Source organism: Podarcis tiliguerta, assembly GCF_965153285.1.
Source record: "Podarcis tiliguerta genome assembly, chromosome: 9".
Classification (NCBI taxonomy): domain Eukaryota; kingdom Metazoa; phylum Chordata; class Lepidosauria; order Squamata; family Lacertidae; genus Podarcis; species Podarcis tiliguerta.
This window is the reverse complement of record NC_139542.1, coordinates 57,546,255-57,690,433: the sequence shown is the minus strand read 5'-3', so window position 1 is coordinate 57,690,433 and position 144,179 is coordinate 57,546,255. Positions and strand designations below refer to the sequence as shown.

General features: G+C 43.0%; 1 protein-coding gene and 2 long non-coding RNA genes across 5 annotated transcripts; 2 read left to right on the top strand and 1 right to left on the bottom strand.

Moving 5' to 3' along the window:
- Window positions 1-53,573: 53,573 nt before the first annotated feature.
- GABRA2 (gamma-aminobutyric acid type A receptor subunit alpha2) lies at window positions 53,574-130,856 on the top strand. 3 transcript variants are annotated; one of them, XM_083458389.1, is made up of 10 exons: window positions 53,585-54,068; window positions 54,960-55,047; window positions 58,563-58,678; window positions 88,468-88,535; window positions 105,414-105,634; window positions 106,759-106,841; window positions 116,956-117,099; window positions 119,168-119,320; window positions 125,962-126,164; window positions 128,977-130,856. In XM_083458389.1, exons 2-10 carry the CDS (start codon window positions 54,980-54,982, stop codon window positions 129,271-129,273), a joined length of 1,353 nt encoding a protein of 450 aa, XP_083314515.1. In that variant the 5' UTR covers window positions 53,585-54,068; window positions 54,960-54,979; the 3' UTR covers window positions 129,274-130,856. The 3 variants fall into 3 exon arrangements, with proteins under 3 accessions (XP_083314517.1, XP_083314515.1, XP_083314516.1); XM_083458390.1 differs by lacking the exon at window positions 53,585-54,068 and adding an exon at window positions 54,142-54,165; XM_083458391.1 differs by lacking the exon at window positions 119,168-119,320 and having other exon boundaries at window positions 53,574-54,068.
- Window positions 93,253-95,760, bottom strand: LOC310657400. The gene is made up of 3 exons (XR_014501745.1): window positions 95,736-95,760; window positions 93,850-94,035; window positions 93,253-93,692 (listed from the first exon to the last, which is right to left on the bottom strand). It is a non-coding gene; the product is annotated as an uncharacterized lncRNA (long non-coding RNA).
- On the top strand, window positions 95,823-104,795 carry LOC310657389. Its single transcript, XR_014501734.1, has 3 exons — window positions 95,823-96,053; window positions 101,104-101,174; window positions 104,458-104,795. It is a non-coding gene; the product is annotated as an uncharacterized lncRNA (long non-coding RNA).
- Window positions 130,857-144,179: the final 13,323 nt, after the last annotated feature.

Here is a 144,179-nt window from a genome sequence, read left to right as displayed (position 1 = left end):
GCCACCTCATGAGAAGAGAAGACTCCCTGGAAAAGATCCTGATGTTGGGAAAGATGGAGGGCATAAGGAGAAGGGGACGACAGAGGACAAGATGGTTCGATAGTGTTCTTGAAGCTAGCAGCATGAGTTTGACCAAACTGCAGGAGGCAGTGGAAGACAGGAGTGCCTGGCGTGCTCTGGTCCATGGGGTCACGAAGAGTCGAACACGACTAAACGACTAAACAACAACAAAACTTCCTAGGTGCTATGTATTTCAGTATTCCAAACCCTACAGTCTATATTCCTTATCCCCTGAGACATTTAACTAAGCATTCCTCCCAGCTTAGATAGGGTTTCTTCAAAAATATGAATGGCTTCAGCAAATTTCAACCAAGGATGGCCAGTTGTGGACCAAATCTGTCTGTCATAAAGATGGCTGGATCTGTTAATTTGAGTTTTTCTCAGTTTTCCAATCTTATGCTCAGTTCTCCATATTTTCCACATCTGTTTGCAATGATCAACATCATTATTTTGAAAGTCTTCATAAAAAGTTACCAGCATTTTAGTGCAAACGTCTCCCAATATTCACGTTTATATGCAAATGTGGCTAATATACACATTTTTGCAAAACAACTTTCCCAAATATAATGCATTTGTAATGTTATTTTTACTAATACATGCATTTTATGCATACCTTACCACAGTATATGCAATTTTGTATACACTATTTGGCCAGAGAAATGTAGTTCAAAATTTGGGGAAGCGTGAATTTCAAGCAATGTGCTTTGGTTCTCATATTGTTCCAGAAACTGAATTACGGAGGTTCACCTTTAAAAGTGAACTGAATCAAATCCTCCTCATCCCAGGACCCTCTCATGAGTCTTCAAGAGCCTGAAGCAACACAGTGTTGGGCTCATATTGCAGAAGCCGTTTGCTCCCCCAGTAGCAACAACCTTTGCCTCAAGTCTCAGTAGCTACTAGGTTCCACACATCTTCTGCATCTTCTGTGAGCCTAGGATATTAAAAGGCTATTTCAGAGTGCTCCCCTAATACTCCACTTAGCATGATGTTTGAATGAACCCACTGTCCCCTGTTAGCTGAGTGCTAAAGCTGTTTTTGCACCTGGCCTTAAGAAGCTGGCTATTCCTTCTTTAGAGATTAGCTTGATTCTACCTTTGTGGGGGCACTGGGCATTCTCCAGAATGGTAAGTGTTCTGTTTTGCAAGAAAGAAATCAGAGAGTGTCTGTTTTTCAAGCAAGCAAGCAAAATGAAAAAGAGCACTCTGTGTCCTAAGCAAGACCTTCTAAATGTGTCTGAAATTTTAGCTTTAGGCAAAATAGTGTGTTATCAACAGAAGAAAGCATGAGTTTGTCTTCTTTTTTGATGTGCATTGAATCAATGGTAATTTCAAGACAAAAGTGAAAGAAATCTGGTTTCTTGTCAGCACTTAAGTGGATTTCTTGTGAACTGCTGCCAACAAGAGTTCTGAGCATGGAGGTCAAAAAGACAGGGCAATGACAAACATCACCTTAGTTGTCTTTCACAATCTTCCCAGATCCTTCAAACTAGAGTTTTAGATTTAACTACCATTGATATAAACTAGTTTTTTGCTAAATATTCAAGGGAGGGCTTTCATGGGCAAGATGTTTTCCTTCCCCTTTCTCTTTCTTCATGACTGCCTCTTTCCCCGGTCTTCTGCTTCAGTGCCATTTTTTCTTAGCTCATGTCCTCCAAACCATTCATTTCATGGATGAGATAGATTGTCCTCTTTGAATTAGCTTCATAATAACACGTAGCCACATTTTATTTGTTAAATGAAGACATTATGCGGTCAAGGGAGGGCAATGATTCTTGTCCTCTTTTAATTCTCTCCCACGTTCACATTTCCTGAAAAAGGAAAAGCCAAACGAGGAAGGAATTTTTGAGGAAATAGCTACTTTTCAGCTCAGCCCTAATATAAAAGCAAAATGGCTACCCATTCGTTTGCTTGCAACTAATATTCAGGTTCCAAGAGCAAACAAATTTATGGAAGAATGTAAACTGATGTTTTAAAAAGAGAACCTGTGTGTGGCGAGGTGGGTTTATCCTGCACAAGTTTCTTTTGAAATTTTAACTCTTTGCAAAAGGCCTGTAGAGCTATTATAGGTGTGTTTATTTCCAATAACAGGGACACGGGTGGCGCTGTGGGTTAAACCACAGAGCCTAGGTCGCGGTTCAAATCCCCACAATGGGGTGAGCTCCCGTTGCTCAGTCCCTGTTCCTGCCAACCTACCAGTTCGAAAGCATGTCAAAGTGCAAGTAGATAAATAGGTACCACTCCGGCGGGAAAGTAAACGGCGTTTCTGTGCACTGCTCTGGTTCGCCAGAAGTGGGTTAGTCATGCTGGCCACATGACCCATAAGCTGTACGCTGGCTTCCTCGGCCAATAAAGCGAGATGAGTGCCACAACCCCAGAGTTGGTCACGACTGGACCTAATGGTCAGAGGACCCTTTACCTTTTATTTCGAACAACAACAATTTATTTGTACCCCGCCCATCTGGCTGAGTTTCCCCAGCCACTCTGGGTGGCTTCCAACAAAGATTAAAAATACATTAAAATGTCACACATTAAAAACTTCCCCGATTGTATGATACTGAATTGTTCACATTCTAAGATCACCAAATTCTTACTGAGCACTCATCTGCCTCGTACCATGCTGCTTACCCTTCTGTGGCATCCGAATAGCTGGGTCAAAGGCCACTTGTGGTGCCAACAACAACACTATGACGTCTGCTTGCAGAACCCCATGGCAGCATCACAGCAGAGAAGAGAAGGTCATGACAGGCAAATAGGCCAAGCAGATAGAATGGAAAAGGCATAATGATGATAATACTGGAGAAATTTTGCTTTGCTAAGAGTCCACATAAGAAAACCTCAGCTGGTAATATGACCAAGATCTGCTAGGAATCTAATGCTTTTAATACTATTTTAATAATATTTTCCTAATGAATGCATTTGGTATTGCTAGTTTTTTTTTAGTATAATTTTAAGAGCTGGATTATTTGACCTAAAATCAGATTTGCATTTTCTTAAACTGATTTGAATTACGGGTGCTGTTGTTTTAGATACTCTGATATCTCTTGAGCATCTTGTTCTGCACTTTTGCACTACTTTTTCATATATAATTAAAAGCGGGCGTGGGGGTGAGGAGCAAGGAGCGAGGAGCTGACAACCAATTTAGTGGGGCTGTAATGTGATACAGGCCACATAGTCCAAGAAGCCCATTATGAAATTCTTAGCACTCACAGAGTTTTCTAAGACAATCCTTTTGGAATGCACTCAACTGTTCCAGTTTGCTCAAGCTCATTACTGATTTTCAAAATGGAACATTTTGCTCAAGTCCTATGTAAGAAATAGCTGGGACGACGGTGCTTTACAGCTGTTTTGGAAGTGTGTTCCATCTCAGCTAGAAGGTTCAAAGAGTTGTTTATTAAGCTGGAGCTTCTTGTTTTCGCAGGCTTTGAACTCTGCTGTTCTGAAGCTAACTAGATTTCTTTTTCGGGTGGGGGTAGCGAGTGAGCGCAAGGGAAACAGAAACGTGTGATATGCTGTCTCGTGAGACACGGTGACATTAACAAAAAGAAAAAGGAATCTTAGCTTCAGTGATTCATTAATATTGCATCCATATGCTATTCTAGTTTCAGAACTTCAGTTAGGGGGAAAGTGCATTAGGAATAGTTTGTCCTAAAAATTATGTTGGAAATGCAGAGCAAAGATATATTAGTTGAAGCATCTGCTCCATGTGTAACATCAATCGTCTTGATAGGAATCTCATTATGAAGGCATAGTCCTCTGCTTAGTAGACTTAGCAGGGATTATATCTTAGGCACAGTGCTTCTTCCAGTGGAAACCCTCAAATTTACTTTGTTGTTAAAGGCACCCCTGCCCGTACGGGCCAGTCGTGTCCAACTCTTAGGGTTGTGCGCCCATCTCACTTAAGAGGCCGGGGGCCAGCGCTGTCCGGAGACACTTCCGGGTCACGTGGCCAGATTGACGAAGCTGCTCTGGCGAGCCAGCACCAGCACAGCACACGGAAACGCCGTTTACCTTCCCGCTATAAAGCGGTACCTATTTATCTACTTGCACTTAAGAGTGCTTTCGAACTGCTAGGTGGGCAGGAGCTGGGACCGAAAGACGGGAGCTCACCCCGCCGCAGGGATTCGAACCACCGACCATGCGATTGGCAAGTCCTAGGCACTGAAGTTTTACCCACAGTGCCACCCGCATCCCCGCTTTGTTGTTAGGGGTCCACAAAATAATAATAATAATGTCCAGTGTAGCAGGCATAAGTCACTGGGCCTGAATGAAAACCCAGCAAGTGTGTAAGAGAATGGATTAGAGGATTTTGATTACCAAGCAACAGTTATGAGAGGAAATGCAGGAATAGGAGATGAATTTTGAAAACCATTAGACGGGATTGATGGAAGTCATAGGCTAACTATAGCCATAAATGTATAAAATCAGAAGGGGTGGTTGTTTAGTCTGGAAAGTATGTTAAAACCAATAAAAAAATTATTTAAAAAAAGAAAGGAAGAAAATCCAGCAAGTGGCAATAGAAAATGGTCTAGGAGCAGGATAGGGGGAAAAAATCCTTTTTAATACATTCAACTTGGGCACATTTCATATTCAGTGAATATCAGAAAAGCAGCGTCAGCAGACTCCCCCAATATGGCCCTCTACATGTTTTGGACTACAATTCCCATCAGCCCAACCTGCATGGCCAATGGTCAGGGTTGATGGGAGCAGTATTTTCCCAGAGAAAAGACAAACCTAACCTGGGAACTTTTTCATCCAGGTCAAGGGAAACCTAGGGGCATCTTGAGTGAGGCAGTGTCACTTTTAAAGCATGCTCTCCTCCTTTGGAATCAGTAATATCACTTAGGAACAAGGTGGGCAGGCAGCAAGAATAGCTTCTTCCCTGTCCTAAGACCTTTCAACACCAGTATCAAGAAAAAAGCAAACTGCAAAGGATGCTGGATAGTTGAAAAGCACCCTGGGACATATTTTATTTTGGGTTGGGGGTGGGGAAGAGGACTCCAAAAGGCAAAGCACTGCCTTCAGAATAAATGTTGCAGTTTCTTTGAGTTGTCACAACAACTTATATGCTGTATAATTTTTCACTCTGCCTTCCTGGGGATGGAAATAAAGGAATAAGTTGAAATGACCCATGTTCAAAAGCTTACCACAGATTTCCAAAAGAATAATTAATTAATGCAATTACAAATTGTAGCATAACATTCACCCCACTACTGGCTCTTCTAAACATCTTTGAAGTGAATGATAAATGATTACAGTGTAATAAGTTGATTATCTGTATGCTAACTCCATAATGGCCTGATTTTGGAGGGATCTAGTTGGAACAGATATGTCTTACTGATACATGTGACGTGGGTATGGGAAGGAGCACTGCTAGAAAAATTCACATAACTTGAGACCCTCTAGAGATCAAATAAGTAAGTACAAATTCCTTTCTTTTTGGTATGATTTTATTGTTTATGTTAATAATGCAAAACATAGCCAATCTCCCCACCCAACCTCAACCTATAGATGACTGCGGATAATACAATAAAGTAGGAATATGTGCAGATCTTCAGAAACAAAGCTTTCCTGGCAATGCATGCAACTCATTCCCCTGGAAAACAAGGGATGTCAATGGATTTTTATAGACTTGGTATAATTTCTATTATTTTCTATTATATAAAAGTCTAGAATTTACTACTGTTTTCTCTGGTCCTCTCTTTGTTTCTGCTTCAATATTTCATACATATTTTCTGTGATGTTTTTGTTCTGTGATGTTTTTGATTTTGTATTTTAAAATATTTTTTATTTGAAATTTTCAACATAACACAAATTAAAACTAATCAATTATTTATCCCTTCTGGACTCCCCCCCACCCCCCAGTTTCCAATAGCTCCCCTTTGTTCCCTTACATATCTTATCTTTTCCATTCAATCTCAAATCCATTAATAACTTTAATACATGGTACTTCATAGATGCTATATCAATCCTGCTAAAGTTTTTAACTCTTTACAATGAACTTTAAGGTATTCTTTAATTTTTTTTCCAGGCTTGTACAAACTTTTCTTCATCTTGGTCATGGATCTTCCCGGTCATCTTTGCCATTTCAGCATAGTCTATCATAGGATAGATGATAGAATATATATATTTTTCAAATGTTCACGTTCCCAGTGATTCCTCTTCTCTTAAGGGAACCAAACCCGTAAACACCACCAATGAAACATCTTCTCACTGCGCAATAATATGTTCTTGCCCTTCCATTGAAATCCATGGATCTTCAAAGTGTTGATAACCTTGGCAGAATTGTGCTCCTGCTGTGAAAAAGGAATGAGATTTCTCACACTTCCAACATATGTGGGGTGCTTTTTTTTGAAACAAGTTCAGATAGGTAGAGTTGCAAAGAGGAAAGTAACTCATCTGACAAGATATCAACTAGAACACTTTTTCATACTGTGAAATTATACACATCCTTTTCTGCTTATTGACCCAAGAACTACATCTGGGATTTCTGTTGTCAGAATGAACAATGGAGCCCCCTCTCGCACCCCCATATCCAATCCATTCACACCCCAAGCTTCAACAGCAAGGATTACAGTGAGAAATAGAAGTCTGGGTCATTTTCAAAGCATAACGTATTAGATTGTCCATTGTAAGTGTTCATACTTTTTCTTTCAATTGTCTGAAATAGGAGGAACCCGCATGTCAGAAAGCAATGTGAAATATAGAACTAAAGACCATCTATTATGCTCCAAGTGGCTGTGGTATTGGGACAGCTAGCCAATCTTAATCATTTCCTACTTGAAATCAATGTGCAGCAAGTGCTGGACTTTGATAGGATCATGTCCATGCTACTGAATGTGTTGTTCTTTAATGCAGACCTGACAGGTTTGGTTAGGCTAAGTGGTGAAAAGTAGGTGACCTTGTGCATTGCTCCTACATGAATCAGATTGTGGTGGGTTTCCATGTTTTTACATCACTGTGTCTCTATTGTGGGGTGGGGGGGATGGGAAGAGAGGCCAGCAACTGCTGGTATTTCCCTAAGTCTGGTCATTCTAACAGCAGGTGAAAAACAGAAAACTGATATCCAATTTACTGAGCTCTGCTAATTTTTATTTAAGTGTGGGTCCACAAACTGCATCTTCATTTGCCGGAGGAAAAATAAAAATAAAATAAAACCCAGTGAACAGATGAAGAAGAAAGAGAAAGAGGGACCTCTAGTCACATGAGAACTTAAAAGCAAGGGAGCTTTTAAAAGCAATGCAATGAAAAGAGCACAGACTGCTTTTAAAAATTGAAAGGAGCAGAAGGGAAGAGCACATTTCATCCCCCCCCCCTCTAAAAGCAAGAATATAGTGGATGCGATTATGAAAAGTACCTGCTTGGCTTGTGTTTATAAAGGGAATCAGAGAGCCAATTTTCTCTCATGTCTCTTCTACCATACTCACAAAGCAGATCAGTGGTCTCTCTCTTTCTCTCTTTCCCTCTCTCATGTGGATGATTTGCCTATTTGGATCACAGACATGCCCAAAGCTCTTCTGCTCTATTAGACTCTGCCACCATTCTCTTGCTGCTCCTAATGAGACTTCCTCCCAGAATGCCTAGCAGCATCACCTCTTTCTCTCCCTTCCCTCCTTTTGATGTTCAGTTTTTTGGGCATAATCCTTAACACAGTGATGGAGAACCTCCAGGCCTTTTTATCTTTCCCTCAGGACTCTCCCCAGGCTGCACCCCCTTCCCAGCTTTACTCCCTAAGCCACATCCCTCAACAGCCCTGCTCTGCACCCTCCTTGATTGCTTTTGGCTGGTTGGAATGTGTCCTTGAACTCCCATAATGCTCCTGCTTGCCTGGAAGGAGGATAGAGAGGAATGTATGAGTGTGTGTAGAAGTTAGCCTATTATACAAACGTGAAATTTGCATTCATTGCTCCACCCACTTTTTCCTCTGGCTCTGCCCACCACTGGCATGTGGCCCTCAGACTGTAAAAGTGTGCTGGTCCCATGGGTTACCTGAGAGGCGAGGTCCAAGTCCGGTCTGAGGTCAAAGGCGTAACATGGAGGCAGTCCGTAGTAGCTGAAGCTGGGTGCAGGGCAGGGAGCTGGGTGAAGTCAGGAACAGGCATGCAAGCAAGGAGTTGGGGCGGGTCAGGAGCTCAGGCAGAAAAGCAGGACAGGGCTCAGGTAGGAACTAGCAACCAACAATGTTGCTCCCGCAGCTTGGGACTGGGGCTGGCTGGCTTTTATCTGCCCCGAGGCATAGGGCAGCCCCGATCCTCTGGTGACTCGCCTCTCCTGGCCTGGAGGCGAGCACTCCTCCTGCGGGAACTTAGTTCCCTCCGCCTCTCTGCCCTGAGCCTCTGCAGCTCAGGAGAGGGTTACCAGACCCAGAGGCAACCTCCGCTTCCTCTGATGGGGCTGAGAGTGGAGCACCTGCAGGTAATGGGTCCTCCATCACCTCAAGAGCCAGAGCAGGCTCAGCTGCTGCCTGCACCTGAGGATCAGCACAGGTGAGGACCCTTCAGGCTCAGGCCCCAGCCCCGGCTCAGCTGGTTCTGGAGGCGGAGAATCCTGTGCAGGCTGGGATCCCTCAGGTTCAGCATCCGAGTCCGAATCCCAGGCCATCACAAAAAGTTCCCCCATCTTGGTCCTTAATCTTCTTCCTCAACTGAAACAAAACTTAAAGACGGCAACTTGTTCCATTTGAACTATGTTATCTTAACTCACTCTCAGTGTTCTCCACTGCCTCTTGTTTGTTATCCTTGCCTCTCCCTACCCCTATCTTCCACTCCCTGGCTGAAATTAAGATTGCAAACTTCTCATAGTAGGGACCTGCCTTTGATGCTTATTTCAGTTCAGCACCTTGGAGAGTACCACTGCTGTAGGTAGCCATTTGTCGGCGCAAGCTAGCAGTAAACCACACTGTGCAAGCAGGAGCTAACTCTTTTATCAGCAAAAATACGTTCTGCACGGGCGTGTCAGGCCTAATGAGCACAGCAACACATCTCTGGTAGCTCTTGGCCCCATGAAGCAGTTGCTGAGACTGAAGGTCCTCATCTTTCTTTCTTTAGTCATGTAGGAGTGGATGGAACAGACTATTTCTGGTCTGTGTCAATTTCACAATTTCACAATTTCACAATTTCACATATTTGTAACTCCATTTCTTCATTCATTAATATATATGTATTTTAAAAACCCCTCATAGTATTCTTATCCCAGTGTACATACTTTTCAAAGTATTTTATCCTAAAAGACACATTTTTAATGCCTTTAATGCCATTTACAGTCTCTCAGCCTAACCTACCACACAGGGTTATTGTGAATATAAAATATAAAGATGGCCCTGTAAGCCATCTTCAGTTCCGTGGAGGAAAGGTGGGATAAAAATGTAATAAAAAATTAAAGTACTCTGCTAATGCCATAGATCATGGGTAGGCAAACTAAGGCTTGGGGGCCGGATCTGGCCCAATTGCCTTCTAAATCCGGCAAAATGGTGTTTTTACATGAGTAGAATGTGTGCTTTTATTTAAAATGCATCTCTGGGTTATTTGTGGGGCATAGGAATCCGTTCTTTTCTTTCCCCTAAAATAATAATCTGGCCCCCCACAAGGTCAGAGGAAGAGTAGACCGGCCCCCTGCTAAAAAAATTTGCTGAGCCCTGCCATAAATTCTGCACGATTCAAATCCACTTAAGCTTTACCATCAGCAACCAGAAGGTAACACTGCCTACTTATTGTTAACTCACTTGTTTCTATATTCTGCCCTTTTCCTTTATGTTTCAAATTATTGCTCCATCTTAAGCATTGCCTTCCAGTATTGCTGCAATGGTGTGGGGTATTTTTTTTTTTTTTTAATGCAACATAAATTTGGTTCCTTGCAACACACCTTTGTTGTAAATATCTTCTCAAAGCTCGCATGACTTGCCAGGTGTTAACCCCAAATTTGCCAGTTTTATTCTTTTCGGTGAAATATTTTAGAATCAAGCCCCCAAATCTAGACTTTGTACTGGCATAAAATCTACTACCCACTCTCCCATTCAGAATGTCCTGCTTTTTCAATATGATTGCTGATAAATGTCAGTGGAATATCACCCCTGCTAAATGGCATAGCAAGGCTCAGGTAATTCAGAGAAACTGAATTATACATAAGTCCATTACTGATGATTGATCCAAATCCCATTATGCTTCTCCATTGGATTTAATGTGTTTTTGGAAGACCATGGTGTACTGAAACTTGCCAGCGCTTTTGTCTCCCAACATCATTAATACTATGCTGAAAGCACATTTACCAGCAAAATCTACACATTATGAACGAGAAAGCACCTGGAGGATATTTGGCAAGCAGTGTTCCCTCAATGGACTCTTGTTCTTACTCCCTTGCTGCCTTGTATTCTTGGAGCAGTTTCTCAGAACTGTCTGATGCCCCCCTCTACTTCATTCAAATCATCCTTCTAAAAACCCCCTTTTCATGGACCCCCTAGTTCCCACTGTAATTAAGCCTAAGTCCGTGCAACTGAAACAATGGGATATTACTTCTCTATTTTCCCATCTCTCCACATTTGTTCCCTCTGTGTTACCATCTAAAATTAATGGTAAGCTTCTTGGTCTCTGTAAAGCAGGGGTCTAGCCAAGTTTGACAGAGCTGCCCACCTGTTAATCACCTGCTGACACAATAATGTCAGGTGAGCATTCTATTGTTGTTGTTGTTGTTGTTGTTGTTGTTGTTGTTGCATGGGACTTGCAGAGTGCTTTGCAAAGCACTGTGCACGTTTGCTTTCTAAAAGGAGCTTAGTATGACCCAGTTATCACCTGGTTGTCAGGTCTTGAGAAGCCCATATACAAGCATTCCACAAAATAGGTGGGACATGAACACAATAGCCTTTTCCTGCTGTTCCTATCAACTGGTATTCAGAGTTATGCTCCTTCTGACAGTAAAGAAGCCATTGATAGCATTATCTTCCATGAATTTGTATAATTCTCTTTCCAAGCCATCCAAGTTCATGGTCATCACCATGGCTTATGGTACCAAATTCCTTATTATGTGAAATGGGAATATTATTTCATTTTGTCTGTCCTGAATCTTCCACCATTCAGCTTCTCTGGATAACCCCAGATTCTAAGATTACAAGAGAAGGGAGACCCCATCTCTGCCCATGGATATTTTTCTATTCCTCTGACATGTCCCCTTTGCTGGCCTTTGTTTCTAAATTAAATAGCTGCCAATGTTGTCACCTTTCCTCTTAGGGGACTTACCCTGTGTCACTAATCACTTTGATTGCCCTTCACCTACACTTTATACCTCTCTAAAATATCCCTTTTGAGAGGTGGCAACCAGAACTGCACACAGTATTTCAAAGGTGGTTGCACCGTAAATTTCGATAAAGGCATTGCAAAATTGACAGTTTTATTGTCAGTTCTTTTCCCAATAGCTCCTAAAATGAATTTTGCCTTTTTCTTTTTTACAGCTGCAGCACACAAAGTTAATGTTTTCATTTAGCTATCCACTTTGTTCCAAGATCAAACTTGTTGCCACTGACCTGGAGTTGGAATGCAAGATCTGTCTGTCAATGTCTGGATAAGAAGAGGGTATGTTGGGTTACAGGGAGTTGCAGTTATGGGGTTGTGGGATGGAAATGAACAGGTGACTTGTGCCTACATTTCCTGATTGCTGACCTTCAACAGTCTTAAAGGTAAAGGTAAAGGTACCCCTGCCCGTATGGGCCAGTCTTGACAGACTCTAGGGTTGTGCGCTCATCTCACTCTATAGGCCGGGAGCCAGCGCTGTCCGCAGACACTTCCGGGTCACGTGGCCAGCATGACAAGCTGCATCTGGCGAGCCAGCGCAGCACACGGAACGCTGTTTACCTTCCCGCTAGTAAGCGGTCCCTATTTATCTACTTGCACTCGGGGGTGCTTTCGAACTGCTATTTTGGCAGGCGCTGGGACCGAGCGACGGGAGCGCACCCCGCCACGGGGATTCGAACCGCCGACCTTTCGATCGGCAAGTCCTAGGTACTGAGGCTTTTACCCACAGCGCCACCCGGGTCCCGATTCAACAGTCTTACAAAGACTGGTTTTGAGTTTGTCAAGGTATCTAATAGATGGTGAAAACGGTCTTTGTAGACTAGATTGAGTTTTGGTTGCTGGACTTAAGAAATCAGGTGAAGGGTACAGTAGTAAACTAACCATTATTATGGGGTCAAGTCTGTAATATACCCACTTTCTTTGAATTCATATTAACTTGACATGTATAGGATTGTACTATTATTGCATTATTACAGACTAGACCAGAACTTCAGCCTTTCCAGTTCCTTTCAGTTTCCAATGTTGTTCCAACAATAAAAAAGTTAATTTTGTTGGGCTGTAAATAAAGTGTGAATGTGTAAGTTTGCGTGTGTATGTGTTTGATAGAAATGGAGGAAGGTACCAGTGAGGCGATTCAACTCTGATCCTAAGAGGTGAGATTTATAAACCAAGATATCTCAGGAACAAGTATTTCACCTACTGTAATTGGAAATGAAGTCATTATTATCACAAAATTATTATTACAGAAAATCCCACCATTAGCTCCATTTTTAACATCTTATTTCATTCAGTTTGTAAAAAGATTGAAACTATGGGACATTAACTGGTAGAAGGAGCACATTGCAAAGTTGCCATTTTTAATAGTGATTGATAATATTACCATGAACATCAAATTAACTGTTGTCACTTAGAGAAGAATTAATAGATATTTTCCTTGTAACACCTCAAAATGTTGATAGTGTATAGCAGTAGATTTTGAGGTGTACTGTAGGTGCATGTGTGTGTTCTGAGAAGTGGGGTGGGCATAACAAAATATGTTCATACACATGGAATTATGCTTACCTCACTTTTCCAAATGGTGAGATCTTCCAAGTGGTGATCTCCAGAGAGAGAGAGAGAGAGAGAGAGAGAGAGAGAGAGAGAGAGATTCCCAAGAAGGCTCATCCTCTGTGTTTGTAGATTCCAAACCTGAGCTCTGTTTCTCACATGAAAGATACACACCCTTAGTTTACATCAGGGGTCAGCAAACTTTTTCAGCAGGGGGCCGGTCCACTGTCCCTCAGACCTCGTGGAGGGCCAGACTATATTTTGAAAAATGCCCCACAAATAACCCAGAGATGCATTTTAAATAAAAGGACACATTCTACTGATGTAAAAACACACTGATTCCTGGACCATCCACGGGCCGGATTTAGAAGGCGATTGGGCCAGATCCGACCCTTAGTTTGCCCACCTATGGTTTACATCAACCTTTGATGTGGGAGGAAAAGTATGCCCTTCCCCCTCCCTTTTTATCAGTTTGTCCTATTCTGAGCATTCCAGAGTGGTCCTGCATGAAGAAGCAATTATCTAAGAGTTTGCTCTGATGGAGACACATCACCTGAATATCACAGGCTATTAACACTCCTTTATCAAGTTCAAAACTCTGGTCAAGTATTGCCATAAAGGAGCTCACAGCGATAGTCCTAATTACAGAAGTCTTCTACCTACCTAGTTACCAACCCAACCATCCATCCACCTATGTAATTATGCAACCATCCAGTGAGTGGTTTTACTCCTTGATTCCAAATGCCTAGGAGAACAAGATTGCTTTTACTTGTTGGCAGAATCCCAATAGATTTCTACTGTTGGGCAGGAACACCATGCAGCTCCCTCCATTCCCCTGCTGGCTGCAGAGTCTGGGGCAGAAGAAATGGGAGAAGGCACTTTGCGGACCACGTGTGGTTGAAATTATTTTTTACCATAACTTTTAAGTTGCAGGCTGTGGCATTTGCCCTCCTAGGTGTGTGACATCATACTGGGTTCATAGGGAAAGGGTTAACTAATTGTAAAATGACTAACCAATGGGAACCCAGGGGGTGGAGTTAACTGTGTATAAGGTTTAAGCACAGGGGGTTGGGGGGTGGAGAAGACAGTCTGGAATTAGAAGAGACAGGTAAGATAAGTCTGTGGGTTGGGCTAGTCTGGTGTGAGAGAGTGAGAGAATTTGTTAAGAGGAGTCAGTCAAACCGTTGAAATAATCAGTCAGAAGGTATTAGGAAGGTATAGGCTGGTAAAGAAACTAAATTTAAGATACTGACAGGAATATTATCGGAGAAACCATAAACTTGTTAATGTCTGTAAAATAAACTTGGGGGTTTTTTGTTCACTTTTAACAACTGTCTGGACTCAGTGTTTTACTAGAGAGTAACGGGTTGGTGGCAGCGGCGAAGTGAGCACAGCGGTGGCACAGGGATCAATAGACCGTTAACTGTCCAGGGACCCTGTGTGATCACCACACAGGCATCGGGGACAGAGTAAGAAAAGTAATCAGATATCCAGGATAATGTGTAATATTCATTAAATTGCTGGTGGAGTCAGAAAACAAACACAAAGTCCACATTTTACAAGGGGAAACACTTGCAGAAAATGTCCTCAAAATCACTCACATTTTATTATCACTATGTCAGTCCCACACGTGTTCCAAGGGGCTGAGTGCAGCCTCCCTAACTATTTATGATAGCCTGTCAGGGGCTCAGTCCAGGTTTCCGCTGCCTGCCTTCAGCTGCAAAAACCAGGTCTCATTGGTTAGAGTGAGTGGCTGACTTGGAGCTGTCCATGGTTCTGAAACATCTGGCCAGGCTTTCCCTTGTCACTTTCCCCATTGGATCTGGCATTAGACCAGAAAGTGATATCTGGTTACTGTCCTCTTGTGTGCTTGGAAGCTCTATGTACATTGATGGTGCTATCACTCCCTATAATACTGGACTCAGTGCCCACCCCCCATGCCAAATTGGGGCCACCAACAAAGAAATGGGAAGCAACAGTCTATCCAGGTGAATCTCAAGTTATGCAGAAGTACAAAACTGCCCACTCCAAATAAATAAATAGGAATGTTCCAAAAACAGAAATCAATATGCAAGACACACATGAGCTTTCTCATTAGCCCCCAAAAGCCACAGAAGTTTGAGTGTCAATAGGAAAGGAAAAGTGGAAAATGGGGGATTAGTGGAGAAAAGTGATTTGGCTTACTTGAGTCCTTAACTGCTTGTGCCATCCCAGAAAAACAATGGGGTACGAAATTATTTCAAACCAGCAAGCAATGGAGATCTAGCAAGCTGGTCGTGCTTGCAGTGCTATTCTTGCAACCCGCATGGGGTGAAGGTCATGCTTGGTAACCTACAGTGTGTGCTGGGCCCGGGGGTTAACCCGAGCAACACAGTCCAGGTCCAGTCCTGAATCCAAGGATTCCACGAAGAGTCAGTCCAACAGGGCCAAGGCAGGAAACCAGGCTAGGTCAGGCACAGGGTAACAGGCAGGTTCCAGCAAGCAGCAATGTTGCTCCCGCAACCTGGGGCGGGGTCCGGCAGCCTTTTATCTTTGTTGGGGTAGCGGCCTGTCCTGATCCCCCGGCGACTCACCTCCCTGTATTGCCCAAAGGCAAGCACTCCTCCTGTGAGTACTCAGGTCTCTTCTTCTCTCAGACCTGAGTCTTTGCACCTTGGGAGATGTCGGTGGGTTACTAGACCCAGAGGCCGCCTCAGCCTTTCCTGACCCAACTGGTAGTGGAGCAGCTCAGCAGAGGGCAACGAGGTAATCCCCGCATCTGGAGCAAGGGCAGGCTCAGGCCCCTGACTCAGCTCTGCTGGTGCTTGTTGCAGGGGAACCTGTGCAGACTGAGACTCCTCCGGTTCAGAGTCCGAGCCCTAGTCCCAGGCCATCACAGAGTGATTACATCAGCCCCTCTGCACCTTGTAGAATCTAGTCACTTTCTTCTGATCTACAGTCCATGGTTTACTGTCCAGCCTGACAACCGAGAAGGCTGCCAAGAATGGAAAGCTCTCTGCCAAGAGGTTCTGTTCTCTTTTGCTAGTAGGGATTCTCTACATTTGCAGGCCAACTTTGTTTTTCTCCAGCTTCTCTGTCTCTCTTCTTCTCCCCTTTTCTGTACTGTTGTTAAATGTAATGAAATTGCTATGAATTATGTTTGTTTTGTATGTTATGTTCTTGCCTTGGTTGTAGTTGAAGTATTGAGGTGGGCATGGCATAAAGTGGGATATAAAAGGTAAAGGTAAAGGTATCCCTGACCGTTAGTTCCAGTTGCTGGCAACTCTGGGGTTGCGCGCTCATCTCGCTCTATAGGCCGAGGGAGCCGGCGTTTGTCCGCAAACAGCTTCTGGGTCATGTGGCCAGCATGACTAAGCTGCTTCTGGCGAATCAGAGCAGCACACGGAAATGCCGTTTCCCTTCCCGCCGAAGTGGTACCTATTTATCTACTTGCACTTGATGTGCTTTTGAACTGCTAGGTGGACAGGAGCTGGGACCAAACTACGGGCGCTCACCCCGTCATGGGGATTCGCACCGTGACCTTCTGATCAGCAAGCCCTAGGCTCTGTGGTTTAACCCACAGCGCCACCTGCATCCCCTAAAGTGGGATATAAGACTTCTAAAAAACCCCACTAAACAAACATTGAACCTGTGGCAGGCCACAATAAATGCCCAGTGGACTGCATTCAGCTTGGTGGGTCACACTGTTTTGAGCCTTCTAGATAGGCTAGAAGAAACTTTCATTGAAACTTTGTTCCAGTGAAAGTCCTTTCACATCCATATTTCAACACTAGAGAAAGTGTTTTACACTGCTGCCGAGACATAAATTAATACCATGCTTACCGGGATTTATAATTTTCAAGGTGAAATTGACTTAGCATGCTCTACCAAGTGCAATAAATTTATAATAAAGTGCCTTATCCGGTCTCCGATTTGCCCTTGGTAATGACACATATTTTAAAGGAAAGCCAGCCTTACTTGTTTCCTTCCCTGCAAGGAAAAAGCACTTTCATGCAGTATTCTAATTTTGGATATATGTTCAGAATACTCAGCATATTTACTGTAACCCCAATCTGTGAAACTGCATGTGAAGCTGGAGGATGAAACTTTTTCCTTCAGCCCTGCTATTGATAGTGCTGCTTCAGGTGTGGCCGCTGGTGAGGTAGCCTTCCACACACACCTAGCAGGTGATCCATTAACAACCACAACAACAACAACAACACTTTTATTATTTATACCCCACCCATCTGGTAGGGTTTCCCCAGCCATTCTGGTCAGCTTCCAGCACATATAAAAACATAATAAAACATGAAACATTAAAAACTTCCTGATACATGGCTGCCTTCAGGTGTCTTCTGAAAGTTGTGCAGCTCTTTATCTCCCTGACATCTGGTGGGAGGGCGTTCCACAGGGAGGGCGCCATTGCCGTGAAGGCCCTCTGCCTGGTTCCCTGTAACTTCACTTCTCACAGTGAGGGAGCTACCAAATACTCCTTTAACCTGAAACACCAGGGCTGAACTTGGAAATTTTGCCATGCAGAGCACATACTCTACCATTAAGTGGTGGTTCCTTCACTTAAAAGAAACATTTTTTTTTTGCAGATAAAGACTACCCCATGACACAGGGGGGCTGCAGAATTTGAGCATTTGACCCCACAGGCAAAAAACTATAGAGACAGCATGGTTGAAACCTCAGCCTGAGTTGCACTTTCTAAAGTGAAATAAGTTTTGTGAAGTGTTGCTTCAGCGATCTTGGATGTAATTTATTCATTTTGCATGCTCACTGACAAATAAATCAGTGTGCACCGTATAGTAGTACTTCATGACTTGCACCAGCTGTGAATTTAACTCAAGTTTTCAGTATAGATTCATTGCAATTGCTCTTACACAAGGGATGAGCTTAGCCCACAGGCCAATATGCCAGCGCATAACTGTCACCAAGATCACATTTTCTCTGTAGTTTATAGTTAGAAGTCAAGGAAGGTCTAATAAGGAGATATTAGAAAGCCAGGAGAAATATAGTGTGGAAAATATTTGACATATAGCTGAAATTAATCTTCTCAGGATTTGAGCATTTACATGTCCATGCTGTGCAAACTTGAATACTCATCCATATTTCTCACATTTGATTCACAGCAGAAACTCCATTTTCAATATCCCTGTTATTCAAAATTCTTTGTTACTTTTATTAACTCTGAGTATTTTATTTCTCACATGTCTGCAAACTTTCTTTCAAGGAACTTCAAGGAATCCTGGGTTAGGCTCAAGAGTCATCTGCAATTTCAACCCACATATCTGACATATAAGTCCATCACTCTCAAGTACAGTGGTACCCCGCAAGACGAATGCCTCGGAAGACGAAAAACTCGCAAGACGAAAGAGTTTTCCGTTTTCTGAGTTGCTTCGCAAGACGGATTTCCCTATGGGCTTGCTTCGCAAGACGAAATGTCTTGCGCCTTTTTTTTTAACCGCCAATGCATTCCTATGGGAAACCGTCAATACACATTGATGCTTCGCAAGACGAAAAAACTCGTAGAACGAAAAAACTTGCAGAATGAATTAATTTCGTCTTGCGGGGCACCACTGTACACCATACTGACTCTCTAGTCATCCCATGTCAAGTTAAATAATTAACATTTCAGACCAATTGCCCAGGAAACCCTAGGGGAAATTGATTCCCTTTTTTATCTACAAATGTAATGGTTGCCCTTGCTAGGAAACTACTGCAGCTATCCTTCTGAAGGCCAGATTCAGAAGGTGTCCTCAGAAGGTGTGGCCATGCCTGAAAATTTCATTCCAATGTCACTCTCTTGATTAATTCAGCAGTGTTGACTTAATCCTCCTTCTCCAATTAATGGTTACCGCTATCAGAGCTGAAAACACTGACTATTTAAACTGGTGGCATGTTGATAGCCAGCTAGAGCCTACAAGTCCTCCAGGGGACTATATCACACCTATATTTTTTGGACAATAACTATCTCACAGTGCAATCCTATCCATATCTATTCAGAAGTATGCCAAATTGAGTCAAATGAGACTTATTACTGTACAAGGTAAACGTGTATAGGACTGCAGCCTCAGCCTGGTAAATAAATGTTAGATGTTAAGAGTACAGTAGTAGAACATAATAACTTTGGAAGAGTCCTGCTCAAGCAGTTCAAATGCCCATCTAGTCCAGCACTCTGTCTAATCCTCTTTTAAAGCCATCCAAATTGGTGGACATCATTACCTCTTGTGAGAGTGAAGTCCATAATTTAACAATGTGCTGTGTGAATAAGTGCTTTCTTTTGTCTGTCTTGAATCTTCCAACGTTCAGCCTCATTGGTATTAGGATCGTCCTACTTGTGTAGGACCCTGGTAGAGACACATGCCCGACTGGAATGTTCTCTCCCTTCTGGTTGATCGTTCGGGAGCTTCAAAAGCTTTCTTCAGCCTGAACATCACAGCGGCTGATGCCAAGAGGCATTAGCACGCTTTAGTATCCTACAGAGTATTGGCGGTTTGTGTAACAGACTCAATAGCTCAGCATTTTGACTAATCTACTTTATTTACACATAATACACTCGGAGCATTCTGACTTAGCTCCTTCCTCTTTCTCATCAGACAGCAAAAAGAGAAAGAACGAAAGACAATAGTCCCACTTCACGGAACACAGTAACACAAAACATCCTGTCTCCGTCACTTCCCACACTGTGGAATGAAAACATACACTGTCGTGTGATAGACAACAATCTCATGACTGCAAACACGGAGAAAGAATCCTAACAACTGGATGGCCCTGAGTTCTATCTAGCATTAGGAAGGCGTGCTGAAAATGGCTCCCTATCCCGTTTCCCACACCACACATAATTTTATACACCTCTATCATGTCCCCTTTTACTCACATTTTTGCTGAACTAAAAAGCCCCAAATATTGAACTTTACCTCATAGGGGGAGTTGCTTCAACTCCTTGATCATTTTTGTTGCCCATTGAACATTTTCTACCTCTACAATATCCTTTTTGAGATGAGAACTAGATACAGAGTTCCAAGTGAGATCTCACCATAACGGCATGGTGATATTAGCCATTTTATTTTCAATATCCTTCCTAATGATCTCTAACATAGAATCCTCCCCGCCCCCCGCAGTGGCCATACACTAGCAGCAATAATAGTAAGCAGCAGTAAAAGTTCTAGCATAGCTGGGGGTTTTTTTAAGCACTGGAAATGATAAGGTAAAGGTAAAGGTACCCCTGCCCGTACGGGCCAGTCTTGACAGACTCTAGGGTTGTGCGCCCATCTCACTTAAGAGGCCGGGGGCCAGTGCTGTCCGGAGACACTTCTGGGTCACGTGGCTAGCGTGACAAAGCTGCATCTGGTGAGCCAGCGCAGTACACGGAAACGCCGTTTACCTTCCCGCCAGTAAGCGGTCCCTATTTATCTACTTGCACCCGGAGGTGCTTTCGAACTGCTAGGTTGGCAGGCGCTGGGACCGAGCAACGGGAGCACACCCCGCCGCAGGGATTCGAACCGCCGACCTTTCGATCGGCAAGCCCTAGGCGCTGAGGCTTTTACCCACAGAGCCACCCGCGTCCCCGCTGGAAATAATAGCACCTCTTTAAAAATGCAACTGGGAAATAATTTTGTTGTTATTAGCCAGTTGGGGGGAAAAGAAAAAAAAAATGTAAGCTATTGGCACCCATTTAGTTCAAGGTTCAATTATATGAAAGGTGATTAAGTAGAAATGATTAATGAATGCCACATTCAGTTCACAGATGAGGTTTCTGAGTAGCAAGAGTATTCCCTCAGGAGGACATTAAATGTGACTCCTATTATAAATTATGACTACCATTGTTGAGACCAGAAGATGTTTGTTGATCCAACAGCCATGTTAACATTATGAGACAAGCATGGGATTGTATTATTGTTTAACCTCATCTTGCTTGGGAGCCAAAGGGAGAGAAAAAAAACCAATGTGCAAATGAGGAAGACTTGAGCAAATACATGTTAAGCTAGTTTCAGATTACAGTTTGTGTTAAGAGATCTTGCTTTGACTCTTATGTATTAGTTATGGCATATCACAATCCTATGCATCTCAGAAAGATGTAAACCTCATTGAATTATTGCCCAGGAGAATCCAGTGGCTAATCTGGGTGGGTGGAGTCAGTTCACAACTGGAAGAATTCTTCACTGGGAAGGCTGCAGTCCATTGATTCACCATACTTTGCAACAGTTCCCAACAGGGAAATCCAGATCTTCAAAATATCTTCAATGGTTTCCTCAAAAATAATCCTTAATCCTATGTCTTTTTTCACTACTGTTCATGGCTGTTTCCCCTGTCTGCTATTTTGGAATAGCAAACTTTTTGGGTCACATGATCTTTTTGTTTTTGGGGTCACATGATCCCAGCCAATGAGGGGACCATGCAGTTATCACGATGACGTCACAACCCTGCAAAGTCATTCTTGGCTATGCAAGAATGTCACGGTGGGCAAACAAGACACATTAAGGGCAGGATGAAACAGGAAGCTATGTCTACACAGCACGATGGCTGTTTTTATAGTATTGCGTCTGAATAGAGCAAATGCTCAGAAGTCACTGCAATATTTACCAGAAGTCTTCCCTCTGGTCAGGGACTTATTGTTTCTTCAGATTAACTGTCAGCTGGTGAAGCACTGGCTTTAGTTCTTCCCAAAGGACTGCTGCTGGAGTCTTTTTTTTTTTCCTCCTCTTGCAAACATTAGCTTTTGTTTTCAGTGATTTCAGCTTGAAGACTTGGCTCCTTCCCCTTTATCAGCTGCCTGCTGCCACAAGGATTCCTTAGCTCCTGGTCCCCCTCTGGACTTTTAACTGCTTCCAGTTCCAGACTCTTTCCAGGTTTACCTCTTCAAAGTATCTTCTTAAACTGCCTGATTAATTTTTTTCACAGTCTCCCAAAGACAGGGGCAGCCCATCCATTTTCACCACCTGTGGCAAAACAGGAAGATACTACCCTACATGTGTGCTCCTTGGCACCCCTACCATGGTACTACCCTACCATGTGCTCCTTGCCACCCCTGCCAAAGCCTCATCCACTTAACAGGGATCACACAGCTGCAGCTTCTGGGTTCCAGTGAGATCTCATATGCAGTTTCATGGAGCTCTTGTGAGATCATGCCAGAACCTGGAAGCCACTGGGGCTGCTTCTCATTTCTCCAGTGATGGGGGAGGGCACACACATAGAGATATTAGAATTCCTGATCTATGATTGCAGTCATGGGATTGTTGTCTTTCACATGATGGTATATGTTTTGACTCAACAGAGTGGAAAGTGACAAAGACAGGATGTTTGTGTTACTATGTTCCGTAAAGTGGGACTATTGTCCTTTGTTTTTTCTCTTTGCTGTCTAATGCTAGAGAGAGAGGGAGCCATGTTGCAGTGCTCTGTGCGTGTTTATATGTAAATAAAGTAGATTAGCCAAAATGCTGAGTTGCTGAGGTCTGTCACGCAAGGTGCGCAAACTCTCTGCGGATCCCTAAGTGTGCCAGTGTCAGTTGGCATCGGTCGCTGTGATGTTTGGGCAGAAGAAAGCTTTTGAAGCTCCCGAACAATCAACCAGGAGGGAGGGAACATGCCGGTCGGGCATGTGTCTCTGCCAGGGTCCTACTCAAGTGTAGGCTGAGCTCCTGACAGGAGGTGTCCCTTGGATTCTGCCACCTGAGGCAGCTGCCTCAGTCTGCCTCATAGATGGGCCAACCCTGCTCAAAGGCTGCCCATGTGAGACAAGTCTCCCCCATTTATTTTCTACACCTCCAGCCAATAAATAACAATGCGGTCATTTAGAGTGTGGATTACTGAGGACAGGTTGCTTCAATCAAAGAACAGCTGTTGCTGGCAAACTTGGGAATGTTGGGCATAGGAACTCCTTGCCACTGAGTGCCAGCCTCAGAGAGAGCCTCCAATCTATGTACTTCATCCTTCAGGGGAAGTGCAACCCATCCAGGACAAGCCGCCTTCCTAATTCAGAGTCTTGAGAACTTCCTACCCATGACGCTTCCATCTTGTTGGGATTCAGGTTCAGTTTATCCAGCCATTTACTGGTTCAAGGTATTGGTCCAGTCTATATTGATTCAAAGGGAAAGGAGAAATTGAGAAGAGTATCATATATAGTACATATTGATGGGGCTTTTTTTCATCCAGAACCTACCGGAACTCAGTTCTGGCCCCTCTCAGGTGGATGCCATTGCCATGATAAGAGAACAAGTGACATGTTCATTTGGGCTGGGTGTTCATCAGTATGCAGATGACACCCAACTCTAACTCTCTTTTAAATCAGAACCAGTGAAGGCGGTGAGGGTCCTGTGTGAGTGCCTGGAAGCAGTTGGAGGATGGATGGCGGCTAACAGATTGAGGTTGAATCCTGACAAGACAGAAGTACTGTTTTGGGGGGACAGGGGGCGGGTGGATGTGGGGGACTCCCTGGTCCTGAATGGGGTAACTGTGCCCCTGAAGGCCCAGGTGTGCAGCCTGGGAGTCATTTTGGACTCACAGCTGTCCATGGAGGTGCAGGTTAATTCTGTGTCCAGGGCTGCTGTCTACCAGCTCCACCTGGTACTCAGGCTAAGACCCTACCTGCCCACAGACTGTCTCGCCAGAGTGGTGCATGCTCTAGTTATCTCCCGCTTGGACTACTGCAATGCGCTCTATGTGGGGCTACCTTTGAAGGTGACCCGGAAACTGCAATTAATCCAGAATGCGGCAGCTAGATTGGTGACTGGGAGTGGCCACCGGGCCCAAATAACACCGGTCCTGAGAGATCTGCATTGGCTCCCAGTACGTTTCCGAGCACAATTCAAAGTGTTGGTGCTGACCTTTAAAGCCCTAAATGGCCTCGGACCTGTATACCTGAAGGAGCATCTCCACCCCCATCATTCAGCCCAGACGCTGAGGTCTAGCGCCGAGGGCCTTCTGGCGTTTCCCTCATTACAAGAAGCAAAGCTACAGGGAACCAGACAGAGGGCCTTCTCGGTAGTGGCACCCGCCCTGTGGAACACCCTCCCTTCAGATGTGAAGGAAGTAAGCGGCTATCTTCTCTTTAAAAGACATCTGAAGGCAGCCCTGTTTAGGGAAGTTTTTAATATTTAATGCTGTATTTTTTTTTAACACTTTATTGGGAGCCGCCCAGAGTGGCTGGGGAAACTCAGCCAGATGGGCGGGGTATAAATAATAAATTATTATTATTATTATTATTATTATTATTATTATTATTATTATTATATTCATGGTGAGGTCCGGCATTTCTTTTTCTAGAAAAATAGCATATTGTCTATTGATGACACTAGACCCCAGATTCCTGGGTGACATGTTACAGCGGTCTCATATAGAGGTTAACCAGCATAGGGGTCAAGATGATCCCTGCGGGGCTACCAGCACAAGAGCCTGACAGAAGCCCTCCAATGCTATGGTTCTGGTCGAGGTGGAGAACATGTATTCAATTTGCATTTTAATGAGAACCCACCTAACTGGCACTTGCCCCAACAATATGCAAACCAAGGCATACCTATCCTTCAAATTGCATTCCTCCCAATTTTGTGATGCAGGTTTACAGCCAAATAAAATGTGTATATTAGGAGAAAGTGTGCATCAAAATTCACATATTAGCGAAAGTAGCCTAAAATTCATTACATTAGGGGAAAGAGCTTGCAAAGGAGTGTCCATTGCATCCAAAATGTGTATATAAGAACCAGTTTGCTCCAATACGCTGCTGAATTTCCATTAGGTCTTTTTAAAAAAAAATCCCAAACTTATGCAGAAATGTAGAGAACTGAATTTAAGATTTGAAAAAAATGAGAAACTGAGAGAAATTGAAATTGATGGGTTCATCCATTCTCACTCTCTGGTTGTGACATTGCAGGTAGGAGCAAAGCCACTTTGATACAGTGCCACCAACGTCTGGCCCATTGAGCTGTTCTAGGAAGATATCACAGTGTGGCACATCACTGAGGAATCCACAACAATCAACAGGATGGTGCTCCTCATCTCTGCCTCCTGAGAAAAAGTCATCTGTCTAGGAGAGTAAGACGAACCAAACTAAAGTCTGAAGCCAGGCTAAAATGGGTCTAGATATTCTATATCCTCCTGGTGTGTCTGCGGTTGACCTGCCACCACTCTCTCAACCACCCTGCCCATGACTTCTGCCATCCTGTTCCTTTATACCAAGAGAAAAGAGCACACCAAGAACTCAGGCCAATATAAGTTTCAATAGTGGGAGTGGTCCCTACTTGCAAATCAATAGTCAATTGTAACAAAAACTAATCCATTCAAAAGTATGTATTCTGACAAGCATTACAAACTCAAATAGAGATTACAAACTCAAACAGAGATTACAAACTCAAACTCATAAGGATATGTATATCCAATTATGGATCAGAAACCAGTAAGTTCATGTTAATCCATAGTCAGATTCAACTTGAAGGTCTTAGTTTCAATCATTGAGCAGAAGTTAGAAGTCAATTATGGATCAGAAACCAGGACAGGGCCCTGTTTCGATGTTTTCACCTTCATCAGCTGGAAGTATCAAATATTACATGAAAAGACATTTAAATTCTAAATTATCATAGATTGTAAAACAGTCATAAATTATAAAACAGTATTATATAACATTTGGTTCCTTACCTATTTTTTTTTAAGATTTCTTTTTATTAAATTCCACTTACCTAATTTTTAAAGAGTCGTGTAAGTTTGAAGAATTCATATAAATATATCCTGTTATTTTCTACGTTTCTCAGAGATAACAAGTGTGGAAAGGTACATAAGCCAGGCATTCTTGCTGTAAGGCTTCAATTCTATACCCCCTGAAAGTGGGGTATCACCTGGTAGGCCAGAGCACATGACTGGTGGCCTTCATTTGATTTGGTAAAGTAGCAAATTGTTTCAGCTAGGTGTAAAGGCAAAGGTAAAGGGACCCCTGACCATTAGGTCCAGTCGTGACCGACTCTGGGGTTGCGGCGCTCATCTCGCTTTATTGGCTGAGGGAGCCAGCATCTAGCTTCTGGGTCATGTGGCCAGCATGACTAAGCCGCTTCTGGCGAACCAGAGCAGCGCACGGAAACGCCGTTTACCTTCCCACCCGAGTGGTACCTATTTATCTACTTGCACTTTGACATGCTTTCGAACTGCTAGGTTGGCAGGAGCTGGAACTGAGCAACGGGAGCTCACCCCGTCGCGGGGATTCGAACTGCTGACCTTCTGATCAGCAAGTCCTAGGCTCTGTGGTTTAACCCACAGCGCCACCTGGGTCCTAGGTGTAGAAAGACAAATATGTATGGCATATAGTTGGGCATGCCAATCTCTGCTGCTGAAGTGGAGTTCTTTGCAGTTCCTCACCATGAAGGAAGAAGGGATTAACACTGGACAAGGTTTGATTTAAAGACTTGGAGAATCTTGCAGGAAATGAATAACTGAACTTTGGTGGCCCAATGTAACTTTGATACCACACCTTTTCCCTGAAAATTGGTGGGTTGACAAATGGAATGCAAAGCAACCAATTACTGGAAACGGCAAATAATACATCAGTACATGAGAGACAGCTCTTTGAAACAAATATTGACAAAGGGAAAGCTTTTTTTGCCCCCTGTAGCCAGCCAGACTGAATCAATGATTAATAAAGACCAATAGACTTGTACGCTAGATGGACTCGGAAAACAACATGCTGCAAGGCGAAACAATTCGCTTCTTATTCTTGCTGCAGGCGAAGATGATGAAAGCAAGACCCCCGGGTGATTAGCATTAACTTCACACAAGCGTGTAAACGCCCAAGTTTCAGAACATGCAGTTCTGCTATTATGTATTTACAGCTTCTGTTATTGAATTTATTTCTACTTTTCTTTCTTTCTTTTAAAGCTGTGTTAGAGCTGATTCACGTATGCATATTCATCACTGGATGACTACAGAAATCAATGGTTGCTAAGTGGCAGGGGGAAGAGGGGAGGAGAAGGATGGAGGAGAAGGCCAGCCCAGTATACTCCCTCTCTCCTTCCCAATCTTGCTCACTGGGAAATCAGTTTCAGAACTGCTACTCTTCTTTTTCTTAAACAAACCTAGCACACGTGCCCTAGCAGCTGCTCCTAACAGCCTTTGATCTTCTTGCAGTCCACAGGACTCTCAAGGCTCCTCCAGCACCATAATTTAAAAATATACAGTGGTACCTCGGGTTAAGTACTTAATTCGTTCCGGAGGTCCATTCTTAACCTTAAACTGTTCTTAACCTGAAGCACCACTTTAGCTAATGGGGCCTCCTGCTGCCGCCACGCCGCTGGAGCACAATTTCTGTTCTCATGCTGAAGCAAAGTTCTTAACCTGAGGTAATATTTCTGGGTTAATGGAGTCTGTAACCTGAAGCGTATGTAACCTGAGGTATTGAATCCTCAAATCATAGACCAGCAGAGTTGGAAGGGAACACGAGGGTCATCTAGTCCAACCCCCTGCTCTGCAGGAATATATTTTGCCCAATGTGGGGCTTGAACCCGCACCCCTGAGATGAAAAGGTCTCACGCTATACCAACTGAGCCTAAGTTTGTGTTTTGGAAACCACAGGACAAATTTCTTCAAACTTAAAAAAGGGCAGGATATATATATATATTTTAAGAACCAAATAAAATATATTCCTTAACTATGAATCCCCTTGGAATAGAGCTTGATTATTAGTAGTTAGGCTGGATGGTCACAAAATTTACATTGGAATCTGTAATGCACATATGGGCTATAGGCTCTAGAATGCAGAAGTTGCTTAAGGTTAGAGTGCAGGCCTATGGAAGGGGAGAGAGAGAGGGAATTGCCACGTTAAAGTGTCTGTCACTCCAAAGGATTATACTTTCTTCCACAGTGGCCAGGAGGGAGCTATTTAAGTGCCCGGAAGTGTCAAGCAGAAGAAGCACGGGGCCTGCAATAAAGATTATGATAAAGCAATGGCCAGAGGCAACAGCCCAAAGAGATGGAAATAGGAGGCAATGTAGAGCAAAGCCAACTATGAAGGGAAAGAAGGGATAGTTAGTACCCCAAATACTACTCAGCAGCTTTATGGCTACATTTGAATACTCATCCCCTCTGCTTGGTGGGTATCTTGTGTGTTTGTGTGTGTGTGTGTGTGTGTGTTGTCTCTCTCCTGGTGATCAGTTGTGGCCGAGTAAGATTGTCTTCCATGAAAGCTGTCCATAAATGACTGTGGAGGACAATTCTGGATCCGCACATCCTTTCACAGTGGGGACATAGGTTTCTGGGCAATCACGATGAGGATTTGCCAAACATTCCTTCCTCTTAGTTCATTTCTCCCTTACATCCTGAATTCGTGCTTCTTCAAAATCCATGACGCCTTTAGTCGAGACTATACTCCAATTGGAGTGCTTGTAGTCTAAAGGTAAAGGTACCCTTGACCATTAGGTCCAGTCGTGACTGACTCTGGGGTTGCACGCTCATCTCACTCTATAAGCTGAGAGAGCCGGCATTTGTCCACAGACAGTTTTTCTGGGTCATGTGGCCAGCATAACTAAGCCACTTCTGGTGAACCAGGGCAGCTTACGGAAATGCTGTTTACCTTCCCGCCAGAGCAGTACCTATTTATCTACTTGCACTTGACGTGCTTTTGAACTGCTAGGTTGTCAGGAGCAGGGACCGAGCAACGGAAGCTCACCCCGTCGCGGGGATTCAAACCACTGACCTTCTGATTGGCAAGCCCTAGGCTCTGTGGTTTAGACCACAGCGCTACTCATGTCCCAGCTTGCAGTCTAGTGTTTCCCAATTATTGGTGCTTATACTGCATTTTTCTTTCTTTTTTAAGAGCATCTTTAAATCTCTTTTGTTGTCAACCAGTATTTCGCTTTCCATTCTTAAGTTGGCAATAGAGTAGTTGCTTTGGAAGAAAATAATCAGGAAGAATATAGCCCAGGCACTGAAATCAATGATTTTTGGGGTTGGACAAGGTGGATGGGGTGAGTCTGTTCACCTTAAGAGTGCCTAGGTTCCAGTTCAGTACCACTAAACGTTTAGTTAATAATTATAATAACAATTTTACCCAACCCATCTGACTGGGTCACCCCAGCCACTCTGGGCGGCTTCCAGCATATACAGAAACATAATAAAGCATCAGACATTAAAAACTTCCCTATACAGGGCTGCCTTCAGATGTTTTCTAAAAGTCAGGTAGTTGTTTATTTCCTTGACATCTGATGGGAGGGTGTTCCACAGGGTGGGTGCCACTACCGAGAAGTCCCTCTGCCTAGTTCCTTGTAGCCTCACTTCTCACAGTGAGGGAAGCACCAGAAGGCCCTTGGAGCTAGATCTCAGTGCCTGGGCTGAATGATGGGGGTGGAGATGGTCTTTCAGGGCCAAGGGCCAAGGCCATTTAGTGCTTTAAAAATCAGCACCAACACTTTGAATTGTGCTCGGAAACATGTAGGTCTTTCAGGACTGGTGTTATATGGTTAATGCAGTTATTGTTACACGTATATCCCAACTTTCTTCTAAGGAGCTCAGGGTGGCATACGTGGTTTTCCCCCTCCACCATTTTATCCTGCAAGATAGGTGAGGCTGCAATTCAGAGATGTAGTGACTGGCCCAGTGAGCTCTATGGTTCAGTAGGGATTTGATCTATGGTTTCCCTGGTCCTTGTCCAATACTTTAAACGCCACACTACCTCCTGGGTGGAGCTGGTGAGAATGCCGTCTTCCTGTCCAGGTAACTTGTTGTCGTCCACCACGCAAGTGGCAGGAGCAGCAAATCTCTCTTGTACCTTTGAAAGTCATACTGCATTTGTAAATGCAGAGAACGAGATTCAGAAATAGTGAAAGCTGATTCTCTGCCTCTTAAAATTTCTGCTTGTTCTTCATGACTGTTGAATGCCCTTGTAAATGAGGACACGCTGAAATAAGAAAGGAACCAATGTATGGCTCCCAGACTTCTGCTTTATAATCCACATGGGCATGGATATAAAGGGGGGGGAAGGAGAAACCAGAAAGAGAAGAAGAAAAAGAGCTGACTTCTGTTCAAATGAGACAAAGTAGAAGGCAAAGCTTTTATGAGGCTGCTGTAGTTAGAGCCAAAGCATAAGACAAGAGAGAGGTAGCAGAAGTCTGAAGCAGCATAATAATCAGACTAAGTGCAAGAACAGGGGTAATAAAATGTATTCACCCTAGTCAATGGCGACAATAATTCATCCTGAGTTCTTGCAAAAGTAAATGCCTCTGAGTCACTAGATTAACACAAATCATCCTGTAAAGACCATTATTTTGAGAACTTACAGTTATGTGGGTGGACATTTTTTGATGCGCCCTCTTTCCCAATCACTTTTCAATTGGTCTTCAAAGCACAGGCTATTCTGCAAGATCCAAGTGCTGCTGCAACCTGTTGTTTCGTTACTGTAATAGTATTTGAAGCACATCTGCACAACTTGTGACCCTCTCAGTTAGATGTAGGCCAACAACCATGTATGGTGCCTCTCCAGGGTCTACATGGAATATTTCACACTGACTACCTAAAAGAGTAAAATTATGTTGCAGGGGGCACCTTCAAGCACCTGAGATGCCACATGAATAATGGGCTACATTCTGGCTGGAGGTTCATACATGGAGTGGTCCTCTTTTAAGGTAAACCAGCACAGCCATCTGGACAAAGGGACTCCTAGTCACCAAGGTCACTTGAACCTCCAGTGACGGTGCTGAATCCAGGAGCTGCCCCAAGCTGCAGCCCTGCTCCTGCCAAGGGAGTGCAACCCCATTTGAGCAGGCTGTCTCCCTACCTTCCTAACGTAAGACCTTGGGGCACATAACACCTCTGTCTTTCAGGACTCTGCTCCAATTTATTTGTCCGCATCCATCCCATCATCACGTCCAAGCATCTGCCTAACACCTCAACCCCCTCTCCTGATTCAGATGGAACAGAGAGATAGATCAGGGTGTCATTTGCATATTGATGACACTTTACTCCAGATCTCCTAATGACACATCCCAGTGGCTTCAAATACATGTTAAATACCATATTTTTCCATGTATAAGACTATATTTTTTCCTAAATTTTGAAGTTTAAAACAAGGGGTTGTATTATACATTGATAGTGCGTAGTGCATTTTCTTAATTTTGGGTTAAGAAAATAGGGGTCGTCTTATACATGGGGTGTCTTATACATGGAGAAATATGGTAGCTTTGAGACAAGATCCCTTTGGGATGATGAAAGACAACTCCCATGGGGCCAATCAATAAAAGGATTTGACAGTTAAGTCCAGTCGCAGACGACTATGGGGTGCGGGGCTCATCTCGCTTTACAAGCCGAGGGAGCCGGCATTTGTCCTCAGACAGTTTTTCCGGGTCATGTGGCCAGCATGACTAAGCCACTTCTGGTGCAACGGAACACCGAAACCAGAGCAGTGCATGGAAACTCTGTTTACCTTCCCGCCGGAGTGGTACCTATTTATCTACTTGCACTTTGGGTGTGCTTTTGAACTGCTAGGTTGGCAGGAGCTGGGACACAGCAGCAGGACCTCACCCCGTCGTGGGGATTTGAACCGCTGACCTTCTGATCGGCAAGCCCAAGAGGCTCAGTGGTTTAGACCACAGCGCCACCCGCGTCCCTGGCAAAGCAATAGTGCCCCCTAACTACTTTTTGGAAGCAGCATCTAAGGTAATAGTGGAGACACTGTAAGTCAATACTCCATCTCCCAGAGCTGCTCCAAAAGGATGCCAATAGTTACTTGATTTCTGATTATAACTTTTTGATATGCTTTTAATTTTACCAGTTTTATGTACAGTTGCTTTGATATTTTATGTACATACTAGCAGTCTTTATTTATTTATTTATTTATTTATTTATATGTTGTTGTTGTTTAGTCGTTTAGTCACGTCCGACTCTTTGTGACCCCATGGACCAGAGCACACCAGCAGTGGCGTTGCGTGGGTTGTCAGCACCCGGGACAAGGCAAGTAGTTTGCGCCCCCTAACCCGGGGCAAGGCAAGTAATTTGCGCCCCCCGCTGCACTGTCCCTCCCCCAGATAGTCCCTCTCTCTCTCTCCGCACTGCACCGCATGCCTGGCACCCTCCCCTCCACAGTGGGCGGCGACCTGGCGGCTCAGATCGGATTCACACAGCCAGCACTGCAGTGAGAGAGAGTGAGTGAGCCAGGTAGGGGCAGAGAGCTGCGAGTGCGAGCGCGCCCCCCCAGATGTTGCGCCCGGTGCGGCCGGCCCCCCCTGCACCCCCACGCTACGCCACTGCACACCAGGCACTCCTGTCTTCCACTGCCTCCTGCAGTTTGGTCAAACTCATGCTTGTAGCTTCGAGAATACTGTCCAAATAAAATAAAAATAAAATAAAATAAAATAAAATAATAAAATTCCATGGGCAATTGTCTCAAAAGCCACTGCAAGATCAAAGAGGACATGCCCTCCTGTCCAGACATCCACATCTCTGTCCGAACAAATGTTTCTAATCAGGGTGACCGTAGCAGTTTCGGTGCCCAAACCTGGTTTGAAACTGAATTGAAATAGGTCCAGATAATAGTTTTTGCTCCAAGAATTCCTGAAGCCAGCCTTCCAAGCACCTAAGCATCTTGACCAAAGTGAGGATATTCACTAGTGAGTGATAATTGTTAAACACTTCTGGATTCCGTGGAGAAAGCCCTCTCCAGGGCCATCACTTTCTTCATGAGACGGCAACATGAGCAGCCTCATGGGGATAATGATTGAGACCCCAATAGTGAAGAAATTCAGAAGGTAAGCTGGAATCAAACTAGCATATGCAAGTGAAAGTGCCTATAAGATTACACTTCGATTTACAAAGCCTGGAGCCAGAAATCCTTAACAAGTCACCTTTCTGCATTATGTTCTAAGGGTGCTCCAAAGAGATATATTTTATAACTACTGCCTCCAGCGGTTTTGAGATTCAAGTGTCCTAGTGTTAAAACTATTTACTTGTGACCTGAATGCTGCCCTCCTCATACAAAATTAAGTAATTTTTACATTACAGACTCTCGGCTCGTTTTAAATGATTCCTGTTGAGCTAGAGGTCAACGTTATTTCTAAATAGCTCAACTGAGAAACATTTTACAGTTCTTATTACTCGATCCTAATAGCAGAGGTGCCCACAAAATGGAATTGTGGCAATTTTTCTTCAGACTGGAAAGATAGCAGATCCCTTCTGAGCCACAATGGTTGAACTGGGTAAATTACTTTCTGTGCAAGTCTTAAGTGGAGAGATGGAACAAAATGTACATAATTCATACCCTACATTATGATTTGTTTTATAATTATTTCTCAAAGGAAGCTTTATCACGTATCTAAGGACACCAGATCAGTCGTGATATTCTAGTGATTCAGCTTGAACTTAAGATAAGCGTGGTGAATAATGACTGATAATTCGGAGGATGCTTCATACTCTCAAGCGAGCGTGCGATTCCAGTGCTGTGTGACACACCATAACAAAGTGGGCTGGGTTCAAAATGCAGATGAAAATGTGGTTTGAGCCCTCAGTCTAAAATGCTTTGTGTATTTCCCCTCGCACGTTAGACCAACAATGTAAAACATTTATACTGGAATCAACTTACAGGTTCAGATGCAGACTGATCCAGTTGTTGTTGTTGTTTAGTCGTTTAGTCGTGTCCGACTCTTCGTGACCCCATGGACCAGAGCATGCCAGGCACTCCTGTCTTCCACTGCCTCCCGCAGTTTGGTCAAACTCATGCTGGTAGCTTCGAGAACACTGTCCAACCGTCTCGTCCTCTGTCGTCCCCTTCTCCTTCTCCCCTCCATCTTTCCCAACATCAGGGTCTTTTCCAGGGAGTCTTCTCTTCTCATGAGGTGGCCAAAGTATTGGAGCCTCAGCTTCAGGATCTGCCCTTCCAGTGAGCACTCAGGGCTGATTTCCTTAAGAATGGATAGGTTTGATCTTCTTGCAGTCCGTGGGACTCTCAAGAGTCTCCTCCAGCACCATAATTCAAAAGCATCAATTCTTCGGCGATCAGCCTTCTTTATGGTCCAGCTCTCACTTCCAGTAGACTGATCCAGTAGACCTATCAAAATCAGTGAGCCCACTCAAACTGTTATGATTAAATCTAGTTTCAATCCATTACGTTTAATTTAATTTGTGTGAAACCTGCTAAAGAAGCCATTTTCTTATAATGAATTCAAATGATAGCCACATGCAGCAACATGCACTGACAATGTTGAGTTCTATAGGCGGCACATTAATCTAAAAGAAAAGGTAACCCAAACAAGATAACCAGTGAAGGATATAATTCCCTAATGCTGTGTAATCCACACCGGAAGACAAAACAAGTTATTTGACTTCTGAGCCGTCTGAAGGCAGTCCTGTATAGGGAAGCCTACCTATTTGGTGATCTGGCACTGCCGCAAATGGTCACAATAACAGTTGGCTGTAAACATTGCTACAAACTCTGGTCAACACTTGTCGTCGTCGACATCATCATCATCATCATCATTTATTATTTCTACCCCGCCCATCTGGCTGGGTTTCCCCAGCCACTCTGGGTGGCTTCCAACAAAAGATTAAAGGTAAAGGTACCCCTGACCATTAAGTCCAGTCACGGACGACTCTGGGGTTGCGGCGCTCATCTCGCTCTATAGGCCGAGGGAGCCGGCGTTTGTCCACAGTCATGGCCACCATGACTAAGCCGCTTCTGGTGAAGCAGAGCAGTGCATGGAAATGCCGTTTACCTTCCCGAAGGAGTGGTACCTATTTATCTACTTGCACTTGATGTGCTTTCGAACTGCTAGGTGGGCAGGAGCTGGGACCGAACAACGGGAGCTCACCCCCGTTGCGGGGATTCGAACTGCCGACCTTCTGATCAGCAAGCCCTAGGCTCTGTGGTTTAGACCACAGTGCCACCCGCGTCCCTAACAAAAGATTAAAAATACATTAAAATCACAATGCCATATATATTCCATACGCTCCAACATTTCTCCAGTGAAAATTTTCCATAATGAAAATTTTACTATTTATATCCCATACATCTTACTGGGTTGACCCAGCCACTGTGGGCAGCTTCCAACATATATAAGAACATAATGAAACATTAAACATTAAAAAAAAACACACCTTCCCTATACAGGATTGCCTTCAGACAGTTCTGGGGTCAGATAACTCCATACCCTCCAACATTTCTCCAATGAAACAGGGACATCCTAAGGAAAAGTGGGACATTCCAGGATCAGATCAGAAACTGGGATGGCTTCTCTAAATCAGGGGCATCCCTGGAAAAATAATAATAATAATAATAATAATAATAATAATAATAATAATAATAATAATTTATACCCCGCCCATCTGGCTGAGTTTCCCCAGCCACTCTGGGCGGCTTCCAACAGAATATTAAAGTACAAAAACCTATTAAACCTTAATAGGTTTCAGATGTCTTCTAAAAGTCTGGTAGTTGTTTTTCTCTTTGACATCTGGTGGGAGGGCGTTCCACAGGGCGGGTGCTACTACCGAGAAGGCCCTCTGCCTGGTTCCCTGTAACTTGGCTTCTCGCAGCGAGGAAACTGCCAGAAGGCCCTTGGCACTGGACCTCAGTGTCTGGGCAGAATAATGGGGGTGGAGATGCTCCTTCAGGTATACTGGACGGAGGCCGTTTAGGGCTTTAAAGGTCAACACCAACACTTTGAATTGTGCTCGGAAACGTACTGGGAGCCAGTGTAGGTCTTTCAAGACCGGTGTTATGTGGTCTCGGCAGACGCTCCCAGTCACCAGTCTAGCTGCCACATTATGGATTAGTTGTAGTTTCCGGGTCACCTTCAAAGGTAGCCCCACATAGAGTGCATTGCAGTAGTCCAAGCGGGAGATAACCAGAGCATGCACCACTCTGGCGAGACAGTCCGCAGGCAGGTAGGGTCTCAGCCTGCGTACCAGATGGAGCTGGTAAACAGCTGCCCTGGACACAGAATTGACCTGTGCCTGGAAAATAGGGACACTTGGAAGGTCTGCTGTAATCTTGCATTGACCACATTGTAGTCGCCTTGAGTTTAAAGCTGGTATTGAGCAAAGAGGCTATCAAAAGAACAAGTACATAGGAATGTCTGATCATGTTGTTTGGATGGAGTCTCTATGCTGAACTGGCTTCTTATTCAGTGTCGCTGTTACTGTCCTTATCTCCCACTGGCCTGTTCATCTTGAGCAGTGATGGGAAACATTGGCCATGCCGGCTGGGGGTGGTGGGTGAGTCCAATGACCACTGGAGACCCACAGCCTCTCCATCTTAACTCCAGAGATATGCAGTGACTTGAGAACTATATTTTTAAAATCCATCCATTAATGGTTGTTTTCTTAATAGAAAACAACAACTAGAACCTCTCCCCACCCCAAATCTGCCCCTGATATAGCAGCAGTATTTTAATGCTTTAGTGCCATATAGGAATTTCCCAGCTGTGATTGATCTGTTAATGTTTTTATTTTACAGTCCTTCCCCACCCAATGCAGAGATTGCCAGAGATATCAGCAGATTAACAGCTTAATAAATGCTACAGAGAGAACTTTGCAACATTATGAACACTGCAGTTTCTTAATCTGTGTCACTTCTGTGATTGATTTTAAAGACTGATCAGTTGCAAGCCATTAGTGTCGTAGTTACATAACATTAACACCTGACATAAAAATCCTATATGCTGCAAAAAAAATTAATCTAGTTCATCAACAGGGGATTTTGCAGTGATGTTGGAAATGACCGAGGAGACAATGGCTTTATATGCTAAAATGGCTTGTAGAAAATCCTAACTGGGAATTAAAGTTCAGGTTACGATCTCTTTTAAGTACTCTGATGAACTAGATTTGAGAATGAAGGCTTACTCTGCAGTTATATCTGGGGCACACTTTCATGCAGAGCTTTTTCATTGTGCATTAAAGGAATACAGCACTATGCTGAGGTCCAAGAGAGGAAACAAACTAGCTCCTTTGAACTTTTATGACTTTAAATATCATCTTGGACGTACGTAGCACTAATGAGTTTAGGTTCACAGTTTTGGCTTCGTTCTATTCTGCTGAAAACAGAATTGAAGGAAGTGGATTGACAGGTTTCTGCACACACCCAGCATGGCAAGCAATATTTTTAAGCCCATGGCCACATTTGCAAATGGGCGGAACTGATATAGGCACCATAAAAAGGTAAAGGGACCCCTGACCCTTAGGTCCAGTCATGGCCGACTCTGGGGTTGCGGCGCTCATCTCGCTTTATTGGCCGAGGGAGCCGGCGTACAGCTTCCGGGTTATGTGGCCAGCATGACTAAACCACTTCTGGCAAACCAGAGCAGCGCACGGAAATGCCATTTACCTTCCCGCCAGAGTGGTACCTATTTATCTACTTGCACTTTGACGTGCTTTAGAACTGCTAGGTTGGCAGGAGCAGGGACCGAGCAACGGGAGCTCATCCCATCTCAGGGATTCGAACTGCTGACCTTCTGTTAAGCAAGTCCTAGGCTCTGTGATTAACCCACAGCACCACCTGCGTCCCAAATAGGCACCATATACACCCCACAACCAAGCATAGGCTGCAACTTATTCTATTGCTTTCTCTAGAATTCTTCTTTCAGCTCCAACTTCAGCATCAGGGGAGCCCCTGCAGACTCCAGGGCGGAACTCTATGGGTAATAATAATAATAATAATAATAATAATAATTTTTATTTATACCCCACCCTCCCCAGCCAAGACCGGGCTGAGAGTGGCTAACAACCAATAATAAAAACAAGTTGATTAAAATACAATTTAAAAAACAAGATTAAAATACAACATTAAAACATTAGGATGCAGCCTCTTCGCAGGAGGAGAAAGGGAAAAGAAAGAGGGGGAGGGAATCAGACTGATTCTGAGCCAAAGGCCAGGTGGAACAACTCTGTCTTACAGGCCCTGCGGAAAGAGATCAGATCCTGCAGGGCCCTGGTCTCAAGAGACAGAGCATTCCACCAGGCTGGAGCCAGTGTTGAAAAGCCCCTGGCTCTGGTTGAGGCTAATCTAACTTCCTTAGGGCCCGGGACCTCTAGGGTGTTGCTATTTATGGACTTTAAGGTCCTCTGTGGGGCATACCAGGAGAGGCGGTCCCATAGGTACGAGGGTCCTATTATTATTATTATTATTATTATTGATGCACTTGCATGCACCATGTTGGTGAACCCTGGCTCCCAGTAAAGGAGAAGCCTCTAGAGATTTCAGACTCTACTGCATTTCAGTAAGAACTGGGGAATTTGGAATCAAGAACAGATTCTGGAAGAGAAGCTGAAGAAGTGTCAGGTTTTGAGAGATAAAATGTAAGACAAGTCAGAATAGATCAGAATGGTTCAAAGCACTGACTGCCCACATGTTGGTACAGTGGTACCTTGGGTTATGAACTTAATCCGTTCCGGAAGTCCATTCTTAAATCAAAACCGTTCTTAAACCGAGGCGTGCTTTCCCTAATGAGGCCTCCTGCCGCCGGTGCCCTTCCACCATTCAGATTCCGTTCTTAGACCGAAGTAAAGTTATCAAACCAAGGCACTATTTTTGGTTTGCGGAGTTTGTAAATCAAATCGTTCTTAACCGGACTGTTCTTAAACCAAAGTACCACCATACAAAGAAAACAAAGATGAAACTATGCATACCCAAATGATTGGTCATAAAACAGTTTCACTAATTCACCAATAGGCCATGGTAAAATCTGAATACAGTGGTACCTTGGTTCTCAAACTTAATCCATTAGTCTTTTCCAAAACCAAAGCATTCCAAAACCAAGGAGTGTTTTCCCATAGAAAGTAATGCAAAACAAATTAATCTGTTCCAGACTTTTAAAAACAACCCCTAAAACAGCATGAATTTTACTCTCTAATGAAACCATTGATCCATAAAATGAAAGCAATAATCAATGTACTGTACTATAAAATAAATAAGACAGTATTGTAGATGATGAAAATTAAAATTATTATTTTTCTTACTGGCTCTGATGATAGTCATTGTTTGGAGAGGAGAGCTGAACTGGGTTCCACACAGTCACAAAAACAAATTAACCAAAAAAGCCTCAAAAACAAAAACGCAAAATAAATAGCAAAACCAAAAGTGCCAAATACAGTGGTACCTTGGTTCTCGAACTTAATCTATTCTGGAAGTCCATTTGACTTCCAAAATGTTCGAAAACCAGGGCGTGACTTCTGATTGGTGCAGGCGCCCCAGAAACAATAGCCGACAGCTGCATCGGACATTCAGCTTCTGAAAAAACATTTGAAAACTGGAACACTTACTTCCAGGTTTTCGGTGTTTGAGAACCAAGGCGTTTGAGAACCAAGGTACCACTGTATAGCCTTCTGTAACAACATAGTTGATAATGGAATGTAGTTTTGTTTTATGACATGTCAGCCTGGCCTTAACATCTATCCATTTAGCTTAGGAGGACATTTTGAAGAACACAAAATAATCTAAAATCTAAAAATAATGATTGATAATCAGCTGTTATCTCTTTTCTTTCAGCTTGTATGTGGGTAGCAGTTGGGAGACTGTAGTTACATTGCAATGACATAGGATTTTGAATCAACGGGATATATTTTGTGTTGTCCAAAAAACGAATTGTCTCCACCCTAAAAAGAACATTCACAAAGTTAAGCCAACAGCAATTCTTCAGTGACTCTACAAAAGAAGTAGATATATAAATATATTCTTATCCTTTGTGTTCAATTTGAAAAAATGGATTACCCAGCAAAATGAAGCAAATCATGAAGGCTGATTCTTCCTGATCTGTCGTGTGCATCTCAGATAAGAAGCTTAAGTAAAGGATTATCCTTTTTGCATCTTTGAAATAGAGATTGTCACAAATCCTTTTGTCCACCATGTATATATGCACCATATTGAATCAGAACATATAGTAAGTTCTTCAGGTTTTGCAAGATGAACATCACTGAACTTAGTTTTATATTTTTGTTTTTACTTACTTTTGTTGCACTTAAGTGCATAGCTGTCAAGTGTCTCTTATTAGAAGGGACAGTCCCTTATTCCAGCGCCATGTCCCGCTGCTGTCCCTTATTGATGGATGTCCCTTAAATGTCCCTTAAATGATGTCCCTTAAATTTCAAAGGAAGCAGCTCCTCTCCCTCCCTCCCTGCCAGCCAGGGAGGAGGGAGGCTCCAACTGTGTTGCTTGGCTGTGTTGCTCACCCAATAAGAAGTCTAAGAACGACTGAGGGGTGGAGCTTGCATGCCTTGTGTGCAGCTAGTTAATGCAAGCTGAGGGGTTTTTTGAATGCTGGACGCCATTTTGCTGCACGTGCTGCTGCAAACTTTGCAGTGCAAAGCCAGGCCGGGGAGCCATCTTAGGTTGAGGCTGCATAGGCCTTGTGGTGCATGTGATTCAGATTCTATTCAGTTGAACCTCTGGTTACAAAGTTGGTTGGACAGTGTTCTCGAAGCTACCAGCGTGAGTTTGACCAGACTGCAGGAGGACAGGAAGACTGGAGTGCCTGGAACAGGTGAGGCTGCAGGTCCCTTATTTTGGGTGCTGGTCCCTTATTTTCAAGGCTGCTGGTCCCTTATTTTCAAATCTGTAAACTGACAGCTATGCTTAAGTGGCAAATCTATAGCTGAACTCTACCATTTCAGACTATAGGTAAGGGATCATGGAAGTAAATGCTCATCTAAGCAAAAAGGTCCTTCCATCCAGAAAACTGTTCTTCAGAGGGAAGAGTTTCAGACACATACCTGAAATTGACGATTGGTAATTATTTTAGGAGCAACATACAACTGAGTCCAAGTGGGGCTAGTGGAAACAATGAAAACAATGTTGTTTTTACAAAGTTTTTTTACCATAGATAGATGGATAGATAGATAGATGACAGATAAAATGCTAGAAAATGGGCTTTAAAAAAACCCAATTTGGGCTTCATTTCCACTATGAAAAGCCATCTTAATGCTGTAATTTTACATCAAAATGTGCCTTGGTGTGTGGGCTGCCTAATTACAATTCCCTGAACTTTATTTGGTATGCAAGTGTAAAAAGTAAACAGAGAAATATTTAGATGAGAATTTACAGGTCCACCTACTCTCTCCCATGCTTTACAGGAAAGACATCTGGGGAAATCAATTTGAATCAAGGAGGTTTACCCAGTTGTCTTTTTCACCACTCTTCATGATGGTTGTGGTATGTGTGTCTGTGTGTTTGTGTGTGTGTGTGTGTGTGTCTGTGTGTGTGTGTTGCACTGCCCTCTACTGCACAAAATATTCATCATTTGACTTAAATTGTCAGTGCTTGGAAAACTGGTACATTGGCGCATCATATAAGTCCCTTGACTGCTAATAGCTGCTGAAATTTGTCCCTTGCCTTGAGACAGAGATGTCTGGAAGAGATTCTGAGCCCTGGTTTATTTTATTTTATCACCTTATTTATTGTTGGGGAGAGGAAGGGGAGAAGAACCTCTTTCCCTTTCTCCAACCAGTGGGGTATGGTGAGCAGTGAGGTCATGGGAGAGGGGTGAGTGGTGAGGGGGTGGTGGGGGTGGCTGGATGGGATGAAAAGGGATGGGAAGGAGACCTGGCCAGGTGTAAAGGAATGAGGGGTGTCAGTGGGGTGGGTTGGGGGGTAGGCAAGCAACAAGAGCAGGGGTGGGGGCTGTGTGTGCGTGTGTAGAGGGAGGGAGAGAGATTGCAACAGTCTCTTGGAATTTTGTATAAGGGTTTTATACAAATGCAAATTTCTCTAGGACTCATACTTTTAATGTTATTGATTCTATTGAAGTCCATTATGTTTAATGCATCTTTGCTAATTGGCACAGTAAGTTTCATAAAAGATGAGAACAAAACCTTTCAGAACCATTTTAGTTTAGCTAATTATAGAGCATTCGTCTTTTTTTTTGCTAGACCATGTTGCACAGGAATACAAAAGGCCAGTTTAAGGTTAAAGGGCGCTCATGACAGTATTATTATCAGGGACCACTCTGAGTACTCTATAACCACCTTGGTGTGGAAAGAAGTTTGTCAAATCACAGACAAATAGATACAGGAGTTTTTGTGCTAAACACCTTTAACGTTTGTAATTTAAAAGGAAATGTCTATAACTATTGGGGGGGGGGGTTGGCAGAACTGGATGAAATTTGCAAACAAGGTTACTCATTCTGCAGGCATGAATCACGTCCAAATTTCAGAAGGATAGCTGCCATGGTTTTTCCACATGGGCAGCCACTACAGTTTTTATGGTTGGTAAATCATAGTGTCTCTGACTGCTTTGTGAGCAATTGGTCTGAAAATTGCAACCACCAGACAGGTGTCCTGGGGCAAGAAACCGGCCAGTAGGAAACAAATAGGTCCGTCAGTTTTAGTGCTAGCCGCCTTTAAAGTTGATTTTGGATTGGGAAGAACAGAGAGAGATTGTTTTCTGGGTAAAGCCATTATCTCAGGTTACAAGGCTGACTTGTCTGTTATAATGCAGCTCTTCCTCTGCCCCTCCTGTACAATGGCATTTGTTCTCCCTTTCCCCAGCTGTCCTTTTTTTATATATAGATAATTTTTATTAGTTTTTTTAACATATCATTTTCAACAGTAATTAAACATACTTTTACATCTTATTCAAATTTTTGACTTCCATCAATCCTGTCTGAAAATTTTCCAATCTAATCTCTCAGTATGCATTTCTTATCTTCCCTATTACATTTCAAACTCATAACCAATATCTCTATCTTTTTCTACTTTGTAACACTTCGTATATTTCTCCTTACAAAACTTCTTGTAGTCCTCCTAGCGTAATTTGTTGATTACAGTTGCTCTTCAAATAATTCATATACTTCTTCCAATCTTCTGTAAATCTCTCTTCCCGCGGGTTTCGAATCCTTCCTGTCATTATGTCCAATTCTGCATAGTCCATTAATTTCGTCTGCAATTCTTCTTTTGTCGGAATTTCTTTTTGTTTCCATTTTGGGCTAACAATACTCTTGCCGCAGTCCCAGCTTTCCATCCTGACATTATAGTAAGCTTTTATTAAGTGATATGACTTTCACTTCCAGCAATCACTTCCAGTGGTACCTCGGGTTACATACACTTCAGGTTACATACGCTTCAGGTTACAGACTCCACTAACCCAGAAATAGTGCTTCAGGTTAAGAACTTTGCTTCAGGATGAGAACAGAAATCATGCTCCGGCGGCACGGCACCAGCAGGAGGCCCCATTAGCTAAAGTGGTGCTTCAGGTTAAGAACAGTTTCAGGTTAAGTACGGACCTCTGGAACGAATTAAGTACTTAACCTGAGGTACCACTGTATATGTATCTCCCTGCCCCTGCACCTTTTGGCCCCTTTTTGCTACCTGCAATGTACCAGATCCCAGATTCTGCTTCATCTCAGAATTTGACTATATCCAGTGCATATCCCTAGTACAGGGCTATGCACATGTTTCTCTGCTGCACACACCCACACTCATCCCAAAACGATAAACACATGAACAGGGCTCATTGATTTTGTACCCCTTTTTCAGATCTATAATCTTCCTTGAGGTGGGAAGTTCAGTTCTTTATTTCAAATGTAGCAGATTTATATTTTAGCTATTATTCTTCTGGCTGTTTTATAATCCCAAACATGGAATTTTAAAAAGAATCCCTAACATGGAATTTGCTTTTTTTCATGACCAAGACATACAAGTTTGAAGATTTCATTGAGGCATGCCCCAAGATCACAAGGTTTCATGCCTGATAATTCAGTTGCTGTTAGAAAAGATCTGGCCCTTAGAGCAAGGAAAGTGGAAATATAACCAAGAACACTCTCAAGCCATAATCCAATCCTAGTTACATTCCAGGGAGAAGAACTAGCATAAAAAAGATGGAGGCTACAGGAAGATATACTGATTAATAAAGATACGATAGAGAAAGGCAACACCCCCCCCCACACTATTAAATAATATTTTAGATTAAATTGTAATCAAGATGTTGACTTAAAAACCATTTGGGATGCAGTTTTAAGAGATTATTTAATCCAGCAAAGTGCATACCAGAGGAAAGTAAGGGAATGTAAGAAATTGGAAATATCTGACAAATTAATAAAGAAAGAGAAAGAATTGGTTAAAGGCCCAGGAAATAAAGAGAAACTCCAATAGATTAAATTATTACAGATGCAATATTCAATGCTTGTAAACCATGAAATAGAAAGGAGAATTAAGTTTGTAAAACAAAGGAATTCTGAATTTGCAAATAAACCAGGAAAGTTACTGGCCTGGCAACTTTAAAAAGAGAGTAGACAAAGAGTAATTAATGAATTGATAAAGGACGGAGTACACATAAACAATGCAAAACAAATCAGACAGGAATCTGTGAGGTTTTACACAGATCTGTATAAAAAAACAGATAGGGTACTGACAAAAGAGGAATGGCACATTAAACTGTTAGAGTATGCGGAACTAGCAGGGAAGACAACTAGAATGATTCAGCAGAGGAAACACAGCCCAGAATAACTAAGGAGATAGTACAAGAATACTTGGCTAGTTTAGATGTATTCAAGCCTCCCGGGCCAGATGAACTGCATCCAAGAGTATTAAAAGAACTGGCAGATGTGATCTCAGAACCACTGGCAGTCATCTTTGAGAATTCCTGGAGAACAGGCGAAGTCCCGGCAAACTGGAGGAGGGCAAATGTTGTCCCTATTTTCAAAAAGGGGAAAAGAGAGGACCCAAATAATTACCGCCCAGTCAGTCTGACATCAATACCAGGGAAGATTCTGGAGCAGATCATTAAGCAAACAGTCTGTGAGCACCTAGAAAGGAATGCTGTGATCACCAATAGTCAGCATGGATTTCTGAAAAATAAGTCATGTCAGACTAACCTGATCTCGTTTTTTTGACAGAATTACAAGCCTGGTAGATGAAGGGAACACAGTGGATGTAGCCTACCTTGATTTCAGCAAGGCATTCAACAAGGTGCCCCATGATATTCTTGTAAAGAAGTTGGTAAAATGCGGTCTTGACTATGCTACCACTCAGTGGATTTGTAACTGGCTGACTGACCGGACCCAAAGGGTGCTCATCAATGGTTCCTCTTCATCCTGGAGAAGAGTGACTAGTGGGGTGCCACAGGGTTCTGTCTTGGGCCCGGTCTTATTCAACATCTTTATCAACAACTTGGAGGATGGACTCAAGGGCATCCTGATCAAATTTGCAGATGACACCAAACTGGGAGGGGTGGCTAACACCCCAGAGGACAGGATCACACTTCAGAACGACCTTGATAGATTAGAGAACTGGGCCAAAACAAACAAGATGAACTTTAACAGGGAGAAATGTAAAGTATTGCACTTGGGCAAAAAAATGAGAGGCACAAATACAAGATGGGTGACACCTGGCTTGAGAGCAGTACATGTGAAAAGGACACAGAAAGGGGACACAGAAAGGGCTGAACTCAATGCCTTCTTTGCCTCAGTCTTCTCCGATAAAGAAAACAATGCCCGACCTGAAGAATTTGGAGCAAATGATTCAGCAGAGAAAACACAGCCCAGAATAACTAAGGAGATAGTACAAGAATACTTGGCTAGTTTAGATGTATTCAAGTCTCCAGGGCCAGATGAACTGCATCCAAGAGTATTAAAAGAACTGGCAAATGTGATCTCAGAACCACTGGCAGTCATCTTTGAGAATTCCTGGAGAACAGGCGAAGTCCCGGCAGACTGGAGGAGGGCAAATGTTGTCCCTATTTTCAAAAAGGGGAAAAGAGAGGACCCAAATAATTATCGCCCAGTTAGTCTGACATCAATACCAGGGAAGATTCTGGAGCAGATCATTAAGCAAACAGTCTGTGAGCACCTAGAAAGGAATGCTGTGATCACCAATAGTCAGCATGGATTTCTGAAAAATAAGTCATGTCAGACTAACCTGATCTCGTTTTATGACAGAATTACAAGCCTGGTAGATGAAGGGAACGCAGTGGATGTAGCCTACCTTGATTTCAGCAAGGCATTCGACAAGGTGCCCCATGATATTCTTGTAAAGAAGCTGGTAAAATGCGGTCTTGACTATGCTACCACTCAGTGGATTTGTAACTGGCTGACTGACCGGACCCAAAGGGTGCTCATCAGTGGTTCCTCTTCATCCTGGAGACGAGTGACTAGTGGGGTGCCACAGGGTTCTGTCTTGGGCCCGGTCTTATTCAACATCTTTATCAACGACTTGGAGGATGGACTCAAGGGCATCCTGATCAAATTTGCAGATGACACCAAACTGGGAGGGGTGGCTAACACCCCAGAGGACAGGATCACACTTCAAAACGACCTTGACAGATTAGAGAACTGGGCCAAAACAAACAAGATGAACTTTAACAGGGAGAAATGTAAAGTATTGCACTTGGGCAAAAAAAATGAGAGGCACAAATACAAGATGGGTGACACCTGGCTTGAGAGCAGTACATGTGAAAAGGATCTAGGAGTCTTGGTTGACCACAAACTTGACATGAGCCAACAGTGTGACGCAGCAGCTAAAAAAGCCAATGCAATTCTGGGCTGCATCAATAGGAGTATAGCATCTAGATCAAGGGAAGTAATAGTGCCACTGTATTCTGCTCTGGTCAGACCTCACCTGGAGTACTGTGTCCAGTTCTGGGCACCACAGTTCAAGAAGGACACTGACAAACTGGAACATGTCCAGAGGAGGGCAACCAAAATGGTCAAAGGCCTGGAAACGATGCCTTATGAGGAACGGCTAAGGGAGCTGGGCATGTTTAGCCTGGAGAAGAGGAGGTTAAGGGGTGATATGATAGCCATGTTCAAATATATGAAGGGATGTCACATGGAGGAGGGAGAAAGGTTGTTTTCTGCTGCTCCAGAGAAGCGGACACGGAGCAATGGATCCAAACTACAAGAAAGAAGATTCCACCTAAACATTAGGAAGAACCTCCTGACAGTAAGAGCTGTTCGACAGTGGAATTTGCTGCCAAGGAGTGTGGTGGAGTCTCCTTCTTTGGAGGTCTTTAAGCAGAGGCTTGACAACCATATGTCAGGAGTGCTCTGATGGTGTTTCCTGCTTGGCAGGGGGTTGGACTCGATGGCCCTTGAGGTCTCTTCCAACTCTATGATTCTATGATTCTATGATCTAGGAGTCTTGGTTGACCACAAACTTGACATGAGCCAACAGTGTGACGCAGCAGCTAAAAAAGCCAATGCAATTCTGGGCTGCATCAATAGGAGTATAGCATCTAGATCAAGGGAAGTAATAGTGCCACAGTATTCTGCTCTGGTCAGACCTCACCTGGAGTACCGTGTCCAGTTCTGGGCACCACAGTTCAAGAAGGACACTGACAAACTGGAACGTGTCCAGAGGAGGGCAACCAAAATGGTCAAAGGCCTGGAAATGATGCCTTATGAGGAACGGCTAAGGGAGCTGGGCATGTTTAGCCTGGAGAAGAGGAGGTTAAGGGGTGATATGATAGCCATGTTCAAATATATAAAAGGATGTCATATAGAGGAGGGAGAAAGGTTGTTTTCTGCTGCTCCTGAGAAGCAGACACGGAGCAATGGATCCAAACTACAAGAAAGAAGATTCCACCTAAACATTAGGAAGAACTTCCTGACAGTAAGAGCTGTTCGACAGTGGAATTTGCTGCCAAGGAGTGTGGTGGAGTCTTCTTCTTTGGAGGTCTTTAAGCAGAGGCTTGACAACCATATGTCAGGAGTGCTCTGATGGTGTTTCCTGTTTGGCAGGGGGTTTGACTCGATGGTCCTTGTGGTCTCTTCCAACTCTATGATTCTATTATTCTATTATAGAATAAGAAATCAAAATGACAAAAGATATAAGGAGGACTGGATATTGTTTATTGAATATATGGAAAAGCATTATAAGCAAACAATCAACAGGATTTCTAAGGTTTTCAGCAGTGAAAGAAATAACGTAAGTTTACAAAAGCAATTGCGATAGACGGGGTGAACCAAGACAACACGAGAAAAAGATGTGATAAGAGGAACCATGGAAAGAGGGGATGGGAAATCAGTTAAGGAATTTTTTTTTTGAATGTATGCAGATTCTTTGATATTCTGACAATGCCACTTCTTATTTACTTTAGAGATACTTTTCTGTTAGCACTGTTTTAGTTTGTGTTTTGTTGATATGGAATTCCTTAAAAAATGTAAAAAAGAAAAAGAAAAGATAATTCAGTTGCCGTTCTTCTTATTATTATTAAGTTTGTTAGTTGCTTTATCCTGCCCAGGGCAACCCACCTAGGTACATTAAACTCCACCTAGGTACATTAAAACCAAGAGTAAAGAGAAATACATTAAAAATATACCACCCACTTCAAAAAGGCCTGGTTATAGAGAAACAGTTTCATCTGGTGCCTAAAGATATGCAATGAAGACCTCAGGTGAGCCTCACTGGGGAGTGCTTTCCACAAGCAGGGAGTCGCCTCTTGCAAAGGAGGCATGTGAAGAAGGGCCTCAAATGATGATTGCAAGGTCCATGTAGGTTCATATGGGGAGAGGCCATTCTTGGGAGAGCCAGTGTGGTGTAGTGGTTAAGAGCGGTAGTCTCATAATCTGGGGAACCGGGTTCGCGCCTCCGCTCCTCCACATGCAGCTGCTGGGTGACCTTGGGCCAGTCACACTTCTTTGAAGTCTCTCAGCCCCACTCACCTCACAGAGTGTTTGTTGTGGGGGAGGAAGGGAAAGGAGAATGTTAGCCGCTTTGAGACTCCTGAAGGGGAGTGAAAGGCAGGATATCAAATCCAAACTCCTCTTCTTCTTCTTGGCTCTATAGGTCAAAACCAGCACTTTGAACTGGGCCCAGAAACTATTTGGCTGCCATTGCAGTTGGGCCAGGATTGGTGCTATATGTTCAAACCATCTTGCCTTAGTTCAGACCCCTTCCACTTATATGTGAAGCTGGTGTTTTTAAAATTTCACTATGAATCTCTTTGCATCTAGTTACAATCCAATCTCATTTGCCATTTTGTTGCCCTCACAATCCAGTTCTGCTTGGGGTTCCCGTTTTGAGTAATTTGCTATCATCTTCAAATCCTGACTCCAGACCATTATGAATAGATTGAATAGCCCCTGTCCCAAACCAGCGCCTTAATCAACTTCAATGTTTACTTCCCTCTATGGACAGGAGCTTTCCTCAGCCCTGCTCAGAACTGGCTCAGTATTTACAAGCTGTTCCAGTGAGTATTCAGAAAAGCAGCTCATTGACTCCTGAGGATTCTCTTCTGGTTCATAATATTGGCACTGATGAAAATCCAATACTGCTCGGTGCAATGCAACTGAGTCATGGTTGTAACAGTATTCCAGGGATCAGAGATCTAAACTGGGGAAGAATGAGCTGGAGAATACCAGCCAGGTTAAGAGGGTGAGTGTATGTGTGGGAGTTCTTCTCCAGCTCATTGTAAAGAGCTCTAGGGCATAATAATCCCCATGGGCTGAGTGGCAGCCCATCTTCTGGGGGAGAGAATCAGCGTAGCTCCAGTGGAGAAGGGGGGGAGATGGGGGAATTGGTGAGGCAATCCCATGACTCCTTGCCTGGGACCAGCGGGGAGAGAAGGGGTCCTCCGCTGCCCACGCCCTCCTTGCACAGAAGGCTTCCGCGCAGGGAGAGTAGGCAGAGACTGGGCGTCAAAGAACTTCTTTGTTGGAAGAAGTTTAAGAAATGCCCACTGACAGATTCTGCCAGTGATTGAGACGGTCACGGGCGAGTGGCTGCCCAGGAAAGGTTCACTCAGGCAACCCAGCCAGACGTTGGGACAAGCTTACGCACGAGTAACCCCTAGAACCATTACATGTATCTTTCAAGCTTTTTTCAGTGAAGATCCATGGTGAAAAATAATAATGATCCAGCTTTTCTGCAATCTCCCTATCCCTTTTCATCTCATCTCATCACATTTCAAATAATGGTACAACTATTTTGCACCTACCCCACCCATTTTCTGCTTCATACATAAAACAACATTTTATTGCTTATGTTAATGTTTTTGGTAAAGTGCTCCACAAATTCTATTTTGCTTCCTTTAACATTTATTTACACCTTTTTTTTTTGCCAGAGATTGTGCCCCTTTTGATTTTCTTCATCTGGGCAAGACTTGCTAACATCCTATGTTTAATCTTTACTGATTTTGTTTAACCTTTTCTAATACTGTTTAAATAGCCTTCAACCATTCTGAAGAGATTTAAGTATCCTAACACTTTCAGTCTCCTTCCTTTCAACTGTTCCTTCATATTAAAGACCTTTTCTTTGATATGGAAAGCCTTAAACTGTTCTTAAACAGAAGGGGGGGGGAGAGAATTAGAATTCTAAACTATACTCATAATCACAGCAGCATACAGATACAATAATAAGATAGGAGTCAATGCAAAATACAAAAGGAATCCAATGTAATTCAAATGATGTTTTATTGGAATCAGTGGCAGGTAGTAAATCTTTGAGCAGCACAGAGCCTTTCCCCCCAACCCGCCTCTCTGTGAACAGTTCTGTGAAGTTTGAAAGCTTTTTGGCCTACCCTATTAAATGTTTGCTTTAATAAACACTAACATCTGAGCCAAAAAAGAAGCTGGTGTTCCCTCTTTTAATTTTTTTAAGAAAGTATAATGCTAGAGTTCCTGGATTATTCTCCATTTACATATGTGTTGAACTTGACAGTACAATGCTCATCATTCCTAAGTAACTGGTTACATGTACATTTCAGTACCAGACCCTGGTCGTAGTTAAGATTACCATATTTTTTGCTCTATAAGACACTTTTTCCCTCCTAAAAAGTAAGGGGAAATTTGTGTGCGTCTTATGGAGTGAATGCAGGCTGCGCAGCTATCACAGAAGCCAGAACAGCAAGAGAGATTGCTGCTTTCACTGCACAGCGATCCCTCTTGCTGTTCTGGCTTCTGAGATTCAGAATATTTTTTTCCTTGTTTTCCTCCTCCAAAAACTAGGTGCGTCTTGTGGTCTGGTGCGTCTTATAGAGCGAAAAATACGGTATGTCAAGGGATATCTCTTCCTCTCATTAGTTCCACAAGTCACTGTTCTATGGAGCACTCATATATTGTCCAATCTAGACATGTTGTCTGCTTGCCATAACATGAATGAACATTTACCCATCATGTGGGTAACTGAAGCCACCCATTATTTCTTATTTAGTTACCTCCCTAATATGTTTCTCCACAGTGACACCATCTTGAGAGATTGGGTTAGGGGGCAATAATATGTTTCCAGTACTATATTATTTTTTAGGCTTAGTATTTCCACCCATGAAGATCACATAATGGTATTTGTTCCCTTTTATGGGATTCCACATACCCTTTGACACACAGAGCTATACTTCCTTTAATATGCACTTCACACTTCTTTCAATAGATTTCATATTGAGGCACAGCTGTATCTCACTGATACTCAGTTTCTGATATACACACTATATATTATTTCTGCATTCTCTTTTACTACCAAGAACTCCCAATTCCCTATCCTTGGCTTTGAGGCTTCTGGCATAGGGACACATAACACAAAAGCTAAGGAGAATTAATAAGAATTAATTCCTGCTGCATCCAAATTTGTTGCTCTTGACTTACAAGGCATTGAGGGGATTGCATGCAAATCTAAAAGTTAACGGGATGTTTTATTATGAGTTTGTGTGTGCTAGACTTCCCTGTGTTATGAGTTTTAGACTCCCCCCTGTTATGAGTTTCTGAGTACCAAACACTGAACCCCTGGATTCAGCAGAGGTTAAAATATAAGCCAGGCCAGTTTCTTGAAGAGGTAATGGCATGGGAGATGATCCATTAAGAAGACAAAAGGAAGGGAAGGGCCCATTAAGAAAGCTACATGAGAGGGGCTCTGTGACTGGACAAATAGGAGGGGCACCTCCCTCCACCTGTTTAGTTAGTTAGAAAGACAAAAACTGAGTGTCCTTGGAGTTTTTGCTGGTGTGTCAGGTAGAAGCTGAAAGCAAAAAGCCGCAGGCTGTAAAAGGGAGTAAACTGGAGTAGAAGGTCAAGAGTACAATGGTTGATTTCTGTTTGGATTCAAGACTGCAACTACTGGATAAGCAAGACCTTTTTGGGTATTAATGCTGTGAACCCCTCCATCATAAGTTGTATATACAGTCATACCTCATGTTACGCTCGCTTCAGGTTACGTGTTTTCGGGTTGCGGACTGTGGGAAACCCGGAAGTACCAGAACGGGTTACTTCTGGGTTTTGCCGCTTGTGCATGCGCAGAAGTGCTAGATCGTGCTTTGCACATGCTCAGAAGCGCCAAATAGTTCCGGTGCCTGTGCAGACACGGTGCTTCAGCTTGCGAACGCTACGGGTTGCGGACGTTCCTCCGTCACAGATTATATCCGCGACCCGAGGTTCCACTGTATGTGTAAATAAACCATGTTTCATAAAGACACCACAGTCTCCACTGTGCCCCATTTCCAAAAGGAAGCACAAACCCTGGGTAAAGTGCATCTGGAAGCCTTGGAATCCTGCACCACTCAGAGATTGTGGTGGGGTGCAACATTTTATACAATGTTCATGGTTTACTAGATTGACGAAGAATCAGCAGCACTTATGGCGGTCATAATGACATGGTTTTTTTTATGGGGAAATACTTCTATTTTTTAAAGTCTTCTGTTCTCTCATCACCAGCATGTTTTTCAGCTTCCTGTTAGGCTGTTGGGGGGATGAATGAGAGAGGCAATGGAAGCAGCTCTTTCTATACTTTGCTCACCCTCCTTCTGAGTGCACCTTATAAATGCCAGTCTACATTGCTGCAAGCAAGACCCACTTTCCCCTCGTTTGCATTTCATCACCTGGGGGAAAAAACCAAAAAAACACACCGAGACTCCAGAGGAGCGAGATCAAAGAGAGGCAAAGCAGAGGAGAAGAGGGTGGCGGAGACCCAGAGAGCCTGAAACAGCTTCTCTGGTGCACATGGATCTGACAAGTGAAAGGCTAAATTAAGCAACAGCCCCAGCCGCCGCCGCCTCCTCCTCCTCCTCCAGCCCATCTATTCTCCAACATCTCCAGCAACTGCTGCTAGTGCAAAGCAGGCACGGAGAGGGACGCCCCCCCCCAGCCAGCTTCTCCCTCCCCCCCCCTGCTTCCCGCCGCCCGCCCCAAATCTCGTGCCGATGCAAACTTCTTGGAAGAGCACGTTTCTTGGGTGTGTGAGCGGCCGGCCGGGATTGCAGTAACCTGTCTGGATAGATCAGCCAGAAAAGGGATGCGCGAGGAAGCAGCCGAGCAAGCGCCAAGGGGGCTGGGGGTGCGGGGCGAGCAGCTGCAACTGGGCAGCGGTGGGGAGCGTAACTCTCCCCACAGGCCTCCCCATCTCTCCTCCCCCCCCTCCCCCTGGGAGGTTAACCCCGCTGCCTCTGCCCGCTTTGCCACGGGCTAAATGAGTGGGTGGGAACGGCGCCGGCTGCTTCCTCCTTCCCTCACGGGGAGACGACGCTCGCCTCAGGCCGGGCCGTTGCCACACGAGCTAGCGGAGGCGTCTACCTCACCCTCACAACCAAAAAGACCCCCCCCCCCAAAAAAAAAGCCCCGCCAGACGGCGACTCCACCGGCGCCCGGTTGCTAGGCAAGGAGGAAGGCGGTGGGGGGGGGGGGGGACGACGACACGATACGACGCCTTGCGTCAGGGCCCGGCCGAGCCCACGCCCCGCTCCCGGGTGCCTCGGGGCTCCTCTTGCCCCGCGGTGCTCCAGCTGCAGCAGCAGCGCCGGTGGACCACTAACGGCTCTTTCCCCTCACGGTGTCTCTCCCTCTCTCTGCGGCTCCGCCCCCTCACTGTCCCCGGCCCCCCCACGCCACGCACCCTCCTCCTCCCGCCTTTCCTCGCTGGAGCCCCCGGGGGCGCGTGCCAGCTGCATCCGCTGCCTGCGCGAGCACGCGTTGGGCGCGCTCGCCCTCACTCCCTCACACACACACACACACGCACGCGGTCGCACACACGCAGAGAGAGAGAGAGACATACCCATATACCCCGGACTGACTGACTGACTGACTGCTGCTGCTGCTGCTCTACGCCCGCCTCGCGCTACTGCTCGCCTGCTTTGCGCGCGCGCGCACATGCACACACACACACACTGGCACGCAAACACACCGCCGCTCTGGGTCCGCTTCTCTTCGCAGGGGCTGCTGCAGTCGTCTGGAAGCCTCCCCCTCCCTCTGCCAAGTTTCCTTCTTCTTGAGCCCCCCCCCCCCCCGCCACGCTCCGGAGCCTCGCTAGGGAGGACTCCCTCCTCCAGCTCGCCAAGTCCTTATTAATATTATTATTATCCTTTATGTTTTGGCTGCTCCTTTGAGCGCCTCCTGGTGCTCCCAAGGTAGGCTCCCTACTTGCTCTCCCTCCCTTCTTCTTCTCCTCTCTGTCCCTCTCCCTCCCCTCCCTTGGAATGAGTGGAGAGTGAGTGGTTTCCAGGGGTATGTACCAGAATGAAAAGGAGATGTGTGTTTATGGGTGGTTTGCATTGGGGAGAGGGAGGTGTCATAGAGGATGCTTTGGCTTTGAACCTTTCCTCCCCCCCTTCAGCCTATTTGAGTGAGACATTTGGAAGCTGGGGGGGGGGGGGGAGAGGCTTCTGCAACTTTGCGCTGCGCCGCGACTGTTTTCGTTGTTGTTGTTTGCGAATTCCGCCTCTCTATGAATTCTCGCTCTGGACATCTATCTCCGTGGCTGTGGCAGTTATTATCTTTAAGCAGCTGTCAAACATGTTCAGCATTCGGAAAGAGCTGGGCTGCCTCGGTTCACGGCAGTGTCAGTGAACCCCTTTGCAAATGCCTCTCTCCACCCCCCACCTGACACATCTTCCTAAAAATTTTTTTGCTTGAAGATGTAGCGGAACCAGCCGAGGAATTACTGATGGACTTTTTTTAATATATAAGAAAAAAGATAGGGGGAAGTCTTGGATTTCTTTCTATTGCATGAGGAGGAAAAAGCAACATTTGCTGCATCTGCTCATATGTCAGTTTTGATTATGCACTGCATGTAGAACAACACATGATCTGGGAGGAGGACGGAGATGTAATAACTTGTTAGTGTGGGGTGGTTGTTGTTTTTTAAGCGGGGGAGTGTTTCAGCGACCCATGGGTCCAAAGTCTTCATCGAAGTGGCATCTTTTTGTTGGTTTGAATTGAAGGCATCGCTTGGTTGGAAACTGATTCAAAGCCAAGTGTTTTTTTTTTCTCTCTCTCTCTTCCTCCTCTTACATCGTTAGGAAGAGGAAAGGAAGCAGCTATGAAGAGGAAACTGATGTTCTACATGATGCAGTTGGTTCTCGTTTTGTTGGCGTGCTTCTCTGCAAGGTGAGAGGAGGTTCTGCTTCTTGATCAACAGCAACAGAGATTGCCTTGTTTGCTGCTAGTTAGCGCCGCTCATATACACTGGGGTATGGGCAAGAAAGCTGTTCTTTAAATATAAGATCAGTTGGTACGCAGCACAGGTGAAGGAAAGGAGGAAGTCCTGAGGTTGTTGAAATGTTAATAACTTGTGTCAAACAAGTCTTTCTAAAAACCAAATGACAGTTTCGTGATTGCCTCTGGAAAGAAGAGCACTAAACGATCTTTCTGTGCAGCCTTTGAAGCTATGCAATGTTTTCTGGAGTCATTGTGTCACTCTAGTTATATCACGCCAGTCCTCATGGAGAATAAGGAACAGGAAAGAAACCAAAACACTGAAGATAATGGGATATTTTGCATGTGGACGTGGGCTGGAATGGGGAGTATTTTTGGTCAACATAACAGAACACAGAGACATTTAATCTTTAAACCTCTAGGTGGAGATAGTATACAATTCCACAATCCCATAAAATAAAACAATAACCTGATTCATTAATCAACTTTTGATGTTGCTTAATAAACTATATATCTAAAATGATGGCATTATAAAAGGCAACTTAAAATGCATGCTTAGGTTTGGTTTTACCTGGCACCTCTATGCATCCAATTAATGATGATTTCTAACTTCATTTTGCTCGTAGATCACAGCTTGGGCTGCAGTAGCATTCTGACTACAACATATTTCTGTATTTTATTTCCCCCAAAATCATAATAAACTCATCTGATAGTGAAAAGCAATGCATCCAATTTTAGCCAAGTAGTGGCAAGATATTTCAGTGGCTAGAATTAAATGATGCTTTTAGGTTTTGATGTTTTCGGTTTATCTAGCCAGCAAGGATGCTGCAGTATTAGTTAAGCCACAGTGGGCCTGGTCCTTTTACTCAAGTGAGTAAGTCTCATTGCTGCCAAGGAGTCAACATGTGTACCTAAAGACTGCTACATTCTTCTACAATTTTCAGGATTAGACTCTAATAGGATTATCAATGTTAGTTTTTATCTAAAAATTTGCTTACAAAACTAGTATTTCTTTAATACTGGTAAAAATATCTGCTTGTATACAACATTCAAGTACTAACAATACTACCGTGAATCTTATTGACAGCTCACATGTGAAATACTAAAGTCAAATAATTACTTGTAAGCGAAGGGTCCTGAAATACCACAAACTGCAAAAAAACAACAACCCATAAACATTTAAATGATTTGTCCATGTTGTTGAATATTCCTATTTTCTTAATTTCTCAATAATGTTTTATCCATATAAAAGTAGTATTGTTTTACTTGATTATTTACTTTGTTTTAGTTCAGACTGTGCTCACATTACAGAAATTGCCTCAGAAGGAGGATAGCCTTAATCAGGCATTCAAAAAACCAAATGTCATAAATAACTGTAGATTGTTGGGGAAAGACAATGTATATCATATTCTTTTTATGCTAGCTGAATACTTGGAATTTGTATCCAAGCATCATAAATTTCAAGCAAAAATTTGGTTGTTACTGTAAGGTTCATGGGAAAGATCCGTACAGGGAGCAGAACTGACGTCCAAAGAAATACTACAAGGCCTTGGTTTGGATTTTATCAGTTTAAGAGACATTCGCTTTTCAGCACCAGTCTTAAGTGGACAGCAAATGAAGAAAGTCACTGTGTTTGCTGCTGATTTTCAGAATGGGGTGAAGGGGGATCAGATTACTTTTCATTCCTTTTTTCCTCCATGGCATCTTCAAAACTGAATTTTAAGCTTTTTCTTCTTCTTTGCCCCCAATGTTTATCAGCCTGGAAATCCGTTGAATTAATACTTTTACCACTACTGCTACCATAATTTAACAGGATTCGTTTTAAGATCCATACATATTTTAGACTCTCTTGCGGTTTGCTGCTTTTCTGTCTCGTTGCAACTACCCACGATTTACAAACATCAGAAGCCAGATTTATCACGACAGCTTCTCTCCATGTTTTGTGTGTGACATGGTCACTGAGTGAAAGCATAGTCAGAATGCCTTCTCAGAAGATGGCAAAGGTGGTCCAGGATGAAAACCATGCCTTTCACATTCTGATATTCCTTCCCATGCAAGTGTTCATTATAAAGAAATAGATGCAGTATTTTGTTTATTTGTATTTAACAGTACAATTGTATTTAACCATAATGAAGAAAACCAGAATTTTCCAGTCTTTCCCAAAATTCCAGTCTTTTATGTCTTTCTCATCAACAAACGCAGTATGTGCCCCAGTTTCGTTGCTGTTCTGCTTTATTTTTTTTATAGGAAAAATAAGCATGTAAATATTACCTGCTGGTCCACCCCGCTTTCCCAAATATATTTATATTTCCCCATTGCCTTGTGAAGGAGCACCAGTAGCAGGTGTCAATGGCAAAGACCTTACAGTCTGCAACCTGTGTCATTGGGATGCATATGAATTGTTGTTTCCGAGGCCTTGTCACTCAGTGAATGCATCGAGGCCTATGAGTCCTATAAGGTCCCTACCAGCCAATTCTTTCCAGTGTTCGTTCCCTGCTTTGCTACAAGGTTTCTTGGAAAAGGAAGTGGGTAGCAGGAGGTCCTGACTGACAGTGATCCAATTCTTGGAAGGACCTGAACTTTTATCAGAAGAGCTGTGGCTTAGTAGTAGAACATCTACTTTATGCAGAAGGTCTCAGGTTCAATCCCTGGACGTATCTCTAGATTGGGGTGGCAGAATCCCCAGTCAGGGCAGACACCATTGAGCTAGATACCAATGACCTGACTCCATATGAGGCAACTTCCTGTGCTCCATGGTGTATTGGGCTTAGTGGACAAAGATCTACTCTTGAGTTTGCTGCTACAGGTTTCACCTTACTCTGTGCTTCTGGTATTGCAGGTAAATACAACTGGATGCATCTCTTGTTTGCAGCAGTTATTTCAAGTGTTGGCTTGTAATCAGTCCTCAGAGAAGTTGTAAGGAAGTGGACAAAAGTAATATGGGTTGCACCAGTGATTTTGCCACTATTTTCATTTGTTTTAAGTTTTTTAAACACACACACACACACACGTTGCCTTTCTAGATCATACCAAGGGTCCAAGTTGACCGGTACTCTGTCTCCAACAGTGGTCAGCCACTTTATTTTCTTTGATTGCCAGAGAAGAAATTGGAAGAAAGATAAAAAGCATACCCAGCTGGGGTGGGGATTTAACTATCTAGTAGGAAAGTTTTGGATAGGCTTGGCTGAGGAAGCAAGCATACATAAAACAGAGAAGGACATGGTGAATGAATAAGAAAAGGGAAGTGGTAAATATTAACGTTGCTCACATGATGAAGTGTGGTGGCTAAAGTTGGGTCCTAAAAATGAAAAGCTAAAGAATGCTGATTATTCGCTAAGAAAAAGGTGGCATCTTCAAATAATTTGTATTACATGCATATGCAGAATATTCAAAGCTAATCAATACTAACAGTGTAGTAAATGTACATAGAACATATTTAACATATTTTTTTTTAAATGTCTGTTTAGATCAGCATCTGTTGACCCCAATGAAGATGAAGCAAAAAATAACATCACCATCTTTACAAGAATTCTAGATAGGCTTCTGGATGGTTATGATAATCGTCTGAGACCTGGATTAGGAGGTAATGAATAACACTTCATTTTGAAAAACAAAAGACCTCATTGGGTAATTAGAATTCTGGTGCTTAACATGTTGATAATTTTGCCTGAGAATATTGACTTGTTCTTCAACCCAAATAGTGTCTACTACTTTGATACTAGGTTTAGGAAAATTGATTCTGTTTATATTTCTGAAAGTGTGACATTTTTGTAGCATTTGATGTTTCCCATTTTGTTCATAGCCTGTATTATTTTGATTGGGTTTTTTTTTAAGAAAATAGTTTTTACTAAGGGTTTTTATGTTACAAAAGAAATAAACAGGGAAAGGTACATCTATTTGGTTTTGACTGCGCAGGAGATCATTACAGCTGAGTAATCCTATATAAATAGTATAATCACCCCAAGGGTCTGATGTGGGTACTTTGTATTATACAGGGGTCAAGCCTCTGACCATTAAACTGCCACTGAAATCATTGGAAGGATTCCCAATAATATCATGGTGAAATAACTGTGTGTTTCCCCCCCTTTATAAGCATTTGTTAAGGTCAATAAATGGCAGCTCTGTTATGGGTTAACTTTGCCTGAGCTCAGTAAGAAAGAGGGTGAAATTTGGAAATGGCTCCTAAAAATTATTTACATGTCCATCTTTCTCCTAGATGTCAAACAACTTTTCTTTTTTCTTTTTTAAAAGCTAAACTTTCTTAATGGCAACCTATCTCTTGCTATAATAATAATAATAATAATAATAATGATAATAATGATAATAATTTATTATTTGTACCCCGCCCATCTGGCTGGGTTTCCCCAACCACTCTGGGCGGCTTCCAACAAAGATGAAAAATACACTAAAATGTCACATATTAAAAACTTCCCTGAACAATCACCTCCATCAATTACAATGGTTAATAGTGTATAAACATAATAGCTAATGGCACAGACTGTTCAAGAAGATCAACTAGGTCACTCCCCCCCCCCTCCAATCCTGTGGGGCTTGTTTATCCATAGCAGGATGTTTAGGTTACCCAAACCTCTTTCATCTTGAGGACACAGAGCTGGTTGTGCCATAGATTCAAGATCAAAAACTATTTTGAGCTAGAACAGCAGAGCTCAGTGTCAAAGCATCAGGTTCCTCAGATTCTTATCACAGGCCCCATACCCCAGGTAAAGATCTACATAACAAGAGCCCTTTGGCTCTCACCTCTTCCTCAAGCAGCTCTCAGATACATACCTACCTACCTACCTACCTGCAGGGTGACAGGAGCAAGACAAATAAACTCAGCTTCCAGCTTCAAAGTGTTTCCGCTCCTGCCCTTTCCACACCAGCCTCTGGCCCAAGCAGCTCTCAAATCAATGCAAGGCAGACTGTTGATGGCAGCCCTGGAAACAGCAGTCATCCCCAAAAGCAAAGCAAGGGGGGGGGGCAGAGCACAGAATACAGTTGCAGCCAGCAGAGGAGTCTTCGAGCAGAAAAGAGCTCCCGCTGTTGTTCTTCATCCTTGTGCAAGGATCAAAAGCAAAGCAGCCCAGGCACAGTTAGCTGAAACAAGCTAATCTACCCCAGCTTCAAGTAGTTTTCAAATGGTTCCAAGGAATCTTAGCGTTCCTCAGAAGTTTATCAGGAGTTCCTCAATGTGAAGATGAATAAAGCTTCCCTCAAAGACAGTTACCCACCATCACTATCAGTTCCTCCCTTGCAACACAGCTGCAGAGTCGTGCTGGTTGTGTTCTCCTGAACGCTCTTAATTCTCATGAAGCAATGGTGACACTCAAGATATATGGCCCGCACTGCACTTGACCTGAGCACGGACACTCATGTGGCCTTCCAGATGTTACTGCTTTCATTCCTCACCATTACCCACGTTAGTTGGCGCTCACAGGAGTTGGCATGAAACATTACCACAGGTTCCACCACATTACCACGGCTAAGGGAGCTGGGCATGTTTAGCCTGGAGAAGAGGAGGTTAAGGGGTGATATGATAGCCATGTTCTAATATATAAAAGGATGTCACATAGAGGAGGGAGAAAGGTTGTTTTCTGCTGCTCCAGAGAAGCGGACACGGAGCAATGGATCCAAACTACAAGAAAGAAGATTCCACCTAAACATTAGGAAGAACTTCCTGACAGTAAGAGCTGTTCGACAGTGGAATTTGCTGCCAAGGAGTGTGGTGGAGTCTCCTTCTTTGGAGGTCTTTAAGCAGAGGCTTGACAACCATATGTCAGGAGTGCTCTGATGGTGTTTCCTGCTTGGCAGGGGGTTGGACTCGATGGCCCTTGTGGTCTCTTCCAACTCTATGATTCTATGATTCTCTTCCCTGATGTACCAAAGACACAGATCCCTTTACTTTAAAATAAATGACTTACTGGTGCTTATGAAACCATTACAGTTGTTGTGAGGTGTAGAATAGTAAGCATAAAATGCACTTTTAAAAATGCAGTGTAGCTTGTTTGTTGCAAGTTCATCTTGAATATATCCAAAACCAAACCGCTCCGAGAAGCTTGCTTACCACAGTCCGCAATCAGAAATGTACAAGAGGACTATCTCTCCCCCACCAGATGCTGGGTTCACCAGCTGTTATAATAGAATGCAGGGGGGAAAGCTGTTTTTTTGGGGGGGGAAGTACTTAAGTTGCAATGAACGAGCATGTCAAGATGATGATACTATAAATGTGCAAGGTGGGCAAAAAGGGATAATGATCATATAATCACTTTTGCTATGCTGGCTTAAATAAAATTTAGATAAATTGCTATGGTTAGGTGAATTTTCTAACCCAGGAGTACTAAAAAAACGGGGGTGGGGGTGGAAACCTGAAATGAAATGCCAACTCCTTATATATGAACCTTCCTTGGTTTTGATTCCCCCCCCCCTTATTGATGGAAATCCTGCAATGAAATCTAAACAGAAAAATTCTAAGCAATCTCACTTGGATGCAGTCTTTGGAGCAGTTTTGCTGAGAATAGAACTGAAACCAACAAGTGCTATTTTTATGCAAGGAGGCGAGGCGAAAGCTAAATTCTGCATGTGCTGGAAATGCATGGCGTTTAGCACGGTGGGGAAAATAAGATAAACAGAATATTTTGTTGGTGCAAAAATTTGAAATAGCTGATTGATTTCTTCTTTGATGATGGGTGAATATAGAAAACCAGTTTTCCTTGTGGGGAAGCCTCCTCATTCTTTTCTTAGAAGTGTGCCAAAGCATGTCACAGTGCAGCAATATAGATGACTATGCCTGTTTTTGTAGTATTCTGTGGTTGCTTTTGCTCACGCCAGTTACCAAGTAGTTCTGTTGCCATGGAGAACCGATGTATTCTTCCATGTATTGCTGCAGTACGGCTCTGTCACAACTTCCTGGTTCTTTGTTTAAGAAAGTAGATGGTTTCATATGTTCTCACAGTCTTAACGTTTTGTTCATACTGATAACGGTGTTACTACAAAGGGCTCAGTCATTTCCTACACACACCCCCGTCTCTTTGGATTTACCGTATTTTTCGCCCTATAGGACGCACCGGCCCATAGGACGCACTTAGTTTTTTGGGGGGGAAATCAAGAAAAAATTTTTTATTTCCCCCCCAGGTTTGCGCAGCCATACCCAAGCTAGAAGAGGGAGACGGAGCGCACCGTCTCCCTCTTCTGCCTTCAGGGACAGCCTCTCTAGCCTCCGTGGGGCAGCGGCTTGCCCCGCTGTCCCCCGAGGTTGTGGGGCTGGTGGGGGGGGGAGAAGCAAGCTTGCTTCTCTCTCCCCCCCCCCAGCCTCCAGATCAGGTGGGGGAATAGCGGGGTGGCGGCCCTGCGCCTCCCCGCTATCCTCCGAGGTTGTGGGGCTGGCAGGGGGGAGAAGCAAGCCTGCTTCTCCCCCCGCCAGCCTCCAGACCAGGTCGGGGAATAGCGGGGTGGCGGCGCTGCGCCTCCCCGCTATCCCCCGAGGTTGTGGGGCTGTCAGTGGGGAAAAGCAAGCCTGCTTTTCCCCCTGCCAGCCTCCAGATCAGGTCGGGGAATAGCGGGGTGGCGGTGCTCCGCCTCCCCGCTATCCCCCGATGTTGTGGGGCTGTCAGTGGGGAAAAGCAAGCCTGCTTCTCCCCCCCCCCAGCCTCCAGATCATGTCGGAGAATAGCGGGGTGGCGGTGCTCCGCCTCCCCGCTATCCTCCGAGGTTGTGGGGCTGGCAGGGGGGGAAAGCAAGCCTGCTTCTCCCCCCCCCCCGCCTCCAAATCAGGTCGGGGAATAGCGGGGTGGCGGTTCTCCGCCTCCCCGCTATCCCCCAGGTTGTGGGGCTGGCAGGGGGGAAAAGCAAGCCTGCTTCTCCCCCCCCCCAGCCTCCAGATCATGTCGGAGAATAGCGGGGTGGCGGTGCTCCGCCTCCCCGCTATCCTCCGAGGTTGTGGGGCTGGCAGGAGGGAGAAGCAAGCCTGCTTCTCCCCCTGCCAGCCTCCAGATCACGTCGGAGAATAGCGGGGTGGCGGTGCTCCGCCTCCCCGCTATCCTCCGAGGTTGTGGGGCTGGCAGGAGGGAGAAGCAAGCCTGCTTCTCCCCCTGCCAGCCTCCAGATCACGTCGGAGAATAGCGGGGTGGCGGTGCTCCGCCTCCCCGCTATCCTCCGAGGTTGTGGGGCTGGCAGGAGGGAGAAGCAAGCCTGCTTCTCCCCCTGCCAGCCTCCAGATCACGTCGGAGAATAGCGGGGTGGCGGTGCTCCGCCTCCCCGCTATCCTCCGAGGTTGTGGGGCTGGCAGGAGGGAGAAGCAAGCCTGCTTCTCCCCCTGCCAGCCTCCAGATCACGTCGGAGAATAGCGGGGTGGCGGTGCTCCGCCTCCCCGCTATCCTCCGAGGTTGTGGGGCTGGCAGGAGGGAGAAGCAAGCCTGCTTCTCCCCCCCCCCAGCCTCCAGATCAGGTGGGGGAATAGCGGGGTGGCGGCGCTGCGCCTCCCCGCTGTCCCCCGAGGTTGTGGGGCTGGCAGGGGGGGAAAGCAAGCCTGCTTCTCCCCCCCCCGCCAGCCTCCAGATCAGGTGGGGGAATAGCGGGGTGGCGGCGCTCCGCCTCCCTGCTATCCCCCGAGGTTGTGGGGCTGTCAGGGTGGAAAAGCAAGCCTGCTTCTCCCCCCCGCCAGCCTCCAGACCATGTCGGGGAATAGCCGGGTGGTGGCGCTGCGCCTCCCCGCTATCCTCCGAGGTTGTGGGGCTGGCAGGGGGGAAAAGCAAGCCTGCTTCTCCCCCCGCCAGCCTCCAGACCAGGTCGGGGAATAGCGGGGTGGCGGCGCTGCGCCTCCCCGCTATCCTCCGAGGTTGTGGGGCTGGCAGGGGGGAAAAGCAAGCCTGCTTCTCCCCCTGCCAGCCTCCAGATCATGTCGGAGAATAGCGGGGTGGCGGTGCTCCGCCTCCCCGCTATCCTCCGAGGTTGTGGGGCTGGCAGGAGGGAGAAGCAAGCCTGCTTCTCCCCCCCCCCCCGCCAGCCTCCAGATCAGGTGGGGGAATAGCGGGGTGGCGGCCCTGCGCCTCCCCGCTGTCCCCCGAGGTTGTGGGGCTGTCAGGGGGGGGAAAGCAAGCCTGCTTCTCCCCCCCCCCCCCCCCCGCCGCCAGCCTCCAGACCAGGTCGGGGAATAGCGGGGTGGCGGCGCTGCGCCTCCCCGCTGTCCCCCGAGCTTTTGGGCTGCAGGCTGCTGCCCGCAAGCCTTGGCAGCCCGCGGGACCTCCCGCCAGGTTTGCAAGACTTGCGGATAGCTTCCTGAAACCTGGAGAGCGAGAGGGGTCGGTGCGCACCGATCCCTCTCGCTCTCCAGGCTTCAGCGAAAGCCTGCATTCGCCCCATAGGACGCACACACATTTCCCCTTCATTTTTGGAGGGGAAAAAGTGCGTCTTATAGGACGAAAAATACGGTATTCTCTTTCTGTTGTGAGGGCGACACCCAGTTTCTTTAAACAACAAAAACAAAAAAACAGGAGCTTGCCTTACTGTTAAGTTCTAAAGCTAGATGTTTTGTGCTATCCTATCTATTCATGGCAAAAATTTAAAATTGCGATTGAGATGGATGTGTGAATATGGGCCTAGCACTACCATCTGGAGGTGCCAGACAAACGTCTGACACCAGTACAGTGGTACCTCAGGTTAAGAACTTAATTCGTTCCGGAGGTCTGTTCTTAACCTGAAACTGTTCTTAACCTGAAGCACCACTTGAGCTAATGGGGACTCCTGCTGCCGCCGCACCGCCGGAGCACGATTTCTGTTCTCATCCTGAAGCAAAGTTCTTAACCTGAGGTAATATTTCTGGGTTAGTGGAGTCTGTAACCTGAAGCGTATGTAACCCGAGGTACCACTGTATGGTGCTCATCACTGAGTAAGTGCCCCAGTTTGGCCGTCTTGATAGCTCCAGTTGTAACCACCATCTTTATTTCCACGAAAATGCATTTATTTATTTAAAACATTTAGACCCTACCTTGTAAAAAAATAAAAATAAATGTGAGGGTGGCAACAAGAAGTGCCCATAGCAGCTGAATACAAAAAGACACAGGACAGCTTTAAAAACTACAGAGTAATCTTAATTCCAGGGTGGAGCAGTGTAGCCGTACTGCATCTGTAGCCCCATTGCTCATACTGACCAGGATGGAGGTTGGGTTGGGAGGCAAAACCCTGCTATGAGCTGTGCCAGCCTGGAGCTTGCATACTGGCCAGGCTCACATTCAGCACATTGCTGTCAAGTGGTGGCAGTAGGGATGGCTCAAGTTCCGGTAGATCAGGCTTCCTCAACCTCTGCCCTCCATATGCTTTGAGACTACAGTTCCCAGCATCCCTGGCCACTGGTCCTGCTAGCTAGGGATCATGGGAGTTGTAGGCCAAAAAACATCTGGAGGGCTGAATTTGAGGAAGCCTGCAGTAGATCCTGGGTTGGGTCTACCCTCATAATGCCTAACTTTGGAGCTTTCCATGGGCTACCAGTAGGGGGGGATTTCAGCAGCAGTAAATCTACTCACCATGTTTTTGGAACATGAAAGGGAGAGCTTTACATTGGAGGCATGGTGGAGGCCAGTGGAAGTTGACAGAGCTATTTCTTCCCCCATCCAACCACACACAGATACATCACCAGCATGGTTAATCAGGGGAAGTCTTAAGAAATCACCAGAGCAATAAAAACAGTTCAGTACAACAAACCTAAAATACCAAAACGTATCAGTACAGGAACTAAAAGCCCTTCGTGGCCAGAAAGGCTACCTAAACAGGATGGTTTTAGTTAGAAACTCAGATATATAATGGCTCCTCAAACCAAGGTTACAGTCACCAAAACAGAATGTCTAGTTGCCATTTTTGCGCAAGTCTTATTTTTCAAATGATGGGCTGATTGATTGATTATCTGATTGATTATCAGTTAAACATATGGCTAGTTCAGATGACAATCTTGATCTAGGTTAAGAGCTTTGAGAACCTGAAGAAGATCCAGGGGCAGTCCACATATATATTGGCCTATTCTGACCTCTTTTTCTTAATGGCGATGCAAACCATTCATAACATAAGAATAGTCTTCACAACTGTGAGCAGGGCAGTGAACTAGGGTAAGTGAACCATAGAAGTATAGAATTATACAGTTGGAAGAGACCCCAAGGGTTGCCTAGTCCAACCTCCTGCAATGCAGGAAACACAACTAAAGCACCCATGACAGATGACCACCCAACCTCTGTTTAGGTAAAGGTAAAGGTAAAGGGACCCCTGACCATTAGGTCCAGTCATGACCGACTCTGGGGTTGCGGCACTCATCTCGCTTTATTGGCCGAGGGAGCCGGCGTACAGCTTCCGGGTCATGTGGCCAGCATGACTAAACTGCTTCTGGCGAACCAGAACAGCGCACGGAAGCGCCGTTTATCTTCCCACTGGAGCGGTACCTATTTATCTACTTGCACTTTGACATGCTTTCGAACTGCTAGGTTGGCAGGAGCAGGGACCGAGCAACGGGAGCTCACCCCGTTGTGGGGATTCGAACTGCCGACCTTCTGATCAGCAAGTCCTAGGCTCTGTGGTTTAACCCACAGTGCCACCAGCATCAAAGGAAGGAAAGGAAAGAGGGCCATGGGGAACATGGGTCTGATATGAGCAAAACACAGTTATATGGAAACTCAGTTTCAAGGGTTGGTGGTAGAGGGACTAGGACAAAAAATGCATGGGGGAAATGGTCTTGAGGAAGAAGTTAGGCAGGCAGGGATTAGGTGTTCTTGAAGGAAGGTCTGGGAATCAAGGGCAGCACATATTAACATGTGAAAGCATGTACTTGTACTTTATATTAGTATGAGGAAAAAATGAGTGACATGTTAATCTGCTTTGATTGTAAAGTGGTTCAAAACTATTTGTTTTTAAAATTCTGCACAGCTGTACTCAAAATGGTGGCACTGGAATATAGAGGGCATATAGGAAAGGTAGAGAGCACTGCTCATGGATGGTACAGTCTACAGAATCTGCCACCTTTTGGAGCGGGATTGCAAAGGTGCAGGTGCAACGTAGGAAACCACTCATGTCTAAATTAATCAATGTGAAGGAATTCTCTTGTAAGTTTCCCACAACCAGATCCATTACCCTGCTTGCCTGTAGTAATTCTCACTTTAAGTTGATATCTTGCTTCTGCAGTACGAAGAAGAAAAACAGGACTCAGCTATACAGCTGCAAATAAAACGTTTTAAATGTGTTGCAAAGTGCAATATACAAACGTGACACTAGATGGCGACAGTGAGCCATGCCAACTTCAATGTATTTTCCAAAACTTTTTTTAAAAAAAGCATTTTCACAGCGGGTTTATTTTTTTAAAAATTTATGTGTGTAGATTCCACCACAATTAATTGGTTCAGGTGTAAACTGAAATGCTCATGACAGCCAGTAAACTAGAATTCACTGTTGAAAAGCCAGTGTGCTTTTGGAAGCAACTTGGTTGTTTTTTAAACCTTTGCCCATATGGCCGATGGCTTAGGAAGGCTTGCTTTGCCGCTGTCTGTGTTGTGTTGCATTATACACAGATTACTAGGTGTCACTATGAGATGGAAACTTCAATGTGAAATGTCTCCCATCAGTGGCGTAGCGTGGGTTGTCAGCACCCAGGGCAAGTCAAGTAATTTGCGCCCCCTAACCCATGGATTTTAGCCCCCTAACCCTAACCCCCAGATGTTGCGCCCGGTGCGACCGGCCCCCCTGCACCCCCCACACTACGCCACTGTCTCCCATCTGTTAAAATGCATCTTTTGATAATATATGCCAGGGTAGCCAACATAGGGACCTCAGGATGTTTCAGGACTACATTTACAATCATTCTAGATTGTTGGCCATGTTGGCTGGGGCTGATTGGAGCCCAGTAACAACTGGAGGGGACCTCATTGATTGTCCCCTATCTATGGCCCTATGCCGTAAATGCTGTCTTTGAGTAGGCAATAGGATTCTTTTTAAAAATGGCATTAGCTGTGTTTTGCTGATTTATAATCATAACCCTTCAGAAGAGAAGTCCAATAACTTTCCCAAACAGTAGGCCATTATCTTTTCCTTGCTATATGTGTACATTCCTCTTATTCCTTGCTGTTGTTTGTCTTCATAGACAAATTTGTCCCTCTGTATAATAAGTTCTGAATATACATTTTCATTTTTGCCATTGACTATTTTTTTACGAAGGCGCCTCCGTCTCCAAGCAGCTGTGTAAGATACAATGGCTGAACTGTTGGGTTGCTCTACAACACACTGACTATGCAATAACCTGTTTATAACAATAGGCAAGGCATTTTGGAACTAAATTACTAAATAGTCTAATTATTTCTAATTATAGGATTCTGAGAATTGCCATCTTGTTCTGTGTTTTGCTCATGTTCTTTAATGCATGACTTATTTTATTTTTTAATCAGCTAATAGAGGGAAGACATTCTTGTTTTTTTACACTTGCTCAAAATCCATCAAAGCCAGTTTTGTGAAACTGGCTGATGATACGTAATTCCTCCAATATTTATCTCGTGAAAAACATTGTCTGAGAAAGGATTAGATGTGTTCAAGCGTAGGACATATCTGTCCATTGCTAACAGTTAAAAGAACACTCTACATTCAGAGATGTTGCAAAATGGAATGGCAATTTCCATCGTGCTCTCTTGTGAGCTTCCTATGGGCATTCGGGACAATTTGTGTCACAGTTCTAGGCTTTTGGTATGGTCAGAAAAAGGCATTTTAGTTCCAGAAATCCTGGTATGAAGTAATTTGTTGCAAGCATGCTGCTGTATACAAGGCCTTCCCTGTTCAACACATGGTTAGTGCTGTTGCTGTCAGGTTTGACGATGCCAAATCTTTTGAAATAAATTTGGTGTCCAAGCTGATATCAGTGTTCGTATAGATCCACCTGAGGAATCCAAAGCCAACATTCCAAGTTTTTTTTAAAAAAATATTTTATTAAGGATTTTCTTGTTTTACAGAAGTAAGTGTAATGCCTCATATTTTTTTCCCCATTTAACATTTTTACAAATCCGTTTCATTTGTTGAGGCATTAGGGGGAGAAGAAAAAAAAGGAAAAAGAAGGGGGGGTGGAGAGAGGGAAGATGGATGGGGGTGGGGTCTGGTGGCGGTGTTTCTATTATGTTTAATATATGTAGAGTTTGGTGTCAGCATTGCTTGTGTTGTTCACTTGTGTTCCTTTGGTGGTGAGAGAGGTTGGGGTTGGCCTAGGGTGTGATTGTTTGCTTGTGATTGGCTGTGGTGATCTTTGTTTTCGTGTGTGAGTGAGGTGGGTGGGTGTTTTGGATCAGGTTAGCCATATTGATTTGTATGCTGTTGGTGGATTATTGTCATTGTCCTGTTGGGCTGTGTATGTGATAAAGGGGAGCCATACCGGGATGAAGGCGTCTTCTTCTGTTTGCCCCCGTGTCAGTTTCCGTTTATTAGTTAATTTTTCTAGTAGGGCTGTTTCCCATACTATTTGGTACCACTGGTCCATGCTTACTCCTGACAGGTCTCTCCAGTGTGTGGTTATGGTGTTTCTGGCTGCTGAAAGCAGGTGGGTTATGAGTTCTTTGTCGTGTAAATGGGCATTGTTGTCTTGGAAGATGTTTAGTAGGGCCAAGTTAAGGAAGACATAGTGAGAAAGAAGTTGGCTGTACAAAGGTCCTCACATTTAAATTAACAAAAAGGTGTGCGTAAAGTTTAGCATTGCATGCCTAAATGTTGTTTTAGTCAAATCCGTGCCGCTGAAGCTGATGGGTGAATTCAGAAGTTATTTTCCTGAAATGTCACACTTTTTATTTTTGCAATATTGCTAATTTTAGAGCTAACAAATGAAGCCAGCTTTAAAAGCAATGGTATCTTCCACTCTTGCACATTTATTTATTTATTTATTTATTTGCCTAAAATACGATCAAAATACTTTTGCTCTAGTTGAAGCACTGAAATAAGATTACACACCGATTTATGAGTTGCGGTGTACTGATCACTACAATATCCAGTTGCTAAATAGACATATTAAAATTGCCCTGTCCATAGCACATATGATCACTGAAGTTGTTTTCCTTAAGTGAGGTTTTCCAGAGTAGGATCTGCAAGCTTTCTAAAGGTGGGATTAGTACTGTATACACTGATCTAATGTTGTGCTCATGCTGACCTCTAGTGACAGCAAATCCTTCACGTAAATGGCTATGGTAAGACAAGTGTGGGCTTCTTTTATTACAACCACAGCTAGCTAGGCGTGACACATCTCTACAACAACTAGGATCACAGTCAGGCAATATTTACTAACCTGCGAATACTATTTCTTCAGTAGGAAAAAAATATATTAAATTCTATTCTTGTCACTATCGTTCACTTTCAAGATGGAATCAGTCTCAATAAAAGCAACAGAGCTGTGATTCTTTGTACATTTAACTGAGTGTATGGCCTATTGAACATAATGGGATTTACTTCTGAGAAAACATGCATAGGATTGCATAAGGCAATAACATACCCTCCAACATTTCTCTGATGAAAATAGGGATGTCCTAAGGAAAAGTGGCACATTCCAGGATCAATTCAGAAGCCAGGATAGCTTCTGTAAATCTGTGACTGTCCCTTGAAAATAGGGGCGCCTGGAGGGTCTAGAATAAGTATGTGAAAAAGAGTTCAAAACATCAGTGACAGGCACCGAAAGCTGTAATGAAAGCTCAGCAGGAAGTAAAACAACAACAACATTCTGTCATACAAGCCAAAATCCCAACAAAATTGTATAGTGCTATGTCATCAAAGGAGGGGTCATCTGGGCCTCTTGGAGCAAAATGCCATATGTAATATCAGTTGGTTATTTACTCTTAGAGGCAATGGCTTTACAGTGTCTAAAGCAGAGGTCTTTCCCATCAGTTGCTATGTGACCTCCTTGAATTTGGGGCCTTTCATGTTAAAACACATATGTTCTACCTTATACATAATGTCCCCTAGTTCAAACAAACAGGTCTGTTGCCATCCTAAGTAGTACCTAATGGATGTTCCTTGATTCACATTACTCCATCCTGGTTAAACTCTGTTAATGTGCCTATGCTATTTCTCAAACTTCAGTATGGCAGTATTGCATACTGAGCATTAGGCAAATATGCTTTCAGCCATCCCACTTCATATTTAAGGAGCTAATATTTTTATTTCAGGGCCAAATTGAACAGGGGCCAAGTAGCCACCATAAATCTTGGAATGATAAATCAGTGTAAAATGGAAGTTACTTAGCCACAAACACACCAAGAAGAAACACATTTCTATTTCTCATCTTTTTGGGGGGGAGATATAAAATTGCAGTCCTGAAGGATTATAACACTCTCCATCTTGTGGATGAGATTGGCACACTGACATTCCAAAGAGGACATTTATTTTTGATCTAAACCCTGATCCCAAACATATTTATCGTAGTTCCAGTGTCTTGCTTCCTCGTATGTTTAGCATACTTCTTTGTACATCTGTGGTACATGTATATCACAGCAATATGCTGTCCTCAAAACCTTGTAGGAAAATGTCTTAGAAAAAGTTCTGCCAACTGCACGATTCTCCTAGTTAACTTTTGAACATTAGTTCTATGTGAAGTGAACATGGAAGTCACCAGCAGTATACCACCCTTCCCTGACTCCCACAGAGCCCCATGCCACACTGAAATTTGGCTTAAAAGAATTATTAATTTGTAGCCAATTTTGTGCCTTGCCCTGCGGTGCCAACACCAGTCTCTCCAGTTTGCAAATGGACCCGGAAAGCTTGGCAACCCCTGATTTAACAATATTTTGAATATGAAGCTTTTCATTATCCTTGTTTTCCTCGCCATTTCGAATTATCTGATCTATTTACTGTGGGGCTTGCAAATTGCTACAGGCACAGCCACACTCACAAATTTGCCAGATGGGCATTGCGCGTAGTGAACTTGTTAGGTTTACAAGGGGTTGCTCGTGCGCAAGCAGGCAAATCTCTCCCTGGCTGGCTGCTAATGTAAACTTTATCTGTCCAGAGAGCCACTCACCCGTGGCTGACTCAATCGCTGGCAGAATCCGCGAGTGGGCGTTTCTTAAACTTCTTCCAGCAAAAAAGCTCCTTGACGCCCAGTCTCCGCCTTCCCTCTCTGCATGAAAGCCTTCTGCGCAGAGAGGGCGTGGGCAGCGGAGGACCCCTTCCTTCCCCGCTTGTCCCAGGCAAGGAGTCGTGGGATCGCCTCGCCACATCCGACTCCTGCACCCCCTCTCCACTGGAGCTGCGTTTATTCTCTTCCCCAGAAGAGGAGCTGCTTCTCCCGATCCCTGGAGCCAGTGTGGTGTAGTGGTTGAGAGCGGTAGTCTTGTAATCTGGGGAACCGGGTTCGCGTCTCCGCTCCTCCACATGCAGCTGCTGGGTGACCTTGGGCTAGTCACACTTCTCTGAAGTCTCTCAGCCCCACTCACCTCACAGAGTGTTTGTTGTGGGGGAGGAAGGGAAAGGAGAATGTTAGCTGCTTTGAGACTCCTTAAAGGGAGTGAAAGGCGGGATATCAAATCCAAACTCTTCTTCTTCTTCTTCTTCTTCTTCTTCTTCTTCTTCTTCTTCTTCTTCTTCTATAATCCCTCTGGCTTTTGCTCTCTCCCTCCGGCACTGAGGGCAGTTGCCTGACAGAACTGATTCAGAAGTAAGTTTGGGAGGGGGAATCTGTTTTAAGGATTGGACTGTTGCACCTGTACACTTTTGAGAACATATTTTGAGCGAGATTTTCCACTACTTGTAGGCAGAATTAGTGAAGTATGCCCATGGAGATCATATGACAATGTCAGAACAATGTCAAAGGAACTTAAATAGTACTTGGGGATTTGAAAAAAATAATAATTAAAATGGTATGAGAAGTGGAAGTGTCTGCAAAAACCTGGAGAATCCTTTGTTAGGGTTTTACCAGCCGTTGCAATTTTTGGTCGGACAAAATTCTTTGTAAGACTTCCACAAAGCTGTAGTTGTGTGATGTTCATCCACATGTTAGTTTGCCGTCATGCATACCTTATTATTATTAGAAGATAACGTGGTACTCTTCAGCCATAAAGGTAAAGGGACCCATCACCATTAGGTCCAGTCGTGGCCAACTCTGAGTTGCGGCGCTCATCTTGCTTTATTGGCCGAGGGAGCCGGCGTACAGCTTCCGGGTCATGTGGCCAGCATGACTAAGCTGCTTCTGGCAAACCAGAGCAGTTTACCTTCCTGCCGGAGTGGTACCTATTTATCTACTTGCACTTTGACATGCTTTAGAACTGCTAGGTTGGCAGGAGCAGGGACCGAGCAACGGGAGCTCACCCCATTGCGGGGATTCAAACCACCGACCTTCTGATCAGCAAGCCCTAGGCTCTGTGGTTTAACCCACAGCACCACCTGTGTCCCACTCTTCAGCCATACAAAGATAGTATTTGTTCTTGCCTCCAAATCTGTGAAATATATGCCCCACCTTTTAACCAAGAGATGCAGATACAAATGTCAGGCAGGCCTTTATTTGTGAGGATGAGCATCAAGAATATAAATGGATACAATCTGGCAACAAAGGCTTATACTTCATTACTGATTTATCTTCCACTTGAAAGAGAAGAAGGAGTCAGTCCAAATGTTAGCATTTGCTGGGCTAGCAATAGTGTGTAAACTAATTGGAAATAAGCTTTTGAGATGCACAGAATACTCTGTGTACTCAAGCAGAGGCAGAAATAGCTCGTCTAAGCCTGAAGTCTTTTTTTTTTAAAGGCTAGCTTTTGATATTGTTTGAAGGTACAGTGTTTCCATGCTTCCAATGACAGGAGATCAGTAGAAATTTTATGATTTGTTGAGAAGTTAAACAACAAGACCATGCAAGGATAAGCAGGTTCAAATGTCATTATTACAGATGATGTTTCTGATTTTAATCCAAACTTTGGGTAAATATTGATTTCCTGGGTAGGACAACTTGAACCACAAGTCCCTACTTTGATTTTTTAATATAATTTTTCAAATCTGCACATCAGCAACTAGACTTTTCTAGCATCATTTTGCAACAAAAACAGGATAATTCATTAATATAGATATTTCATTTTCATAGTTTAGGGAAGCTTTTAATGTTTAACAGACCATTGTATTTTAATATTTTGTTGGAAGCCACCCAGAGTGGGTGGGATATAAATAAAGTTGTTGTTGTTGTTGTTGTTGTTGTTGTTGTTGTAATTTGAAATATATTTGGGTATCCATTTCTCAAAATGTTCTTTCCAGAAGGGTCATTGCTATTTCTTTTCTTCATTTTTTTAAAAAAGAGCTTTTTTAATGGTTATGTATTTTAACACCCACTTTCTTTCTTCAGTGAATTCTGTGGAATATATGTGTGATTTCAAGAACAGTTTTCCAGTGTACAAAATGTTAGGAAGGGAACCAAAAAATAAGTATAATATGGGATACAGTTTATGTTAAAGTATCTATGTTAAAGTATGGAAGACTTCGAATCTTATTCAGAGAGAAGTATTTCCAACCAGGTCATTCATAACATTTTAGTAATCATAAATATTTTTTGCTTCTCAAGACATAGATGTTTCACATGTTTCAAAACATCAGTAATATCCCACTGATTTTTATCAGATACCGCAAAATATATGCTACTCTTGAAAGGCAGATTTTTTTTTCTAAGGAGAGACAAAAAGCTGAGAGGCAAAAGTGGGGCAGAACTGCACTTCTGTGGAAAGAGGTTTTTCAAAGACATCAAATCCAACTGTGTCCAGATTGCATAACAGATTGTTAAAGCAATGAAACACTACTGCAGTAAGGCGTTCTGCATTTAGAGTGTAATTTGGGAGAACTCCCCCAACCCTTAATTGTAAAAAAACCTTTAAACTATGCTTTGATATAGTAATTCCCATTCAGAAAGACTCCTCTTTCTGAAATTTTACAGTCTTTTAAAATGATATTTAAAACATGATGATTATGAAACAGACAGATTCCACATGTGCCCTTTAAAGCACTTATGAGACTTCCTTCTGTTATAAATGTAATTTAAAATGTATATGTTTCAGGTTTTTAAATTGATGCGCATGAAGGAAGGACAGTTTATAATCACATTTTAAATATCTTTAATTTCGGTTGCCCTGTGAACAGATGCATTAGCCCTAAAAGCACTTCTTCTACCTACCATCCTTCCAACAGACTTTCACACATTTAGGAAGAACTTTTTCCCATGTTAATTTTTGTTTCTCTTGGTCACTATTGCAATGCACAGCTCCCAATTTTACCCAATTTTCCCACCTTTTCCATGCTCATTGGCATTTATGGTATGGCCATTTACTTCCACTGTCTTTCACTGTCAGTAGAACTGACAAGATTGGAGAAAAGGCTTGTCAGTATAATGTATAGAGAAGTGCATGTGTCCCTATGTATAAAAAGTGTATACACTTAGTAGTATTTTCATTTTTAAAAAACAAAAAGAAAACACTGGTCGGTGAAATTAATATAGCTTTCCATAACTCTTAGAGCTATAGGATAGACCAGAGAGAGGGCATTGGGTGAAATGTACATGGCTTTCTATGAAATTTGTTGTTGTTGTTGTTTAGTCGTTTAGTCGTGTCCGACTTCGTGACCCCATGGACCAGAGCACGCCAGGCACTCCTGTCTTCCACTGCCTCCCACAGTTTGGTCAAACTCATGCTGGTAGCTTCAAGAACACTATCCAACCATCTCATCCTCTGTCGTCCCCTTCTCCTTGTGCCCTCCATCTTTCCCAGCATCAGGGTCTTTTCCAGGGAGTCTTCTCTTCGCATGAGGTGGCCAAAGTATTGGAGTCTCAGCTTCAGGATCTGTCCTTCCAGTGAGCACTCAGGGCTGATTTCCTTAAGAATGGATAGGTTTGATCTTCTTGCAGTCCATGGGACTCTCAAGAGTCTCCTCCAGCACCATAATTCAAAAGCATCAGTTCTTCGGCGATCAGCCTTCTTATCAGACCTAAATAAGGGATAGTGAAGGAAATGGTAGAACAGGCTGGTGGGAGTTTCAAACTGTTGTCATTCATTATGGGATTAAATCCAATACTAGTTGCAAGGTGGCATGGGCTAATATCCAGGCAGGCAAGCAGTGAAACATATTTTCTCACACTTGCTGAAGGGGTTGCTGTGAAATATGAAACAAACCATAACTTGTGAAAACTGATGCTCTGCATTTACTGCAATTGTTGTCAATGCCTGTGTGATCATTAATACTCTTGGAAATCTCTGTGCTATTTTATTTTAGTTTAAGTGTATGTTAAAAGGCGTGGGGTGTGGAATCTTGCTCATCTGTTTCTCTATTTCCTACACCACCCTTTGAAATTAGAACTCTCCATTTCCTAGTGCAGCATGGAAAGTGTTTGCCATCTTTTGTAAAATAGGGAACAAATCTTCTCCCTAAGATTTACTAAAGTTCTTGCTCGTACTAAACAACTTACTGCGCTTAATCACAGGCATAGGGTGGGTACAGTTGTAAATCTATTGCATTTAATTTTCTAGTAGCGTAGCAAAACAATTTGGGCACTATTCAGAAAGCAACCATTTTCCTTCATAGTGAATATATTCAACATAGTAAAGGAAACAGTGTACCAGGCACAACAATCCTAATTCTGGAGAGTGGGGAGGAGAAATCTCTATGGAGGAGGCTACAAGATTCACAGGAAGCATCCTGGTCATATGTTACCATTATTTAAAGCTCAAGTGTTGCATTTATTTATTTATTTATTTATTTTAAAAAATGAATTATAATAATTCTAGCAATAGCTGCAACAAGAGTCACTCCATTTTAAAGCAAATATATTTGTGTTTTGGGTATGCATACATAAGGTAAACGCCGTTTATCTTCCCACCGGAGCGGTACCTATTTATCTACTTGCACTTTGACGTGCTTTCGAACTGCTAGGTGGGCAGGAGCAGGGACTGAGCAACGGGAGTTCACCCCATCACGGAGATTCAAACCGCCAACCTTCTGATCGGCAAGCCCTAGACTCTGTGGTTTAACCCACAGCACCACCCGCGTTATTGTTTCTTACAATAGCCATTCAATGTGCAACACCAGCGTGATCAATATAGATCTCCCTGGCAAATAATCACACGTGATTTGAAACATCTATTTCCCCTGCTGAATGGTGCTTTTACCGCATACAGTACAACGCTGTTTATTTAAATAATTGTGGAGTACTGAGGAGCAGAGATGTATACCTGGCATGCTGCCTCCTCCTTTCCTTTGTACTTTCCTCCTTTGTTCTCGTTGTTTATTTCTTGATTTGCCTCTTTCCTCTCTGTATCTTTTAACCTTGTTCCCTCATATTTCGTGTCATGTTAGTTTACTCTCATCTCTAATTCCTTGCCACTTGCACTCACCGTGAGTGAAATTAAATTGAGCAAGTGCAACTGTGTCATTGGCCTTTAAGTCTGGTTGGTAGGGGCTTGTGTTCCATAGGAACATAGTTGGGTGCCGGCAGACAGGGCTAGAATTAGTGGTGCCTGTAAGCTGATTCACAAAGGCATGCCCATCACCTGATATCTCGTCATGCCCTTGAACTCTTTCCACCGGAAAGCACTGTTTTGCGGTGTTATGAAAGCTCCACCAGTGAGGGAAGTTTTCATACATCATCATCACTGTGGGTTAAACCACAGAGCCTAGAGCTTGCCAATCAGAAGGTCGGCAGTTCGAATCCCCGTGACAGGGTGAGCTCCTGTTGCTCGGTCCCTGCTCCTGCCAACCTAGCAATTCGAAAGTGCGTGAAAGTGCAAGTAGATAAATAGGTACCGCTCCAGTGGGAAGGTAAATGGCATTTCTGTGCGCTGCTCTGGCTCGTCAGAAGCGGCTTAGTCATGCTGGCCACATGACCCGGAAGCTGTACGCTGGCTCCCTCGGCCAATAAAGCAAGATGAGCGCTGCAACCCCAGAGTTGATCACGACTGGACCTAATGGTCAGGGGTTCCTTTACCTTTACTTTAGACTTGATTTACTAATCACCTTCCAAACAACATAAAATACCGTATTTTTTCCTCTATAAGACTCACTTTTTCCCTTCTAAAAAGTAAGGGGAAATGTGTGCATGTCTTATGGAGCGAATGCAGGCTGCGCAGCTATCGCTGAAGCCAGAACAGCAAGATGGATTGCTGTTTTCGCTGTGCAGCAATCCTTCTTGCTGTTCTGGCTTCTGAGATTCAGAATATTTTTTTTCTTGTTTTCCTCCTCCAAAAACTAGGTGCGTCTTATAGAGCGAAAAATACAGTAATTAAAAACAGTTCAACACACAAAAGCAACAAATACCTTGAAAGCAAGATTAAGTCCCTAACAAGTTCACACTTGTGGCAAAGTCCCATTTACCCAGCTAGGAAAGGCTGATGGAACAAAAAAGAAGAGGTCTTCAGCTGTTTACAGAAAGCGAGGATAACGGGCACCTGCCATATCTTGAGAGGAATGCCATTCTACAGATACGTGCATGTCATCATTTGATAGCCAGGTCATCAAGTAAAGAATGCATGAACTTGCCGCCTGTAACACTGAGGTAGCTGGTTGATGCAGGCTGTTTCAGGAGGCAGATATTGAATTATTTATTATTTTTAAAATAGTCTCCCAGCAGTGATGTCTTTCTTGAGTCTGCTACGACTACATAACTTCTCAAATAGTGTTCCAGATGTTCCATTTTAAATTTCTGTTTTTAAAATCATGACCACACACACAGTGCTACACGCCAGGTGGTGAGTCGCAGAATCATGGATCCTAAGCTTCTAATCCGTGAAGCCTGATGGCTCACTCTTTGCTCACCATAACTTCCTTGTCCTGTTGGAGGCTGCTGTGCAGGCAGAAGGTAGAAATAAGTGCTAATACCATGAGTGTTGATACGATAAAGCCGCTCTCTTTCTCCTGCAACACCACTGACCGATGAACCTGCAGATCAGTACAAAGGCTGCCAAACTCCTTTGGCTTGTGTGCTGAACAAACAGAATGGGGTAGCACATCAGGAAGAGGCATTGTCCAGAGGTAGACCACATGCTTAAGGTCTCAGGTCCAATTCCTGGCATCCGTGGTTAAGGCTGAAAGAGAAACTTGTCTGAAACCCTGCAGAGCCAGCACCATGCGGGAAAGACATACACAGCTAGATGGGCAGTTGGTCTTACTTCATTTAGAATAATAGAAACATAAAATTGTAAAATGGAAAGGGACCATGAGGGTCATCTAGTCCAACCCCCTGCATGGTAGGAATATTTTACCCATTGTGGGCATTGAACCCACAACCCTGAGATTAAAAGTTTCATGTTCTACTGACTGAGCTATTGAGGCAGCTTCCTATGTTCCTTCCAGAACACCCTTTGGGGTAGCCATTTGAGCCACATCACCCAGTGTGGCGTAGTGGTTAAGAGCGGTGGACTCGTAATCTGGGGAACCGGGTTCGCGTCTCCGCTCCTCCACATGCAGCTGCTGGGTGACCTTGGGCTAGTCACACTTCTCTGAAGTCCCTCAGCCCCACTCACCTCACAGAGTGTTTGTTGTGGGGGAGGAAGGGAAAGGAGAATGTTAGCTGCTTTGAGACTCCTTTGGGTAGTGATAAAGCGGGATATCAAATCCAAACTCTTCTTCTTCTTCACCCAAAAAGCAGGTGTAGATTGGCATAAAAAATTACATGTGCTTTTTTTTTTTTTTTAAGAAACAATGACTACAGGTATTGTGAACTCCGGTTGAAGGATAGTATATAAATTGAATAAAAAGCAAAAAATTATTTCATAAAATTTATATACCATTTGATTGTGAAAAAACTCAAAGTGGTTAATAAATACGAACTCCCCATAGTGGGAGAAGACTTGTATGCCTGCTGTCCAAGCACTAACTGTGGATGGGCAATTTCAAAGCCCCTGATCTCCTTTCTGATGGTTCTTTACCTTTAAACCGGACAGTACTTTATAAAGACTATTTACAGAAACATTGCAAAATTAATGAATGTTAGAATGATGCTGGATTGAAGTTAAGTGGGTTTTTTTAGCAGCAATGTTAAGGAGTATGTAAAAATGGGTTGTTAATGGGTGATAATTTAAAGCTATAATATATTAAGACAAAAGAGTAAGATAAAATTAAAGAGGGAAAGGATTTGCTGAATTAACCAATTGAATTGGAATACAAGAAGGGGAGGTGTGAGGAGGTCAGAGAAACAAGTAAATGAAAGATAAGTTATGGAAAGACTGATTTGTTTTTAACTGTTTTTATTTTGTATTTTCTCTTTCTTTTTATTTTTTATTTTTTATTTTCTATTTTTTCTAATTTTTGTAATATGTTGAAATGTCAATAAATATCTTTAAAATAAATAAATAAAAGCCTCTGAGGAAGGCCTGTTTGGGCCAAAATGTCATCATTAATAAAAAAAACGCATTACGCTTCAAAAAAATAAACAAAAATAAACCGGACAGTACTTTAAAGAGAGCAGTGTCTTCTATAAAGCACATGCTCACCCTGACTCCCTCTGACATGTGCCGCTGTTGCCTTTCCCTGCAGACTCTCCTTGCTCCCACCCAGGGCAGGATTTAGGTTTAATGAGGCCCTAAGCTACTGAAGGTAATGGGGCCCTTTATATGTCCAGCTGTCCCTTGTCAACAACAAATTGTCACTGTTTTTTGTGTTGAATATATGCTATATGGTAATTTATGGACCTCATAGGTATCTAAAGCCATTTGCACATAACAAGTAGGAGCCTACCCAACACAAAACACTGTTGCTGTATATAGGTTTTATTTTATTTGTTTTTTATCTTATATTTTGGAAATGTACATCCAGGTTTTTTTCCTTTAAACTTTTTGGGGGGCACCCAAAAGAGTGGGGCCCTAAGCTATAGCTTGTTTAGCTTATACGTAAATCCAGCACTGCCCCCACCAGCACTTCATGTTTCTAGCTGTGCTGCTTGCCATGGCAAGTGTGTCATAGTAGTTAGAGTGTTGGACCAGGACGTGGGAGACCTGGGTTCAGTTCCCCACATGAAGCCCACAGGGTGCCCTTGGGCCAGCCATTATTGTTGGGATACTGCTGGGGAGACGGGGGCATCAGGCAGGCCCCCAGCTGGCTCCAGCCACCGGCCAGCAGCCGGGCTATCACCGGTCTCCCTTGGAACAGCATCAATCAGCGACACGAGCCTCAGATACGTTTAGAAGCTGTGCACACACTATCAGCAGAATGAATAAATCTTACCACAACGGAAGTGGCGGACAGCAGTGGCGTAGCGTGGGTTGTCAGCACCCGGGGCAAGGCAAGTAATTTGCGGCCCCCCACTGCACTGTCCCTCCCCCAGATAGTCCCTCGCTCTCTCTCCGCACCGCACCACACCGCACGCCTGGCACCCTCCCCTCCACAGTGGGCGGCGACCCGGTGGCTCGGATCGGATTCGCACAGCCAGCACTGCAGTGAGAGAGAGTGAGTGAGCCAGGTAGGGGCAGAGAGCTGCGAGTGCGAGCGCCCCCCCCCAGATGTTGCGCCCGGTGCGGCCGGCCCCCCCTGCACCCCCCCCCACGCTATGCCACTTGCGGACAGAGTCATGTGTAAGCATATTTACAGCATTTATTCAGCATAGTTCAGGAACAAAGGAAAAAACATGTCTGCTTCCCTTCGTGTCCAGCTAAACAGCCAAAAGCAAAAGCAATATACAGATGGAAGTTCCCAGCAGACTGCTGGAATGTAAACAGGCATGTGACACACAACAGTCATGCCTGTTCCCTTTTAAGGTGGAACGGAACTGTATCCTAACAATTATCTCTCAGCCTAACCTACCACACAGAGGTTTTTTGAGGGTAAAATGAAGATGGGGAGAACCACGTATGCTTCCTGGAACAACCCCCCCAACCCCCTCCTTTCCCAGCTGATATTACTTAGATAAGAAGTGAAACAGTGTGTTTGTTTCTATAATATAACACTACTTCCCTGCAATTCCAAGAGGTGAGCAGTGGAGGCGTAATCCGCAGCAGTCCGAAAAAGCTGTTCTCCCTGCCTTGGTGCTTCATTCTCTGCTTGGCTCTGCCTGGGAGCCAAGAGGCAAAAGGAAGAAAGTTTGATCACCAAGCATTATTTTGAAGCTGCGGTATGAAAAAGAAAATTGGCAACTCTCCCCCTTCCCTCTGTGTTCTTCCCTTCACTCCACCTATTCAACCCTAATTAAAACCAAGCTGTGAATTTAGCACCAGTTCCTCCCTTTGTACTACAAGCTGCAAATTGTACATTTGTTCTTCTTCAAGAGCTCCAGGGACATTGTAAAAAGGGGGGTGGGTGGCTTCCATTTTTGCTTCTGGGTTGAACTCTGAAGTGGCTGAAAGGAAATTGACAAACATTTTCACTCCGTGTGAAACGTCTGTCACTTTTTGATGATTTTTCATGAGGAAAGAAAAAAGGCTATGAACGGAAGTCTTCACAAATCAGCAACCACAATGCTGTCTCTAATATAATGCCAATTCATAACATGGGCAATGGTTCCTGCCCTTACTCTGAATTGGTAACAAAAACCAAAACCAAGGAAGAATAGATGTTTGAAATACGATTCATTCCAGAGCCCGTGTGCATTTGGTAAGAATTGCTGCTAAAAATGTTCCCCAAGGACAGATTTGCTTTGAAATGCTTAGGGCCTGGCATAAATATCATTTGAAGCACCTGGAATTCCTTCCCTCTCCTTCCTCCCCTCCCTTTTTGCCTGCGTTCGAGTTTTGTGATTGGTTCTCTTACTCTGAATTGGCTTCATTATGTAGCTAAATCTGATTGGTTATTTGGTTACCATGAGTAGTTAGCCAAGAATGATCTTCGTGGTTTGTGTGGAGTGAGACAAACTATGACCCCAAGTTCAGAAGTAATGCTAAACCACACCATGGCTTAGCTCTGGGTAGCATGGTAACAGAACAACTGGGGAAGAAGCAAAGTGCCATAATTATTATTGTGAGTACTCTCATGCTCACACATTCACACTTTGGCTTAGCATTATAGGTTAACTGGACAATTGCCATAAGTTGGTGGCCACAGCCTTTTTGGTGGTGGCCTCTAAGCTTTGAAACCCCATCTTCTCAATACTGTGTGGCACGTGTGGGAGTGCACCCTTTTTAAGCAGGCACATAATATCTTCATTTATGGTCAGAGTTTGAATGATAAGTTTTAATGCTAGGTTATGGTTTTATTATGTTCTTGTCTTGTATTTTTCCCCATTTGTTTTTATTTTTAATTGTTCCCTAATTAACAAATAATTTTGCTTGAAAATGATATATAAATAGCCCAAAGAAATATAATAAATAAATCTGTCGATCACCACATCTGATTGGCTGTATGGCAATGTTGTGATGTTTCTATACTGGCTTTGCGATCCTTATCAGGTAGCAAGAAAGAAGGAGATGCTGTTTCCTAGGCAACCCAATTTAGTTTCTATTGACTTTTTACCTAGTGAACACCTGAAATTAATCTCTAGCTTTGCTAACATAATGAATACTATGTTAATCTTTACTTACCTTTGTTCTCTGCCTCTCAAGGGATCTCTGTGTTCCGATTAGTGCTATAGGCAGATCTTTAAAATGGCAGAATCAGCCTTTTGTGTTTGTTTGTTCTAGTAGCCCTTCGTGCAACCTGTAAATCTGTTTATCACCCAGCAGAGGCTAATCTAATTAGGTCTGCACAACAACTGCTGGAATCCATTTTAAGACTGTTTCAGTTTGCAGAGTTGTGGCTTTAACATCATGCCATCTTTTTGTTCATCCTTCTGGTTAGACTAACATGTAGGAAAATGAACAGTTTTGGAAAACTCAAAAGCTAGTTGACTGTGTTGGGACTTTTTGTAAGGTCCTAATAAAGGTATTGTCCTATTGTAGATTTTGGGCATTTTTCTATGGACCAGCATAACTTCCCTCCCTCCCTCCCTCTGAACAGTGTTAGACACATAGGAAAAAGTGCATGAACAAAGAGAGAGAAGTGTACAAAGGAACATATTGGGAGTTAATGTAGATTTCTTGAGAACAGTTTTATTATTGCCTGGAAAATGTTTGGGGATGTTCTGTTTTGAGTGACCTGCAAGGGAAGGGAAGGCTTCAGTGGTAACCTGGACAGCTCCATGCACCAGGGGTCAAATCATCATCATCATCATCATTTTAATTGTATGCCAGGTATATAAATGTAAGGCTTCACAAACAAACAAACAAGCATGTTCCTTGTATTTGAAAGAATTGGTCTTTTGGTATATACTGTTGGGATACTGCCAGGGAGACAAAGTCCATCATGACTCCACGTCGTCTCCGGACGTCCATCAATCTCCCGTAGACACGCAGTATCAGCAATTAGCGTCAGGAGCTCCAGAAATAGCTTCCCACATTCCAGAGCCATGCATGCTCTATCAGCAGATAAAGCACACAGCAAAAGATGCACTCAGGAGAGCATTATTTACAAGTTTATTTCTGCGTTGATCAGAACAAAGAAAAACATGACTGCCTGCTTCAGAGTTCCGGCAGAGAGAGAGACGAAAGCAAAGACACAACAGAAACATCCTGTGAAAACAGGAAATACGCAGACTCTGTGACTCAAAGCCTGCTCCCTTTTAAGGTGGAACGGAAATATCCTAACATATACAACTCATGGGGCGGGTATCCTTTGAATCCAATTCCCCCCGATTCTTTAAAGTCAGGGATGAGAACCCTGTTGGATTCCAGCCTCCATCAGTCACACCAGCCAGCATGACCAATGGCCAGAGATTATGAGAATTGTGGTCAACAACATCTGAAAGGCCACAGGTTCCCCATCTCTGCTTTAAAAAGAGAGACAATCATAAATCCATTGCTATTCAGTAATCATTGAGGGACAGTCTATCTAGCCCAGGCTTCCTCAACCTCAGCCCTCTAGATGTTTTGAGACAATTTCCATAATCCCTGACCACTGGTCCTGCTAGCTAGGGATCATGGGAGTTGTAGGCCAAAAACATCTGGAGGTCCGAGGTTGAGGAAGCCTGGGCTAGATAGACTGCCCCTCAATGATCTAGCCTTGTCCCCCACCACCATGGACTTTAAAAGTATAGGCAGTATTATTATTTTTTACATCATATCTGTGTTATTTTTGAATTTGTTGATTTCTTTATGTGGAGCTTTTATGTATCTAAGGTATCTAGAATCTGTGGCTAAGGTAGAGGCTCAGTTACAATTGAAGAACAAGGAACCTTATTGCTCCAAGTCAAATCAGACCTAATGACTAATCGATCCTCATTTGTCTCCTCATCATGGTTCTAGAGGGCTTATTTGTAATGTATAATTAGTGTCTTATTTTGGGAGATGTGGTTGGGTGCATTTTATCTGTTTTTACTGGCTCATAAAACACATGGAAAGATAGAACCTCCTACTGTGAATTTTCTTTACTGGGTCATTTTCAGATTTCATTTTACAATGGAGTTAATGTTGAATTATTCCATTCTCTTTTATGGTTTTGCTTAATATTACTGTTCTAGTATGATGGCGATAAAATTACATCTGCTTGCTTCACTTCCTTACTCTTGCATCCAGTTGTTAGGTAAAGGTAAAGGACCCCTGGATGGTTAAGTCCAGTCAAAGGCAACTATGGGGTTGAGGTGCTCATCTCGCTTTCAGGCTGAGGGAGCCGGCATTTGTCCACAGACAGCTTTCTGGGTCATGTGGGTCATAAACTGCTTCTGGCGCAACGTAAACGTGATGGAAACCAGAGCACACAGAAATGCCGTTCACCTTCCCACCAAAGCAGTACCTATTTATCTACTTGCACTGGCGTGCTTTCAAACTGCTAGGTTGGCAGGAGCTGGGACAGAGCAACGGGAGCTCACTCTGTTGCGGGGATTCGAACTGCCAACCTTCTGATCAGCAAGCCCAAGAGGCTCAGTGGCTTAGACCACAGTGCCACCCACATCCCTATCCAGTTGTTAAGCAGTATAGTGAACTGTGCCTACAGAAGAAGACAGATTTCACAGTCTCTTGTGCTCCATTCTTCCCTCCTGCCCTTTATTGCCATTTTCATACATTTCCTAGCACTTTGCACAGCTGCTGGTGTAGAATGTTTTCTCTGTGCTAATGAACTATCATAGATGATACAAATACTCTTCATTTCCAGTATATATTTGTGGCTGCCATATGATAAGTGCAAATACTCATAATAAAATATTGGCATCTTTGGGAAAGGAATTAATCAGTTATTTGTGTACAAAGATAAGAAAACTGTGGCATGCTTTAAAGAAACATCTATGCATGCCTGTTTCCAACTGTTTCCCCTTCCATGGGTAGGTAGAGGAGAAGGGAATTGCTCTATAGTTGTTGCCTAGGTGTAATGTCATTTTATCTTACCATTTAGATTAGCTGCTTCCCAAACCTAGGGACTGGGATTCTCCTTTCACTACAGAAAACTTCATTCTTGTGTGCAGTTTAGATTGCTTCGACTCAAAAGAACGACTCCAAACTGAAAAAGGTTTAGAAAAAGGCAATTGATCCCAGAATGTCCCGCTTTTCCTTAAGATATCCCTATTTTCAACCTAGAAGTATTGGAGGGTATGGCAGGACCACCTTATTTTCATCAGAGAAATGTGGGTCTGAAGGCAGCCCTGTATAAGGATTTTTTAAAATGTTTAATGTTTTATTATGTTTTCATATACGTTGGAAGCCGCCCAGAGTGGCTGGGGCAACACACAGTCAGATGGGTGGGGTATAAATAGTAAAGTTGTTGTTATTATTATTGCTGTATTATTGTTATTGTTATTGCTATTAGTGAATAGAACATCCCTGTTTTCATCGGAGAAATATTGGAGGGTATGCTGAGTGAAAATAAACAACAAAGGCAGAAAAAAGGGAGGATAAAGAAAAAGAAAAAGCTCAAAAAAGGAATAGAACTAAGAATTCCACTAAATGTGACTTGTCAGTGCTAGCTAAGTCTTATCATCAGTCTCACCAAGCTACATGTAAAGTGATGAGTTGCTTTTCTCTGTGTATCTACCTCATAGCAACATCTCTTTCTGTAATTGAAATTCTTACCTTCTCACTAACATGGATATTTATCTTACATTACATTTTAATAAAATGTAGGGTTCCCATTTTATTTCTACCTTTGTTTCAAATATTTGAGGAAGCATAAACAGGTATTTTAAAAACCAGCATTCACACCTTGATTAGTGGATCTGTGTAGGCATGAATTCTGCTTCTTAGGCAGAGCCTCACCAGCTGCCTATGGATGCATAAACAGAGCTTCCCCCTCAATAGAAGGAAATAGAATAGTTCATTTTTGAAGGAGCTAAGTGTGCAAAGGAGTACATTAATATCTGGAGTGGGGGGGGGGGGAGCTCAGTATGTAAACACGTAAAAAGCTGTGGTTTAGATAGAGTAATTGTATTGCAGTATGATGCAAAGTGTACATGATGGATCTCTTCTATCTCCACTGTTGGAGTCAATGTGTCTCTGAATGCCAGCATCTGGGAATCACAATTGCTTTTACACGCAGTCCTGCATGCAGACAACCGCAGGCATCTTGTTTGCCATTGTGAGAACAGGATACCGGACTGGACAGGCCTTTGACCTAATGCATTTATGTTATGTCCAAAATCCAAAAAAAGTGTGTGATGCTTAAATAGCCATTAATGAGGAAAATTAGCTTGTAAGTTTTCTTGCTTGAATTAAACTAATAGTTAATAATAATAGTAGTAATAATGATAATAATAATAATAATAATAATAATAATAATAATAATAATAATAAATATTTACAGTGCCCTAACTAGACTTGAAAATTATTTTGGTGTTGGTTAAAATGGGAAATATGTTAATCTAAACTGGAGCATCTGAGAGTGAGAAAAAGTCTGGAATTTTTCTACTGTATCCTTAAAGGGAGGAAACATGCTCACTTTACCTTTCTGCCATATTTTGTCTCTTGTTGATTTTCCTAAATTTTACTTTAAAAGTAAGGCTCCATCTCCTACTGTTCCAGGCATATGCTTATAGTAAATACATATTCTAAATCTCAAAAGCTAGAAGCCAAAATAATTATATAAAATATTGTGATTTCTACAACATTTTAAGAAGGCTATCCCTAGATATCTCACATTCTGAGTTAAGAGATACAGAACAACATGAATGCAGTCTACCTATCTATTGGCCTTTGGGGTGATTTGCTTTTCAGTGTATTTATGCAAATATGATATTTTAAGGCTGTTAGTTTCCTGCAACAAGAAGTCCAGAATTTTAACTGGGTCCAATTTTAGGGTTGGTTTCTACAGTGACCACCAAGTTACTCACGTCTGTATTTAATAATAATAATAATAATAATAATAATAATAAAATGCTTGTTTATTGTTGCATTTATTGAAGAAAATACACCATAGTACCTTTCTCAGCATACTTATAAAAAGGGAGAAACCTACATCCTCACACTTGTTCTTATTTTTTTATGCCAGACAGTACAACTGAAGTCTTCACAAACATATATGTGACCAGCTTTGGACCAGTTTCAGATACAGACATGGTGAGTTCCCCAAAGCGAAATAAATTTTGGCATGAAATTATTTTGTTAAAAATATATACCCCCAACCATTTTACAGAAATTTCACAAGGAACCAGTATGCTAAATTGTATTACTGTATTATCTTGATGATGGCCAGGAACTTCCAAGGCATGGCTATGAAATCTGAGTATCAGGGAAGCACTCCAGACTTCAGGGCCAGTTGCCATGCCATATCAAACAAAGCTCCATGAAGATGAGGAACTTTGATTGGACAACCTCATTTTCAGTTGTAGCTACTGTGGTATAAAGTGAATGAGTCTGCAGATGGACTATCTGGTGGGGATGTTGGAGAGAACGGGTGTGCTGGAATTTATCAGCCAGTGTTGTTGACTTCAGGCTTCTAGTTTTATGAAAATGAGAATCAGCCACTGAGCATGGCAGCTTCCCGTTCCAATAATAGACTGGCTGTAACTTCCATCACTGGCAATATATATTGTGTACTGTGTACTGGCAATATATATTGGTGAGCTGCTGAGGAACATTTAGTGAGATCTCTCAACCCCCAAGAATGAACCATTTGGAGGCACCATTCTCTAAATGCATATATTAAAATTGGGGCTAGAACACAAACGGTGTGATTCTAATAACAAAGATAAAGATAACATAGCTTAGCTATAAAGGGTGTTTACAGGCATATGAGGCTTATGTGCTTGAAGAGGTGAATTCATTGATTGTGGGAGGGGAAGTGGAAAAAAATACCATTTCTAAAAGAGTCACTCAAAAGAAGATTAGTAATGACATTTTGACTTTTCAGGAAGCACATGTTACACAAATGTGTGACACACACATGGTGTGTTACCGATTCATTTCCGTACAGGTAAAACTAAGCAACCATTTTTACCACGTCGGGGTGAGATATCAGTCCAAGGTAAAGGTCCAAGATATCAAACTAGCACTTACACATTTGTTTCCAGTAGTAATTACTCTTTCAACCTTGGAGAGCAAAACTCAAGCCTGACCCAGTGTCAGACTCACAGAATCCAATTACAGCAGCATTTTCTGTCAGGCACGGCTGAAGACTGAAGACCCTGCAGGCAGCTTAGGACATGCCTTTTAAGTAATCTACAATCTGGCAGTTTGAGAAGGTTGCCGTCCTGGAGTCCATGAGACTTTGAGCTCTTCTCATAAGGATCACATGGAAGCTGATCTTAATATCCTGCTGTGTCAAAGAAATAATCAAATGTTCTGCTAGAGAAAACCATGGGCAGCAGGCAGTGTACTTGATCAACGCAAGAAGAGGCCATTATGGGCAAGAATAAAATATTTGGAGTTGTAACTAACAGCTTATTTTGAAGGGCTTTAATGTGAAGTCAGAATGCTTCTCTTGGTGGGATGAAGAGTGTGACAGTTTCACCAAGGCAGGGTAATTGATATGCAAAGTAGCTTACCAGGATCAGAATAAAAAACAAGAAATGGCCTCATTAATTTGTTGACTAGGAAGCTTCATTACATGATGACATTTGCTTTTCAACCAGGAAGTACATACTTCTACCATCTACCGAAAAGTAATTAATCATTCTAGTCTGTAGACCAAAGTTAGAAACACCACAGATCCATGCATAATTGCTATAGAGAAGTGTGTGATACAAATATAATACAGTAGTAAGCAACCGCAAGAGCCCATAAAAACTACTACGCTGATGACATGTTGTTATGAATTTCCTTATTAGAAACCTCAGCAATAAATAAGAATAAATAGGCTGTTGAGATTCATAGTTTTACTGAAGCAGCTGTTTGATAGAAGGTAGTGAGATCAGGGCATTGGCTCCCTTAATCACAGTGCCCCCTTTGTTAAACAAAAAATACAAACGACTCAACTTAGCCAATGTTACATCTAATGCAACTCTTGTCACCAGTTGTCGCTGAATTTGTCACATGTTTTGATTTCAGTCAAAACGGGTTCTTCACTAACATGAACACAGATTATTGATATTAGTATCATGTTGAGCTCCTTTTCATTACACCAGTGCTGCTCGTTTCGCCTGACAAGTGTTAAACGATATGCCATTTGAATTTGTCCAGGGCATTTCTCATTAGTGGAAGGGCTCTTGTTACACTTCTCAAATCCCTGCTGAAGTAACATACACTTCAAGAAGACAACTGGCTATAGAGCATATGTGGTTTATGCATAATGATTAAGGATAGCAGTTAGTCAAGTGAATAGCAAAATTTTATCCATATGACACAAAGCGTTACATCTTACTTTAGCAGACGCATTATTTTATTGATATTGGTCACTGTGGGCCTGATTTGCCGTTGCGGCACATGTTAAGTGTGAAACACATTTTTTTAAAAAAAAATCTAGTGAGGTGGGTGGAGAATTCACTTGGCAGCATTTGGCACTTGCTTTGCTTGGGTGTAAATGAGAACATAAGACACACAGCAATGGATAACAGAATCCTAGTTAGCATTTACAGAAATGATTGTTCTCCAGAGAGCACTTATGGAAATGAAAATCTGTGCCTCAAAATGACAGCCACAGTCATTAGCTGTAGGTCTCAGTAGTCGGCTATATAAAAGTGGTTAAAGTGTTTACTAATGCCAAGGGCTGACATTAACTCTAAAACGTGAAAGTTACTTTCCACTTTTTAAAAATAAAAATGTTGGCAATGTTGAATAGCCAGCTTCCAGATAATTCTGTGCAGGGACAAGCCTGAAATAATATACCCCATACTTTAAAAGGGAAATTAATGAGAGATCTTCTGAGTAGGATTGCTTTTGGTGTGCAATGACACAGAAATACTGTGTTCAGCTTCTCAGTATAGTTGGGAAAATAAATATTTATTTGGAAAGGAGATGCAATTAGGTTTCCTAGGCAGTTTTAATTTTTGCTTCTTTTTATTTTTTAAAGGAAGTTTTTTTTTAAAAAAACAAAACAAAACCTCTTCTTTTTATAGCATAAGATTATTATTTTGGCGTTGTCGTTCCTTAGTTTTCTGGCTATCCATTGTTCAGAGCCACCTCATATGCATTTAGTGGTGGAAACACAAGATTGAAACCCCTACTCACAAAGCTTCCATGCTGGCTTCAGTCAAGTCACTATCTGTCAGCCAAACTGGAATCAAAGAATTGTAGAGTTGGGAAGGGGTCACTAGGGTCATCTTATCCAACCCCCTACAAGGCAGGAATCTTTCACCCAATATGGTGCTGGAACCCATGACGTTGAGATTAAGGAGTCTCATTCTCTACCAGTTGAGCTACCTACCTCACAGGTTGTTGCTGTACGCCACTTTAATGAAGTGTGAGCCTAATGCATAAATAGAAGCAGAAACACAGGTAAGCTACCGATGAAGCTATGATAAACAAGGCCATGTTTTCCCCTATTTTAATTACTTCTATTGTGGGATGTAATCCACTGAGAGCAGTCAAGTACAACATTCCTCGTTTTCCTAGAGTGGACATGCAAGGGAATGTTTGGTCCAGCCAGTCAAAACTTCCTGTTCTTCCTGGCCTGGAGCATCCTTCCTTGCATGTGACTAGTGGGAGGGCTTGACCTTTCCAGACCTGGTAAAAGGCCAAGGCATGCTACCACTCTCTCCCCTTTTCCATCTTCTTTTCGTCCTATGAACTTCCAGCAGTCCCTCAGGCCATCTCCCTTATGGGGTAAACCTGTTTTAGACATTTGTAACTTTAAACCTTAAGCCCGCCTTCAGGGATCACGCTGTGCTCTGCCTAATCATTGCTTATGAATAAGACTGTGGTGTCTTTATCCTTTTAGGAGGGATTCAAGGGGTCTTACCAGGAAAATATTAGAACACATTTCAATTTGGACAAGCCAGATTGAATTGTGTATTGTCTCAAGAAACTCGCATGAGTTTGCAACTCATTTTCTGCTGTGTAAAGGGGAATGCACTCTGCTAAGTAAAGGAACTTGTTAGCGCAAGTTAGGAAAGATATTAATAAACAATATATCCTCTCCTCCCACCCTGAACATACCCACATCTACAACTGTTTAGAGTCCTGAAGAAAATGCCTATCATTATGATGGGTGGTGGGAACAAAGAAGTTCAGGGGAAGCTCTCTCCCTACCCCTCCAACCTAGATGTGGCAATTTTTGACTTGGATTGCAACTTGCAACCTTTGTCTATTGAACTCAGTGAGAACCATAGAGAAACCAGCCCATCACTCTCTCTAGTCTTGCTGCTTCATCTCCTCCTTAACCTCCTCTGGATCCTCATTTCTTGAATACAGTAAAATGGGGCAAAGTGATGAAAGAAATCCAGAATCTGGCATGTAGACACATGCTTACTTACATGTTTAAGCTAATCCTAAAGCAATATTAGGTGTGGAGGGTGGCGCTGTGGGTTAAAGCCTCAGTGCCTAGGGCTTGCCGATCGAAAGGTCGGCGGTTCGAATCCCCGCGGCGGAGTGCGCTCCCGCTGTTCGGTCCCAGCGCCTGCCAACCTAGCAGTTCGAAAGCACCCCTGGGTGCAAGTAGATAAATAGGGACTGCTTACTAGCGGGAAGGTAAACGGCGTTTCCATGTGCGGCTCTGGCTCGCCAGAGCAGCGATGTCACGCTGGCCACGTGACCCGGAAGTGTCTTTGGACAGCGCTGGCCCTTGGCCTCTTTGAGTGAGATGGGCGCACAACCCTAGAGTCTGTCAAGACTGGCCTGTACGGGCAGGGGTGCCTTTACCTTTACCTTTAAAGCAATATATGGGACGGGAAAGGAAAATGGAGACAAGGAATTGGAGCGAAGGCTTTGGCTTCACCGTGTTGCTTCTCTTCCTTCCTCCTGTGCAGATTGCATAGGACACGCACAGCTTGTGTTTCCCGACATCTGCCACATGAACAGGGGGAGTATGGGTGCTACATGTTTTTCAGAGACAGAAAGGAGGTAACGTAAGTCAGATACTTTTCTGTGCTTGTAAAGATGACCGCAAGTGGGATTTGAACTCTACCAAGCTCTTGAAGGCAAAAGAAATAGAATCTTCAAATCGAATCTTCAAAAGTTACTCTCTCCTGTGGAATCCTCAGTTTTCAATTTTGCCTTCAATAAAGCTGTTCCTTGTTACCTCTCTGAGATTTCATTTGTTGGTTCAGGCTTGTAGTTTTATTTTCTTTGTTTCCTCTCTTTGTTTTTGTGTGTTTGTTTTTGTGCTGCCTCCTTCTGTTTCTGAAAAATAGAATAGAAAAGAAGAGTAGTGTTTTTCTCCTTCCCTTCCCTTCTGCCAGCCATTTTCCTTAGCCCTGAATTCCATTCTCATTTTGTCTCTGTCACCCAATATCATTCGCTCTTTCTCTGTCTCCATGGCAGGACCAGCTGTTTTTACCTCAGCCTGAAGATCCTTATCTGTGTCTGGGCACTTCATTTCCATATTCCATTTTCTCCAACCCCATTTGTTCTCAGTTACTGCCACACAACGTGGCGAAAGCTCTCAAGAAGTCTTCCATTCCCTGCAAACAGCATCTGTGGGCCTCTCAGCTCACTTGATGCTAGCTAGCTTCAACTTCAGTCCCTGTGCAGGAAAAAAAAAGGCAGACATAGTAATTTCCACTAATTCCCAGAGCCTCCCTTGCATCAAAAAGCAACTCTGGCAATGGAAGCCTCATAAAGCCCTAGTGCTTGGAGTGCCTTTAAAGAGCTTTCCCCCTCTATCTTTGAGTGCCAGACAAGGCTCCTCAGTGGTGTCTTCACTGCCCAGGCTGAATTTATACAAGCTGGGAGGTGGAGGCAGCAGCGGGGTGAGAGCAGAGTTCTGTATGTCTGGATCCTAAACCCAAGTCCAAGATGGTGAAGTTGCCTGCCTTAGTCCCTAAGATTATTGAGTCTGGATACACCTCTTCAACACAACCGTGGCTAATGCAACTATCATTAAATGTCGGAGCAACAAGTCATGGATGAGTTGCAAGGATAAATTGCTGCTTGTTGATGCACCGGTGACAGGATCAGTCCATCACATACTTAATCCTAAGGACTTGGATGCACAACTTGAGGACCCTACAGAGCAGGAACTGGATTTGGGTCTCAAGTGAGCACATGCGGGAGTCGGTGGTATGGGCAACTTCTTCTGCCCCCATCTTTGCCAGAGCTTCTGTCTTGAGACTGGAGGAACTGATAGATGCGGCTAACCTGAAGCTCAATGCTCTCTTAAGCTTTAAAAGCTGGCAACATTTATTTCAGATGTGATTCAGTTTTCAGGTTGCTTATTGGTGACAAGTGACTTGGTAAGGAGAGTTCTCTGGTTGTGCCACTGGGAGGTGGTTGTTCTCTTCTGCTCCAGTTCAGCTATGGAAATCTATGGCGGGGGAGTAATGCTCTTAAGAGCTGCTGCACTCCAGGATGTGCTTCTGGAATCAAAGGATGAAAATAAGGCCATGCCCTCAAGCCCCTAAGAAATGCACCTTTGAGATCCTACCAGTCCCACCAGATCCTCCAACAATCCTACCAGGCCCTTTGATTTCTCAGACCCAACAGAAGAGGGAGAGAAGTTTGGTTCTCCTATTGCTCCTGGAATAAATCTGGCAGGGGAACCAGAAGCCAGCAACAAGAAACATTGCCCTAGAGGAGGGCAACCAAAATGGTCAAAGGCCTGGAAACGATGCCTTATGAGGAACGGCTAAGGGAGCTGGGCATGTTTAGCCTGGAGAAGAGGAGGTTAAGGGGTGATATGATAGCCATGTTCAAATATATAAAAGGATGTCACATAGAGGAGGGAGAAAGGTTGTTTTCTGCTGCTCCAGAGAAGCGGACACGGAGCAATGGATCCAAACTACAAGAAAGAAGATTCCACCTAAACATTAGGAAGAACTTCCTGACAGTAAGAGCTGTTTGACAGTGGAATTTGCTGCCAAGGAGTGTGGTGGAGTCTCCTTCTTTGGAGGTCTTTAAGCAGAGGCTTGACAACCATATGTCAGGAGTGCTCTGATGGTGTTTCCTGCTTGGCAGGGGGTTGGACTCGATGGCCCTTGTGGTCTCTTCCAACTCTATGATTCTATGATTTTGTTCATTCAACTAGTTCAGAAGATACAAGCATCAATTCTGAAACCAGCCTATAGGAGCTCTTCTCCCCCTTTATTTGTACAGATGTCAGGCCATCATGTCAGACCTTTGGGTCCTGGAGACCATCGAACAGGGTTTTCATCTGGAATTGACATTCCTCCCTCCCTCACAAAGGGGGATTTCTGTGCATGTAACAATATGACCTCCAGGCCTCACCTTGTTATATAGTTTTTTCTTCCTGCCTTGAGTTTTTTGAACTATGCATGGTCCAGTCTGTCTGAGTCCCCCCCCCCCCCACTTTTTATTGGTTATCCATCAGAGAGTGTTTTTTGTTTCTTTGTTTTTCGTTGGCTGTTCCTGTTATCTGTTCTGCTTCTCATTCTCTGGATTGTCATAATGGAAAACTGAGAATTTCAGAGGAGATAGGGATTTTTGAAGCTTCTATTTGGAGCTACAGATTTGCCTTCAACCACCAGATGGAGCTCAAGTCCCACTGAGGCCATCTTTTTACCTGTAGGGGTATCCTCTTTATAGGTAAGAACCCAAATGGTCTTACTTAAGATGATCTTAAATCCATGTCAAATGATATAGGTTGCCCTGCATATTAGTAGACACCTCTTGCTTCATGCCGAGAGTAATGTAATCATAGAATTGTAGCATTGGAAGGGACCCTGCTGATCATCTAGTCCAAGCCCCTGTAATGCAGGAATATGCACCTGTGTCAGCCTGGAGCATTAAAGAGATTCACTTCATTAGGTGCAAACTACATGTTATCCTAAAAGGGACGCGGGTGGCGCTGTGGGTTAAACCACAGAGCCCAGGACTTGCCGATCAGAAGGTCGGTGGTTCGAATCCCTGCGATGGGGTGAACTCCCGTTGCTCGGTCCCTGCTCCTGCCAACCTAGCATTTTGAAAGCACGTCAAAGTGCAAATAGAAAAATAGGTACCACTCCAGCGGGAAGGTAAACAGCGTTTCTGTGCGCTGCTCTGGTTCGCCAGAAGCGGCTTAGTCATGCTGGCCACATGACCCGGAAGCTGTACGCCGTCTCCTTCGGCCAATAAAGCGAGATGAGCGCCACAACCCTAGAGTCAGCCACAACTGGACCTAATGGTCAGAGGTCCCTTTACCTTTACTGTTATCCTGCAACTGCATGCAGTGAAACTCTGTATTTCTCAGCTGTGTATTCCCACCAGTATTCTAGATCTAGACCCATTTTATCTCACTAGATCTAGAACTTTGCAGAGATAAAAGCTGCTTGGTGGTGTGCTGGAGTTTGGGGGGGAAATAGACTAAAGGGCAAAAGCTAAGCAGTCCTTTTCTCTCCATTTGCTTTTCACTTCACGGTGTGCTAGGTACATGCAACTGCATGGTATTCTGCCCCCCAGACTCCTTCGGAGTAAGCTGGATGTCTCTATTTGTTCCTAGTCTAACCTTACTTTCAATCACTGCTTTACAAGTTTAGGCTCAGTGCATTAGTAACAATGCTTTGAGTGAAGGATGCAGAGATGATTTTCGGCTTTATTATGTAGAATAATAGAGACCATCAAAAGGAAGGCAAAGTGCAAGGATAAAGCAGATTGCACCTTTGGAGATTCAGCTGTCTTGTAGCTGTTTTTATGAAATGTGTAAGCTTAGTGTTGTGATGAAAAAGCCCTAAAGAATTGCAAAGAAGCCAGTGATGTAAATTTATTCTGACATTAGCCTGAGAGGAAAAGCTGTGTTCACTTTAAAAAATTAAAAAGAAAGTTACTCCCCTAAAACACAAAACAGAAAAACAAATCAGTAACTCTGAACAGTTAATCACCATAATTGACAAAGGATACCTATAACATTAACTCCTGATTTAAATAGCTAATTGCATATTCACTTCATTTAGAAAAATGTACAGCACATTTCCTTACAATCAGGGAAAAAGAAGGATGGATTTAGAAAATGTGTTGGTGTCCCCATTGTCTTCGTTGCCATGTTGTAGGAATTCAGTGCTGCCCAAAGTATTTTAACTGTTAAATCCATCATGCATTGGACTCTTTCTGAAGCCCCAGTTTCACTGCAACAAGAAGGGAGGGTTTTTACTGACCCAATGGTGTATTAGAGGATCCTTGGCCATGCAAGTCATATTTGCAGTTGCCCAGACTGAAGTTTAGACCCAGTCTGGCAATTCACCGGAGAGTTTTGGCAATGCAGATGGTGTTAGAGTGAGGCATATTACAGATTCTACCCACATAAACTTCTTGTTCTACCCTTATGGTATTATTTGGGGGGGGGGGGGCTCTGCCTCAGTGGTTCCCAGGCTGCTCATGTAATATAGTAGACACTCGGGTTGCAAACGTGATCCGTGCAGGAAGCATGTTTGCAATCCGCAGCGCCACGTCTGCGCATGCGTGGGTCACGATTCGGCACTTCTGCGCATGCGCAAAGCACAATTTAGTGCTTCTGTTCATGTGCAAGTGCTGAAACCAGGAAGTAACCCGTTCCGGTACTTCTAGGTTCAGCGCGGTGCGCAACCCGAAATCACGCGTCTGTAACCCAAGGTATGACTGTACTAGAATAGGCTTTTAGAACTTCTTTTCTAGTGAAAACCCAGTCATGCTTTTGCTACTTGGCACTTATGAGGTCCTGATGACAATTCTGAAGAGTGCACTGGGACATTGGAAAGACCCCTGTGCTGACTATATGAGAGAAGTGTATGGAATTTTCAATAGTTCAGCATGTGTTGCACCCCTGGAACTTCTCGCCATTTGGGAATTGGTTGAGGAATACACAGTTACTATTAAGGATGGGAGAGAAATTCAGTTTGGGTCACTTTTCAACACGGACCTACCTAATCCATGCTTCTCGAAGCAATGCGTCAACCGAAATGCAAGTAGCCTTCAAAATTTGCACTTCTTTTAATTTTGTGATTTTGGTTCTGCAAACCTGCCCCCCCTCAATGTTTACATTAGGGTCAAGCGTACCAAAAAAAGTATTAGTGCTGATAACAGAAATGCTCATAATATGGAAAATTGCTTGCAAAATGTGTGCATTAGAAGAAATATGCATCAGAATGCTGATGGATTTTTGTGAGAACTTTCCTTTTTTTAATCAAACTGATGCAGAAACATGGCAAACTGCATTTAAGGGGGGGTGCGAAACTGAAATTGACAGATTTGTCTATCTCTAATTACTGTTGTTCAAGTTTATAAGTTTATTGTTCTGGCCAAAAGACCATGACAAACATGTAGCAATAGTATTAATAAAAGAATACAGAACAAGCATCCATAATATGAATCAACATCTACGATGTAAGAGAGATAAGATACCAAAGACACCAACAAGCTTAAATCTAGTTTGATTAATTACTGTTGTTAAGGAACTTTCTTCAGAATCCATATTGATGTTTGGCACAAAGGTTAGAATTCATTAAAATGGAGCAGTAAGGAATTACTCAGCAACAAAATGAATTGAGGGAGCCACACCACTTTTTCTGAGTGTGTCTCACTCAGGTACATATCATAAAACATCTATGCTCAGATACCTGGCAGAAGTGTGTGCTTTGAACATTTGTTATTGAAAATGCTGTTTGCGCAAAACAACGTCATTAGTGTCCTAGATGTGTTTCTGATACAGCACAGTAATGCTATTTACAGTTCTGAAACTAAAACAAGGCAAAATTAAATTAGAAATGCTTATCACTAAATTGCCTTATGACTATGAAGATAGTATGCCAAGGAATTGTGTGTATGTTGTGTATATATATATATATATATATATATATATGATGAGAAGCAATAATTTGTAAGCAAAATATATATATGAAAATGTCTGTGTTTACCAAAAGTATGATCCAAACACCCCTAACATGAAATGGCGAGGCTACAGTGATTTTGGACTAGTCATTCGCATGTCTCCAGATTTTCATCCAATCATCCAAGAGCACTGATAACTGAACTGAGGAGCAGCTGGATTTCACTCTCTGATTTATCAGCCACAAGGGAGGTGGGCATATACTTTTATCACTTACATAAATTTATACATGCCAATATTTCACATCTACTTGTACCAAGTAGATTTATGAGATGCTGTTTAGTGAATACAAATGCATAACAGAACATCTGTAACAAAAGGTGAAGTTTTCAAGGTGGGAATGTTGCCATGGCCTACGCTGAATCAAATTTGGAACATCACATCCCACACTCACATCCAAACCTTCCATAAAACTGAATATCTCTTATATTGAATTTTGCATACAGGAGTAGAGAAAGCTCAGCCAGATTTCATCTTGAGGCTTTTAGGTTAAGTTGTCAACTTTTGAATTCAATGGTGTGTGCGCCCAGCCAGATTTCATAGATTTCACCTTATAGAGCACTTCTGACTTTGAACAAGTCTGACTCTGTGCTATAACGGAAGAGGGTGGCAGTTCAACAAGAACTGTCCTGATTGATCCACAAGCCCAAAAGGAGGGCCAGTATGAGTGGTTTGGTGCAGGGGTTCCAAAAACAGATGTCAAAAACATCAGAGTGACCCGTGCTAGTGCTTTATTAGAAGAAGGTGAAAACTGACAAGATAGCCTCCACAGCCCTGCTGCACTCCGAAACAGGAAACATTCGTTATGACTTGTCTGTGGGGGGCAGTGGCGTAGCGTGGGTTGTCAGCACCTGGGGCAAGGCAAGTAATTTGCGCCCCCTAACCCGTGGATTTTAGCACTGATTTTAGCACTGTGAGTGCGAGCGCCCCCCCCCCACAGATGTTGCGCCCGGTGCGGCCGGCCCCCCCTGCACCCCCCACGCTACGCCACTGGTGGGGGGCTAATATGTTAAACAAGCTAAGTAAGATGGCAATAATAGCCCAATTAACACACCCCTTGCTTAGAGGCACCTTCCTAGCCCATCTCTCAGATAAGGCAGTCAGCACGAGAAGCCTCCCCTCTCCAAACTAACCAAACCAAAACTAAGGCTTCAAAGTTTCAAAGCTGGGGTTCTCTTGACTACCAAGGTGGCATTTACAGGCCTTCCATTTGCACCATTTGGATCTACACAATCTGCCCCATGTGTTCTTCTGTAGTTCCCTTGGGGTCTCAAAGGAGGGAAGTCATGTGGTGCATTTGTTACTCGGCTGCAAGCAAAATCCACAGCAATATAAAAACAAAACAAAATCGATCCTATCACTGTAATTGTGACAGTCATAATTAATAAGCAGTGCCACCATCCTCCAAGCCTTTGGAACCTCTATCACAATCCTCCATGTTTCTTGTTCCAAGTTGGCTGTCTTAGTGCTATCTTGATACAAAGCATGCATCCTTTTACTTAGGAAGCTAGGTTTATCTGGACATATATGCGGAACCCTTCTTTATAAAAGCACAACACCCTCCTTGAGCAGCTGCAATCATATATAAACCTAGCCTGTTTTGCAAGACAGCTGCTTTCACGGCAGAGGCTTCCTCATTGAGGGCAGCCAACCCCAGTGCAGTGGTGTTTAAAGCTGCCTGCATTATCTCGGCAAACTCACTGACCTTCATCATGGTGAACATAATTCCAGCAGGTGGAATCAATACTATCAAATAATCACCATGGTTAAAAACTGATCAAAGTCCATCTTCCTTTCCAGGTTCGCCAATTTAATGCCCTGTCACTAGACAGGGCTGGCATCATCTGATACAGTACCCAAGGCAGACCCAGGTAACATCATCTATGCCACCCTGGGGGCAACCACAGCCAGGCATAGTTCCCACATACCCAATAGGTACCATTTGTTCCCACCCAGTAAATCCTAGGAGTCTGGTCCAGTTAGTCCCAGGCCATAACATGTCTGTAGTGGTCCTGGCTCCAGCAAACAACCCAAGGGTGTTGATCCCATGCTCCATATAGGTTTCCTCTTACCAGGTCTACTGTAGGTTGCATTTTGTTGGTCCCAACAAATCCCTCCAGCTTGACTGATGGCATATAAAGGAGTTCACCATATGACCCCATCCCACATCTGCTTAGTATGACCCTAATCCCTTCAGGATACATTATCCCTTCTCGTCTCATTGCATTGACTGAGAAGGTAAGATCAGAGAGCAACTCTTGTACACACTGGGGTACTGATAGATAGGGCAGGGTGCACTTGCTTAGCATAGCATTCAAATAACATTGCACCACACAGTAATCATTTTTATCCAATGGCTTGAAATAAGTTGGGGAAACCACCATGTCCTTGCATTGGCATCTGTGTGCAGATCCAGCAATTATAAGAGCCAGTATTTTCTGCTGATCGATGGGTCCAATCGAGGTAGAGATTTCCACTGCCGCTGTGCGAGTTGATGACAGCCAAGCTCCTGATCTACAGGAGCTGCAGAAACATCTTGGCACAAGTGTGGATACAGTCAGTAGAGGAACCCTGGGACGCTTCAGATTATGATGGCTGTGACTGCTGCTGTCCACTCCAGGTGCAACCTTTGACAAGCAGACAAATATCATTTAGGGCACAGTTCTAGGCACATTGTCTCCTTGTACCAGTACTGCACAAGTAGCTGTCCCAGCTGAGCTCAGCATTTCAGCAGCTTGCAATTGGCCAGAGGGCTTCCACCAGCGGGCTGAGTTGAGCCAAACCCTTTACTTCCCCTGACACTGCAGCCTGTTCTAATATGAGTTGAAGCAACCTTTCCCCAGCCTGATAGGGCAACTTCTGTGGAGCTTGGAGGATCGGTTTCACTTCTTCTTGGTAGTCAGGGGTCTTTCACACCTGCTAGAACTTGCACTGCTTTCAAGGCCCACCCAGATCTGGGGCTGTTCTTGCATAAGTGCCAGTAGGAGTTTGAAGTCCCCGTCATAAGTGGAGTGGACTTGCCATTGCCTGTGTATGCCATGGGGGTGTTCTACCTCCATCTCTGCTATTGCTCCCCAAGCATCTTGATACATGGCTATAATCCAATCAAGCAAACAGTGATTACCTTGCATCTTCTGAGACCCATGCAGCTGCTGCCTTGGGGCTGGGTGTGCAGCCACATTGCTCACTGCCACTCCCTGCAAGAGACTCAAACTGCCCTCTCCTTCATCCCACAAATGTAACAGCCAGGCCAACAGAGTTTCATGTGGCTACTAATGAAATTACTTCGACAGCTCCATGAGCTCACCAGATTTATCATCGTGAACAGTATTCACCTAGATTGGCAGGGCTGGGGCAGCACCAACCCTACACTATTTCACTTTAGCCTGCATCAAAGGATGTGCAGCCAGCCTAATTCCCTCATCATCATCACTACTTCCCCTTCCTCATTCAAGGTGCTGTCCTCGGCTTCATCATCCCACCCTGATCATGACCAAGCAGGTCGACCAAGAATAGTTGTACCCTAGGGCGATGCAAACACCTTTTCTGTACACATCAAGAAGCCAGTGCGAGCAGCTCCTTTTCCTGCTTCTCTAACTTTCCGCCTGAATCCCTTACAACTTCACAGACGGTAGCTTGCATATCTCTTTCCCGAGCCACATCCTCCTCCATGGCCTTCACCCACTCCTGCAAAGCCTTCAAGTCATCTCCCTGCATTTCCAAAACAGGCAGAAACAGCCAGCCCACTGCCGAGGCTGCTTATCTTTCCCCAAGGGCTTCAGTGGTTAAATTCATCCGCTCATAGGCAGCAGTTATAGCTGCTGGATCTACTTAGACAGCTGACCAATCCTGGGAAGTCCCAAACCCATCCAGCACCTCTGCCACAGGCACCCACCCACTCTCCCTAACTCCAGCCAGGAATTCGCCACCTGGCTACAATGGCTCCCGCAACGCATCCTTACTCTGGAATCCTGCTAACTGTGCCTGTTGTCCTGATGTTTTATTATGTTTTTGTATGTGTTGGAAGCTGCCCAGAGTGCCTGAGACAACCCAACCAGACGGGTGGGGTATAAATAATAACATTGTTGTTGTCACTGTCATTATCATCATTATCCACAGGCCAAAAGGAGGATCTGTGTAAGTGGCTTAGTGCAGGGGTTCCCAAGAAGGATGTAAAAAATGCCCGAGTGATCAAAGCTAGTGCTTTATTAGAAGAAGGTGAAAACTTACAAGACAGGCTTAACCTCTGGATCATGAGTTCAAGCCCCACCTTGGGCAAAATATTCCTTCATTGCAGGGGGTTGGACAAGACGACCCTTGTGGTCCCTTCCAACTCTACAATTCTACAAAAAGCCTGCAGAGCCTTGCTGCCAGTGCAGGCTCAGGATAGACGCTGAAACAGCAAGCATTTGTCATGACTTGTCCTCGAGGGGCTAACATGTTAAGCAATACTGATAATTTTTAAAAAGCAAGCTATGTAAATTGGCAACAATAGCCCAATTTACTCACCCCTTGCTAACAGGCACCTTCCCAATTTTCATCCACATCTCTGATAAGAGAGTAGCACAAGAAACCTAGTCCCTTGACTACCAAGAAGAAGAAGAAGAGTTTGGATTTGATATCCCGCCTTTCACTCCCTTTAAGGAGTCTCAAAGTGGCTAACATTCTCCTTTCCCTTCCTCCCCCACAACAAACACTCTGTGAGGTGAGTGGGGCTGAGCGACTTCAAAGAAGTGTGACTGGCCCAAGGTCACCCAGCTGCTGCATGTGGAGGAACGGGGAAGCGAACCCAGTTCCCCAGATTACGAGACTACCGCTCTTAACCACTACACCACACTGGCTCTCCAAGATGGAGTGTACAGGCTTTCTGGGTCATTTGCACCATTTGGTTCTACACAGGAGCTTGTGTCTTACTGCAGGGCAAGATTAGCACAAGCCTACTGTTTTTGGTACAGAGAGAAGTGAACGCAACGTGAGAAATGAAATAAAAGGGTCAGGAGGGGCAAAAAATACCCATGCCAACAGTGCAATCCTATCCATTACTCTTACTAAAGAGTAAGCCTTGTTGAACTCAATGGGGCTTACTCCCAGGTAAGTGTGTGGAGGATTGTATTCCAGGTTTACCTATTCTGAAGATATTTCCCTGTTTTCCAGGCTGCTGAAACTGAAGTTTACATTACCAGAAGAAAATTAGCAGAATGGAAGTGTATCAAATGCTGCACTGTAATGCATGTACTCGTATTAAAAATATTTACTGTGGCACAAATTAACAAGAAGACCTCGCTTTTTTTGCAATTACTCTACTGAATTGCAAGGAACTGGGACTGTCGATATGCAAGGCAACCATCATAGAATCACATTAGCTAGTAAAATTAAGTTGGAACACATTAGGTAGTAAAATGAAGCTGTATGTTTATCATTGTGTGTATTATTAATGAGGGGAATAGCTAAGGCAACAAAATTCTTTAGCATAGTTTTGCAGGATTGAATATTTTTGTGTATTGGGGGCTATCCTATTAAAGGACTTAAAACAACCCTTTAAAATAAAACAAAACATTCAAAAATGTTTAATAATTGAGAAAAATGTTTTGGAGGAGGTAATAAAATTGAAGGATGGAATAAATTTATTGCTGTCTGAAAATATGGCATCTAATGTATAGGCCAGTTTTTCTGCATCTGTTTTTCATGAATGCAGCGAAGTGAATATAATAAAGATATTAAACATATATCGAGTTCCATTATGATCTTGCAGATCTGTTTAGGATATCTTCTTAATGATACCAGCAACTTCATGAAGTCATGGCATGAAGAGAAGCATATTTTTTTTGTTATTTTCTCCCCTTCATGCTATATTATCCACTACAGACTCACCAAAGTCCAAACTTAAACACAGTTTGGAAGCATTGTACACAGCAAACTTCATGAGCCATGCAGATATGCAGCAAAACTTTGAAAGTATGCATCCACACACACACACAACTTCTAAATATGTATTTATTGTCCTGCCTTTCCTTGCTTTTTCTCCAAGTTGGTAATGTGCTACTTTTACTTTATTGAGATGGACTGATAGTAACTAACTTTAAAACACTTTTAATATCCCCCCACCTCAGGAATACACAATAGATGTTTTCTTCCGCCAAAGATGGAAAGATGAGAGATTAAAGTTTAAGGGTCCAATGAACATTCTTCGACTGAACAATTTAATGGCCAGCAAAATCTGGACTCCAGATACATTCTTTCATAATGGAAAGAAGTCAGTAGCTCACAACATGACAATGCCAAATAAGCTACTACGAATTCAAGATGACGGGACTCTCTTATATACCATGAGGTGCACATTTTATTTTGTCTTTTGGTCACTGTCCTGGTAAGCTGTTCTCACTTTAGCATCAAGCCAGCATGTATCCCTATTATTAACACTCTCATTTCACGGCATCCCTGCAGCAAACACTCGGGTAAGCAGACTCCTAACATGGCAAAATACGCCATCCATTTCCCAGAGGTATTGGATGCAAAAAAGAACTGCATCCTTCCCAGTGCCCTGATAATATAAAGACCTCCCTAGTAGCCTATTCACACATACATACCAACCATTGCATGCTATGAAACTAGCAGGTGAATAGTTTTGAGATGCCCTAATACAGGTGGATCAGAGATCTGTTACATTTGCAAAAAATACCAGTTTGCAAATATTGGTTCATTTTGCATGAACATGTGGATTCTAAAAAAGGAGTCTGCAGCCACTATACTCCTCTACTGATATTTCTGCTGTTGCGCTATCCAGGGATTAGCATTTGAACCTAGGCTCGTGGTTTGTCTCTTTCAGCCCAACCACAAGCTGTAAACCAAGCACAAACCTTGTTTGCAGCACATGGCTTGTCTAGAATGAGAACACCTATGAGCCTGAGTTCAGATGAATCAATAAGCCAAAGCAAGAGGTCCAAGGAATTAGTGTGTTGCGCATGGGAACCCATATGCTTGTACGTTCACGCTAAGCCATGGTTTGACTTAGTGTTTCATTCAAACCAGTTTGCTGCATGTTTCTAATTTTGCTAGATGAGTCTTTGCTTTGATACAATTATTTTCTGGGGTGCTTTTATTGAAACAATCAACATTAAATTATTTATCAGTTTTATTTAAGGTACGTGCCTTTAATAGGACTTCTGTGTTCATGTGGCACATATTTTTGAATTGAATGTCAGTGGGTAACCTGTAGTTCCGTAATTTGCCATTTCATTCAGCTGGCCTTATAGTTTTGGGATCCGTTTTGTTGTGATGAGGCAGTATCCTCTGAAGGATGAAATAAAACAAATAAAGGACAAATAGAGGGTTAAGTTTTAATTGATTTTGTGTAATTAATCTCTGCAATCTGTAAATTCAGTTTATTTTTATGGAATTGGTTTTCATGACCCTTTAACAGCAGACTTAAGTATATAGTGGTCTTTTCCCTTTTAGGCTTACTGTCCAGGCTGAATGTCCAATGCACTTAGAAGACTTCCCTATGGATGCCCATTCGTGCCCATTGAAATTTGGCAGCTGTAAGTAACATGGCTAAAAGCGCAGCCTCTAGCTAGTAAATATCTTCCGTAGTTCAAGATCTCATTTCTGCTCTTGGACTTGCTCACAATTTATGTATGCTTCAGCAACATTGTGCTGCATTATATGTTCTGGGGGTTTTTATATTTAAAATAATTCATTTCCAGTGCTTTTGTCTTCGAACATGTTAGCTAATTCCCTGGGTTCTTGTTTTTCCAGAAGATATTATGGCCTAATTGCAGCATTCATCATAAGTAATGTCATTTATTGACCAATAGGTTTAAATCGTTATAGTAGCAGAGCGACACAATTGTTAATACAGCACCTGGATAAGAATAATTACATACCTGATGCAGCGTGGAAAATGAAATAAAATATCTGGAAAACATGTGCTTTGAAATTATGCCAATGCAGTCCCTACACAAACTGAAGTTTATCTTAATGTTTTGTTCTTTTGTACTTGTATGGAGGCTGTAGCAGGTAAAATCTTCTACAATACTCTTCTAATGCAACAAATATGCTTTTTAAGTTGTACAAAAAAAGTGCAACCGAAAATGCATTTGCACTAAATAGTGAGCTGGTTCACACATCACTTTAAGTCAAAGTTTAGTTTAACTATGATTTAAAGGTGAATATGTAGAGAGATTGTGCATGGGATTAAAATTGTGGCCCTTTGCTTATACCCAGCTCCTGCTTCTGTTGGGCTGTTTGGAGCTTTGCTATAGTTTGGCTCAGTGTTAAGTTCAACCCAAGCAAAGAACAATCCTTGGTTACAGCTCATGTTTTTTTGTAGAAAGAAACGAGCCAAACCATTCCACCCCGTGCACCAGCACACTGCGCTTAAACTTAACTATGGTTTAAAGTGATGTGTGAAGCAGGCTAATATGAGGATAGGCTAACTGGTATGAGTCCATGCTTAATTCTGTTTGTGTGGTGGAAAGGTGACAATATATCTCACTAATATTTTGTTCTTCCTTTGAGAAGTATAGACTTGGCTCAGACACTACACAAAAAACCATGGCTTGTGAAATCACATGGGTTGTTGTGACATCTGAGCAGAGATTTTGTGAATCATCTTTGCTTTGAAGCTAGTTTGCAGATCACACTTTGTGTAATTCTTTGTGATAAAATGTCCTTCACCAAACAAGTAATAATATACATTTTTATTGTGGTTGTGAGTTACGTTTTATACATTGTGCTTTGAACTTAGGCATCAGCCTCTCAGTTAGATTTAAGCAACTGCATCTCACCCAGGAGAAAGGATGTCTCTTTTGATGTGAATGCTCTTGCAAGTTTTCAAGGTAAAATAGGTTGAGTCACCTAAGAATTACATAATGAAAGAATCCTTAGTTGACACTCTTAGTCCACACGTGGACACAGACAAACAGGAGAGCCTCAACGGGTCTTAGGGAAGGGAGGCATTGGTGACTGCATAGGATCATTGTTTTGACCAGGGTTTCCCAAACTTGGGTCTTCAGCTGTTTTTAGACTACAACTCCCATCATCCCTAGCCAGCAGGACCAGTGGCCAGGGATGAGGGCAATTGTAGTCCAAAAACAGCTGGAGACCCAAGTTTGGGAAACTCTGGTCTAGTCACTTAAGGAAGGACTCTGGATGCCTTAGATTTTAATTCCTGGACACGACCTAAAGAAAAAACAATATGTGCTCTGGTTAAGATCTACGGAGCAAATAAAAGTAGATAACACTGATGTGTTTGAATCTTTAATTTGAATTTTTGCTGAGATTGTGTAAAGCAGAAATCTTTTTCCAAAGCATCTCTTTGGGTGAAAAGCTTCCTTTTTAAAAGAAGAAAATGCTAAAGTATAATGCTGAGAGTGTCCAATGGTTTGATGAGGAGTGCAATTTGATGGGGAAAGGCTCTAAAAGGCTCCTGTTTTTCTTACAGGAAGTCAGGGCTAAGCAGTCTTTCCTTTTGTTATTTTCAGTGGGGGGGGGGGGATTAAAGGCCTTATTACCACACAAAGAGCACCAGGTTTTTGTGATCCATGGATGCTGTTTCTGAATGCTTCCCTTAATAAAGACCGTAAAACCTTCTGGCAAATGGTCTCAGGAGTTTTGCATTCTTGATCACAAGCTCTATACCGTTGTATCTCAGCGCATGTCTGAGGACCACTTTAGAGCCAACTTTACAGACACAGATGATATTATTACATCTTATTTAGGCTCTCTACTTGATGCTGTGCTATGAGTCACACCAAAATGGAACCCAGTTTCTGTAAAAGAAGTCTTACCTGTGATTCCTCAGATCAAGAGTGGGAAGGATCCAAGGATTGATTAATAAACCTCTGAAACTTATATAAGTAAGGCAACCTTGGTGGGCGCCATTGTTGGATGCCCTTTTTACTACAGTGAATTGTTCTGGCATGATCCTTTCTAGATGGAAAAAGCAATAGTGGTACCTTTTTTTTAAAAAAAAAAAAGGGTCAAGCTTGTGATCTGGGAAACTGTAGACTTATTAGCCTGCCATCAGTCAAGGGGGAGTTGTATGCCAGGTTCTTAAGCAATGGAATGATTTCTTTCTTAGAATCTGAGAATATACTTACTTATTCTCAAGCAGCATTTAGAGAAGATTGTTCAACCCTTGATCACTGTCTGATCCTTTGTCACCTTCTTGAAAAATATACAAGAACCTTGTGAGGGAAACTATTTGCTGCCTTCATGGATTTAAAGGTAGCTTTTGGTTATATCTCCAGGGTCAAGTTATGGCAGAAAGTGGAAGAAATTCTTGTTGATAAAAGACTTCTCGCTTCTTCTCCTCTTCTTCCTCTTTTGCCTTTGTATTGCAATAGTCTTTCACAAATCAGATGTGGTAATAAGGGACAGTTTACTAAAGATAAACCCACAACCAAGGGAGTTAAGTAAGGATGTATACTTGCTGCTACTTTGATTAATTTGTTCCTAAATGATCCCAGAACTGTCTTAAATGACCCAGACGGACTCCTACCAAAACTAGGTAATAGGAATGAATGAAACTTTATTTGTGTCAGCCGTTGGCCATAGCAACAAAAAACATTGTGATATACACAGAACAACATTAAAAAGTCAATTATATAAAACACAGTTTAGGGTCCTGAATCAGCAGGTAATAGGAAAAACTGTATCTTACTTTATGCAGTTTCCCCCTCCTGCTCTATACTTGGGCTAAAATGCCTGTTATCTCAGTTTTTAATCTACTGTAAGCACAATTGTTTAAAGTTCAATTGTGGAAAAGCAAAGGTTTTAGCTTTTGAAAACAGCATTTCCCAGCATAGGTGGGTTTTAGATGATCAAATTATGGAACAAGTTATATTGGGGGTAAAATTCAATCATGCTACATTGTGGTCTACTCACAGATACCTGGAACATGCTTTATTGAATAGGAGTGTAATTGTTATTGCATTTCACACCTAATTATTGAAGCTGAGCTTCAGCAATAAGATGAGATGGTGTTTATTTATTCATCTTAAAGTATCAGATACCATTTTTAGAACAATTGCCTCACAAAGTGGTTTACAATCATTAAATACATCAGCCGTCATTAAAATACAACAATAAAATTTCTGAATTTGATTAGAATAAGGCAGATGAACAAAAAGTTCTTCACACCTCAGTCTGGGGGTGGAGCTGGGAGAGGCACACATATATCCAAAGTGTAGGGTATGTGCTTCTGAGACCTGTAGCTGAGCATCCCAGCCCTTGGAGACCTTTCATTCTCAGTTCAGGTATGAGGTAGTTTTCAATTGACTATCCTAAAAAGTGTGCAAGAGGGGATGTTCCATAACCTCTGTCCCATGATGGGAAAAAGGGAAAGTCTTCAAAACAACAAAAAAGGAGCTCACCATGCACGCAGAGACTGGGGAAAAAATGAGTAAGAAGCTCTATAAGAAGCTAGTGCCATTCCTGTTGGATGGGAGAAAAATGGTCCCTGTGCAGCAGGAGACAACGATTGAAGAAACATCCAAGGACCAGCAATATGAGTCTTCAGCCCATTACCCTTGATTGAGATGTCTCCCAGCACAGATCCAACAGAGGCAACCATTCGTTTACAACAACTAACACATCCTGCAATAAAGCCACAGCAGCACACATTGCAGAAGGTTGTTGTGCACCAGGAACTATTCTGGAGGAGCCTATAGGACACAGTAGGTCAGTGCAAGGGGAGCTCCTAGTGAGCAGCTTGCTCTAACAATAGCTATTGGTGAACTTTTTGATCCTCTGCCTGCATCTACCTCTCCTTTGCCCCGTTCCCTTTTGAAGAACTAGAGTCTTTTAAAAGGCCAACGCACATCTGAAGGGAGGTATGTTCCCTGAGCTCCACAGTCTCCCACCTAATCCATTTCCTGTGCCTGGTGAACTCAACACACCCTTGAGAATCCTGTCTCTGGTTCTGTAGGCCCTGGAACTACGGGATCTCTTCAGCAGGCTTCTACTTGCCAGCCTTGGATTTCATGATCACTGATCTTCAGCATGAGACTCATATTCAGGAACCTAGACCAGCTCCTTGGCCAGTGACACTGTAGGCTCCAACTCAGTGCCTTAGTCACTGAATGACTTGGGGATCATGACAGGCACCAAGTACACTGATTTCCTGAAGGAAGTAAAAGGGCATGGGGCAACAGTGGCAGCTGTATGTTGGTCTAACATGTTGTTCAGGCTCCTGCTCACCAGTAACTCTCACTGGTGAAACTGTGGGGAAAGCCTGCATCACTCAAGGCAGGATCACTTGAGGTCCTGTTGATCCTGGAGTGCAACAGCGGAAAGCACCTTGTGCCATGATGCCTGAGAGATGCAACCCATGATTTGGAATGACAAGAGGGATCCAACGTTGCTGCTGCCTAATGTCGGTGAACCAGATGTGCGGGCCATCTCTCTCTCAAACTCCAGTTCTCATTTGAAGATTTATTCTTAGCTTTCCAGATTTAATTCTACATGGTTTCTGATGAGAGCAGTCCCAAGCACACACCACAGTTCAGTCCTGGTCAGCCTCTCCTGCTTTCAAGTTTCACAGAGTTACAAGGTGAGTGGTTTTTGGTTTTTTTACACCTCTCTTAAATGTCCTCCTCCTCCTTGCTTTATTGCCAATGCTCTATGTAAAATTTAAGAACCTGGTTCAAACTGCAGCAACTTCATGACGCCTAGGTGCGCCATGAATGTAGTGTTTCTCAAAAGATGCTCACAACTGCTACATATGCGTTGCAGCATATACATCTCTCACAAAATATAGGGGTTCCGTTATACTCATGGAAATACTCATGGAAATACCCCTGAAGTGCATGCCTGAGTCATCATTAACAATAGAGAACCTGCTGTGCTTACCATATTTGCAACCGAAACCAAAGATACCTTGAACACTGTTTATCCACTGAAAATAAAGAGGGTGTAGCCTACTGACCGGTCCTTTATTTCATGCACAGGTGTAGACGAAGTAAACCCAAACATGGAAGAAACAGAATGGAATGTCCCAGATAGAAAAGTATTCGCGACACCCTGATCTGTGGAAGCGGAGTTTGTTGGAGAAGAAAACACCCCAAGATGCAGAAACCAAACTAGCCCCACCTTCTCCTGCTGCTAGATAGAGTGGCCAACTAAATGCTCATATTAAGCAGTCAACCTGAGAAACAGGAGGCAAGTAGATAATGATGTCTGTGAAGGACCTGGTCATCAAATGGCAAAGGGCAGGTGAAAGCTTCAGCTTTTTACATGAGCAGATACAAATAAGACACAGAGATATGGTTTGTTTATTTAATCAAATTAAAACAACAACACCATGACTAACATCTTAATACATAACAGGTACCATTTTCATTATCACATTTGTGCCACTCATTTGGAAGGTAGGGACAACAAAGCTGATTTTATCAGCATGTCCTGGATAATGTCATTTTATTTTCCCTGAAAGCCCCAAATGTTGATTGGGCCAGCATGCTATTATTTACTTTAATATTTAATAAATTATAATGCTGCTTTAAATTGATCTTAACTGTGATCCTTTGTCTTTAAAAGTATAGTTAAGACAATAAAGAGCTCATGGATTTGGAGATAAGATGACCAAGTATTTTCATTTCTGAAAATGGAAGGGTCAGGTATTTCAAAATTACTCTTGTGCTATATATATTCTTTGTTTTTTTTTATGTTATTGTTTATGTAAATTTAAATGAACAATAAATAAATAAAGGGCTGTTTCACTGAACACCTCCGGTGGTTTGTTTGTTTGTTTGTCTTTTGCCACATCTGTGGGTCATGAAACATCCACTGTCCAAGCAAACTGAAAACATAGTTTGGTAAACGTTGTTCAACTGAAACAAAAATGGTTCGATTTACAAGAGAAGAGTCGCTTGTAGAAACAACAATTTGTGGATGAAACTGAATATAAAGTGCAGAACAACTTTAATCCAATTGGCTTCAGATAAATGCCTAGTCTATAAACAATAAGTGGGGGCCAGTGGGGTAGCGTGGGGGGTGCAGGGGGGGCTGGCCACACCGGGCGCAACATCGGGGGGGGCGCTCGCACTCGCAGCTCTCTGCCCCTACCTGGCTCACTCACTCTCTCTCACTGCAGTGCTGGCTGTGCGAATCCGATCTGAGCCGCCGGGTCGCCGCCCACTGTGGAGGGGAGGGTGCCAGGCGTGCGGTACGGAGAGAGAGCGAGGGACTATCTGGGGGAGGGACAGTGCAGCAGGGGGGGGGCGCAAATTACTTGCCTTGCCCCGGGTTAGGGGGCGCAAATTACTTGCCTTGCCCCAGGTGCTGACAACCCACGCTACGCCACTGGTGGGGGCAGTAAGAGAACCGCAGCAGAGGACAACCCAACAACAGAGACAGGAGAAGCATTGGGGGTGTTTTTTTGCTTCGTGTTTTCCTTCTTTCTCTCCCTCCACGATGGGGTGGAAAACCTCCCTCTTCTCCTCTCCCATGTGCACCCATCGCTGCTTGACAAGTAAGTAAAGGGTATAGAATGGGGACGCTGGGAATTCACATTTTGATCGCAGCTGGAAATGAATTTAGGGGCTTTGAAAGCTCAGCTCTCATTTGAGGTTGGCTTCTCTGAGCCTCCAACTTCTAATTCGAGACTGGGTCTTGATTCAGGCTTTAGGTCCAGTTTTGGTTGCCCTGTATTATGACATCTGCCAGGAAAGAAGGGAAATGTGTCCCTGTTAATTTTCCTTTACCTCTCAGCAACATTTGATATAATCGGCCGTAGAGCAACTGTCCAAGTTGGGGGTGGGTGTCATTGCTTTGCAGTGATGCCAGTCCTTCTTGGATGGTCCTTTTCATGGGGCAATGCTTGGGCAGTGTTCTTCGGCTCTGTGTAGCTTTCAGCGAGGGGTTCCTCAGGGTTCAAATTTATCCCCTATGCATTATGTGTAGTGCTGCCTTTGAAGATGGTTTGGAAACTTCAACAGGTGCAGAATTTGGCAATCAGTTAGCTTATCAGGGCAATTAATTTAAGCATATTATGCCAATCTCATGGTGTAGAAGGCTGGATGTCCTAGAGTATGATCATTGCCAAAACCAAATTATTGATGACTTTCTGAAATTTACACAGAGGAAATACATGTTTTAGGACAAATTTCCAGTTCTTTGGGAGCAGTTTTCTAATATCTGGCCTGGAAATGGCTCTAATATTGCAGGTGCAAAGAAGAGGTTTGCTATACCTGTGGAGAAGAGAATTGCACTAGCTATGGCTATAAGAACTTCTGCAACCTGCTTGCAGCATTTTTCTGTACTGCTTATGTGGTATTCTGTGAAGTGGTTTGAGTCTTCAGTAGCTATTTCTTGACGATGTGATCATATTAGGGGTTAAGGAGAAGGTTATGGTTGAATTCCTTCATTTGGACTTCTCATGAGTGGAACATAAGGACACAAAGAAATCGAGGCGCAAAAAAATTGTGATGAATTTTGCGTCCACAAGAATTATGGTAGTATAGTTATCCAAGTACTCTGATGCTAAAGGTTTATAGTTTGCAGTTGTCTATGTTGGTATATCTGGGCAACATTGAGGTGTGCTGATTTTCACCTTGATATTCATATTGAAGCAGGAATTTCTTCTCTGGATGATCACAACTAGTTTAATGATGTGTCCATGAAGCCCTTTATTATTAGTGCTCAGACATATGCCATTGTGCTGCAGTTAGTGAGAGTCCATAGCTGGCATCTCACAATGTCAAAGGATTCTGGCTCAGCTATTGTAATAGCAATGTATAGTTGTTGTTAAACCACTTTGCTTTTTTAACGAAATACGTAGCATATAAGTATTTTTAAAAATTAATACATAATAGCAGTCTTATTAGCGGGACGCGGGTGGCGCTGTGGGTAAAAGCCTCAGCGCCTAGGGCTTGCCGATCAAAAGGTCGGCGGTTTGAATCCCCGTGGCGGGGTGCGCTCCCGTTGCTCGGTCCCAGCACCTGCCAACCTAGCAGTTCGAAAGCACCCCCGGGGGCAAGTAGATAAATAGGGACCGCTTACTAGCGGGAAGGTAAACGGCGTTCCGTGTGCGGCTCTGGCTCGCCAGAGCAGCTTCGTCACGCTGGCCACGTGACCCGGAAGTGTCTGCAGACAGCTCTGGCCCCCGGCCTCTTGAGTGAGATGGGCGCACAACCCTAGAGTCTGTCAAGACTGGCCCGTACGGGCAGGGGTACCTTTACCTTTACCTTTAGCAGTCTTATTCATTTTTTGGTATATACCTGATTGTTTGTGTTATGGAAATACATTACGCTTTCATACACTGCAAGTTTTAGTTTCTGGTAGAGTCTATGCTGTCAAAAGTTCCTGTAATTCAAATCTGGTAACTTACTTTCACAAATGCAAACCCATGTGATTTAATGCAGATACAATAACATGAATTCCCTTAAATCTAAATTAACAATTGCCTATAGGAAAAACCAACAATTTTATACAACTGAATCCATGTTTTCCATTGTAGGATAACATAAATGAAGCATCCCATTCTTTAAATATCTTTGCTCCATGGCATCTCCTGAAGGCCCATCAGATATCAGACTTCTAGGGGCCGAAATCATGAATAGATGTGGGGAAAATTTGCACCTCCCAGATGTTGTTGATCTTACAACCCCCATCATACATGGCCATCTGCCATGCTTACTGGGACTGACTAGAGTCGGCAACATCTGGAGGGCCAGAGGTTCCTGACACCTGCCCTAAGATGTTCATGGGAGATGTTTACGCTGAGCAGTCTTTTTAAATCAATTTTGTTACATCCAGTGCTTAATCTATTTTGACAGCAGATATCCAGTATTTTCACAATCACAAAGCAAGGAATTTTGGATGCAGTTATGTCCTCCATATGCTCCTTTCTTCCCATGTTGTTCTCTCACCTGCTTCCGAGCAGGTATCAGCTGGACATATGTACATAGGGCCTGTCATCAGTTGGGTGACAGTTAAGGGGAGGAAGCCAACCTATGCCCTCTCTCTTTCCCCAGTTTGGCTTCTCATCTCTGCTGAGACAAGCAGTGTAGGCCCCTGGGGAACACTGCAGGCCCAATGGATGGAGTGGGAGGTTGTGGTTGCTGCACTGGTGCCAGCACTGATCTGTAACCATCTCTGCATCCTGTCCTCTGCACATGGAGAACTGCTTTGCATCCTTTATGCATACTCTTACATCAGGGATTGGGGAGTTTTGTTTTGTTGAGGGTCACATTCCCTTAGTGGCAATCTGTCAGAGCCACGTACCAGTAATAGGTGGGTCCAGAGCTCAAAGTGGGTGGGGCCAGCCCCTTCTCCCTTTTACGGCCACCCCTTTCCCCCCTCCCTCTCTGTCTCCCTCCCTGTCTCCTAGCTAAGTTGGTGGCAGAGGGCCAGGGCTCTCAATGGATTTGCTTGTTGACAGCTTCTCCTCTTCTTCCCCCATCACTCAATCCATTTCAGGTTTTGCCCTTCCCATCCTATCTCTCCTAACTTCATGAAACTGGGCCAAGGCCTGCATAGGTTCTCCCCCCCCCCCGTCTTATATAGACAAAGCACTTCCAAGTTCCTACTGCTTAAGAGATCAAGAGAGTCAGTGAATATCAGAGGCTGTGCTGAATTCTCTGAGCAGCTATTCCCAAATAATTGCTCTCTTTTGAGCTGATAACGTGTCTTCTGATTTCCCCCCTGTAGATGCATATACATCTTCAGAAGTGACCTACAAGTGGACCTTCAATGCATCTAATTCAGTAGAAGTGGCTCCGGACGGTTCGAGGTTGAATCAGTATGATCTCATAGGGCAAACAATTGGAGAAGAAACAGCTAAATCAAGTACAGGTTAGTAAGACAAAGAAGAAACCGTTTGAGTTCTTTTTCCTTCAGCCATTGGTGCACTTTTGGTCATACATGCAGACTACACTCTGTGGCCTTGCCAGGTTGACTTGTGGACATAGGAAATTATAGATGCTAGAACTTAATTTAAGGTACAGTATTTATATGCCACTGAATTACCAAAGTCTCTAAGTGATGTTACAATAATATACTATATCATAGAGGGCTTCCATATGGGAGCTCTAGGTTGCAAAATGGCTCATTTAGATATAATTCTCTCTGTGTTAATTGGAATGTGAACGTCCACATACTCCATTTTTTAGTTTTTCTTTCTGAGTGACCTATCATCATTGTTTGAATTTTTCTGTGCTGTGCTTTGTGGCTCCTTGCCCTAATCATTACTCCCTACCCTCCATTACCTTTTCCTATTTGTGGCATGTACACAGATATTTGTGTGCCTGTGCACATAAAATAAATAAATTGCCAGACATTCACAAGAGCAAACATTGCCAATCTTTACTTATCATGTTTCATGGTTACTTACCATGTTTCAAGGGTGTGGGGGTTTTTTTTTGGGGGGGGGGTGTTATCTATTTCTACAGTGGTACCTCGGGTTACATACGCTTCAGGTTACAGACTCCACTAACCCAGAAATAGTGCTTCAGGTTAAGAACTTTGCTTCAGGTTGAGAACAGAAATCATGCTCCGGCGGTGTGGCGGCAGCAGGAGGCCCCATTAGCTAAAGTGGTGCTTCAGGTTAAGAACAGTTTCAGGTTAAGAACGGACCTCCGGAACAAATTAAGTACTTAACCCGAGGTACCACTGTATTGGGTGTTTTTTTTGTTTTTGTTTTTTTTAAATAGGTCCTTGGAACTGGATTGCTCAAATTCAGACGTACCTTCTGCATGTGGGAAGTGGTACAAAAATGTGTGCCTGCACCACTTGGACTACCAGAATCAGAATGGCTGGAACGTGTTCTAAAAAGTTAACACACACATGACAAACCATACGCCCAAAACAGTGTGCTAAGGAGCAATAACATGGGTTATTTTTATTTAACAGATTTTCCATTGTAAGCAGAAATCTGGATTGAATATAATTTTAAAAAATATGGGCTGCCATTTTGATGATGACAATGTCAGGTGGACACTGCAAAAAACTGCCGTGCATGAGCTGCACAACAAACCCCCATCTGGGAAGTATCTGGAGTCATAGTTCCGGATGATTCAACAATAGTAGAGTGTCACATTCACTTTTGTAGAGACTGCAGAGTAAAGGAAAATGTTGAGATCCAAAGAATTGTGCATTTAGTTCTGTACTCTTCCCCATCACGCAAATCACGTTTTAGACCAAAGTGAGCTTTAGGTGCAGCTTTTAATGCTTTGAGGGTGTGCTGCTCAAAATTAAACTATTAATCCAGCCAGATGGGCAGGCTATAAATAACTACTACAGTGGTGCCTCGCAAGACGAAATTAATTCGTTCTGCGAGTTTTTTCGCCTTGTGAATTTTTTCGTCTTGCGAAGCACCACTGTGCATTGACGGTTTCCCATAGGAATGCATTGACGGTTTTTAAAAAAAGGCGCAAGACGTTTTCGTCTTGCGAAGCAAGCCCATAGGGAAATCCGTCTTGCGAAGCAACTCAGAAAACGAAAAACTCTTTCGTCTTGCGAGTTTTTCGTCTTCCGAGGCATTCGTCTTGCGAGGTACCACTGTACTACTACTATGGTCAATGACCAATATTCAATATGAAGCTTTGTCCAAATATATAAAATAGTATCAAAACAAAGTAACTAACCATAACAATAACATTACTCGTAACTGTATCATACTATAAAACGCCAGGCATAAAGTATAAGTTTGCTGAAATTAGTTCTTAGGTGTGCTTTTGTGGGGCTCAATCTTTGTTTGGATTTACCGACATACAGCTTTTTTGAGAGGGGCGTGTGTGGATATCTGCAGCGTGTTTGCCTTGTTAAAGCAGATGTCTTCAGCTTGTCATGAAAAATGGTTTATTGTGGAGGCAATTCATAATTATTTCTAGCGCTCCTCCTAATTTGATCCATTCATTTCTAGGTGAATACAAAGTAATGACAGCTCATTTTCATTTGAAGAGGAAGATCGGTTATTTTGTGATTCAGACCTACCTCCCGTGCATCATGACAGTCATCCTGTCCCAGGTGTCATTCTGGCTGAACAGAGAATCTGTCCCGGCAAGGACGGTCTTTGGTGCGTATTGTGATGGACACCTGGATGTTGTGTTAGTTAGCATTGAAGGCAGCTCAGCATTTCAGGTGCCAGCTACAGCACATTTAGTTCATCTATCTCTTCATTCTTTTAAGAATGCATTCTGATTGAAGTTCATTATGCAGTGTGACAAACTGTGGCTATTTGTCACTAATACTACTTTCAGGTACAGGCCACAGAGCTCCAGGGAGTTGGAAGGGGAATTAACATATGAAAGCGAAGCATGTAGAGTCAATATTCTGCTGGCATTGGAATGCGGGAGGAAAAAATGTGCCTGGTTTTAACAAAGTTCTGATGGTAAATGTTTTCAAGTCCAGCTTTCCCTCTTGAATTCTGGCCTGCCATTTTTATACCATGCAAGTAGAGACCACAGCCCATATCAGGAGTGCTCCTGTGCCCAAAGGAAGCTCAGCGCTTTAATGCAACATGAAACTTGTCATACAACTTTGAGATTGGGGTGACTCCATGTCAGAGTCTGGGTACCAGCAAGGGGCATTTCTCAATCATGTTCCTGTTGTAAAAGAGGAGAAAGCTCTGGCAGATGTTTGGGTTGCTATTATTATGTGTACAAAGTGATGACCTACCATCCCGTGTGCCCCTGCCTCCAGCCAAAGTCCCATTAGAACGATACTGCATCATGACTTGCTTTTCCTCCAGGGGCATTAGTAGGGTGCAATGACAGCTGCCAACCAGCTGCCACCGAAAGGAGTTTCATCACTACTAATGAAGAGGAAAAGTTGAGTAAGCTGCTGCCAATGGCAACCTCGTCTAAACTGAACCCATATCACTTTTTCCCACTCAGCCCAGTTTTAAGAACTCGTTTTTTGCGCCTTTCATTCCAGTCATATCCCTTCATTACATTTTTTTTTCTTTCAACATACACCACTCCCATTTTGGCAAACATCACACACACACACACAGAGAGAGAGAGAGAGAGAGAGAGAGAGAGGGAGAGAGAGAGAGAGATTGATTGATTGATTTCAGGGCTTATAGGGATTTTCAGTACCAGCAATCCAACCTTCCCATGGGATGGATGGAGGGGAGTACAGTTTCAGCGCAATGAAAACCCCATGCAAATGGAGGCTGTACAGTGGTACCTCGGGTTACATATGCTTCACGTTACATACGCTTCAGGTTACAGACTCCGCTAACCCAGAAATAGTGCTTCAGGTTAAGAACTTTGCTTCAGGATAAGAACAGAAATCGTGCTCCGGCGGCGCGGCAGCAGCAGGAGGCCCCATTAGCTAAAGTGGTGCTTCAGGTTAAGAACAGTTTCAGGTTAAGAACGGACCTCCGGAACGAATTAAGTACTTAACCCGAGGTACCACTGTATGTCTGATCTGCATTCTTTTTGCTTGCCTAAACATTCCTCAGCTGTTCTGACTTGAAACGTAACCTTGAATCCCACTTGAGTTAAAGTTACAGTGGAGAAACGTAAGTTGTGCCTCATTTTTGTGTTTGCCTGAGGCAGGCAGGGGAAAACCCTTGTAGCTTCCCTATGCTAGCACTGGGTTAGGAATACATCCGAGCACAATTATCAAAAGAGCAGTTGCATGGGGACCATTCTCAAACCCAAGAGCAGATGTGCTTGCAGAATAGTGGGTGTGGTGATCACACAGGGTCCCCGGACATTTGACGGTCTTTGACCCTGTGCCACCACTGTAATTGCTTTCTTCGCTACCACCAACCCGTTTCTCACAGGTACACATGGAGTCCAGACAGTTGTTAACATTAACAAATAATCAAGTTTCTTTTTATAAGCATGAAAAAGCTTATGGTTTCAGTTAATTTTTCTTGGCAGTTTCTTAATCTTAGTTTCTTTACTGACCCAATGTTCCTAACAACTTCAAACAACTATCTGACTCCACCTAACAGTTCCTCTCACTCTCTCACAACACAACTCAACCAACCCACAGACTTATCCTCCCTCTTCCTTCTCCAACGCCCAACTCTCCACTGACTTTCACACAACTCCAACTCTCACCCTAACTCCTCCTATCAGTTTCCACTGGCCAATCACGTCACACTCATTTAACCCTTTCCTTATGACCCACCTAGGAGGCAAACGCCACAGTGGGGTATGAGCCAAATGTGGAATATTACAACTGTGCTTTTCCATGAAAAGTTTCTTCTTCTTCTTCTGCATTATGCACATGAGCGAGCTTGCTTTTTATATTGGAACACACCCTGAAGCAGCCTAAAAAGAAACTATTTTTAAAAACGGAGATGTTGAGTATTTCTTGTCTGAGATCTACTCTCTGTCCCCCTGCTCTCTATTTCACTTTGCTCACATAATGTACTTATAAGCAGTAGGTTGCATTTAAGGACTTGGGATAATGAGGCAGTTTTAATAATCACGCTCTCCAGTTCCTTTCATTTATGACATCTGTTTAATGTGGTTGACCTAAAGTGTCCATGGTGAATTACGACCAAATGATTTGTTGTCTTTGCCTTGCTTCAAATTAGCCTGTGTAAAAAGTTGCAGTGCTGCTAATTGGATAAATCTTGACTATGTTCTTCATAGAAGATGCATTTGAAAAGCATTTGATTGTGCCTTCAGGGACTAGGCATAAAGCTGGCACAAAATTGTTTGGTTCAAGATTCCAATCTGTTTTTATTTCTTAAGGTATCTGTGCCATTTGTGCTTTTTCAGCAATGCAAGTCAATGACTCTGCGCTGCTAATTAAATGCCAACTATTTTTAAAAAAAGAAAACTTGCAAAATACAGACACGTTAAATACACTGGATATTAAAAAAGCATACAAAGGATATCTAAGTCAAAACCTTCACCACCTTTGTTAGTACACAAAGTAGTTTTTCAGGTATAGCAACTAAAGTCCTGGGCTACATGTGCTGAATATTGACTTGTATAAAGAGCAGGTACAATTTACCCCATGACATGCCAGAGGGAGTTTATCATAAATCTGTTTTGGGTTCAACAATAGTTTCCTTTCCAAATTGGTATTTGGGAAGCACAAGTCCAAATTTACCTTTTGTGCATAGAATAGTTTGCATGCCATTGGTCAATCCTGACCAAAATGTTCTTTCAAAGAGCAGGCTTTGACTTAAAGGTAAAGGGACCCCTGACCATTAGGACCAGTCATGGGTTGCGGCGCTCATCTCGCTTTATTGGCAGAGGGAGCCGGCGTACAGCTTCCAGGTCATGTGGCCAGCATGACTAAGCCGCTTCTGGCGAACCAGAGCAGTGCACGGAAACGCCGTTTACCTTCCCGCCAGAGCGGTACCTATTTCTCTACTTGCACTTTGACGTGCTTTCAAACTGCTAGGTTGGCAGGAGCAGGGACCGAGCAACGGGAGCTCACCCCATCGTGGGGATTCGAACCGCCAACCTTCTGATCGGCAAGTCCTAGGCTCTGTGGTTTAACCCACAGTGCCACAGGCTTTGACTTAGATCACAAATATTTCAATTTTAGAGGTCAAGTGCATGAACAAGAATTTATAACCCAATTGCACAATTTTGTTAGCATTGAGAAATCTATTAAAAAATATGAGGACCAAATAGTGACTACTACTGCTGCTTCTTTTTCTTTGCCCTTCAGTTGAAAACTAGAGTTGTTAGAAATGTTAACAGGATCCCCAAGTTGCTTAGAAATAATACTCAGATAGATATGGAGACATGTTACAAAATTCACTGAATTAATCTGTGTGTGTGTGTGTGTGTTTGTAGCGGTATACATATATTTTGTGGTAAGAGCTTTTTTCTAAAAGATTGCCATCTATGTGATACAATAGAGGTTTTTTTTGTTTTTGTACCAATTATGCCTGCTTCCTCAGCATTGCTAATTTTCGTACAAAGGCAGGTCAGACAATAAGCCACAGGCAAATCATCTTTGCATAGTTCTCTGTCCTGGGGGAGGACAGATAATGTGGAGAGTTTCTTATTCTAATTAAACTTAATCAAAGTATGTTATATTTGAATGAAAAAATCACAGCTAAAAATGGAAAGAGTATTAAATATTGGACTTCTGCTGTTTTCAGATTACTATCTTTGTCATTTGGAGGAGACTAGACTCCTGGCATCAAGTAATTTATTTAATGATGCTCTCAAACCCTGCCAGAAAACTACCTCACAAGTTTCAGTTTATGGACAAACTACGCATAACAGATGCAGACTCATTTGTTGAAGCTTGAGTCTTCCTCCCCAAATACATATAAAGCAATTACAAATTTTAGACAAAAGGTATGGGGTTGGCTGTGGGACGCGGGGGGCGCTGTGGGTTAAAGCCTCAGTGCCTAGGGCTTGCCGATTGAAAGGTCGGCGGTTCGAATCCCCGCGGCGGGGTGCGCTCCCGCTGTTCGGTCCCAGCGCCTGCCAACCTAGCAGTTCGAAAGCACCCCTGGGTGCAAGTAGATAAATAGGGACCGCTTACTAGCGGGAAGGTAAACGGCGTTTCCGTGTGCGGCTCTGGCTCGCCAGAGCAGCGATGTCACGCTGGCCACGTGACCCGGAAGTGTCTTTGGACAGCGCTGGCCCTTGGCCTCTTTGAGTGAGATGGGCGCACAACCCTAGAGTCTGTCAAGACTGGCCTGTACGGGCAGGGGTACCTTTACCTTTATGGGGTTGGCTTACAACAAAAAGATCCCAAGAACAAAAAAGAATTAGAATTGTTTATATAAATATGATGGGGGGGGGGATGCCACCTCAATTTACAAATAGCAGATACCTGCAATCTAACAAATAAATCTGTGTGTTCTTCTCTTGAGCTTTCACTACACTAGTGGGGAAGCTCTGGTCCTAATAAGGCATGGCAGGCCTCTCCATTTGGCCTGCAAGGCCTTTGGGACAAGCCATGGCCACCTGCCCATCACCTGATGTCATATGGCAGGCATCCCCAAACTCCACCCTCCAGCTGTTTTGGGACTACAACTCCCATCATCCCTAGCTAACAGGACCAGTGGTCAGGGATTATGGGAACTGTAGTTCCAAAACAGCTGGAGGGCCGAGTTTGGGGATGCCTGTTATATGGTGTCAAACATGGGATTGGTAAAGCTGCAGTTTCAAAGGTATACTTGGGAATGCAATCTAAACCTTAGAATCCGCTCCTAATAGCCCCACAATAGACCCATGGCTGCCAAGGAAATATTGGGAATGTGTGACTGCTTATTTGCACCTGTGCATTTAATTCAATATTGTTTGAATTTGTTGCTTTGCCCTGTTTTACCTTTTTCAGCATGGAAAGGAACTGAACTCATAGAGCACTGAATTCAAGCCACTGTGCATTGGCACTTCAAATAATGTATTGGATATGGTCAGAGGGGTAACTCCTGATATCTCAAACAACCCCTGAAAAATAGTAAATAATTGACTTGTGCTCACCCCCCCCACCCCCACCTTGTTTGTAGTTCTTGTGAAACATGCCAAGGCGAAACCTACTCATCTGCCTTTTCATTTTGCCAGATATATGTGAAGCTCATTCATTTTCCTGCAGGAGAGAAGCAGAAGTTTCCACTTCACATGTTATACAGAGGGAAGACAGTGCGAATTGCATAATGTCTGTTGGTGCTATTTTGTCACATTATTGCTACCCTAAAAAGCAATGGGTGGTATCCAACTAAACAAGGGTGCTTAGCAGTGCAGTGGAATTTCCTTATCCTCTCTTATACCCACACTGCACTGCGGAACCTGTAAATCTCTTCTGGAGTATTCCCCAACCCTCTGGGGCAGATTTCCTCAGGGTGCAGAAAGAGGAAAGGGATTCCACTGCACAGCCAAAAGTCCTTGTATAAGTGGAACCGTTTAGTTGGCTACCACCCAATGTATCTGCACAAAGATACAGTGGTACCTCGGGTTACATAAGCTTCAGGTTACAGACTCTGCTAACCCAGAAATAGTACCTCGGATTAAGAACTTTGCTTCAGGATGAGAACAGAAATTGTGCTCCGGCAGCACGGCAGCAGCAGCAGGCCCCATTAGCTAAAGTGGTGCTTCAGGTTAAGAACAGTTTCAGGTTAAGAACGGACCTCCGGAACGAATTAAGTACTTAACCCGAGGTACCACTGTAGTATCAAGTTTTGTGCATATAATCTTGCATACTTTCTTAGTCACAATGTGCATCTTAACTGTGACTTCTGTAGGGCTTTATCTCTCTCCACTGAATTCTGGATCAAGCCCCCATACAGTGGCGTAGCATGGGGGGTGCAGGGGGGGCCGGCCGCACCGGGCGCAACATCTGGGTGGGCGCACTCAGAGCTCTCTGCCCCTACCTGGCTCACTCACTCTCTCTCACTGCAGTGCTGGCTGTGCGAATCCGATCCGAGCCGCCGGGTGGCCGCCCACTGTGGAGGGGAGGGTGCCAGGCGTGCGGTGCGGTGCGGAGAGAGAGCGAGGGACTATCTGGGGGAGGGACAGTGCAGCGGGGGGGGGCACAAATTACTTGCCTTGCCCCGCGTTAGGGGGCGCAAATTAGTTGCCTTGCCCCGGGTGCTGACAACCCACGCTACGCCACTGCCCCCATAGTCTTGTTATCAGCTGCAATCAGCAGCTTTACACTAATCATTTGTAATCACTAGTTTTTGCGCCTGATGATAAATATTCTTTTTTAAAAAAAATCCATTCTGAATTACCCTGACCAACACTTTATTTTCCTCTGTTTTCTCCCCAGGAGTCACAACTGTGCTAACAATGACAACTTTAAGCATCAGTGCTCGAAATTCACTGCCCAAAGTAGCCTATGCCACAGCTATGGACTGGTTTATTGCTGTTTGTTATGCATTTGTATTCTCTGCCTTGATAGAATTTGCCACTGTAAATTACTTCACAAAAAGAGGATGGGCATGGGATGGGAAAAGCGTGGTCAACGATAAGGTGAGTGATAAAGAAACGTGCTTCCTTCCAATTCTAAGAAATCAATTTAGTAGCATCTACAGCTGATAGCTTTCTATTACTGAAAAATAATTGAAGTCTTTAAACCAATATAAAGGCAGAGCAGATTGACGCAGGAGAGGAAAGGAAAAGATGCTGACAGTTTGAGCACACACTTCAGCAGAAATTAAATTGTACATATGGAGTCTCCTCCATCTGCTTCATCTTGGAGAAACAAATATTGTCCCAAGGCTGCCTACAAATTAAACAATAGCCCATTTATGCCTGTTAAATATCCAAAATAATCTTAGGCAGCATTTCATTATCTTCGTCAGTTTGTTGCGCGGAAATGAATGAGGCCAAAGCTACTTTCCTATGACGAACCTTAATCAGGATTAATGAAACCCCACACTTCATATTTCAGTCCCACATTTATGCTGTTATGTGAGATACCTGGCACTTGCTGTTTTAGCTTAAACACTTCTCTGGTGTGTTTGGTTCTTTTTTATAAAAATAAACAAAAATAAATGTTATTTCTGAAAACTGCACCAAGAGAGATTTTCTTTGCCCTGAAAAGCTGCATAAAAATATCAAAATAATTAGTTCACATTGGAGCTAGTTTCAAACCAGTTAGTGGTAGAAAGTCAGCAATTTTACTCTTATTTTACTCCATTTTAATCTGCAAAACTGCATTAAACCCTCCCATAAAAGCTCCCCATTTGGAACTTTTCACTTCACCACAGAAAATAGGGATCTTCTTCATGGGGGCTATTTTTCCCTGTGCGGCACAAATAAATAATGTATTTATTATAGTTGTTTACCATACTTCTCCCAGAAGCTAGGGCAATGTAATGTGAATCTTCTGTGGGGCAGAGATAGGGGCCTATAGTCATCCTTTTCTTCAACTCTCAGAGTTGAAGGCAGGACTTTGCCCAAGATGTTCTAATCACCACACCAACCAGGTAAAGGGTGTGTGTGTTTTTGTTGTTGTTGTTGTTTTGCCAACTTGTTGCTCAACCTGCTAGTTTGCTACATACATGTCTCATGTGAAAGTAGAACTTGCGTGTAGATTAAATTTGCAGGCTTAAGGAATCTGATTGTACAGAACATCAGAGAAGTTCTAAGGTTAGGAACATCACAAAGGTCTTCTGGATGTGTCCCATAATACCCATGGATCACAAAAGATGGAAATTGGAAATCTTCATTGGATATTTTGGAAGATGTATTAGCATTTAAAGCAGCAACTCAACTGTTGGAGACAAGAGATATTTTTTATTGGGGATGGTTCCTCCCCCCAGCCCTACATAGCCTTATGTTTGAGCATAAGCACTAGCTCACTAAAATCTTTTGGGCGGGAGGAGATTCTGAAGTTTCCAAAGGAACACTGGAACATCTTGAGAACATATGTTATTGACTGTGCAGTCAGATTCCTTGCAACATCTGTCTCCCTCCTAAGCCTATTAGGATTTTGCATCACTTATACAAGGCATTATTTTCTATTCTGTCCTGTATTTGTCAGTGGCAACTTGCCGATTTTATCAATTGATTCTGTAGATGTGTATTATTTGTGTGTTGGGGAGAAGAGAAAGATTGGAAAGATTACCAAGAGGCTTGCTGAATCTAGGCATTGCAGCCGATGTGGGAATTACACATGCTCCACATTATTAGAGCAAACACCTGAGATTAGAGTTGCTATGTATCAACAAGACCTGAAGGTATGCTAAGGTACTCTAAAAAGGCAGGTGAAATTTGCATGTATCCCCACTCAGCTATACATTTGCACAGAGGAAAGAGAGAGCCTCGTCAAAATAATTCCAGTTTCCGCAAAACCTGCTTTCATGTATGCATTGGGCGAGATTTTCAGGGTAAAACAACTACCAGGAAAACAACTACCAGACTTTTAGAAGACATCTGAAGGCAGTCCTGTTTAGGGAAGCTTTTAATGTTTAATAGATTATTGTATATTAATATTCTGTTGGAAGCTGCCCAGAGTGGCTGGGGAAACCCAGCCAGATGGGTGGGATATTAATAATAATAATAATAATAATAATAATAATAATAATAATAATAATAATAATAATTTATTATAATCTGGTAGTTGTTGTTCTCTTTGACATCTGGGGGGAGGGCGTTCCACAGGGAGGGCGCCACTACCAAGAAGACCCTCTGCCTGGTTCCCTGTAACTTGGCTTCTCGCAGTGAGGGAACCGCCAGAAGGCCCGCTGCACTGGACCTCAGTGTCCGGGTAGAACGATGGGGGTGGAGACGCTCCTTCAGATATACTGGACCGAGGCCGTTTAGGGCTTTAAAGGTCAGCACCAAAACTTTGAATTGTGCTCAGAAACGCACTGGGAGCCAATGTAGGTCTTTCAAGACCGGTGTTATATGGTCCCGGCGGCCGCTCCCAGTCACCAGTCTAGCTGCTGCATTCTGGATTAGTTGTAGTTTCCGGGTCACCTTCAAAGGTAGCCCCATGTAGAGCGCATTGCAGTAGTCCAAGCGGGAGATAACCAGAGCATGCACCACTCTGGCGAGGCAGTCCGCGGGCAGATAGGGTCTCAGCCTACGTACCAGATGGAGAGCTGGTACATCAAATTATTATTATTATTATTATTATTATTATTATTATTATTATTATTTGTGCCTGTGCAATGCTGCAGCGTATACATGCCCCTGAAAAGGAGCTTACAGCATTTCATACAGCCAGGGGGAGGGGGAGGACTCAAGCAAGGGTAAGTAAAACTACTAGCCACCATTGTGACATAATGCAAGTACCATGATTGGGTAATCAAATGCCATTTTTGTTCCCCCACAGAAAAAAGAAAAGGCATCGGTTATTAAGAAAAACAATGCCTATGCAGTGGCAGTTGCCAATTATGCACCAAATATCACGAAGGACTCTGTTCTCCCGACAATCTCCAAGAGCGCTACCACAACAGAACCCAACAAAGCCAAGCCGGAAGCCAAGCCACAGGAAGCAAAGAAAACCTTCAACAGTGTTAGTAAAATCGACAGGATGTCGAGAATAGTTTTCCCAGTCTTATTTGGTACTTTCAACCTAGTGTACTGGGCAACATATCTAAACAGGGAACCTGTCTTACATGGGTTTTAGGAGCAAACCTTAACTTTATCCTGAGGGCGTATAACATCATTATAATCAGATTGTTTTCCTATGTACAGTACGACTAATAACTGCTAACCCGTGAACCGAGATGTACAGAATGTATATAGGTATCATGTCCATTTATCTCCAAAGGAGGTGCACAGAGTTTATTCATGGGATCTGTAAACAGATGGCACCCATGGCAAATATAGCCCGCTCTCCTATCCGTGTGAGTTCTCCTAAACTGGTATTCAAATAATGCTGAATTATATCCATACAACCGCATATGGTCCTACATAACTATTTAGTAACACTATTTTTTTAATTTAAAGTTTAAGATATTTTTCTATAAAATGACTGATTCTACTTTAATGCAAAGAAACTATCATTTAAAAGAGAAGGGTTTTTTTATAAGAAGTAACCTTAATTTCTTACGGTAGCAGTGCCCATGTAAATATTACAGGTGTGTGGTGAGCTCAAGTATTCTCTTATTCGCAACCATTATGAATGCAAGATATATGTAAAGGCTGTTGGAATGTCAGGGTTAAGCACCTCTTTACTTCTGAGTCAAGCGCTGAAGTTGCTGATTAACAGTTAGATCTGTGGTACGGTCAGCACTCTGTTCCTGAAGCAAAAGGATTGGGTGCTTGGGCAGGTTTCACAAGAAAAGAAAAATTTCCAGCCTAGCCCCAATGCTGGATTCATATCAATCATTGTAGCAAAAGTGTTTTTTTCTTTCTTTCTGTCCAGTGCTAAAGTGTTTTATAAAAGCAGTTGTGCAATGTGGGGGGGAGGGATATCGGGGGCAAGGGAATCGATGCTGAGCCAACCTCTCCATGCCACACTGTGGTAAAAGTTGACAACATACTTTTTAAAAAATAAAAAAGTGATGATACACCAAAGTAAACAACACAAACCTGCTTGCTCTTAGTGAAAAACATTGGCCAATATTCATTCAGTCCTTAATAGTTCTTCTAGCTGTTAACAGTTCCCTTATTTGGGCCCAGGAGGGGTGGGTCATATGGCTCTTTTTCAATATGAAAAAAAGAATCATATGATAAAAGGGGGGCAGTGTTAATTAATAACAATGACTTCATACATTATTTTCTTGGCTAATCACAGATGTTTTCTATGGTGAGCTTTACAGGCACTTCCTTACATGGCATGGGCTGTTTTGGCTCTGATATATTCAGGTAGATATAACAGGAAAGGGATGCTTGTCTGGCAAGTGGTACAGAACAATCAAAGTAGGGTATTTCTTTTTTGCTGCAGTTGCACAGAGAAGCCGAACTTACTCCCAAATAAGCATTCAGGGTCAGGGGTGTAAATAGTGCACAGTAAGGTGAGATCAGGTATTAGAGTTGTTGTTTTGTAATTCGTTGATATGCAGAAGGAGAGCTATTCTCCTAAATAAATGGTAAACTCTGGATCTTTCGGATGAGCAGTCCTAGGGCTGGGTCACATGTTACTACACTTGGTTGCTGGGCAGTTGACTACTTGCAGCTGAATGTACAAATGGAATCCATTGATTCAAAGCTTGCCCACCTACATGCAGAAGCTGTCTTCTGCTCATTGAGGGGCTGTTTGGCATCGTATGAGAAAAGCAAAACTGAACCCAAATGCCCTCTTCCATTTGTGCAAGCTCTTGTAGTAGCAGAAACTTGAAAGCTGCTATAAAACCTACCTGTTGATGGCACTAGGAAAATAACTGTTCAAACATTTGCAGGTTAACACAAGTGAGAGCTTATCTACATTCCACTGCTGTTTGTTGCACTCAGCTTTAAAGAGCGGATTTATGCTCCGGGGCGGTGGAAAAGAGCTCTCAGACATGAAACTTTAAAGCATGGATCTGTCCCTGGAAAGGGCGGTGCAAAGGTTGTGTGGATAAGCCCTGGCTGTTTTAATTCTGCTTGGTCTTTGGATTCGATCCGTTTGTTTGAGGCGATCGTGAGAAATGTTATAGCTGTGTTTTATATCAGCAGTGACCGTGCATTTACAAAGGCAAGTCATTCATCCAGATGTGCTCCCGCAAAAAAATCCAGGGACCCAATACAGATGGGAACATGTTTTTGCAAATGGTTCAATTTGCTCTTTGAAATCTCACAAAGAGCAACATTCCAGATTCTTAGCTGTAGGTTTACCTAGTAACATATTGCACATAGTAGCCATTCACGAGACAATTTTAAGTATTAATCCCGTCTTGTGAATTGAAACTTTTATAAATTAAAGAGAGAGAGAAAAAAGCCAAATGTCCAGAAAAAATAAGCTTTCAGATACTCTTCAGGGTTTAAGCATATTGGTAATATAAATCTTCTGTGTACAACTTTTCTGAAGTACAGTTTCCATGAAATCTGCCTTAAAAGGTTAACTTCGTGTATCCATAGCAGCCACTGGAAACCGTTCTTTGGGATTTCGTTTTCATGAGGAGGTCCTCATGATTAAAGATTATTGCTGCTTTTGTAAATTGCAAGCTTACACTTTGCTGGCATAAATTTACAATGACTTTATATATTAGAAATAATTTTGCTAAGAGGAGGTCTTTTTTTTTTAAGAAAAGAAAATCCAGTGCATCATCAGTACTTAAATGCAAACGGAAACAAAACTGGAGCCTCTGTTTGCAAATTTTGTATAATATTTAATATTGATCCATTAACTATTTCTCATGAAACCTTTGCAAATATTCCTTATACCCCCCCCCAAAAGGCCCTGTAAATCATACTACCATAAATAATTGTGTACTGTATTTAGATTTTAATAATACATTTGGCCAGTCAAAAGTATTTTGATTCACGTACATATTAGCAGTTATTAGTTGACCTTAAAAAAAGATCCACCTTTCCGATGGTGTCTTTATAGTAGAAGCATATGTAGTCGTATAGTGTCATTTATTGCAGTTTTGTACAGTACTTGAGTATAGTGCATAACTAGATATTGCAAAGTTTAACAACACTGTTTAAATATTTCTAAAACAATTTTAAATTACCTTAAGAGGTGGAAACACACATGCACAAAATCAAACAATATTTCCATTTGCTGTTTTATTTTCTGTATTGTTTCATTTTCCTTTAACGTGGTTATGGTCTTTACTCTGCATGAGAAATATTGATGGCAAGGTCACAAATGCATTTTATTGGTTAGAACATTGAGGTAAAACATATCTTCTGAGATTAATAGTTAAGTCCTTTACATGTAAACTCAGAAGTAACCCCACTGAGTTCAGCAGGACTTACTCCAAAGGTGACCATGTGTAGGGTTGCAGCCAAATTCAGGTAAGATACTTAACACAATGAGAATAGGTTGAAAGGATAGAACATTACCTTCCCCATAATGTATACATTTGATCCCCTCTAATCAATTCATCCTCTTCAGTAACAGTAGTTGGGGAAAATGAGCACTTTATTTGAAACATTAAAATAGAAAAAAATCCTTATTTTCATACCTATTTATATATAACGTAGATCTGTGTAGTACAGAAATGTGTGATAAAGTTGTGCAAGGTTTGAAGGCAAGCAATAAAAAAAAAGTTATTCATGGTACAGTTATACATATCTTTAAAAAAATGTTTTATTTGTAAAATATAAATATACCCTTTGATGCTACATTTTCCAGGTACAAATAAATATATAAATATGTACATATGTAAAGCACTTGTAAATACTAGTAATATAGACAATTTTATTCAATTTTATCTTTGATTTTGGCAAAGGGCTCTGACAGCATGACTTTAAAACAAGGCCCATCTCATCAGTTTTTGTCCTGTTTAAACATTACATTCTTGGGAGAATCTGTATTAATATCGGGCATATATAAGCCCACTGCTGCTTGTCGGGGGAAGAAAATAACTACCATATTTTGTTGGCTGTGACACCTCTCTTTTTGGCTACCCAACTCAGATTCATTCCAAGGGTGGACCAGGTGGTTAGAGACAACATTTACCCAAGTACTGTAATATGATAACAGTCCAGTTCATTTGTTGCTTTCTTCCCACTACAAAGAGCACAGGAGATCCAGAGTCTGTGGTCAGTGGGTTGTGAGAGCACCCAGGAATGTAATAATTGGAGCTTTGTTGCTGGTGTGCGGTGTGCAAGCTCTTTTATTGCCAAACGCTATGTGCTTTCGATCTCATTAATTACCATGGGAGCTGAACAGCTCTCAGTACCGCATAGGACTGGGCCTTGAAATAAGGAGGCCAATGACTATATTTTACATCCTACATGTTTCATGTAATCGAGGTGGACAGCTGAGATGTTTTTCTCTTAAACAGTATAAAATCAGAACTTCGTCTTCTAGAAATTGGCAGAGGGATGAGTTTAGCATTGGTTACTCAGTAAGGCACATGTTCTTAAGGAACAGTGGACCCATAAAAAAACCCTACAGAATCAAGCAGGTTCCTTCTGTTCTTCCTTTGGATCAGTGTTAATATACGTGCAAAATGCAATTCCTATTTATGGATAACTGTTGGTTTTGTAAATTCAGTCTTCACAAAGGGACCTATCTCCCCCCTGTTGCAGTTGTCAGAACTGTTGGAAACAGGCAGAAGCCAAAACTAGGAATGTTGACTTAAACAGAACTATTTAATACAATCTGTCATATGTCCGAACACTTAGTATACAATCCTATGCACACTTAGCTGGAACTGTAAGCCCATTTGAACATCGTGGAACTTATTTCCCAGAAAACATCGATCGAGCTAACCATGAACCATGAACATCCATAATTAAACAGAACATAAATTCAAATATCACATTTAAAAGCTTCCTAGAATAAGGAAGTCTTTGTCATGCAGCTAAAGTTCAGTGAGGAGAGGGCCCTCTCTGATTGTAAATTGGGAGGGAGTTGGGCCCACAACAATGAACGCACAGCTTCTAGTAGTTACAAGCTGTGAGTCTGAGCCATGAGGGACCACCAACAGAGACTCTCCCCAAGATCCCTTGCGATTGGCCAGGGATATAAAGGATCATCTGGTCCTTAAGATATCCTAGACCCAAGTTGTTAAGGACCTTGTAAATTCGAGCCTGGAACCTGGCCTGGTAACACACGGGCAGCCAGTGCAGTAGTATGTCCCCATCAGTGGTAGTAGTTTACATCTACACTACTACTAATAATAAACACTATAGAATATTAGTAGATTCACTGCAAAGGCACAAACCATAGCTTTGCTTATACCCAGGGGTCAGCAAACTTTTTCAGCAGGGGGCCGGTCCACTATCCCTCAGACCTTGTGGGGGACTGGACTATTTAAAAAATAATAATGAATTCCTATGCCCCACAAATAACCCAGAGATGCATTTTAAATAAAAGGACACATTCTGCTCATGTAAAAACACGCTGATTCCTGGACCATCCGCGGGCCGGATTCAGAAGCCGATTGGGTCCCTGGGCCTCAGTTTGCCTACCCACGCTTATACCCATTCCTTTCCTACTTAAATAGATGAGGCGGTAATTGTTACGTTGTTTTTAGCAAAAGCATACCTCACGGAAAAATTAATGCCTCCAAATTCAACAATAATACCCTGATTCTCAAGTTATGGGTAGCTGTAGTGGTGGCCCAGTGCTGGCTGCAACTACAGAGCTACAGCTATGTCCCGCACAGAGCAAATGATTTCAGTCTGTCCGGTGCTGATGCTTGTGAACTGTGACTGCATTCTAATAGGATATAGATGAGGACAGTTGCACTCATATGGATGGCACTGTGTCCAGCACTTTCTAAATGTATGTTAAGTAGTAATTTTGGTGGTTATATCACTAGCTCCTAGCTAATTAGTTCTCCCCTCCCTTTTCATACCTTTGCAGCCATTCGCAAAAGCAAGAGAAAGATTATAATGCTTTTTTTTGGGGGGGGGGGTTGTGTGTGTGTGTTTTTGAGAGAGAGAGAGAGTTGGAGATTGCATGATAGAACCATTGTTGCCTGTGGTATACTTTTTTTCATTTTGATCGCTATCGTCTCGATCAAACAAGTTTTTGCATATTTTTGAAACACCGAAAGAAACCTGTGAACAGAGATGATAATAGCAGGTGAATATGTACACATAGTATGCAATGAAAGTAATATTAGCTCACCTTCAGGTGTGAGGAGTGGTGAATCTCCTATCATCTGCTTCCAGCCTTAGTAGCTTTCTGTGATAAAACTCTTCTATATCTGGCAGTGCCACACGGATCAGTTTCAGCTGACCGTGACTATGCTGGGTCAGGGGCCCCTCCCCCAAAAAAACATTGTTCTGGCACAGGGATCATAATGGCTTTTTCTGACTGCTGCTAGGTTCGCTTGTTTGCATGTGTAGCAATGCATAGGATCTAGCCTGCCTCCTAGTTTTTCATATGAAAATGATTTTAACTATTTTCTACCCTTTGTCATTATTTTAAAATGAATAGCGGTATCAATTTTAAGTGGCCTCTGTTTAATTGAGCATGAAATTCAAGTTATAAATGCACTCTTAAATAGACATACTGTTTATTTTCCTTGGCAGCTTTTTATCTTCCGCCAGTATTTAGCCTAAAGTTTCAACCCTAAACAGAAAAAAACAAGTCTCCTAGATCAGGCGTAGGCAAACTCGGCCCTCCGGATCTTTTGGGACTACAACTCCCATCATCCCTAGCTAACAGGACTAGTGGTCAGGGGTGATGGGAATTGTAGTCTCAAAACATCTGGAGGGCCGAGTTTGCCTCTGCCTGCTCCTAGATCCAAAGGTTAGGGACTTTAGATGGGCAATATGTCATAGTAGCAATGACCAGTCCCTCTGTGTTGTTGTCCATCATTAGTTAATCTCCTTGCATTTGTGCCTAGTAATCCAAAGAATTAATGCAATATGGGTGCTTGTATTGCTCTGATTTTGAGGCAAACACAATGAGCTTATGGTGGTCTGTCTTTGCCACAGTAGCATTGATAGTTGTTGCAATGACTGCTAGGCCCCGTGTTTCCAAACCTGTGTCTGGTTTGCTAGGCTGAGCTTCCTGCACTGCTGAGGAATCCTATCAGCACAGCTGGATTGTGGGTCACACTCGATGCTAACATTTACAATTGGATACAAAATAATTCTGTATTGGCAATTGGATCAGTAGCATTGAGGCTCCAATGAAGGAATTAAGAATGACTTCAGTGGGCGCATTGCACTGCGTAGCACTAAGTCACAAAGACTATGGTAAGTGTTAGCAGGCAGTTGAAAATTTTATTAGCCACTTAGAAAGATAAGGAGCTGCCTTATGTTGAGTAATCAAAACCATTAGTATCTACACAGACTTGGCAGAAGCTCTCCAGGGTTTAACCTTACCTAGAGTCATCTGGAATTGAGCCTGGAAGCTTAGAGGTGCTCTAACACTGAGCCATGACTCTGATCTCCTGTTTTATTTTCTGTTTTCAGAGGATTCCTTGTCCAGGTGCTCAGTGTCAATTCTTCTTGTGCAAACTGCACACTTTTAGGATTGCATCCAAAAGGACAGTCTAGATATAAAGCCTTGTTTGTATGTGCAGGACATCTTTGCTGCATTGGTACACAATTGTGAGTTGGATCAGAGTGTAAGTGAGGGGAGGGGAGAAGGAAAAACGTGAGAGTTAATATAGGGAACCTTTAATGGGAGAATCTGAAAATGTAGGTGATCTAGGAGTTACAGGGAGCTAGGATAGTGTAGATTGACCATCAAGGAAGAGACTGATTTGTGTGCTTTTCTGAGCACATAAAAAGAAGTACAATGTGGTATTTGGGTTTATTTAGAGTAGATAGAAAGTGAATCTATTTTGTGTCTTGACTCATTATTCTTTAGCTTGGCACATAATTTAATTCCTTAATGCAATGTATGGTACATATTATAATTTTTGTTGGGTGCAATCTTTTTCTGATAACAGAAAGAGAAAGTGAAAATGCCGCAGCTGCTACAACTTTAGCTTGTTTGCAGTTAAGCTTTCTCCCCCAAAACTTCTATTTCATTTTTACCAGAACAAATATTAAGTCCAAATCTGGGAAAAAGAAGTCAAACTCATAAGACAAGATATACTAAAATTAAATAAAAAATCCTAATGTACCTGCTGCAATTTCAGAATTAGCAGACTCCTAAATTATCTCAGGTTAAATGAAATTTTGCCTTGTGCAGAGAGAATTTTAGTTATCATTTCGGGGGGGGGGGGGAGCAAATGTTGTCCTGTCCAACACTTAAATAAAAACTGCTTAGTGGGTTTGTGGTGCTCCTCTGCTAGTTGAAAAAATGCAACCCCTTGCAACAAGAGAACAGTGACAGTTCTGCTTGTTGAATTTTGCATCTGTGTTGAAAAGGTTGCAGGGAGAAATTGTTGGATGTGGTGGTACATTTGGTTAGAACTTTGCATGGATTTCATTAGGTTCAACTATATTGATCAATAGCAAATGAAACTTAAATTTTAATAGCTGGTCAAAGGCTAGAGTTAGCAGTTCTTGATGCAAAGTAGTCTCTGTGTCTTCAACATCTGTATGGCAATTAAAATCTTGTCTGGAACAGCTGCTGCTGTGATGATTGCAGAATCCACTATTCTGAATCACAGTTCTGCAGCGATGCCATCAATTCAGGACTCTGGGGCCGACATCCAGTGTCCAACTCAGCAGAATGATTAGAAGGGCCTCAAAGAGCAGCAGGGCTGGTGAACAACATTTTGAAGTGACCCCCGTCAAGTCCAGAATCTAACATTGCCTAATTGCACTACACACACAGACACAGACACACACCGTCTTCACATTGTTAAATGAGTACACCTAAATGTACACCTCAAAATATAAGGTGTTATTGTGGAAAATAAATATCTGAAAATATGTGTTCTATATAGGTATGCTTGTTAGAGCAGAGACTGGCAACTGTCCCTGCTGAGTGTTCCCTGGGTGAGAGACCCAGGTTTATTACTGTGTTATGTATGAAATGGGCCTCTGGCTACACAGAGCAGTCCCTGCAGAACACAACACTGCTATACTAAGGCAGTCGAAAACTGTGCTCTTTGTGATGGAAATGGGTAGTTGACACGATTCTGGACTGAGAGATTTAATGGATATAGCTTTTATAAGAGAGTGAAGCAGGGTTAGTGTTTAATCTAAATTTGAGTGGGAAATTGTGAAATGTTTTAATGGGAGGAATGTCATGAATGAATAAATAAGGTCTTGTTTTCTTTTGCAGAAAAGTAAAATGAGTAGTTGCTGGCCGTCGATTGTTGTATGTTTACTTGAGAAAAGAAGAATGTACTTGAGAGAAACTGTTAATTGGAGTCCTCAGAAAAGGGCATCTACTTATTGAAACATGTAGAGCATTTTCTCTCAGAAGCCTTATAATAGCTGCAAACCAGACCACATTTACTTTAGAGTAATCCTGTTTAAAGAAATGGGGTTTTGCCACTGTAAGTGGCTTGTGGATCTGGCCAATGTGTCTTCCATTGGAACACTATTAATTTGAAATTAATAATGTTCCAGTTTCTTAAAATATCCTTTTGGTTCATTTATCTTATTTTTCCATACGTTGTTGACTCTAAACCCAGATATCTGATCAGCAGAAGATGATTTTACAACCGGATTTTTAAGAACCCGAGTCTAGGCAGTTTTGAGTTATTGGAGCTAACCAGGATTTAGGAAAGATGAAAATTAAAGTTGCTGTTGGCTAGAGTAAAATCCACAAGGAAAACTACTTCTTCGAATGATTTGCCACATCTGTGTGGGTAGACAAACCCAACTGTGCTATAAATGGTTGCTGATGGGGTTAGCTACCCACGTGTAGGTGAATCCATGCTAAAATCGTATTTTTTTTATAGAAAGAAGGGTCCATTTAACTAAATGGAATACTTATGAATAAATACGTACAGACTTGGTGTGAAAGTCTTGCTGGTTTCAGTGAAACTTAGGGCTGATTTACACATACACATGATCATTCTGCATCTGAGGTGTCATTTAAGCAGTCCATTCAGACTGTGGGAAGTGCTTTTCCACGGATCCCTCATACAGTGCTACTGTAATGTTTAAAGGCCTACAAGGTTATGGAAATGGCCAGATATGTTCGTCTTTCTTATGGAATTAGAACTCTGCCAGAAAATCAGTGCTCTTTGTAATTTTTAAAGAGCACTTGTAAAGCACTGTGTTTCCTGTGACCTCACCTCATTCATGTTTTCTAGATGAACAGGTGTTTGTGAACCAACCCAGAATTACACCTTTCTTTAGTCTGGGATGCATTTTTTCCCCTCAATAATGTGGGCTGCTAAGTGCTCATAGAGCTTATTTGTGCTGAGGCTTTGGCGTTGGGATGTTTATAGACGTTTGCCATAACATCCACCCCAATCTGCAAACTGATATTTCCAGACTCAGTTGGGTGTTTGCACTTGCCTGTCTGGAATATGCTCCAGTTGCGTTCCCACTCAAGCTGTCAATATAGGTTTCATTTCTGGTTCTTTTGCACACTTCTGTCATTCTCTTTCTCAGATACAGGAAAGCGTATTCACTTTCTCCATGTGGTTAATCATTTATGATTTATTGCACTGGTTCTGTGCCGCAAAACATAGTATGGTAGCCTTCAAGATGGGAGTCGGGGAGTCAATGGGCATGCCAGTTTGAATTCAGTCAACATAGATTTTGAGCTCATGCACACTTAACTTTGCCTTGTGCTCTCTATGCGCAGGTCTGGGCTTTCCAGGTCTGAGCATTGTCTCCCCCCCTTTCCCCCCGTCCCAGCACTTTCCCTGGGAATTCCCTGTTTTACCGCTGAATCAGAGCAAATGCAAATCCGCAGGAAACCCGATTCCCATTTGCTTTGATTCAGCAGCAAAACACAGGTTTTCCTGGGGAAAGCGCCAGGAACACAACACAAACCTGGAAATTTCAGACCTGTGCCTAGAAACACTATACAAAAGGAAATGTGGATGAGGCCTTTTCGTTTGGCAGTTTGAATTTCTGACGTTAAAGAAACTAATTTACTTTGAAACATCTTATATCCGTGTCTCTCCTCCTTCCTCAGTTTAATTCAACTAACTGACTTTTTAAAAAAGTAAACATTTAGGGATATCTAGAGATTGATGTGCACCATAGCTTGATTTAGTACTGCTGAAAAGTGTTACGAAATGTGTTTTTGAAAATATGCAAGATGGCTTGTTATTATTTATTAAATTTGTGTACTGCTCTTCATCCGAAGACCACAGGGCAGTTCCTGGTGCACTTATAATAAGCTCTGTAACTTGGGTTTTTTATCATACACCTTAAATGTTAATTGTTGCATAATGTCACACCATTCTGTTGGCCTGCAACTCATGTAACTTGTGTTCAAGGTGTTCAGAATTGCACTAAATTAAGGTTTTTGTAATCATTAGATTTTAAACATATTTGGCCTAGAGGAGCCCTAGTGCAGGCATAGGTAAACTCGGCCTTCCAGATGTTTTGGGACTACAACTCCCATGATCCCTAGCTAACAGGACCAGTGGTCAGGGATGATGGGAATGGTAGTCTCAAAACATCTGGAGGGCTGAGTTTGCCCATGCCTGATCTAGCTTGTTAGAGTTCTTTATCATAACCGTTTAAACTAACACAGAGAAGAAATTGATTGTTTTTGGCAATTCTATCTCAGATTATCGTGTTAGTTGTATCTAACAGTCATGGGTTTACAGTATTTAGCTTTCAGCACAGAATGCAACATGGAATTTATTTATTCATCAAAAGATACATGTATAGATACACGCTGTGGGGGGGGGGAGGGAAGCCAACTGCTAAGGAAAACAAGGGAAATTTGATGGGACTGAATAGTAATTCATTTGGCTTCATCAAAACCAAGGTTTGTGATATGGATAAAGCGGCTTCTCTAGGCCAAACAAATGATCAAACATACCTTAAAAAATTGGCAACTTTTGACCCACCAAGCCAAATGCAATCCATTAGCCATGCATTTTTGGCCTGCCAGATGTGTGTGACAAGCCCACTTTTTCTGTGTCCCTTGCTAACAGCAAAAAACAGATTCACTGAACCACTGGTAGGACTCTGTAAATCATGCCTAGCTGGTGGACTGTTTGCCTTGGTGAGATCGAAAGTTGAGCAAGCCTCGTTTATAGCCAGCTTGTTTTCAAATGCCATCTGAGTTACATAGGACCCAAGCTGTTTGGGGTCAAAGCCAGCACTTCGAATTTGGCTGGGGGATAAATTGGAAACCGGAGAAGATGGTGCAATCTAGGAGTTACTGGCTCCATATAATGCACCCTAGTTAGTGATCTAGTAGCTCCCATGAGCTGAGCACACTTAAAAGGCAGAGCCATGTAGAGTGGATTGCTGTGATCCAGTGGATAACTGTCCCATGTGTGATAGTGACAAGGCCTGACTTTTCCAGAAAATGCTGCCACTAAGGCACTACCCTAATCTAGGGAAAAGTACTCACATTCATAGCCACTATGACCAGGGCAACCAGGGGCAGTGTTGGGTCCAGGGACACTCCTAAAACGTTACCCTGATGAGACTTTTTGATTTTTTTTGTTGAGTAAAAAAGGAGCATCAGTGGTGAATTGTTTGCTTTTCTAAAGAAACACACACACACAAAAACACACACAAATTAAACACTTGCACAATAAAAAAAATCTGCATGATAAATGTAGTCTATGTAATTTTGAACATCAGTGTCATTAAAAAAAATCTCTGGATGGCAGTTCACTTTTAAGTGTTCTATAGTTAAGGAGAAAACAAAAAAACAAAAACAAAGTGGGATTATAATATTCTGTAATTTGTGACCTTGTTTAGCTGGGGGGAAAGTTATTGCTTTCATGAAAAATGTAGAAGAAATAACTTTACCAATGTTTGAATGTGTCACTCTGCTTGCTGTTAAAAGAATATTTATTAACCCCCACACAGAATATTGCTAAATATTATCTTTTTCGTACTTATTAAAATAATTTAAATAGACTGTATTTGTTTTGTTTTGGCTCTGACGACATACCTCTCTACATCTCTGTGTGTTCTGTAAAACGGAAAGAATGGAAGCACTATAATGAAAGGTGTTCACATAAAAGGAAAAAAATTCTCAGTGTTCTGTTGTACCATTTTGTGTGGCAGGGGTATTATGGACGCCGCCTCCTGGGTTGAGTGGGAGGGGGATAAAAAATACCCAGGACATGGGGGTGGGTGAAAACAGGCCAGCACTTTTGCACTTTGGAAAGCCCAATACACCACAGGTGGCGCTGTGGTCTAAACCACTGAGCCTAGGGCTTGTCGATCAGAAGGTCGGCGGTTCAAATCCCCATAACGGGGTGAGCTCCCGTTGCTCGGTCCCAGCTTCTGCCAACCTAGAAGTTCGAAAACATGCCAGTGCAAGTAGTTAAATAGGTACCACTCCGGCAGGAAGGTAAACAGTGTTTCCGTGCGCTGCTCTGGTTTCGGTGTTCCATTGAACCAGACTTGGCTTAATCATGCTGGCCACATGACCTGGAAAAACTGTCTGCGGACAAAGCGAGATGAGCACCGCAACCCCAGAGTCGTCTGCGACTGGACTTAACTGTCAGGGGTCCTTTACCTTTTAAGACTTTGATCTAAAGCCCAATACACCATCTCAGCTTGCCTTCTGGAGAATGCAGTGGCAGTTCACCAAGACAGAAGGACCAGTGTGGTCCCTCTGCCACATGACTGGAATGCAGCTGGTAACCTGAGATGAGTGATGCCAGGTCAATCCCATCCAAACTTGGGCCAGGAGCTGGTACTCCTTCGCAATACCCCCCACGAGGCACCCCATATTGTTTCTCCCACCCAATGCCATTTCCACCAAGGTTTTGGCTGATAGCCATAAGTAGAACATCTTGCAATCAAGTGCCATGCACCAAGAGACAGGAAAAGACTTCTCAACCATTGCAATTTTCTTTCTTTCTTTCTTTCTTTCTTTCTTTCTTTCTTTCTTTCTTTCTTTCTTTCTTTCTTTTTTGTTAAATGCTTTTTATTAACTTATTATTACAGCACATACATACACGACACTTAGAAAACAAACTACAAAAGAAAACACAAAATAAATGATAAACATATTTCCATAAATCCGCAAGTATCTGCACACGGACTTATGTTATCCAATCGTTAGTTCTTATTCTATTCTAATAAAATCCCTTCCTCCCCAACGCGGATCTGATTTTAAACTTGATAAGCTGTTTCTTTCTCCTTTCGTCTTTTCTACCCTTCTCCATATGTTGTATTTGTTTTGTTTTGCAAAAAATATTCGAAGCAAGACCAGGTTTTAATTTGAGGGCACTGTTTTTTTTAAAATAATGTCTGTACTTTCCCCACTACTTTTGAAATTTTTGTTTAGACTATCCCCTAATTGCATCCGTTATTTTTGCCAACTCAAGGTAATCAAAAAATCTTTCTTGCGTGGCGATTCCCGCCTCCCACCAGTTGAAATAAATGAAGACACAGGACACCGTTATTTAAGGTTAATGGGCAAAAAATGGCCACAACTTTATTGTTTACAGGTAAGAGCGGTATTGGCTTTAGACATTGGTCCTATCAGACTATCCAGCATGAGAACCTGAAAGGGTTAACACCAGCAGGGGGAGCCCCTGAGATGCATATCCCTAGGCACTCCCTGAGGGGTCACCGCTCGGGGGTGCGCTTTAGGCCCTAGCCTCCATAGGTTTCGGATGAGGCAACGCCCCCCGGAATCCTTTACCAGACTACCCTTAAATATTTTTGGGAGGTGACAGCGCTCCCCCCAACTCATCTGCATGATAATACCCCTACCAATGCCTAATCGCCATAACCAAAGACGTTGTGACGATTTGCTATGAGGTAGGCGGAAAAACCAAATGGCCAGTGCCAATTCGCCAAGTGGAAAAATTCCTACCAGGCCCCTTAACGGCGACCAACCAAGGTCCATAGCAAGGTCAGAGGGAAAACCTAAAGGGTGGGTGGGTGGAAGTGGCTATGTCGGAAGTGGCTTTTCCACACTTTTTTTGTTGGTACTGTTTCACTTTT

What these genes read in the sequence shown, in the direction of transcription:
- GABRA2 (XM_083458389.1), top strand. Translation starts at nt 54,980, where the DNA reads ATGAAGAGGAAACTGATGTTCTACATGATGCAGTTGGTTCTCGTTTTG. An exon ending in TCTGAGACCTGGATTAGGAG is followed by an intron (nt 58,679 to 88,467) that starts GTAATGAATAAC and finishes TTTTTATGCCAG; the next exon opens with ACAGTACAACTGAAGTCTTC. An exon ending in CAGTTTCAGATACAGACATG is followed by an intron (nt 88,536 to 105,413) that starts GTGAGTTCCCCA and finishes CCCCCACCTCAG; the next exon opens with GAATACACAATAGATGTTTT.